The sequence below is a fragment of the Solea senegalensis genome, linkage group LG17, assembly GCF_019176455.1.
Source record: "Solea senegalensis isolate Sse05_10M linkage group LG17, IFAPA_SoseM_1, whole genome shotgun sequence".
Classification (NCBI taxonomy): Eukaryota; Metazoa; Chordata; class Actinopteri; order Pleuronectiformes; family Soleidae; genus Solea; species Solea senegalensis.
This window is the reverse complement of record NC_058037.1, coordinates 9164810-9306815: the sequence shown is the minus strand read 5'-3', so window position 1 is coordinate 9306815 and position 142006 is coordinate 9164810. Positions and strand designations below refer to the sequence as shown.

The 142006-nt window shown below is 41.2% G+C and overlaps 10 protein-coding genes, 1 long non-coding RNA gene and 3 other non-coding genes across 36 annotated transcripts; 3 read left to right on the top strand and 11 right to left on the bottom strand.

Moving 5' to 3' along the window:
• Positions 1-11269: 11269 nt before the first annotated feature.
• On the bottom strand, positions 11270-23949 carry LOC122784498 (transcription factor 25-like). The gene is made up of 10 exons (XM_044049797.1): positions 23779-23949; positions 23244-23343; positions 21115-21208; positions 20913-21005; positions 18350-18455; positions 18055-18214; positions 17833-17920; positions 17559-17717; positions 16692-16809; positions 11270-11545 (listed from the first exon to the last, which is right to left on the bottom strand). The coding sequence occupies exons 1-10, from the start codon at positions 23932-23934 to the stop codon at positions 11270-11272; spliced, it is 1350 nt and encodes a 449-aa protein (XP_043905732.1). The 5' UTR covers positions 23935-23949.
• Positions 23950-32811: 8862 nt separating this feature from the next.
• Positions 32812-37039, bottom strand: LOC122783751 (E3 ubiquitin-protein ligase TRIM35-like). The gene is made up of 6 exons (XM_044048572.1): positions 36350-37039; positions 35283-35378; positions 34949-35179; positions 34820-34842; positions 34081-34199; positions 32812-33696 (listed from the first exon to the last, which is right to left on the bottom strand). The coding sequence occupies exons 1-6, from the start codon at positions 36755-36757 to the stop codon at positions 33044-33046; spliced, it is 1530 nt and encodes a 509-aa protein (XP_043904507.1). The 5' UTR covers positions 36758-37039; the 3' UTR covers positions 32812-33043.
• Positions 37040-44836: 7797 nt separating this feature from the next.
• Positions 44837-87148, top strand: eya4 (EYA transcriptional coactivator and phosphatase 4). Of its 11 annotated transcripts, none has more exons than XM_044049061.1 (20): positions 44837-45249; positions 48544-48604; positions 66525-66574; positions 68961-69082; positions 71397-71480; positions 72031-72108; positions 72743-72809; positions 73230-73372; positions 73851-73994; positions 74171-74253; positions 75200-75374; positions 76502-76638; positions 76801-76884; positions 79755-79844; positions 80093-80151; positions 80418-80578; positions 82065-82179; positions 82293-82414; positions 85202-85482; positions 86260-87148. In XM_044049061.1, the coding sequence occupies exons 2-20, from the start codon at positions 48572-48574 to the stop codon at positions 86338-86340; spliced, it is 2109 nt and encodes a 702-aa protein (XP_043904996.1). In that variant the 5' UTR covers positions 44837-45249; positions 48544-48571; the 3' UTR covers positions 86341-87148. The 11 variants fall into 11 exon arrangements, with proteins under 11 accessions (XP_043904996.1, XP_043905000.1, XP_043905001.1 ...); XM_044049065.1 differs by lacking the exon at positions 44837-45249 and adding an exon at positions 45919-45955 and having other exon boundaries at positions 85382-85482; XM_044049066.1 differs by lacking the exon at positions 44837-45249 and adding an exon at positions 45919-45955 and having other exon boundaries at positions 85202-85302.
• Positions 87149-87732: 584 nt separating this feature from the next.
• Positions 87733-90962, bottom strand: rps12 (ribosomal protein S12). Its single transcript, XM_044049900.1, has 6 exons — positions 90897-90962; positions 90726-90772; positions 89375-89491; positions 89071-89173; positions 88679-88780; positions 87733-87819 (listed from the first exon to the last, which is right to left on the bottom strand). The coding sequence occupies exons 2-6, from the start codon at positions 90737-90739 to the stop codon at positions 87757-87759; spliced, it is 399 nt and encodes a 132-aa protein (XP_043905835.1). The 5' UTR covers positions 90740-90772; positions 90897-90962; the 3' UTR covers positions 87733-87756.
• On the bottom strand, positions 88878-88960 carry LOC122784631. The gene has a single exon (XR_006362203.1). It is a non-coding gene; the product is annotated as a small nucleolar RNA SNORD100 (small nucleolar RNA).
• LOC122784632 lies at positions 89245-89327 on the bottom strand. Its single transcript, XR_006362204.1, has one exon. It is a non-coding gene; the product is annotated as a small nucleolar RNA SNORD100 (small nucleolar RNA).
• On the bottom strand, positions 89580-89656 carry LOC122784628. The gene has a single exon (XR_006362200.1). It is a non-coding gene; the product is annotated as a small nucleolar RNA SNORD101 (small nucleolar RNA).
• Positions 90963-91899: 937 nt separating the features above from the next.
• On the bottom strand, positions 91900-93341 carry zgc:153284 (uncharacterized protein LOC751696 homolog). Its single transcript, XM_044049789.1, has 3 exons — positions 93144-93341; positions 92828-92995; positions 91900-92082 (listed from the first exon to the last, which is right to left on the bottom strand). Exons 1-3 carry the CDS (start codon positions 93186-93188, stop codon positions 92020-92022), a joined length of 276 nt encoding a protein of 91 aa, XP_043905724.1. The 5' UTR covers positions 93189-93341; the 3' UTR covers positions 91900-92019.
• A 156-nt stretch (positions 93342-93497) lies between these two features.
• On the bottom strand, positions 93498-104047 carry LOC122784490 (scavenger receptor cysteine-rich type 1 protein M130-like). Of its 2 annotated transcripts, none has more exons than XM_044049787.1 (17): positions 103713-104047; positions 102727-102804; positions 102390-102416; positions 101988-102299; positions 100722-101015; positions 100265-100579; positions 99583-99873; positions 98446-98760; positions 97971-98270; positions 97473-97781; positions 97078-97392; positions 96170-96478; positions 95798-96091; positions 95382-95714; positions 95186-95293; positions 94390-94474; positions 93498-94272 (listed from the first exon to the last, which is right to left on the bottom strand). In XM_044049787.1, the coding sequence occupies exons 2-17, from the start codon at positions 102776-102778 to the stop codon at positions 94128-94130; spliced, it is 3804 nt and encodes a 1267-aa protein (XP_043905722.1). In that variant the 5' UTR covers positions 102779-102804; positions 103713-104047; the 3' UTR covers positions 93498-94127. The 2 variants fall into 2 exon arrangements, with proteins under 2 accessions (XP_043905722.1, XP_043905723.1); XM_044049788.1 differs by lacking the exon at positions 103713-104047 and adding an exon at positions 102927-103005.
• A 4323-nt stretch (positions 104048-108370) lies between these two features.
• Positions 108371-114298, bottom strand: sh3bgrl2 (SH3 domain binding glutamate-rich protein like 2). The gene is made up of 4 exons (XM_044048524.1): positions 114070-114298; positions 110243-110428; positions 109221-109301; positions 108371-108712 (listed from the first exon to the last, which is right to left on the bottom strand). Exons 1-4 carry the CDS (start codon positions 114232-114234, stop codon positions 108698-108700), a joined length of 447 nt encoding a protein of 148 aa, XP_043904459.1. The 5' UTR covers positions 114235-114298; the 3' UTR covers positions 108371-108697.
• A 707-nt stretch (positions 114299-115005) lies between these two features.
• lca5 (lebercilin LCA5) lies at positions 115006-120795 on the top strand. Of its 7 annotated transcripts, XM_044049541.1 has the most exons (9): positions 115011-115090; positions 117156-117177; positions 117316-117722; positions 117893-118134; positions 118264-118560; positions 118689-118826; positions 118939-119035; positions 119219-119355; positions 119450-120795. In XM_044049541.1, exons 3-9 carry the CDS (start codon positions 117341-117343, stop codon positions 120449-120451), a joined length of 2295 nt encoding a protein of 764 aa, XP_043905476.1. In that variant the 5' UTR covers positions 115011-115090; positions 117156-117177; positions 117316-117340; the 3' UTR covers positions 120452-120795. The 7 variants fall into 7 exon arrangements, with proteins under 7 accessions (XP_043905474.1, XP_043905473.1, XP_043905475.1 ...); XM_044049539.1 differs by lacking the exon at positions 117156-117177 and having other exon boundaries at positions 115006-115090; positions 117319-117722; XM_044049538.1 differs by lacking the exon at positions 117156-117177 and having other exon boundaries at positions 115006-115090.
• A 784-nt stretch (positions 120796-121579) lies between these two features.
• Positions 121580-126679, top strand: fam167ab (family with sequence similarity 167 member Ab). 4 transcript variants are annotated; one of them, XM_044049547.1, is made up of 3 exons: positions 121580-121809; positions 123959-124325; positions 126213-126679. In XM_044049547.1, exons 2-3 carry the CDS (start codon positions 123966-123968, stop codon positions 126474-126476), a joined length of 624 nt encoding a protein of 207 aa, XP_043905482.1. In that variant the 5' UTR covers positions 121580-121809; positions 123959-123965; the 3' UTR covers positions 126477-126679. The 4 variants fall into 4 exon arrangements, with proteins under 4 accessions (XP_043905482.1, XP_043905481.1, XP_043905480.1 ...); XM_044049546.1 differs by having other exon boundaries at positions 121582-121809; positions 123962-124325; XM_044049545.1 differs by lacking the exon at positions 121580-121809 and adding an exon at positions 121816-122496 and having other exon boundaries at positions 123962-124325.
• Positions 126680-131117: 4438 nt separating this feature from the next.
• Positions 131118-131691, bottom strand: LOC122784293. Its single transcript, XR_006362162.1, has 2 exons — positions 131599-131691; positions 131118-131492 (listed from the first exon to the last, which is right to left on the bottom strand). It is a non-coding gene; the product is annotated as an uncharacterized LOC122784293 (long non-coding RNA).
• Positions 131692-133529: 1838 nt separating this feature from the next.
• Positions 133530-140948, bottom strand: ccm2 (CCM2 scaffold protein). Of its 3 annotated transcripts, XM_044049499.1 has the most exons (10): positions 140547-140948; positions 137775-137951; positions 137558-137641; positions 136905-137088; positions 136441-136577; positions 135951-136086; positions 135815-135872; positions 135567-135702; positions 135226-135364; positions 133530-134751 (listed from the first exon to the last, which is right to left on the bottom strand). In XM_044049499.1, exons 1-10 carry the CDS (start codon positions 140574-140576, stop codon positions 134447-134449), a joined length of 1386 nt encoding a protein of 461 aa, XP_043905434.1. In that variant the 5' UTR covers positions 140577-140948; the 3' UTR covers positions 133530-134446. The 3 variants fall into 3 exon arrangements, with proteins under 3 accessions (XP_043905434.1, XP_043905432.1, XP_043905433.1); XM_044049497.1 differs by having other exon boundaries at positions 135815-136086; XM_044049498.1 differs by lacking the exon at positions 140547-140948 and adding an exon at positions 138572-140527 and having other exon boundaries at positions 135815-136086.
• Between the last annotated feature and the right edge of the window lie 1058 nt (positions 140949-142006).

The window sequence follows — 142006 nt, the reverse complement described above, 5'->3', positions numbered from 1 at the left end:
CACACGGATCATTGCTCTCACAATGTCATCCGACATTATTGCAAACTAACTGCAGTTCAGTCACGCTGCATAGTAATCAGCATTATGACCCAGCTAACAAGGAGAAAATATTGTTCTGCTGCCATTTCTGAGCTCAATCCATTGCCAGATGGATATCTTTGAGTAATTAAGATGATTACAAAACACACAGCTTAACACACACACACACACACACAGTCAGGTAAAAGGCTGTTTGACACAGATGTCATGGAGACAGGAAGCTAAAAATGGACGAGGACAGGTAGAGGAAGGTAAGCTGTCCTCGGGAGACAGAACGCACACACTCACACCTTGTTTTCCCTTTTTTTCTCATAGTTGCATTTGTGCCCACAGTGGCGCACACACACACACACACATAGCGTCTTTCTTTTCTTAATTAGCCTAAGGCCCTGATGTCTGGTTTCAGCTCTTCCTCTCAGTGTGGTGCCAGTGTTTCTGTTAGTTAAGATTTCGGCTCAGCATCCTCCACTGCTCTCTTCTCTGCCTTACCCTCCCTTCTTCCCCTTCAGTCTCTATCTATCTCTTACACACACACACACACACACACACACACACGTTGCATATCTCTCTTGCAGTTCTCACTGTATTCCTTTTTTAATCTATCACTTCTCGTCGCCTTGCTCCGCATCACCCTCCCACACCGCTTTCACCGGGACTCTTATCTCAACACCCCCTTTTTTCTCCAATGGCCTCTCTTCCCTCCTCTCTTTCTTTATCTCCTCATGGGAATCAGAAGCATCACTGGCTGCCACTCTGATTGTTGCCTCACTGGGTTTCAGTCCATCACTCGCTTTGCCCTCCCCACCACCACCACCACCACCCTTCCCCTCGCCCTCTGTGAAGTGAGCGAATCATTCGCCGCGGCCTGCGTGACGGCGTCTACCTCGTGTCAGGGTGACATACCGAACACACACACCACGACGCGTTAATGAGCCGCTGATCCGAGCCTCACGATCACTTAATGCCCAACCCTAACTTTAACCTCACTACAAGTCAAATCTTAGCCCTAAGCCTCCTTAAAAGTGAGGTTCTGCCACATTAGGACCAGGTTTTGGGTCTCCGTGAGGAAAGGTCGACAAATACAAGACCACACACACACACTGTGTGTATATGTACAGTAATATATGACCAAATGTCCACCCTGCACATGGATGGGAGTCTGTGTCAGAGTGTTGCCATGGTTACACTGATCCTTGCTGTTCATCACAAGGCCAGCAGGGCACATACAGGTAGCCTTGGCTGTTACTTGCCACACTGACTGTGTCGGGACCAAAACCTGGTTCTAGCGAGGCAGAACCCTCTTTCTGAGGAAGTGGTCAGGTTAAGGTTAAGGTTAAGCATTAACTGGTTAGGGTTCAGGGTTAGTACACGTTGTTTAGGCTGTCCAAATGTAGTCAATACTGTGTGTGAGTGTGTGTGTGTGTGTGTGTGTGTGTGTGTGTGTGTGTGTGTGTGTGTGTGTGTGTGTGGTTCTCCCGAGCCCACAGTTCTCTCAGTATTGTATTTTAACACTCTCATGTTGTTTACAGCGGCAGCAGCCCTTATCTTCATCAAAGCCTGTAAGTGACTCTAAATGATACCGTGTGTTCCCCTCCTCCTCATCCTCCTCCTCCTCCCTCTCCACCCTTACCATCGCCATGGCAACTGATTGCTACATTCTCCTCTGGCTGGTATTTCTTAGAAAACACAAACACCTGTTGTTCCTGTTGCTGCCACTCAGTTGGTCCATGCGTGTGTGTTGTGAACTGTATGAAGATATGACGTGAATCTTTTATGTTTGTTGACATTTGCTGATTTTTGTTTTGTTCCTGCTTCACTATTCTTAATGAATGCATTGTTTTGTCTGGAAACGTTGGAAAAGGAAAAACACGATATAATGATTTTGTCTCTCCTACTCTCCTCGTTTGTTTGTTGTACCTTTTGTGTATTTTTTTTCTGTTGACATGAAGCACTTTGGGATTCTGTTTCTGTAAGAGGACATAAAATTGCACAAACTTAGATATCACAGTAAATGACACAACAGGCACATCACAGCACACAGACAAAAAAAACACACAAAACAATAAAGCTGCACATAAAGTATCTGTAGAGATCCACCATACACATACACAACAGCAAACCCTGCAACTCTCTCAAAAGTTATCTCTCGCCCTGCAGTCAGACAGACAGCAACTTCTTCTTTCACTGTGGTGCGTGTGTGCCTGTGTGTGTGTGTCTGTGTGTGTGTGCAATAGGTAGACGTTGTAGGCGGAGTCGACGTGTAGCAGAGTGCGAACACTGGAGCAGAGGAGGTTGCTGGGAAAAAAAAGCTGCTAATTCTCCACATTCAAGCAAGGAGATCAACTTCAATGAAGATCTGATTGCATGAGAAGAGACACTACTATACACACACACACACACACACACAACGGAGAAGCACGTGCACACAAAATTGATATTCAGCTCACATACGGGCACATACGTACGTGGATGCACACAGAAGTACATCACACACACACGGAGCTGATGAGCTGATGAAACTTAAACTCCACTTAGTGTGAAGTATTACCTCCACTCTCCTTCCTCTTCTACCCTCCTCCATTTGATGTGCTGAGCAGAACAGCACACACACACACACACACACGAGTAGAATAATGTCTCCTTACATTAGTATAAGAATATAAATCCCACGTTATCACCTTTACATTCCCCAGATCTCAGCCCACTCAAACACACGTGGAAATCTGATTTGACGGATCAGTCTGGCTCACACCCTCTCTCCTTCCATCGCCTGCTTTTCTTCAGCTCGATTCATCAACACACACACACACACACACACACACACGTCTCTCAGTCACCCCAGGTTCACTTCCAGGTTCTCCGGTGTTGCACTTCCACCCACACTCGCAGTCTTAAAGCGGCTCTTTCCACCTCATCCCCGGCTCTTTCTTTTAATTTTTTCTCCGCCAAACAACCTGACAGGTTGAGAAAGGTGCGGCAGTCAGGCAACAGCTTACAGGGTGTGAATGTGTGTGTATTCATATCCTGTAAGAAAAAAGGTGTTGCTGCTACAGAGGAAATACAAACCGTTACTGACATTTTCCGTCCTCAGTATAATAGAACAGCTGATATGGGAAAATGCGACGCTCGCAAGAAACGGTTTCCTCAAGCACTGAGATTTTTGGAAAGCCCTCGTCGCTTGTGTCTTATCATATTCTTGTAATGCAGAGTAAAACAATTCCCCACTTTTCATTCATTATTCTAACTCGGTGGCGCTCGCGCCTCGACATAAACACTGCACAAACACACCATATTGATCTATTATTAAATGTTACAATCCGTCAGACTTTGCACCAGCTGGGGGAGTTTAAACGCACGTGTCCCAAATGCAAATTACACTTGTTTCATCAATTCTCATTGAATCAACTGTCACTTTTCTCTCTTGGCTGCGGCCTCATTCTGCCACGGCTCAACAAAAACGTTAAAAATCGTTTTAAGAAAGTTTAGAAGCCGGAGAAGATTTGGAGAGTTTGATACATCAGATGTCGCGATGGCCTCCACTGAGTCAGAGACGCGGCTCCGGAGTAACTTTTTACAATAGCTGCACTGGTTATCTAACTTTTCCATTGAGGCACGTCAGTGCTGAAAAATGAACTGCACCAACAACTTTTTAGTGCATCTTCTAGAGCCACAATAATACACTATAAGCGTGGAGGAATGGAAGCTGGAGCAGCTACACAATCATCATCTACTCAGAGGCGTACATTTGAAAATAATTAAAGAAATCTAGATATCTTTAGATGTATTTAGGTATAGTGTTGCCCTTCAGTTATTTGGTCTTATTTTGCAGTGGCGGCTCATTTAGTGCACATTTGCACATCTGTATTAAAAGCAAACGTCATTTAACGGGTCCATTGGCGCTTCACTCTGAACACAGAAGTGCAAATTAATATGAGAACACTTGTGCGTATACATATATTATACACAACCATAATTGACGTTATTATTCATCTTACGGAATCATAGAGGCTTTTGTACGGATATTTAGTTTTAAAGTGAAGTTTTCCTTCATTTGGAATCAAGTTCATTTCAGTGCGGGTAAACCTGCAGTTAACTACTTTTACATCAACAGTAGAAACAGCAGCTGTGAACCAATGAGGCGCAAGCAGGAAGAACAACAAACAATAAATAAAAAAAAAGCTGCTGTGTCAGCATCTAGACCGCATCTGGCTGTCACGTTTCCATCACTGATGATCGGCAACATCTGTGGTCAGAGTAATTAGACCCCGGGAGTGAATACCAGTTGTATCCATTACGACAAAATCCAGAATAATCCAGGGCGTTATTGGATTTTCTGACCTGTGTAAAAAAGAAGCTTCGGAGTCACTGGTGTTGATTCTTCCCGAGTCCAAATAGTTCAACATAGAATCGATATCCTGCTGCAGTGTTTGAGCATTAAAAGGAGAAATTTGAAATCCTACAGTGTGTTCTTACACGGTAACGTTCAGGACACCTTTAAATCACTTTGCTCTGTATATTATTGATCAGGCATTGTCTATCAAGAGTGTTATTCTTTATTTCCCGTGCCTTATCTCCCAATTCCTACACTTTTCTTCCAGGCTTTATATTAAAGTGTTATTATGGCTCTCTCTCTTTTCAAAGCCTACAGCATCTCAGTGTGCAGCACAAACAAGAGTTTGTAGACAGTGACTCTGTAAAGGGCAAGGTCACGGGTTCAAAACAAGCGAGACAAGATGGATGGAAAACAAAGGCAAAAGTAACAAACATGGCCTTGGAGGGTGAATGATTTTTCTCCAGACTCAGTCTGTTGACAGGAAGGCGCACACACAGCAGGCGTCTGAGGGAATTTCCTGGATCCACTATTACATTATATTTTATTCTCCTTTCATGTTTCCCTTTCTCTTTCTCTCTCGCCGCAGACTCCACAGAGGAATCATAGGCGCGAGTTAAATGCCGTGTTTCAAAGCAATAACCTCCACACGGTAGAGGAGAGGGTTTGTAAGATCCCATCACATTCAGCTTTACCCTGGAGGGGAAACACGTTGCTCTTCTCTCCCCACCGTCCGCTCTCTCGCCCTCGCCGATGGTTCGTTATTCATGACGGTGGCTCTTGCCGCCTGCACCGAGAACTTTGTTTGACAGGTAAAGCCGGCACTTGACCAGTGACAACTTTGTGTTTACCAAACTGCTGTCCGTGTGTGTGTGTGCAGAGGACATAAATTATTGAAATCATGCTTACCGAAAGAAAAACCTCCAGTCGAAATGCCTTCAAATCAGCTCACCGTTTAACTCCAATGGAAAAGGAAAAGGAAATAAAGGAAACTTAAACATTCATGTGAAAAGTCGCACACCTAAGCTTCAAAATGTCTGTGTTTGCTTAATTTACCGATAAAAGGGACATAAAATGTCCTGTGACTAAGTGCTTTTGCACATTTTTACACAATAACTTTCCACATCAGTCAGTTATTTACAATTTACTGCATGTTAAACTAGTGTATCAACAGTTTAAACTGAAGAAAAACACAACAAAACACTGTAGTGGATGTTGTGTGTTAAATTTGACATTTGAATGGTATAAAACACATTTAAAATAACATTTGTTTGAGTCTTTGTCTCAATGTCCAATAACAGGGCAAAAAATGTAAACTTTGTACAGATGTTTTTTTCCAACTCACTCCTCTGGTGACTTCCTGCAACAGCGCGGGTGAAATTACCGTAATAACCACAACTTCTCAGCTATCACGCAATTACGGTAATGCAAAGTACGCTTGCGCAAGCGCGCCATCTGCGATACATATATAATATAATACTACACTTACAATTATTACAGGGTGGTGAGAGCTGAAAGGCCGATATCCACACAGCCCTTTCAAACTCAGTGTGTCTGTGTTGGCGGCAAGTTCTTAAAAGCCTGACATGACATGATAGGATTTCTGTGGGGGGAAAAAAAAACAAAACAAACAAAAAACTGTTAGTTTCAAAAGGGTTAACGCTCCTAATAAAAGTGCACTCAGCTTTGCCAGAACATTCACTTAAAAACGACCAACCTGTTACATAATTGAGAGGGGAAAAAAGAAGAAGAAAGCACTTGGAATAAATGCAAATCAGAAGTGAAAGAGTGCGTGAAAGGCGTTCACTGATTGGACCTCGACAGGAAACGGCCAATAATCAGTGACATCTTTGGTCGTATATCGGTTGATGGAATCCGGTGCCTGACGGTCATGAAATTCATTGAGCTTCACTTAAATCTTAGTGGATATGATTTGGACTGAAATTCCCAATGAGCCTTTTACATGGACCCACTGGCCCATTAATATATTATAACCCTGAGATGATAGGGTGAATATGTTAGCAAGCAGTTGGCTACTTCACACACATCCGGCAGATGCAGAGCAACATTAGCATTAATTTGGCATTTGTGTTCCTGGCCACATTCCAAATACGTCCCAGCGGTCATTCTTCGATTTAGCCCTGTCATGGTTTCCCTTAATCCCCAGGAATAATGTGTTTTTAAAGCTTTCTCAGTGACAGCTGCACGGTGCGGTCAGAAACATCGCAGTGAGAGCCGTGACAGGGAAGCAAAAGTGTCAAATTTGGGGCCATAAAAGCAAGACAATGAGCTGAGAGGCAAAAACGCGGGGGAGTAGAGAGAGAGCAGGAGTGATAATTCCCTGATGTTACTAGAAATCCCTGAATGACATTTAACATTAAAAAAGTGAAGACACTGGTTGAAGCAGCTTTAAAGAGAACATGGTCTGCACTTGAGTCAGCGGCTTTCACGGAGCGCCAAACTGTGTCTTTGCCTGGGAGACAACTGCTGGAAATTAAGATGCATGGACTGTGTGGACAGGCACTGAGAGGCTGCTTGGTATTGCAGGTGGGTTTGTTTTAAGCAAACAAGCCAAGAACGGTCCCAGGAGTTTGTAGGGGGTCAACATCACTAATCAAGACAGGTCAAAACACTCTGCCAGTGAAAATACTACACTGCTTATCCACTTGGACCTCATCCTGTCATGGACCTCTTCCTTTGTCCCTTTTTTTCTTATTTATTTATATATATTTTTTTTTTTTTTGTTTTAAAGGTCCAGTTTGTAACTTTGCTTTTTGGAAGAAATGTAATATACGACACAGCGGCTGCACTTTTTTTAGCTGTCCGTCAAAATGACAGAGGGAGGCCAATGAAACACTGCAGTGCAAGGTGTCAGCAAATGTGAACATTTCAAAGACGCAGAATTGGACAATCAGACATAAAATGTGAGCAAACTATTTACAAGAACTGAAGGTGAACTCAGCTGACCTTCTGTAGAACTGCCCCCGGATGAACTCACACCTCCCTCCGGCTCCACAGGGACTCCAACTTGGTGTTTGCTTCAGCGTAATCAAACGCATCGAGGGAGAGAGAGAGAGAGAGAGAGAGAGAGAAACTGCTGCAGAGGCGAGGTCATTAGGTTCTGTGTCTTTGTAACTTCTCACGGCCGCTTTAATGTTCTGAAGGCTGAAACCGCGCTCCGCTGCCACACTTGAGACTGCAATCACCGGCGCCACTTCAGCTAGAGTTATAAAGTCAGGGAACTTTCTCTCTAAAGGGGAAGGGATCACGAGTCGGCAAGACTCTCTCAATGTGGGATTTCCCGATCCTGCCGGCACTCGCTTCATCGGGGAGGAAAACCCGCAGCAACCACTCCTTCTGCACCAGAGATGGTCACAGACATGGTCATAGATGTAGTTATCACCGTGACGTACTCTACTACTACCCATAAGTATGCTTGTTTAATTACACTCTATAATAAAAAGTCACCTAAAAGGCCGTTTATATGAACTTTAAGGTCCTTGTAATAGAATGATATGCCCACAAAACAAGTAAAGGAGTCCTTTACTTGTTATCATCTGCGGTCAGATATTTTAAATTGTTATTGCAGTGTCTGTTTTGAGCTGTAGTTGCACTCTCAACCTGATCATGATTGCTCATGTACCACTTAGTTCCGGTGTTAAAAGCCAAAGTTCAGGACTGATTAGGACAAGGCTTCGTGTAATCTGGTCTCCTGACGTAGCTCAACCTGGGTCAGTCACCATCGGAGACCAATTTCATTTCATTTCATTTAGCAGAGCTCAAAGAACTTGTTTGACACAAGGGGATGAACATTAGTGCATTGTCTGCAAAGCCCAGTATAACTATGAATGTCTGACACGAAATGGCAGAGTCATGAGAGTCGACCCGGGACTCGGAGAAATTGACCCATTAATCTCCGCAGTGTTACTTCGTCTCATGGTGTAATGTCGACGAGCAGAAATCTCATCGCGGCACGTCACTGACACGAGCATCATCTCATTCTCCTGTATTCCACTCCACAGGTGGGGGGGGAGATTGTTTGATTTACCGTGCACCCCAACTCGATCTCTTGTGAATAGGCTCCAAAAACACAGTAATAACGCTGTCAGGGTAAATACCTCCAAGCCACAAGCGTTTATTCAATTTCTGGCCTGTCAGGAATACAAGCTTCTCTGCACCACCAGCTGTTTTAAATGTTCCCCGCTACAGTGAATTACTGTTGAATATTTCACATTGTTGAAATTACATACAGTACACTCTTATTTTGAATAAGATGCCTGAATGTGGGATAAGCAGGTGCCACGGAGCAAAATAGATTTGGGGGATTTCAAACTAAAACATTTCAGACGGAAGTTTAAAGGTCGGGTTGGAGATCCTGGAAAAACTGTGCTAATTTTTTTGGATACATGTTCAAATGTCAAGCGTGATGATGATAAACAACAAATACTAAGTTGACAAAGACATGAAGTTAACCTACCTGTCCACCGACGTTCACGCTGGTCTCAGATCGCTCTGCATCAGCCTTGGTCTTGGTTGTTGGAAGTAGCTTTCTGAAAAGGGTGTTGTTGTTGGCACATTTTCTGGCATAACGTTGCTGCAGCTGTCTCGTTGGATTTAGCAAGCTAGCATAAGCTCTGGCGTGGTGTTTTTACAGGACTGTCCGTTCCACGGGTGACTGACATTTTTTATTTTAAGCATTTAGCAGACGTTTTTTTTTCTCCAAAGCGACTTACAAAAGAGGGATAAGCTACATCGAAGAAGTTTTGGAAAAAACTCCACTAGATTGGAACAGGGGACTGATAGAGGGTGAGGGGGCCGAGGTGGATCAAAGTGCAGAAGGAGATGGGGTAGGGTGGAGGGGGGGTAAATGTACGTGCTAGGACAGAAGATGCTCTTGGAAGAGCTGCGTTTTCAAGAGCTTCTGGAACATAGACAGGGACGCCCCCTGTTCTGGTAGCGCTGGAATGACACATGAAAAGAGTCTGGATTGTCTTGTGAAGAGGATTTTAAGCAACACAGTAAAAATGAAAAATACAAAAAACACATGCAGAGTTCAATAATGAAGAGATTACCTTAAGTGCAATGGGAGAAAGTTTACAAGCAAATATATGAACGGGATTTGATTCTTGAGGCCTGAACAGATTTAAATGGACCGTAAAGCCATTAGAGCCATGATTCCATACAGCGGCCGTCAACTACAGTCATCACAACGATTAACCAAAGTACAACATAATGACTGGTTTTAAACCTTGTGTGAAAAATTGTTTTCCAGTGAACTCATGCGGCGAGCCGTCACTTAGCCGGAGAAGCTGAGAGAGGAAGGATTTTTTTTTAATGGCCTTTAATGTCAGTGACCACGGTGTTTAGATCAGTTATTGCCGTTTTCCTTAAGTGACTCAACAAAATCAAAAATGTTAAACAAGTGTGAGGATATTCTGAAAATGTGCGAGGAGAGAAAAAAGGCTGATCTTTCATCTTGACTTGATCAAAAGCCAAACCCTTTACTCCCTCCCACCATTCATTAAAATGATGTTTTACTTTCACCGGTTGAGGTTTCCTTTTTGTACATACTAAACAAAAGCGGCAGCTCTGGGGACCTGCAGTCAGCACCACTCCATTCCTTTCATTTTTAAACACCTTCACTGCTTTGACGGACAAGAGAAATTAGACGCTTACATTTTTTTCAAGCCCCAATTCTAATTTCTCAAAAAATAATTTTGTCTGTTGGCAGTTATCAGGCAGACAAAGTACAAATGCTTTTAGCGACAGCAGACTTGAAGTGTAGATGAAAGCAAGTGATTGCTCCAAAGTCTCTGTGGAGTTGTGTGTGCTGACGAGTGAGAAAAATAAACTGCTTTCAAATGATTGCAAAACAACAACAAAAAGTGCATTTGAGGGCCAGCAAAAAAAAAAAAAAAGAAAAAAGAAACACACCGATCAGACAGCTGTAATTATCCCGGAACAATGAGAAAATGCTGTAATTATAATGCAAATGCTCTGAGTGCATTACGAGACGGAACTAAAGTATGAATTTAATCACACCCAAAAGATCCGCAGACATTTTTACCCAATTGTGTTCTAACAAAACAATAACATAAAGAAATGGAAAACAATTAAGATGAAAAACACAAATCATTTGCTCATGTTTAAGCTTTTGTTTTTATTTCAGCTCAGGCGGGCGGAACAGATTTTAAGGTGAAAACAAAGCATGCACAGACACGCATACCCTTTCAGTCTGCATCGCCATTAGGCCTACATAATAAACGACGGCGCGTTTGTGCTTTGTATACAGTATTTGAGCATTTACACACACACCCAGGGCGGCGGGGCAGCTGCAGGGCTAATTTGTTTAGGGGGAATTAATTAGATGTTATTAGGGGGGGAAACAATAAAGCGGAGGCAGCGTGTTTAACGACGGTACGTCAAAGAGGCAAACCTGTCACTGAACAACAGGCTAATAATATCCACCCACTGCTTTCCAGCTACTGCTCGATTGCTTTGTCACACTCAAGAACGCAGCGCACATGCACATACGTACACACGCACACACGCCACAGGCAAAGAGCCATTGTTTTTCTGCTTCGCTCTCTTTCTGAACAGTCATTCATGACTGAGAGACGGCAGTGGTTTGTGTATTAATGTTTGTGTGTTCCTAATGGAGCAGATGTTTCACTATTAAAGGGGTCTACTTATACCTCGAAGGCAGCTGCTGCTCACATATCCTCAGCTGATGAACCCGAAACCTAATTACTGAACAAAATGCAGCGGTACATTCTGACATCACGTCCATACACAGCTCATGATAAATGCTTCAAATCTCCGTCCAAACCTCTCTCGACGTCTTCCTGCTCTTCTTTCCTTAAAGCAGGTCCAACCTCACCCCCCGCCCCTCTTTCCTCCTCAAAGCCACTTCCTTAGAACAGCCAAGGCAGAGTTGAAGGTGAACTGGGCCTGGTGTGTTCCACGGTAAGCCAGCAGCAGGGAGCCCGCCTCGGGCCCGTGGCCTGCCGCCAGCAGCTCAGCGGCGGCTTTCTCCACATCCCAGCCTCCTTCCTGCTGATGGGACAGCATGTGGGAGCTGAGCAGGGGGTACAGGGCTGAAGAGACACAGCCAACTAAGAGCCCGGCATCCAGGAGCAGTGACAGGAGCTCGGCGTCGCTGGAGGAAGCTGTCTCCTGGAGGGATGAGAGAGGAGACAGACATGTGGCGACAGGAGTCAGGAAAATTCTTTTCTTTGGAAGGGCAATTGCCTTTCTCCCCCATCACTATGAAGAACATGTGCCCGGGAAAATCAGCCAGAACTTTGGTTTCTGTCCATGTCAGTCACATTACACCTTAAGGATGATAAGGCTGAAACCTGCGAGCATTTCACAATGAAAGCTTTGTTGGAAAAAAAAAACTAAGACACTGGGACACATTCAATTGTCTATTTTGCTGTTAACAGCTTGCTGAAGAAATAGCAAGAACAGCAAGTGAGCCTAATCTGAGACGAATATCTCACAATAATGATAATGAATGTGCCTAAATGAAGAGCTAGATGTTCCGCGATACAAACATACTGCTCACACATCCGGTGTGACCCCAGTCTGAGGCATTTACACGTCACAGTCTCTAGATTTCAAGTTATTGTTGCTTCTGTCGCAGTGGTTGTAGTTTTGAGTGTGTGTGTGATGCCAGTCTTACATGCTTGAAGAAACCTGATGAGGCCAGAGAGCTGGGTCACATCCTGTGTTAACCCTGTGGCTATGGCCATCCCATTGGATTTGCTCCCTCTTACACACACACACACACACACACACGGGCATGCACATTACACACAGCTGGGGCTGTAGTGAGTGGATTACAGGCCATGGAGTAGTGAGGCTGTGGAGGGAAGAACGTCCCTGTACTTATCGCTACATCTTTCACCGGTTTGCTGTCCCTTTTATTAAGCTTGCACTTACTCAAATAAACACACACACACACACACACACACACACAAAAGTGAGTCCCCTGTGGAGAACATCTGGAGTAGAGGCCGATCAATTATGTACGTGGCCCTCACAATTTCTCTTGTGACGGTGAAAACAGGGACAGAGCTGAATGAATTTCTTCTTCTCACCTCTAAAATCCCTCATCTCTGTGTTGGCCTCGCTCCATTTCTCTTCCCTTGAAGAACAATTCATCCTTAAAAGCATAAAAACCTTTGAAAAGTGACCACTTCACTTGAAATGATCAAAACTGAGCACAGTGAAAGTTGTCATTGGCAAAGACAATGTGTCCATATTAGAGCTGCTGATCCTATTCTGCACCTTGTAAAAAAAAAAAAACAATAACAAAAAAATTTATTTATATATTAAATTTATAAATTTATAGCTTCAGCTTCAATGAAAGTATTCTGGAACTGTCCAGACTTTCAGTTTAAATTTGGATTCGTGGGAGGAAAAAAAAAAGAAGACTGACAGTTGACATTATAACACTTATAGAGATACAGTACGGTATGTCATGCATGACTAATAATTTAATTTCTCCCTCGCAGGGAGAGATGGAACCAGATGAATGATGACACAGTGGGGTAGGGAGAAGGGCCACGGAACGAAGGCAGACAGAAATTTTGAATCTCAAGACAGGGGTGGATGAGGAGGTCAGCCACTCATAATGAGAATTAAGGGAATGAAAGATGAGAGAGACCGCAGGGCTTGGGAGTGTGGAAAATGCATGATGTAGAAAGATGAAGGGGAGGGAGCGGGGAAGAGGAGAAATGCAAAGAAGCACTGGAATACATACATACATTTTTGAGTGCACCAACTGTTTCCAAGTACAGAATGCACACTTAAACCAAGTAGTGGCACTTCAAACAACTTAACAGCTTTAGCTTCAAACTGGGCCTGAACAAATGTTTTGCATGGAAGTCTTGGAGCTGCAAGGGAATACTGTTTTTTTTAAACACAATATCATACAATGATGTAAAACCTGACAGAATCAGGAAGTAAGCAATTGTGTCCAAATGTAACATCAAGAACGCTGTTAAGGTTTGACTTGAATCACTCAAGTGAACATAAAAAAAACCAAACATCTGATGTTTGGGCTGATAGACAAAGAGAAGAGAAAGAGAGAAACAGCCTACAATATCATATAAGAAGTAATAAAGTCTGAAGTAAAGTGTAGCAGAATGTGTGTGTTTGTGTGTGTGTAGGGGTTGTCAATACATGTGGGTAGGAATTCAATTTGGGACTGCGTCAATGTCAGGTCAGCCCCCTACAGTAAACCTCTCAGGACCCAGATGCACAGAGCATCCGGCAGACCCACAGGGCAGAGGAGGCCCGAGGCTAGCAATCCCAGGGATGTGCTGACCCATGGGTGACCAGGTAAAGGGATGGGAGGTAGTCAACCCCCCCACCCATACCCCAAAGACGACCCAGGCCAAATTCAAAGGCGGTCCATCAAGAAGATGTTAAGTTCTTTCATTCTGGATTAACATGGTGGATTGTTCAACTGACTGACCGACGACCAAACACAAATGACATTTTGTAAACTGCAAACTTGATGCTTTATTTTTTTAACAGGGTTTCTTGTTGCCTTTTAAAGCTGTTTGTGTAATTATATGTTGTAGAACTACATAAGACTACATTTTATCTGAGGGAATGCTAATCACTGAAATCAGCTGTGATCAATGTTTGCCTATAATGAGGACTCACACTTACAGAAACACAGTTCCAGCTCTTTACATACATGAATCCAAAAGTAAAATGCAACCATTTATTTATGGCACTCTGCAATGGAACAGTGTCGCACTAGGAAACAAAGTTGTTAGCGCTATGAATGCTTCATAGTGTATATCACACCTTTTAAGAGCAGAGGAAACCAATTTAGAAAGTATCATCAACATAAAAATACTTTAAATGATCACATGCAGCGAGTCTGGGCTGCATGATATGTAGTGAACAAGAATTCAGTGTTGATACTGTGCACGGTGGAAAATTTCAGACCAGGTTTACATACCTATTGCGAAAAGACACACACATTTCTTGTATTTCCTGGTCCATCATGGAAGTGAGAACAGCACGGGCACAGGTGTGGTTGGTCCTTCGTGCACACAGACACACACATGTACACACGCGCACACGTTCACTAGCCAGGCTATTACTGTTTGACAGTGTCAAGATGGACAGCAGATTTAAGGCAGTCAGACTGACAGTGGAGCTGAAAATAGACGTGAAGGCATGGCACAGTGATGGAGGGGAATCTTGATATCAGAGTGGTGCAGATAACCTTGTCCTTTTTTACAGTACGAACACCTCTGTCACATTTCAGGGCATAGCCATTCAGTGATATGGTAGTGTATGGTAGTAAATGGCACCTCTTATTGTGTTTACCGAGGCTGTAAATATCACAGTAAATGTTCTGCTTCTTTTTTTTAAAACCAATATAGTAACTCAAGGATAAATATCAATGTCTTTCTATGGAATTAAATCCTAATATGATTGTTTAATTATATCAAAATTGTTTTGCAAATCATGTTTTTTTGAAAGTTAATGTTACTAATGGGCTGTAATTAAAGGAATAATTCAGTATTTTGGGAAACACACTTATATAGTTTTTATGTCCAGAGTTAGACAACAAAGTCAATACCGCTCTCATATCCCCTCATTAAATATTCAGCTACTGCCAGTGCAAGATTAGCTTATCTTGACATACAGACTGGAGGCGAGGGAAAACAGCTAGCTTGTCTCCATCCAGCAGCAGTCTACCAGCATCTCTAAAGCTCACTAATTAATATGGTAAAACACATTTGTATCGAATAAAAGCTCAAGTGTAAAAAAAAAAGAAAAAAAAAAAGATCAATTTTGGTTTTAGCAGAGCCAGGCCCACTTCTCCCAGTATTGATGCTAAACTAAGCTAAGCTGCAGGCTGTAACTTCATATTGAGCTGAAAGTCATAAACATGTAAACTCATCTAGTTCCTCAAAATGACTTTTTTTTCCCTCACATACTTCATGTCAGTGGAAGAGTTAGACGTACCAATCTGTTTTTTTTTTACATTTACAGATGTACTGTTATGCCCTGTTTCCCCACAGAGTGGAACAGTTCAGTACGGCACATTTTTTTTTTTGCGTTTCCATAAGCAATAGTACCAAAATATTTGGTCACAATCATTCCATGAGTAATGGTACGGTACGGTATGGGTGGAGCTTGACCCACAAGTCCGCTGACTGGTGTCCCGTTCGATGCCGTTGTTTGTTGTTGTTGCACCGGTACAAGTAGGTCATGCTAGGCATCTCACTGACCCAGGGCTTTACTGTACCAAACCGAACTGTACCATGATGGAAACACGGCTTGCTACCAACAATCATCTGGATGTCACATTCTGTTCAAGGCGAGCTATGACTGCTGCAATGCAACACATAGGGGAAATAAACCAAAGCTAAGCTTGTTTACAAAATGCTTTTTTTTTCTTTTTAAACTTTCATTCGTTTCCTCTAGGAGCATTGGCATTTGGCTTAATGTATACAAATGTCTGAATATAGACTAAAGTTCTGTTGTAAATCAGTGGCAATGGAGTAAGAGGTGACTGTAGCATCCTGTTTAGGGACACCTCAGCAGTTTGACTCTTGCTTCCACATCACTTTGATTTTGACATTATGTAAGAAGCAGTTAAGTGGACTCCAGCACCTCCATCCTTACTCCTTCTCCCCCTCCTCTCCCTCCTTCTGAGTTTTTGAGTTTCCTCAGCAGTCGGCCCAGGCCTTGACTTTACTAGGAGTTTGGTGCAAACAGAATCTGATTGAGGAGGGACTACATCCATCATCGCTACCTTTCTCTCTCTGAAAGGTCAACAGCTTGGAAAACATGAAAACCTGTCCTGGAGTGTAGGTGTACATGTTTTGTTGTGTGTGTGTGTGTGTGTGTCCGTGTGTGTCAGTTTAAAAGCCCTTTCAAGTCTTCTCTTAACGTAGAAACACCTTGTCTTGACTTTTCAGTGAAGTGAAAACAAGAGCCATCTCCTGCCTCCTGTGTGCGTGTGTTCGTTTTTTTTCTTTCTGTCTCATAACTGGTGTGAGCTGAGTGAATGAACACCTCCATGACGCGAAAAAACTGGCCTCAAACTGCTTCTGTTTAAAGTTACATTTGTGAAACCTGCAATAGGAGGCATATTTTTCTGAAATGATGTTCGGTGTTACTTCCACGTAAAAAAAAAAAATTCATTCTAGATTTAAAAAAAACAAACAAAAAACAACAACAACAACAACAACAAAAAAAAAACATGGCATGCATTAGTATAAACTCTAACAAGATGATCTCAGAGAGTTTATAGGACAGAAATCTTGGTGGATTCAGTGACATTTGGTAGTTTGGTTGAGTTTCTTACTAAAGGCAGACATGAGGTGGCTTCCTTGATCTCAGAGAGCAGGACATGGCGATGGATGTTCCTTGGTGCACTCTGGTACCTCTGGCTTCTCCTAATACAGAGCAAAAGTGGAGACTTTGAATATCTGAGCCCAGCGGTAAGAAACTCTTTGTAACATAATAATCACCTAAACCATTTTCCAAAGCATAATTTTCCATAATTTTGAATATTGTTTTACCCTAGAGGGTTTTTTGAGATACCATGGAGTACTGCCAGGGTCCTTTTGGCAGACCCGCACCCACAAAGCTCTGTACCAGACCCAAGACAAATCCAGATCCATCTAGGTTGTTACCATAGGATACGTAAACCGCCCCATCATCCACTGATTGATGATGAAGTCATAATTCTACCAAAGCACGCTGTAACAATGTCACTGTTCTTAATCCATGAGTGAACGACATGTGTCACTGAGCTCAACTAAGTAAACCAGCTGGAAGCAAAATGTAAAAAAAGTTAAATGTTTTTGTAGGAAAAACGAGGAACACTGAGCCCACACAAATCCAATCACTTCATCCTCAAATCCAACTAGATATTTGGACCAAATCTGAAAATATTCCCTAAAGCTGTTCTTGAGATGTGTTCAAAAGAATATGACAAGATGTCTGGACAACCCTGGTAATCCATTGATGCAAAGAAAATTATCTGGTCCAAGCAATACACCTGCCAAATTTGAGGTTGACGAGGTGAGAAATGTTTGAGGAAATTAAAAGACTCTCACAATTAAAGACATCAATAGCAAGGATGAATGTCTGAGATCAAAAAGAAAAAGCAGAAACGAGATAAGCAGCATTGACTTCTTACCTGTTTTGACAGTCCAGCACCAGAGGATCTTTGGCATCAACTCGATGCAACACTTCTCTCACCGACTCTTCCAACCAAAGCATTACTGCTGCCTCCTTCCACATGATGTAAGTCCTCCCCACGTACAGAGCTGTCAGTTCAGCCAGAGCTGGCAGCTGCCTAGAGACAGACATAGCAAGACAACAAAAGATTAAGAAAAGCAAAAAAGTGCCTTGTGAGGTAAAATAAACAGTAATTGATTATCATGCAATGCTTAAGATTGAGGGGACTTTACCCTATGCGACATTTTGGACCAAAGAAAGCATGTGAGGTGACTGCTGCATCAGGCTGCACAGTGCACAGATCCAGTAGAGGCATCAAGACTGAGGAAAACACATTAACAGCAACATAGGTGAGAGGAAATTCACATTTACAACTTCCTGGATGTAAATGGCAAGAAAAGAGAAGAAATGACTGGAGGGTATTAATTCATTAATGAAATATTTGCTGGTCTAACCTCCAGGGAACATGACGAGGGCTTCCTGCAGCATCTGGTCAGCTTTGCATCTTTGTTTGACACTTTCCTCAGGATCCAAATCTTCCTCCTGACTGAGATGAAAATGGCAAAGTGCGGCGGAGAACGCAAAGTTCGGCAGCTGGGACAGGTTTCTGTGCTCCTAGAATTGCAAAAAAACCCAATAGATTTTAGCATTAGACAGAAAAATAATGAATAAATATTTAAATGAGTCATTTCATTCTCAGTTTAAAATCACATGTTAAGACACACATATGCACATAATAGCACTCCTTACCCCCCAGTCCTGATATAACTGGAGGAGAGACTGGTACTCTCTGGAGCGCAGCATCAGAAAATCAATGAGCAGGAGCATGCAGAGTGGGTCAGAGTCTGGGTCCAAACTAGAAGAAAACAGTCAACAAGACCACAAGCAAATCGTTAAGACAAGCAGCGCCTCACCAAACGGGAGTCACCAGAAAATGACACCTCCATGTGTCGAATAATAGTAAAGGATAGACTGATTTTAGTTCATGTTGCTGGTTTCCTTCAAAGCCAGAACAATGTATTTAATACAGAGAACACACAATGATACAGATATCTATATTTAGTGTTAAAAAAAATAAAAGTGAAGCACTTCTTCAGGCTGTTTTTTCAAAAGATTCTGTTATCGATCACATTTTAAACAGTGATTCAAACACCACTAGATGGAGAGAGACAGCTGTCAGCTTTTATTGTCACACTGCCGCTTGACAAAAAGACCAGACCATCGTCGTCATTGTTACGGCCATGAAGTCAGGAAGCCAGAGTTTGATGAAAATCATAGATAAAGGTTGACCATATGTAATATGCATAGGCTGCAGATCTCAAGTTATGGCAGACTGATGGTACAAAAGCAACCCAATGAAGCCTTATGTTAGTGTTATCAGTACCAACATGACAGTGTTGTTGACACAGTGTTGGTCGATTTTAACTAAAACATTTCCTTTCATTTTTTTTTACATATACCCAACATCAATAGCAAAAATAAGTAATGTTTTAATCAAACCCATGAGAAAATAAGCCTCCTTTTCACTTGATTTATAACAACACCTGAGGAGGGTTTGAATCACTAGTTTTAGGTCTTACACAACAATGACGTTCAATGACTGTGATCAACACACAAGACTAGGAACAACATCATATACATATTAATGTTCATTCATTATTCATCATCATTCATCATGTGTACATGGGATACAAAAATTGTTCGTGCAGATTAATAATCAGTCAACTTCACTTTATTTTCAACACATGTGGCTATTACAGCTGGCCTCCATGTAATATTTGAAAGGTTTAGATTTGCAACAAAGTTCTCACTCCTAAAGTGCGTACTTAACCATCAACATAAATAACAATTAACAAATTAACATTGAGTGCAAATACTTAAATATTAAACCCAACATCAGCATGAAGAAGCCTTTAACAGTCAGAAAATATCACATAATTTAAACATCATGGCTTTGTTTTATTCCGGTCTATCGTAAATATTTTACAGCAAATTAAAACTTAATTACGAAACTGAAAATTAAAAACATTTTATTGATATTTAATGACCTTTTACAGCCCACACTTTGGGAATCACTGAACTAGACAAAGCACTAAGAGAGCACAAGCCTATGCCACAGACGCCCCAGAGTTTGTCACAGTGTCAATATACTCCAGAATCTGTATCTGTGTCACCACTAAACAGGGCTGTCACTTTTAATCAAAACTCAACAAGCAACCCCCCTGCTTGTTGGTAAGATATGCTGTGCACTGAATAATCATTAACAACTTAACCTAATACTTTCTGTAAGCTGGCTCATAAATATCTGTGTGCCAGGAACATCTGTGCACTCTCAGTAGGTGTTCTCCTCCCGGGTTATATTGTAAATATAAAGAAAGGAGTCACAACAATCAGGTTGAAAGGGGAGTTACAGATCATTTATACATTTTGTTTGAACTTGATTTTTGAAAAAAGTGACATCCTTACTACCAAAATATAAAAAGAGGTCCTTCCTTGAACAATGACCTACATCCCCAGAAATGTTGGTCCTTTATTTTTTTAAGTTGTGCTGCTCACAAACACAAACAGGCAATCCATTCAGTACAATAAATGTCACTCAGTAATGGTCAGCAAGCTAGAGGCCACTTGCTAAGCACTACAGTTAAAATCCAATCATGATATAAAGCACATTTAGTATGGCACACTGTAGATTTACTCACAAAAAAAGATGATTTCAGGACAGAGCACTAATGAGTTTTGCTTTCTAATGTCAATTCATCACAATACTAAAGTCATTCAGAACCCATGGGAAAAACCCGTCCCAATATCTAAATGAACACTCTTCTATTCCTCAAAGTCTGATGACTACTCTCAATGGTTCTTTAATCACGGATATAAGAGTTATTTTTGTTCAAAAATAACTCATGTGATCATATCTACTAAACTTCAAACAAGGAAACTACAGACACAATTAAGAGAACAGTTTCCAAACCCCCACCCCACACAAACAGTACTGAAAAACACAGTTGAGTGTGTGTGTGCTTGTATTGTGCGAGAGAGTGAGAGTGAGAGAGAGAGAGAGAGAGAGAGAGAGAGACACAGCTGAGTGGGTGTGTCTGTAAACTACATTCTTGGTACTCCCAGACATGTTTTCTGCTAAGCTGGTGGAGTAAACTGATCATTCCTGCAATTACTACCACAGCGGGAGGCATGTGTGGTGCAGCAGTGAAAAGGGTCCCCCCCCGTCCAGCAGCATTTTGCTGCGTCACATTCCGTTTTGCGTCATAAAGAGCATTCAGTGTTATAATTGATAGATAAAGGGTAGGAATCTCACCTAAGGATGAATTTGCAGAACTCCAAAGCCGTCCGTGGGCACCCACGCTTCTCCAGGAACATCATGTGCTTATACAGAGCAAGATAAAAAGCCCTGCAACATGAAGTAATTCAATGAATACATTCCTAAATCATGAAGACACATTTTGATTTCTGAATGATTGCAAATCAAAGTTAAAAGGAGAAAAGAGGGAGCAACCAACCTGTTTTCGGGTCTCAGATAATCGAGTCTGCTGGCACCTGATGTCAAGCTAAATAATGGGTGACAAGCACATTCAAAGCAGTACAAGCCCCTTTCTTAAAAAAGAAAAAGAAAAAAAGATTTTAGCAGTGATAGCTTTGTCAATAATTGGACAATTACTGTGTCCAAAGTTCAGACAGACAGACAGACAGACAGACAGACAGACGACTTTATTGATCCCTTTGGGAGGTTCCCTTGGGGAAATTAACAGCTCCAACATCAGCACACAGCACTGTAAAGATTAGAGTCACACTTTTCAGGAGAATGGAAAGAGAAACACCCCAGTTACCAAACACCATAGAATATAGAATAGAATAAAATAAGCTAAAAATAAAGTTAAAATAAAAATAAAAATCTAAGAGAATATAAAAAATATAAAAATACAAACATAAATGACCCATGCTATATATATATGTATGTATACATACATACACACAACACATATATATACATACACATATATACATATACATATACATATATACATACATACACATACACATATACATATATACACACACATATATATATATATATATATATATATATATATATATATATATATATATATATATATATATATATATATATACATACATACATACACATATATACATATATATGCATATACATACACACACAGGTACACACACACCTACAGTTACCCTGTATTGCCCAGGGTTTTATTGCACATGTTATTATGTTGTTATTGTTGTGGTTATTGCACATTTCACTGAGTTGTGATTATGGACATATGTTTGTTTAGTTCGTACTGCTTGTTTTGTTTGCCCTCCTCCCCCCCAGTGAGGAGTTGTACAGTTTGATGGCCCGGGGGACAAACGAGTCCCCCAGCCTGTTGGTCCTGTACTTTGGGAGGAGCAGCCTGTTGCTGAGGCTTCTGTGGCTCCTCTGTTCTGTACAGTTCTGTACAGTGTCAGCTTTAAGGTCCTGAAATAGAATGATCTTACAAAGACGACTTAACAACCTGACCCGACCCAAACAGGAAAATACTGTCTTTCTTCTCAATGTGACTTCTTTGTTGCGTAAAACTTCCGGGAACCATGTGGTAAATTGTCTGTTTTAATCCTTTTCCTAGTCTTTTTTAACTCAAACGCGATTCATCCACTTTACGCAGTACTATTTTCTATCATTAAGCATTGCTGACACAGCCACTAGTAGCAATTTGGGGTTCAGTTTCCTGCCCACTGACAGTGTGCAAATTAGATGAGCCCGGGATCAAACTGCCTATCCTCTGAAGGAATTTGTATTAATACACGCACAGTGAATGCCTGGTCCTTTTAGAAATGACGAAAAACAGACTTGGACTAAGGAAGCTTAATCATGTCTGAGTAGGTGCTGTTATTTCACATCTATGCTCAAATCTGGAGCCTAAAACAGCAAAAGAGTAACTTGTCCACTTAGCCAGCAAAGCCAGACTTTCTTAAGTTATAATACATTTATATAGATGTAGAGATTAAGCCATTTTTTCAGTGTTGGAAAAACTCAGCATTCAGCAACAACCAGTAACACCAGTTTCACAGTGGATGTGTGTGCACGCTGCTGTATCTTGCGAGTATCGGTCGTACACACGGAGCATGTCTGCTGTGAAGCCTCTGTGCAGCTTCTGCTATGTTTTACACAGAGTTTGCCTTTCAAATTCACCATGAACTAAAACAATACAGGGAACTGAAACGCTAGGGCACTTTTACTTTAAAACAGGTGTTGTGTTTGTGACATATGCATTTCAATGTACATTTTTGCTGTGAGAGACGAATAGCTTGAGGTAAAAATAGACCAGAGGTCTATTTCCAAAAAGAGCCATGCAGCTTACTCGTGTGCAATGCACTTGAGACTACGAGGGCAATGTGAGTGCTCTTATCAATCGCCATGTGTGCTTAAATGAAAAGTGGGACGGCCTGCGACGCAGACGAACCGCACATGCATCCAGTGTGAAACCATCTTAAGTTGTATGTTTCATACAAAAATATTATAATCATCCTCAGTCATTGGTTGCTTAGTGCTTAACACAGACTTAGTCATCACATCTCTTTACAAATTAATGTAATATTTGAAATTGCCAATGATCCTCACCAATCAGGTCCCTTGCCATCTCCTGATCCTCCTGTATGCGACAGACATCTGAAAGCTGCAGCAACGAGTCAATGTGGTAAGGGTTAAGCTGTAGCAAGGCCTGGAGGAAGAAAAGGACTGTCAGGAAAATCCTAGCAAAACAGGATTTACTTAAGTATAAGATTTTAGTGAAAATTCACAGGTGAAGTGATTACACGGTCTCTGCAAGACTGCAGATTTGTCAATAAATTTCCATACACATGCAGCCATTAATGCAGTAACGTCTCCCAACACTTTGAACGCAAACTACTAAGAACAGACAGTTTAGTTTTCTGCCTGTGTTTCCTGTGTGTGTGTAGTTGAATGCTAATTGTGACTACATTATATGGGTAGTACTGAAGAACTTGCACAATTTCTAGCTGAACTAAAAAGATTAAAAAGTCAAAGTTAACTATCAAAATACTGTCACTGAGCACAATGTTAAATTCACTGGACGGAGATTCATTGTCCGTTCCAACTTTCCAAGTTGGAACAAAAGAGAGTGTATTTCTCTTACAACAATGTTGTTAGGATCCATGGACTCGACCGCATCCAGGAACTTGAACTGCACTTGTTGGTAGTCACGACTGTGCTCAAAGGTGAAGTAATGAATGCCATCCTTTGACTGCAGTAACGTCATTGAGATTCCTGTGGAATACATAAAGAAAGACATTATCAGTGTCAGTTTAGATCGACTGTAATATTTCCATTGTGCAACACAGTGTCCTAAGTTTATGGGTTGTTTTTAGAATGCTCCACGCTCAGGATGTCCTGTACATGACTTCCCATTTCAAAATATCGTTTTCACAAGGTCCACTTCAACGCAGCAACAGACACAGTAACTCGTGAGGCAGTTAGCCAGAAGAACAACGCCCACTCCTGCCGCCTCAGGAACATCTCAGGACCCATCTCACCCTGGAAACAATCTGTTTGAGTGTCTGCCTTCAGGCAGGCGCTTTAGATCCACGAAGATGAAGATATTTTGATCTTCATCATATATGCTTATGTATATTGTTTACATCTCTTTTAATCACTCAGTCATTCTTTCCATCCATCCAGCACATCCGGGGTTTATGTGTTCATAGTTCAGGATACTTGCTATGTCTGTGTGTGACTTTCTTTCTCAGTTAGTTTAGTATTTTGTAGTCTTTTTAACACATTTATATTTATCTTTTATTTACTTACTTTCTATTTTTCTATTAACTGGAAAACCTGCACTTTTAAAATTTCACTGTGCAATGTCTCGTTGTCACAATGACAATAACAATTCTGATTCATCAGCTCCAGTTTGGAGGCAGCAGTAAGAGAGACTTGACTTAATGTCTGCTGAAGGTTTATGTGTGTGTGTAAGACAGGAACATGAATATGTGCAGCATCAAGTATGTGTGCATCTGCATGTGTTGTATAATTAGTGAGTGTGTGCATCTCTTTTTCGTGCATGCGTGCGCTTGAGTGTATGTTACCTCTGTAGGAAGTTTTCTGGTAGAAACACTGACCTTGTCAAGTACCTGGTTAAAGGTGCTATATGTAAGAAATAACATTTGTCTATGTGTCAGAAATGAGGGGAAATGTTGAATTGAATTACAGGCGGGTCACACGGTTGGTGTAGTGGTTAGCACTCTTGCCTTTGCATGAGGGTTCATGACCTGGGCGGAACAAGGGCCTTTCATCATGGAGGTTGCATGTTCTCCCCGTGTGGGTTGTTTGTCTCTATGTGGCCCTGTGATGGACTGTCCAGGGTGTACCACCGCCTTTCGTCAGCTGGGCTACAGCTCATGTGGAGGATAAAGCAGTAGAAGATGAATGAATGAATTTTATGCTCTGAAAATCTACAGCTGCTTTATGTCAGAATGTTACCAAAGCTAAAAAGCCTCAGTACTGCTCTAAAACATGTCTCAACTGGAGGAAAAGTAAAATGAGTGTCTGCAGTGGACATAAAAATATATAACACACACAATCTGGCGTCCATGTAGAACTATAGTGTTTTTTTCTAAATAAAACATTTTCTTCATTTTAAATTGTTAATGCACTATTTTAACATGCAGCAAGTTGTAAAGAACTGCCAGATATTGAGGGTTATTCTGGAATAAGTGAAAAAGAAGGCTTAGGTGTTAAAGGGTTATTAAAACAAAGTAAAAAAAAAAAGGCTGCATAATCATGGGCAAAGCAGAACAGGAAGAAATACTAAACAGCCACACACACACACACACACACACACACACACACACACACACACACACACACTAGGAGGAAGTACAAAATAAAACAGGAAACAAGGAAAACAGAAAACCAGAGACAAAGAATTCAAAAGGTCATGTGAGAAACACTTTATCATTCTCAACCTGCAGTTGACATGAGAACATTTTACAGTAAAGTGACACAGACGGCAGGACAGTTATGCATGTGTTTAACACTGGTTATAAACATATCTCTGTGTTTTTGTATTTAAAAAAAAGACGGGATTAAGATGTGAGTTGCATTTTGGATTAAGAAGGTTAGGATTAGGCATTTGCTGCTTTGGATAGTCCGTCCAAATGAATGGAAGTCAGACCTTTTGTGTGTGTTCTTGTACTTGTTGCTATGTGAGGACCAACCATTGCATGAACCATATGGAGTGAGGACATTTTGGTTTTTGGGGGGGTTAAGACCTGGTTTTAGGGTTAGGGTTAAAATTGGTTAGGCATTTAGTTGTGATGGTTAAAGTTAGGGTAAGGGGCTTGGGAATGCATTATGTCTATGAGTGTCCTCACTATGAATGAAGCGCAAACATGTGTGTGGTGCGTGTGTAACATAAGTTTCTTTGTGACACAGCAGTTGGCAGATAGAAGGGACTGAGTTACCCAAGCTCCCTTGGGGCATCCACATTGTGCAGGGCTGTCTGGGGCACAGCAGTGGTATGTGAAGGTGTGTGTGTGTGTGTGTGTGTGTGTGTGTGTTTGTGTGTGTGTGTGTGTGTGAGTGTGTGTGTTTGAGAGAGAGAGAGATGATGAGGAGCCAGATTAATAAGACTACACAGAGGACGTTCACAGATAGTGATCTTCTACCTCTGTATGTGTACTTAGTGTCAAAGTGAATTCAAGGTTAGGAGAGCACAGAGCAGAGTGGAAACAGTGCTGGATCCAACCGGAGAAACACCTTCTTTAAAATGCTATAAATATTCTACTTGGAGGAGCTTCAGCCGTTAAGAAAAGAGCCAGTGCAAACTGTTGGCAGAACTTTGGAATGCAATTTTCTGACTCCCATGTCTCTCTTGTCTTGAATATGAGCCAAAGAGACCTACTTACTCTTTTATATACATTGACTTCTTTGTAAAGTATAATAAATTAGATCACATGAAAAGAGTGTTGGAAATGATGATGTTCTCAAATTCACTTTTAAGGATTTCTTTGTTATCCACGGCAAACAAATGAAGAAAATATTCACACTTAAGAAGCTTAAACTATCGGAAATCTTGCTTTACTCATGAAAAAAGTTTCAAACCGATGAATCGATTATCAAAATAGTTGCCAATTAATTTAGTAATCGATTAATAGTCTATTTCATGGCGATGAACCGCCATGACATTGTCACTTGACTGTATTTCCTCTGCTACACCTTCACCTTTTAAACTATTGTCGTCAACCTGGTTTCAAACAGCAGTGGGCAGCTGTCTTCAGTTGAATAAAAGGAGGATAAAACTGCTTCATGCTACAGGCTACAGCATATGGCAGTTTCAGCATATAGCAGTTACAACAGCTGCACAGCAGCAGCAGCACACAGAGTAAAGACAGTTAGAAGTAGATGGAGATGTAGCCGCTGAGGAGGTAGATGGACGCGTCAAAAACAGAGCGACAGTAAGCGATGCATTTATCAGGTTGCCATAACGATGACTCTAAATGATGTGTAAATATGTCATTGTTGACAGGCTCTCAATAGGCTTGTGTATATTAAAGCTCCGGTGTGTAACTGTCACTGTCACGCCACGCCTCGGGTGAGCCTGCAGAGCTTTCGTGAAAGAATGACGCTTTCCCAACAGTTCTCTTTCAACATTTGTTTTGTTAGCTCACAACCTTTCGGAGAACTAGGGGGCAACAGCTCAACCTGATTTCCTCTTCGGTCAGTCGTGACGTAAAATGCACCGCTCTGTGTCATCACAGACGCAAAAACACCACGAGGACACACTGAGAGACGTGGCAGGCATTTGTTTAAATTGAAAAAGTTACACACTTTACAACTTCAATGACATATTTTCAGCTTATTCTGCTACTGCAAGGACATTAAGTTTGAATACATATTTTTTATAAAGTCGATTTGAATAGATATGTTGCTTTGGGACTTTGCAACATTCTGAGTCTGGCAGCTGCTGAATGTGTATGGCTAAACAGATGGCACAGGTACAAAACTAACACACACACACACCTTATTTATGGAAGATATGAATGAACAAGGGTGAGATTAAATGGCTGCTTTACATACCCATTACCTTTTCTCCATCCTCTCCTCCAGTCTTGTTCTCTCTCTCTCTCTCTCTCTCTCTCTCCCTCCCTTCGCTGCCAGGTCCATTCAGCCCGGGCTTGTTGTCTGAATGAGAGAAGCGGACCACCCTGGGGAGAAATGGGGGGGGATCACATTACCCCCAAAAATGTAGAGGGCCTACAAAAGCTCCATGAGACATCAGGGTGAGGCAGAGAGGGCAACAGGGAGAGAGGGAGAAATAGGAGAGCACATAAAAGAGTGCATTAGTGAGGGAGGGGTGGGAGAGATTGATTGGGATGGCGAGATGAGGGAATGGATAAAGAGAGGTGGAGGTGAAAGAGAGGAGGGCGGAGCACGATGAAAACACTTTTTGTTTGTTAATATAAAGATTCTGCATTGTAGCTGCAGCAGTTTCAAGTTTAAGAGTTTATTTCCCTTCCTGTTTACTATTCCTATCCATTTAAAAGCAAGTCACTGTCTCATAAAACATGCATCTTATTATTTAGAGGGCTAAACAAATCATAGCCAACATGAATGCTGAGACGTGGGAATGTGGTCTAGTGGCGGCAGCAAATCGTAGAAGAGAAAAAAACGCAAGACGTCAAATCATAAATCATGAAAAAATTCCATGTTGGGAGTGTTATTACTCACAAAACTTGTGCTCAGCCTGTCACTTAGAAATGAAGTTATACATCTCCAGCCAGCCTTATTCAAATGGTGGCCCGTGGGCAACATGTGGCCCAAAAAGCAACCTCTTCGTGGCCCAGCCAGTGTCACAGAGAAAAACTAGACAAACACTTCTCACTGTCCCTCAAATACTCCTACATAAATTCCTACAGTAGCACTGACCATGCGTCGTGGGTCGTGCTGTTGCTAATATTGTGCACCTTTTTGACTTTATACACTTTGATTTGCACCTGGGTTAAATATGACAAACTAATTCATTTAAAATTTTAAAGAGAAACTATTGTGTACACATATTTTTGTTTTTATCAGTTTTGGTCTTAATGAGACTGAGACAAAAGGCGTTAACAGCAACATAAGTGTTGACGGAAGCAGATGACAGAAGAGGCTTCGCAAACTCTCTCACACAGGTACGTCCATCTTACTTCCATTTCCAATGCCATTTCTAATAGGTGTCCTTAGGGGGCGCTGTGCGTCAGGCCTTTGATGACTATCTGCAGAGACTGGCTCGTCCTATCGGCCTTTATTGACATTTAATGATAATTATATCTTGGGTCATACGAGGGGCAGATGCGCACACACACATGCACACGCACGCACACACGCACGCACACACACACACACACATGCTGCCTGGTTAAAAACATGAAGACATTAGTGGTAACCTGACGCTGAGTGAGTATTGATCTACTCTCAGGGGGCTTAGCAAGTGAGAAAACAGCAGACAGCACTTTATCACAGCACTTGACCATCAAAGCCAGCCAGTGTGTGTGTGTGTGTGTGTGTGTCATAGAGGGGGAGAGGCAGCTTTAATGAAATGCTTTGTGTTTTGTTAACAAAAGCAGACCTCATTCATAAAAAACGTTATGTTTTATTTGTTTCTGAGAAGCAGGTTTTCACTTTCTCTCTCCCTCTCTCTCCTGTCCTTCCCTCCCTCCTTCATCATCTTCTCCCACAATCCTCCTGTGAGGTCCTGACTGACATGCTCAATCTGCATCTATAACATTATAAAGACCAGGCTGAGTGGTAATCAGGCCTACATATACGTCTGTGTGTGCGTGTGCGTGTGCGTGCGCGTGTCTGAGGCCAGCAGGGATTTCATGATTGTGATTGCAGAGGACACGTGTTCCTCAAATTCTTCAATGATTGCCTCCAAACGAAACATAAATGCCAAACGGAATAATAACTAGAGAGAGAGAGGGAGAGAGGGAGAGAGATGACAACATCATACACATGGAATCCTGTTTCTTGAAGATATCCAGACCTCAACAACACCAGTTAAAAAAGTGACCAGACGGGACCTGAAAACAAGGAGCAGATGGAAAAACAACCACATAAGACGTGCACGTGTGTTCTTGTATCTGTGCACTACACCATGTACACAGACTGCACTAAACTTAACCAACTCACGCAGTACTGTGGTGTGTTTTTCACTTGAATCTCATTCGAAAAACTTTTCTCTTGTTCTATCAACACTTCTGTCCGGTCCACCATGTTCATTTGCAAATTACTCCTCAACACACACACACACACGCGTCGTCTTCCCCTCAGAAGCCAAGCCAAGACAAACCACACACAAGGTTCTCGTCCAGACAGACAGACAGACAAAGTAAATGTATGTCTTGTGTCTAAAGCCTACAGGCAGTTGGCACATCTCTCCCATCACTCCGTTTGTCTCTCTTGTTTTCCTCTAAACTTGATATCGGCCTACTGTTTTGGCTCCAGTTCAGAGCCATGTTGTCATTCTTCCTTGTCCAGCCTTTGATCTCCCACACGCCTCATTCATTCATTCATACATTCATTCATTCACGCGGAAGTATATGGAGTAAATTCACACGTAACGCACGTTCCATACAAACAAGAGTTCAAGAAAGCGGCTCATCGCTGACGCAAGCATGTGATTAATTGTCTCGCAAATGTTTCGGGACAAAACTGAACACGCAGCGCTTTGAAATGGCACAGACACGATGTGTTTATTTCATCTGATAAGTAGAAAAGTGGCTCTATGAGCAAAATAACATCTGACGTATTCATCCTCAGGAGCTCCTTAATGCTAAATGCTAAAGGAAATCATTCCTTTGAGATAAAGTACTAGATTTCACAAGAATAAGACGGTAAATACAGCATGGAATATGTTTTTTTTAATCCAAAATTGACCACATCATTGGCTCAGTTGCATTTGAGCTTAAAAAAAACAAGATTTGTCCAATTCTAAAAGTCAACAGAAAAATACCCTTTGCCTGATTAAATTAATGGGAGAGTAATCACTCAACGTGACACTTCCAGCTTCCTCCAAAGACAGACTTATGAAGTTTAAAATTCATCATGGTTAATCTGGACAGAGAGAGAGAGGGGGGGGAAAAATCCCCTTAAAACCACATTTGAGCAGATGTTGTGTCAGTCAAACCCGTGATCTCCAACCTTCATTAGCCTGGAGAAAACTGGCCCACGAGAAACGCTTGTGATGTAAAACATGCAGAGAGTACAAAATGGAAATGGAGAGACTGTGTGAGAGCCCATTTATTTCCTCCTCTCTCCTCAGTGTTTTCCCTTTTTCTCTTTTAATTTGGCCCCTCTGTTTGTTTTCCTTCATTCTTTCATTAGCAGAAAAAACATGGCAGGCATTCCAGCTGTAATACCACTGAGATTCAGTATCAGTCGGAGTCATGTAAGTGTGTGTCCGTGGTGCGCACACACACACACACACACACACACACTGGGAGATGGGAGGCATTGCCTCATTATGATTCATCCCTGTGCTATGTGTGCACGTTGGCAGAAATGTCGTCGCACAGGGGGATTGTGGGAATATTGGAGATTCCAATGAACACATTCAGACTCATTGCTTCATATTGTTTATTTGTCTGTTATAACATAACAATAATATCAATAACATCACAATAATAATAAGAGAGCAGTTAACAGGCCCTCAGTCACCTTCACTGAACTCACTGTGTTCATAGTGTTCATTCAGGACGTAATCTTTTAAAGATAGTAAACATAAAGGGATGAACTCGTTGACAATTCAGACTCATCAGAATGATGGGACCAAGAATGCATTGAGAAAATTACACCATCAGCCTGTCAACGCCTGGACTGTTGACACAACTCGGGCTGGGACTGGATTCATGCTGGGCCTCAGCAGAAATCCACATCCATCAGACCAGGTTATGTTTTCCCCTGTGTCACTCGTCCGACATGGTTTTCTTCTGTTGCCCTTTATTCCCCAAAGGTTCAACATTGAACATTGTTCAGTCCGAGATGCTTTTCTGCTCCGCTCGCCACAGTTGTAAAGCGTCCCCACTACGCCTTCCTATTTCCCCATCTGCTCCAACAAGTCTCGCCATCCTGCGCCGGCCAACCTCCCTCATCAGCACTCTCATTCCTCCCGTCTCAGTACAGCGTTGTTCTCCCTCTCTTTTTATTTCTGCTTTGCTTTTATGAACTCTGCCGCATGTCATGTGTGAAAATCACAAAGAATACATTTTCAAAAAATACTCAAACCAGTCCGTCTGGCACCAACAATCATGGCACTGACATTCACTCTGATGTGAATATAATAATAGAAACTGACGGCAGTGGTTTTTATATGTGGCACTGCTGCTGCTTGATTGGAGTACTGGGCGTTTTTACACATTGGAGCATCATGTTTGCAGTGACACTATTTATTTATGTAGTTTTATTTATGTTTATATATATGTATTTATTAGGGTTCGAGCACAAAGGGCAGAGAACCCCATTGAAATGCAAAATATTACTATTATTAATATTTTTCTCTCAAATGAATTGCGTTTTTGAGGCCTTTCCCATACCCCAAAACTCAGAGATTTTTGCGACCGCATCGATCCTGGTGGAAATTTATGTGTGAAAGTCGTTTGGCGAAAAAGCGTTGAAAATTGGATGTGGGAGGGGCTTATGAAAACGCAAATCAGCTTTCATCAGGTGACTTTCTGTCGCCTTTCACGTACATGAACGAAACTTGGTACACATGTTATCCATGTCAGGACGGTCCAAAAAGTCAATAAGGCCTTTCCTGTGAATCCTACAGGAAGTCCGCCATCTTGGGTTGAACGGCCATTTTTTGGCGATTTTGGTATTTCAGCCAACTTGTCCTAGAGTTCTCGTGCGATCATCTTCAAACTTGGTGAGGTCACTGTGGACCAGTTGAGGAGCTTAAGGTATGGACAGTTTTTTAAAATGTCGCATGGCGAGAAAATTCTGATGTTTTGCATCAGACAAACAAAACTCTTATAACGTCTATGCAAAAACTGTCAAGTTTGAAAACAGTGCCTCCTTGTGGTGAAAGAAAACACAAAAAAAATGTATTTATGATTTTGGGAATCATTTTTACACAGATCATCATATCAAACTCAAAATTGGTGAAAACACTCAAAATACATGGTAGATGATGTGTGCTGAATATGACAAATAGTTTAATGGTGTTGCCATGGCAATGATGCAAAGTCGGGTTTTTGCGACAAAAAAACTAACTGCTACAACTTTGAGAATCCTGGTCCGACCTGAACCAAACTTCCTAGGATTGATGATAGTCCGGCCCTAAAGACGTCTATATGAAAATATTCATTTTCAAATACAGCGCCCCCTGGTGACAGCAAACAGAATTACATTTATAGTTTTTGATGCTACAGGGAACCTTCGCGTATGTCCGAATAAACTCCAAGGCGAGGAGGCGTGGCACCAGTTCGAGCCAAAGCAGTTCTGGCTGCTACACGTAAAGCTGCTAATGCTTGAACAGCTTCGGCTTGAACCGGTTCAGAACCGTGCACGGTACTAGTCATTTTTGTTTTTGTCATGGACACCTCAGTTGGAAGGATTTTCACAGTTGCCCGGAAATATGGAAAGACTGGGCCTGTGAATCTATGTTTGATCAGGTGTATGAATACTTTCCTTTCAAGGTCAAAAAATGACAGTATTCCTTTGTCATAATCAAGCTGCACTCTCATCTTTTTCGGTAACAATTCTCTTTGCCTTACCACGTGCTTCTCAGTATTAAGTTCTATCACATCTTCAGGTCCATACGCATAAATTCCCCACGTCATTTCGACGGATTGTTCCTTGGTTCTAGCAGCCACACCCAGAGCCCAAAAACCTTCCACTTCAGCATCCCAGCTGTGTATCCCAGAGCTAAAGCTCTCACGGCCGAGAACAATGCAGCAACCGCACCTCTCCGGGTTGCTAGGAAGCCGCAGCGATTTCGCACTCTCCGATAAACACGTCAAATTCTCAGATAAAATCAGTTGTTCACCACTGGTGTTTGGGTCCAGCGTTACAGGGCCTGGGTGGACACATGAACATTGACATTTATGTTTTAAAACCATTTCTTTGTCCAGAAAGGTTGGCACACTTTCTAAAGAATATAAAAAATGGCTGCAACACACTCAAAAGAGTTAGACTTTAGGTGTGAAAGTGGTGAGCCACAGCTTGCAGAGAATAAGCCCTGGGTGGATGCTCCTTTAATAATTATTTTCTTACCATTACCTTCACCAGATAACCCGTAAATCCGTAAAGTACGGAACCTTCCAGAGCAGCGTTACTCGCGTAACCTTTTGGTCTTGACAAACTGTCCCGACTTTATTTAAGTGTGTTGCAGTCATCACACTCTACTCTTTTATGTATATAAAAAACATGGTTGATGAAAGAATAAAAGTTCATTTCTTACTGTATTTGGCCAAGTGCTTCATCTTCATCCAAACTGTGAACAGCAGGTTCCCCAAATGCTTGCCCTCATCAACCAGGGCTCCCGATGGAGTCTCTGGCACGGGCAGTTTGCACTGTGACCTGAAAAAGCGTCCGAAGGTCAGAGATCACCAGTGAAATACTCTCAAACAAACACACTTTGTTTGCAATGCAGTAATCACGGTGCAACAAAATACTGTAAGCACGGATTAAGTATAGTTTGGTTAACACGAGGCAAAACAAAAACTCTCAGACTTCAATCACAGTTTTGGTCTTTATTCTTATTTACTGATTTATTTATTTATTCATTCATTTATTGGGAATCTTCCTCTCCCGCTCCCTTTGTTGTGTCTTTATTGTTTGTCTCTGTGTGTAGGGTTCTTTTGTTTGCTATTACTGCATGTTTTTGTCTCATGTACACAATTTCATGTTTTGTTTGCAAAAAAAAAAACAATCAACTTTTAACCCTGGGACTTATTAATCATTAATGTTTAAATTTGTACACAATTTGCTACTTGTTTTGTACTGTGTACTGTATTTTCCAGATCTGTGGACTTGAAATGTCATATTTATCATTTTTATTCTGGTATTTCTCTGCAATTCTTTGTTCCACTGAGTAGCTTTGCTACATTTAAACAGCTGGGAGTCAAACTAGACCTAAAGCCTAATTCAAACACATATTGAGTGCAATTAAGTCACAAAGGTCATAAAAGGTCACTTACCGCTCCAGAGTGGATTTCACATTCTATCAAGAAGAAGGGGGGGGGAAAAGCATTATTACCTAAAGTCTTTTTTAGATGTTCAGTATCAATATATGAAATTTTGGAGAAAAACATGTGATCAGTGAGTACCAGCATGAAAGAAAAGTCCTCGGTTTTTAGCTCTCGTTCTATGGTTTGGATTTTGTCTGTAAGTAACGAGATCTCTGCCGTCAAATTGACGGTCCTGATGTTCTGTGCGTCACTCTTCAGCGCCGCCTCCTTCCTCACTGCGTCCACCCTGGCAGCCTCCTCTGCTCTCAGGAACTGGTAGAGCTTCTGAAAGTCCTCTTTGATCTTCTTCTCAGTCTGCTGAGCCTGGAACTGAAATAAGAAAATACACCACGGCAATGAATGAAAAGGGACCAAACCAAAGTGTATGTTTCTCAAATAATTTAAAAGGAAACACTTTGTGTTTGTGTCTTACCTTGACGTGACTGGACATTTCGTCACAGACAAGCTTTTGTTCTTTAAACGATCCCAGCTTGCTCTTTAAATGCATCAGCTCGACCAAGAGTTTGGTCTACGGATAAAGGTCAACACATCACTTTTATAATAAGGTACATGCAATTCAGAGGAGTTACTACAGTAGGACAGCAAATATTCATCCATGGTCAGTTCTTGGGTAATTATGAGGGGTTGGGGGTGGGGATCGATACAGTTAAATATTGTGATATTTTGCATGGCGATATTATATCGCTTTTGAGACACCAAGTATTGATTTTTTAACTGATGTCACAAATACTCAATAAACTTTTTTGTGGATTAGCATAAAAAAATCTATTAACATAATATTCAGTATATCACAATATCTGATTTCGCAAAAACTCAGTTTATCGCAATATATGATTTTACAAATACTCAGTTTATCGCAATATATGATATCACAAATACTCAGTTTATCGCAATATATGATTTCGCAGAAACTCAGTATATCGAAATATGATTTTGCAAAAACTCGGTATATCACAATGTATGATTTTGGAAATACTCTGTTTATCGCAATATATGACTTCACAAATACTCAGTATATTGAAATATCGAGACAATATTGTATTGTGGAGTCTTTGGTGATTCCCACCCCTAGTAATTACCAATCAAATATCATTAGTAGCTAACTAATAATAACAAATAGCTAATAATAAAGTTTATGATTCTTTAATGCGACATTACCTAATATCGTACTAACTATTACGAATCAAATACTATGAGCAGCTAATCAGTGGTTAATGATTAATAAATGGTAAATTATTAACAGTTAATCGTGCCACAAGTTTATGATGATGATGAGTTACTGGTAAACATTTTTAGTAGCTCATTATTAATTTATGATAATTGAGCAACTGAATGCCATGTGAGATAAATGATTGGTTGATTATTATTTAATGATTTACCAAAATAATTGTTAATAGTTAGAAATAAATGATGTCCAATAACTGACCATTGATAATTAGTTGAGTTGTTATTGCTTTATTGAGATGGAGAAGTGCTCACCCTGTGCTCTTCTGCAGCTTCATTGATGGGCAGGAAGGTGTGCGTCTTGTGCTTTTGTGCGTCTCTACAGACCAGACAGATGAGCTGCTGATCGTCCTGACAGAAGAGCCTGAATCGCTCACCGTGCAAACTGCAAACCTCTTTGAGCGTCGCTGCTGCTGCTGCTCCCTGACTCCTCTTTTGTCTCAGCGTGTCAGAAAGGTCTTTCAGTGCCAAATTGCGCGGAAGCTGCGCCATGGGGAACACCTGCATACAGACCGGGCACGTCTGCAGTGTGCTTTGCCTCCACCACTCTTTGAGACAGTCCTGACAGAAGCTGTGACCGCACAGCAGCACCACGGGCTCTGTGAATATGTCACAGCACACGGGGCAGGTGCACATCGCCTCTGACTGCGGCGAGGCTGCCATTCTGTCCGCTATTTGCTCTGTCTTTTGTTTTTCTTGTGCGCACTTTTTTTTACTTTCGCTTTCACAGATTCTCTGGGGGGTTTTTGACCAGCCCTCACGTCCAGCGCTTTTTGAGCCAATAAATATCAACAAGTGTTGATAAAATGTCAATATACTTTATATTAACACTTACGCACCAAATCTGTCTTTCTTGAGTTCTTCATTAAACGCGTGAACTCGAGCTCGAACTCGTGGAGCAGACTTCCTTCCAACTTCTTCTTGGTTTCATGATGAGGGAGGAGCGTCTTCTTTCTTCTTTTCTGAGGTTTAATGGCGGTTGGCAAACAACGATTTGGTGCATTACCGCCACCATCTGGTATGGAGTGTGGTTCGAAATGTTAATCCAACTGAACTATTACTTGAAGGTGAAGAAAAAAAATAATAATAATAATAATAAACAATAAAAAAATATCACATCTGTCTGTATTGTGTTTATTGATAAGAAACGATTTATTGTTTAATCCTGTAAGGCCAAATCTGATCCTTGATATTATATTTTCCTCTTTCCTGCTTCTTTCTGTGCGCCTAGCCACTCCCACTTTTCTTTGGATACTGTAAAACCATCTTCGATGACGAAGAAAAAGAAAAAAACAAAACATTTTTAATGTTTTAAAAATGCAAGTCCAGGAATCACAAGGTAAGAAGTGAAGGATTATTTAAAGGTCCAGTGTGTAAGATTTAGGTGAAATTATTTACATTTGGTAGAAATGGAACATGAAAACAATTACACAGATTGATTTATTTATTTATTATTTTGGAATGTACAGTATGACCAAAAGGGCCGAACTGAAGAGGGAAAAAAACCCTGTAATCTCAGAGAATAAAGTCAGTAATATTAAAAAACGTCATGGTATGAGAAAAGAGTCAACATATTATGTAATATGAGATATTTGTTATCATTATTTGATTGTGAAATCTATCATTATTATTATTGTCTACCAGTCATTTCCTCTGGGTGATTCTTTCTTTGAAACAGACTCAGTTTCTTGCACAATCTTTTTCAAAGTCCTGATGCTATTGATAATGTGCTAAAAAAAGACGAAATGTTTCCTTATTTGTGAAGCCCATATCAAAATATAATGCAGGTTGCCGCTGATCATCTGAGAGTTTGCTTGAATAATAACAATTACAACTTTATTTTCATAATATTACAACTTAATTCTTGCAAGATTAAAAATGCATTTTCTCCAGACCCTAATAATCAGAGGAGGGTCACCATGATTTTAGGTTTTGATGACAAATGAAAATGCGTCAGTGAGGAAGGGGAGAGAGCGCGAGACAATTCCACTGCAGTGTGCAACTTGACCAGTAGATGTCGCTAAATCCTACACACTGCCCCTTTAAAAGTATCAGAATTGAATTCCTCATAATGCAGGGGATCATCTGCACTCAACTGAAGTGTATGCTTGGACCATATCTTTATGAACGTGGGCCATAAAGTAGAATGCTGCAGTTCCTTTTGTGCCACAGACCCTGTAAATTGATACAGCATTAACATAATCTTGGAGACATTATTTGAAGGGTTTTGTTGCTTTAAAGAGACTCAGTGTCTTTGCTTTAGTACAGATGTCTTCGTTGTAGTATCGGGACTCGGCTTCACGTGTGTTTAACAGCGATCAGAGATCAAGTCTTTCAGCCTGGAAAATGAAAATGGAACTGCTGTAGTAGTGGCGGGGGTTGGAGATGAGCATGGTACAAGTGAGATGTGAATCAAAGGTCTATGTATGTTCAATAAATCTCAGGTTAAGTTGTAGACTGTGATGATAAAAACACAATTTCCGAGAGCTTCTTGACAGTAACGCTGAGGAACACACACACACACACACACAGGAGTCGCATCCATCAGAGTCTCCGCAGTGAAAATCACAAGCGATTTGCCCCCTGACCGCTGCAGCAATAAAGGCTAACTGTTTTAACAGGACAGCACACCGTGTGGCCAGATAATGTGGCTGTTCCCTGTGTCCTTTTTTTCTTCTCTTTTCTCAAACTTAGACGTCTTAAAAAAAAAAATATCTTAATTAACCTGTTAAATGTGGATCAACTGTTTTCCCATCTCATCGCACGACGAAACACATATACAAAGCAACCGATTTTCAGATTTATGTGTCCTGGAGTTGGTTTTGAATGTGATATATCATAAATGTAAGGTTACTTTTAACCATGTGTTGCCAAACTTCTGTGTTTCAGTTTGGTTTGATATGATTTGTCACTGTATAAAGTGATCAGACTGGCGGTGCATTCTTTTTTTCCTCACACGGAGGAAACACTGAATAGCGTGAGCTCAGTTACATAACTACATGATAATGTCTCTCACTCAGCAGACGCACTTTTCCCACTGCCTTTTCCTCGGCTGGTGTAATTATTAGGCCCGAGGATAGTGGTGCGGGGGCGGATTCTTGCGAGACTGTTCCTATACTTAATATTATGTCTATAACCATAAAACATTCAATCCACATAAAGCCAAGTGTTCTGGATCTGGCCACAGTAGCCTCCCCAGGGTGGTGCAGTAAAATTGCCCCGAGCTGCCATTAGATGGAGGGAGCTGGAAGAAATACTGGACAGAGGCCGGCACCAGCTGATGGTAAACTAATTGTGTTGCCCCCTCATAGACACATGCACTCCATGTCGCTTTCATACACACACATCAGTGAGGAGTTTCTGTAGGATGCACAAACTCACTCTCCCTCTTTTTCCTCCCTTTCCATCTTCTCCCTCCACTGTTCTCACACACACACTTGATCATCATCTCGCCGGGTTCCACATATGCTCCATCATTTGCCTTGAGGGATAAAAGACTGGGAAGGAATTCAGCGGGACACTGCAGCGCTGCGCTGCGGACACTCCGAGAGGACGGCTGTATTTATGTGTATTAACAGCGTTCACTCACACAGCTTTCCTGTCTATGAAACACTATACAAGTCTAAATCTGGACTTGATATTCAATGTACACTATTTCAACGGAGGAGGAGAAGACATTCGTCATGTCTGTTAGATAATATATCGTCCCAGTTGTGGCCTAAAGAAGTCACATGCGAAATCCGGCAATTTAAAGGGTGTATGTGAAACTTTTTTTATTTTTATGTTATACTGTACGTCTCAATGTATGGCTCAAACAGGTTTTTGTGTCACGTGAAGGTTAGTGGCATCTGAGACTCATTCTTATAGCTGCAAATCTGATGTGTCAGACTTGCTTTAGGGCGAACGTTGACATTTTTACCCAACCAGATAAAGTCGGATGCATAGTTTTCATAGTTCAACTGTCTTGTGTATTGTGACACTCATAAAGAGTCAATGGGGGGAAAAGAAGATGTAGACTTAGGGTACGATTCTTGGCAGGACACAGGAGGAATTTACGATGTGTTAAATGTTTCCTTTGTTCCCCCCCCCCCTCCCGTGGCAGCTCGCTGCAGCAATTATGGATGACGGCCGCCTGCAATGAGCTCATTAGTCGCCCACTCCACCCCCCACCGCTCCCTCTACATACTTCTACCGTCGTACGTGTGTGAATATGTTTGATTGACTGATTGATTGACATGTCATTACGTATATCTCCTCAGCTGAGCACCATGACATGCTCCTTACACTGACAGAAATATTAAAGTAGGCGTGCGTTTGCCTCATGTAACAGCATCTCTCTCTCTCTCTTTTTTTTTTTACATTGCTTTTGCTTTTCTTTCAACATTTTGGTAAAATGTGAAACTCAACAATATGGCTCTTTGCCAGAGTCTTTTTTCTCCCTGTGTACTCAGGCCCTGAAATAAACCCCCATGCGCCATTCCATTTAGCAAACCAATTTGGGAAGGAGGGTGGGGGCAGGAAAGGGAGAGGTATAGGTTAGCTGTAGTAATAATCATAAATCACCCTCTGAAATGCTGCCATGTCACATGCCAGACCGCGCCACTAATGACCAGGCCCATCTTTCACCGAGTATTTTTATCTGCGTGCCCTGACACTCGACTTCTGGAAGCATCCTCTCATTTTACTTCGTCAGCACCTCGGCCCAGCCTCAGCACAAGTTCCTCACATATCTATAAATACCGGCCATCCGAATGGTATTTTCTCCTGCCCACCCCCCCACCCCCGCCTGCTTGGCAAGAACCAGGAGTTCTGTGACTTGGCAAGGGAACCTGCAGTCCTACCCGACTAAACATCTTAGTGCCCCCCTCCAAACACCTGAACATCACCCTCCGAAGAACAGCTGGCCAAAGGTAAAATAGGCAAAAATGTTACTTTCTCATGATTTGGTGAATACAAGTGCACTGGGTCTGTTTTAAAAACACCTGTTGAATGCAGGAGCGTGGTTAGAGCGTCGGCATACACCGGAGCTTGTTCACACGTGTAAAGACACGCAGACACTCTCACTTCAACGCACCAGAAACACACAAACACCTGTAGGCCTACATGCTTCCTTTGTGCAGAATGTCCTGCCAAGTTTTTTAAGCCCACTGGCACTAGAGACTGCAGGTCAGTGACAGCTTCCTGCTATTTCGGGCTCTGTCACAGCTTGAGGTTTTAATTTATTCAGCCAGAATGTGTCAATCACTCAGCAGCAGAGTTCAGCTAGGCCTTGAGTCTCAGGGAAGGAGGAGGAGGCAGACACAGCGGGGGTTAGGTCTGACACGGTGATCCACATGGAAACAGAACTTTTCCCCGTACGACCTCTTCATGTTCTATGAGCATTGTTTCAATACATGTCACTGTACAAAAACAACTCTAAGAGCTGTAGTATGTATGCCAGGCCTGTGTGTGGCGCTGTAAGCATAGAACCACAGAACTACACCAATGCCACAGAAGAAGACATGGAGCAAATACATCAAGCTAGCAGGGTCAAGGGTCAGATTGGAGAGGTGGGGCTAGGACATCATTATTTATAATTATTTATTTTTATAAGTTGCATAATATAGGTTGTATACATATAAATGCAAGGGTGGGATTTTATTCTAAGATCTTACTAAAGAATATTTATATCATATCTTTCCGCCAGTCCCTCCTGACTTTGTTCACACTCACCTAAGATTTTCTATGTTTCTCTATTGTTCTAAGGGTGCGTCTCCTGTGTACCTCGTACATTCAGGCTGTGACGTGCCAAGGAAGAGGAGCTGCATGTGTGACTAAGTTGTCATTTTGAATTTGTTGAATACATTTTCTGTCAGAAATGAAATAGGGACTACATCTAAAACAGTTTGGGGCGTGGCCTTCTTTTACTCCAGAGCGGTTATAGACGTTCTTCTAAGACACAGACTCAAAAACCTTAACACTTTCATTTCCTGCACAAAGGGATACACATGTTTACTGACCATAATCAAGTTCCAAGAGGTTACAAGAAATAGTAAACAGTGTCCGCCATCTTTGCTAACAGTGACGCTAACAGGACCAAGTGTCACTGGTGGGCACGTAACAAAGAAAAGAATGAAGATATTTCTCAACTCAGGGGAAACTGAGGTTGGGAAGCACAATTTTTCAAAAATGCTACCCCTATTCTAGTAATACAAAGCTAAATGCATATCGGTGGAGTATCCCTTTAATGCAGTGACTATAATTCTCTTTGTGTGTTAGCATCAGGCTACTGTTTGCTATGTCAGTGCCTGCCCACAGGCTCTGCCAAGGGTTTGAATCTGACCCTCCCAACGAGGCGCCAAAACACACGTACATCATTCACCATGTAACGTCGTGCCTGCTGTGCTGGGCATCACATGACCTTGCAGTGCTGATCCTGAAAAAAATCCAACTTAATTAATGACAAAAAAACAAACAAAAAAGCAGTTGGAAAGCAGTGAGACCGGGGCTTCTACCTAATGTGTGGTCTACAGGCATTGTTAATGTCAGATGTTCCACTGGAATTGATGAAATACTTAAACGGGCCTACGTGAGAATAAGGGATACATTGCAAAATGCCTTGATTTGATGAGGAATTTCGTTAATCTTACGCTTGATCATCTCACATTGAAAAGAAAAAGATTTACTTTCAAAGGAATGGGAAGCCAGATAGGGATCATGTCCTTGTCGCAGCACTCAGTGAAATATTACACTTCAACACAGTAGACCTCTGTTTCTGTCCCGTTTCCACCCGACAGTCAATACTTTTCTCTTTCGAGCATGACCACAATCAATCCTGGACAGTAACCACGCACTTATTATTGTAACAGTGATGACGAAGCTTCGCTAACTTTAATAAAGTAGTCATTTCAACCCCCGAAACCACAACGTCTCCCGGAAAATATTATTTTAAATTAACTTCAATCTTTTCCAGAATGCAACCAAGTCATGTTATAACACTGTCACTTCATAAAACTGACGTATCTGTGATTTGATGTGGACAAACAACGTGGATCTCACGTATATCAGAAACGAATTGTCTGCATTAAAGTCAAAGCCTTGATCAAAATAAATAGATCTTTTCCTTTCATTTGGAGGCGACCCGCCTCCCGCCACATATCCCAAAACACTTCTTTCTAGCTTCTTTTGCACCAGGACAGTGAGAATCTGTGAGATCAGCGCCGGCAGCTGACGCAACAGACAAATGGAACAGGAAAATGAAGGGACAGAGAGGTGAATGGGTGAGAGGAATGATGGTAAACACCACACCGAAGGGAAAACCAATATGTCAGCTTCCTTTTTTTCTCTGTTTTTATTTTGTTCTGTTTGTACGTGAGTGACGTTCTCGCTCTCTCTGCGTCTGCCAGCCACTGCCACAAAGAATATTGTTTCTTGTTCCTCAGTGTTTGTGTACAGTGGGCGAGTGACTGATGCCAGGGAAACTGGAGCTCTTTTCATTCTCCATAATAGCACCAAAAATCACAGAGACAAACAAATTGTATTTCTGTTTTCGTGTGTGTAAGCGTGTGTATTTCTTTGGCTACCTTTTCTTCAGGACCAGTAGACCCTTAATTTTGGTATTAACTGGTTATGGTTAGAGTTAGGGACGATTTGTTTTGGCTGTCCACAGGAATGGACGTCAACACAGTGGCCTAAGACAACAAACACACACACACACACACACACACACAGGCTGCTGACATCATCATCCTAAATAAATGACAGCATGGTAAAAGAGCACTGGTCCGTATCCAGCAAGATCCGACAGTCACTGAATCCATAAGCCATAACAAACATTCCATTTTTGAATAAACGACACTCCAGGGCCAAACCTGTCATTTGTTTGGTCCCACACCGATGTCTGATTACTCGCTCACAACACAACGACTTTTCACATACAGATGTATTTGCATCTGTTTTGTTTTCTGGGCTTCGCGTGGCGTAATTGTCTGCTTTCTCTGTCCATCCGTCTGTCTGTGACCTTGTAGCCCTGTCATCATGTCTGCTCGGAAGTGTGCACACATTTGGTGCCTTGGAAGGACTCGTCTGAACGCAGACGCTACTGTGTGTGCAACGTCATCCACATCAGACTCTAATAGTGTTGAATTTTGAACTCCAGGCAGTAAAATCGCCTGCAAACTGCAGGTTTAATGTGTGTTATTATGTGAGCGGAAACCTCAGCTTTGCACCAGATTTAATTTATTGGTGTGTGGTTTTGTTTTTTTTTTCCTTTTTAAGCCAAACAAAGGTGTTTTAAGTTGATTTATTTAATTATTTACAGAGAAGTAAAAGTCTAAAAATGTAGTAAAGTTAAAGTATAAAGTGCTTTGTTTAAAATATACTTTTTAACAAGGTTGGGACGAGGGGACACAACTCGCACACAAATTGTTTTTAATTAGAGGCAAAACTTTACAAATGAAAGTGCTGACAAGATAAAAATATGTAAACATATAATGTATTTTTTGTTTTTTTGTGTTTTATTTTTTAAACTTTTATTTCGTATCTGATGTAACAGTGACAGTAACGTGAGTACATGTAATTCATGACTTTCCATATGATAGATAGATAGATAGATAGATAGATAGATAGATAGATAGATAGATAGATAGATAGATAGATTTCCTCCTCCTTTCCATCCTCCTGGAAACTTGCCCACTAGTGTGCACTAGTGGCAGCTGAGCGCATGCGCATCGATGCGCGGCTCAGTAATGAACGTTGAGTGTGTCAAAGTCTGTGAAACAGCCTGGTGCTCAAACTTGGACGCGGACTGAAAACAATGGTGTTTCCTGCGCATGTGGGAGGCGCGTTCACCGCGAGACCGAGTCCCGGGACGCACACTTGACTTTGTAACGTTGAGTGTGACAAACTCATCGACTTCGTGCTGTGTTGTTGTTGTTGTTTTGTTTTGTTTTTTCCTTTCTTTTTGCCTTGTGTGTTGTTTCCGAGTCTTGCTGGTAATGGCCAGCAGCGGCTGAAGGAGAGCGGCTGGTGCTTTGGTCAGTGACAGGCTGCAGACAGCAGGGAGAGCTGTGCGTCGACCACACGCTGCACTTGATGATGATGATGATGATGATGGTGACGATGATGAAGTGAAGGAGCTGATTTCTCTCAGGGACGAAAATCATTTTTACGCACAGGTATGCTCTCTCTTTGTTTCTTCTATTTTCGGACACTCACAGGTGTTCTGGTTCGGATTGAAACTCTGATGTAAATGACTTGGAATCACAGTTTTAGAAGTGTGTGCAAAACTCAAATTATTACAACAGAAACTAATATAATGTGTTTAGTAACGCGAACCTTTGTAGTAACTGTCACGTCAATATTGACTCAAATTTAATAGGAGGATAAAACAATCTAAATGTACTCATTATGGTTTTATCAATCTAGTAATTATCACTTTAATGCCATTATTTATGAATATTATTACATAACGTCTGTCAGCTCCATTCATATATATAAAACTGGTGTTATTACGCTTTTTCTTGATTAAAAAATAATAATTTGAATATTGTCACATGATGATAGCAGTTTAGTGTCACCTGTACATGTTTTTATTCGGATTTCCTATGTTGGATTGATGTGGGGGACCGTCCACGGGTTTTCTCCCTCATCGCTCCCCCTCACGTCCCACGTGGAGTTTGTGTTTATATTTGATATGTAGGGGAAATAGGAATCCGGTGCCACGGCCGGCTCTCGGGGCTTCCGTCCATTGGCCTGCCCCTAACAACATGACAAGTTACGCGTCGGCTCAAAATCTGATAGGGCCTACTGCGCCGTAATCCACACAGATTAGATTTCACATGGACGACTCATACTTAATCAACGCGCATTAATGCGTAAAAGGTAAGTGGACGGAATGTGGTTTATGGAGATTTGAGCGTAAAATGACGAAGTCATGCATCCATACAGAGGGTGGCAATTAATTTAATTAATGGCAATTTTAATTGTAATTAAAAACAAATTGTGTAAAAACTGAACATCATTTTTGCATCATGATGTGACAAATATAACTTGGAGCTGACGTTTGCTGTCCTATAAAATATACGAGATGCTTCAAAAACAAGCAATTATAATCTTATTATTATTATTTGCTCCATTCAATTATTATTTCATCCATGATGTGTGTTATTTATTATCCTAATGGTATATATGTGCTACTTTCGTAAAACCCTGTGTTTTAATAAATTCAATAAAAAAAAATGCATATAAATAAATGAACTCAATAATAAGGAAGACGGTATCATGGTCCTGCTTTATTTCTTATATTTCTGACTCTTTGTGGGTTTGATTAAATATTTGTGAACATTTAAAATAAAAATAAAAATAAAAATATTTCCACCTATAAAGTATGCGCGCGCGCACGGTGTTGAAATCAGTCAATATGTTCCAGTTAAAACCCAGACTTAAAGACACGTTTATAACCGTGTCACCTAAAAAACAAGGACTGGTGCGTAAACGCGATTGTTAAAATGTGGGTACTTGTACTTTCCAGTGCCACCTGTGCAGTCACTCTGCGGCAACAGTCTGCGGTTTGTTCTGCACTTTTCTCTCTCTCTCTCTGGCTTTTATAGCGTGAAATCGCCGCAGCACAGTCCACTTTCCGCTCCTCCGCTGTCCCATATGTGTCTCTTAGGTCGCTGTCAATAGCCATAGTGAGAAATATAATTCTCTCTGCAGGGACGCTGAAGGAAATGGCAGGCATTATTGATTCCCTGCGCAGTGTCAGATAACTGCCGGGTCCTCTTGTGCCGTGGGACGCAACTCACAATAGGTGGGCACAAAGCAGTTGGCAATTCATTAAATTTACAAAAGTATAATTTTTTACAGAGCAGTTGTGCACTACATTTGAGTGTCACATTTCATTTACGACACACACAATTTAAACTAATATATACATGTATAGTAGGCTACATAAATTCTAAACACTTTATGGAGCCCAAAAGTAACACGAACCCCCCCATGCTTATAAAATAATGGCACAGTTTAGGCGTTTTTCACGCTTCATTGTGTCCACGTTACAGTAGAATTAGGAGAGAGTGAAATGCAATAGAAGATAGATGGCTGATTCTGTCCTCCATAAAGGTGAGACAGGGAGAGCGAGAGACAGAGAGAGACAGAGAGAGAGAGAAGGGGTCAGGGAGGAGGGTTTGGCACAAATCAATTCACCTGAGAGATGCATTATTGTCTTCGGTTTCAGGCGAGGAGGAGCTGAACGCTATGAAAAATTAAAAGGATGCCAGTGAGTTTAAAGGATCGAGCCAGAAAACGCCACAGTGTGCTAGTGACACACACACACACACACACACACACACTGCACTGAACTTACTGAAAAAAAGTTATAATGCCCAGTGATTTATCCTCAATAATTCATGTTTGGGACAAACTTCTTTTTAAACTTGTTTAAAATACTGTGCAGCGAAAGCTATTAGAAGAGTAAATGTTATAACTCTTCATGTGCCTTTAATGTGACAACAATAAACTGTCATATACTCAACATTTGACCTTTAATGCACTGAAGGGAACATCTTTGCTGCTTGTTTTTTTTCTTCCTGAAAGGGCAGGTGCAGACAAAAAAAAAAGAATTATTCCATTAAGCTGAGGTGAAATGGAGCAGAGGCATAAAAATGTGGTTTTCATGGTGGAAAACTAGAAATGGTTCAGTACTGCTCTTACCACACTCGGTGGGAACCACAGATCTAATGACAGGGAAGGACTTTTGTGTTTGCACGAGTGTGCGTGTCTCCGCAGCCCGGGCTTTTGTTCGACTGTCACAGCCTTTGCAGCCGTACAGCAGTGAGGAGCCATTTTGTGCTGTTCTGTTGGGATGATGCCATTGTTCCCTATTGTTTTGGGGCTGGCCTTTTGTTGCAACGTCACATTGTAATTCCTGCGTTCATTTTTTTTTTTTTTTCTGATCGCAGCATCTTATCTCATTCGAGCCGGAGACAATAACCCCGGGCCTCGCTGTCGCTCCACCAACCTGTCTCTTGTCTAGCAATAATTGGGTCACTCACTGTCTTCGTACACTAGCCAGCCACTGTGTCTGTGGTCCTGAGCCAGCCAAGCAGCCATATCACTAACACTTCTCCATTTTCATTGTTGATATTTACTTCTGCAATTATCTCTTCGCTTCACCCTTGGCTGAAGATGATATGGCGAAGTTAACGCTGCCGCTTCCCTCCCTCGGGCTCCTGTTGCTCACACATAAACACACTGACAGAAGACCGAACCGACAGATGCAGTGAGACATGACAAAAAAAACATACACAATATGATGGGGTGGTTTCATCCAGAATGTGACGATTGGTGATTAAATCTTGCCATCAGACCCCCAAGGTTGTACTTTCACCAACATCCCTGGGAGAACAGTTTGTAAACATTTCTTGCCGCTGACCCACATTTAATTTCCTCTTTTTGTTTTGCCCCTCAAGTGTGTGGTGGATCACAACCAAAGAAGCCATGGAGGCCTCACAGGACCTCAACGAACAGATGGTGAGTTAAAGGCTACTGTGTGTGTGTGGGTGGGTGGGTGTGTATACCTTGTATCAGCCACACAAGTCTGAGGTATGGATGCAATGGAGAGAGATGTTTGTCTGTGTGTGTGTGTGTGTGTGTGTTAATACACAGCAGATGTGGTTCAGTGAGGGTACAGTAACCATATGGTAGCAGTCACAGAGAATGAGACTTGGACATAGACCACAAGTGAGAGTGTGCACACAACTGTGTGTGTGTGTGTGTGTGTGTGTGTGATAATGTAATTCAGGCAAATTACTGATGAATGAAATGTAAAAAAAAAGAAAAAAAAAAGTGTTGTGTTCAAGTTCTGTCACTTTTTCCAAAAATCATCCTTGATCCAAATATCATGTGACACGCTGTTCCTGCAAAGATCTCACACCCTCGCACACACACAGACACACACGCGATGTCATTATTTATCATTACTCTTTACTATTATTGACGTGAGTTTGCCTCCTCCGCTGCCCTCACTCAGACTAAAGCAGATTTGCCCTTTATTTCGCCATCTTTGCAGTAGAAACAGAAATACTTTGGTGTCATGATTGTCCACTCAGGAGGTCAGATCTGCTGGCTTGTGTCTTCCATCCACAGTGAAACGCAACATAACAAAACGGTTTCCTTTTTCTAATTGGACAACAGACAGCAAACTTTGTAAATGATTTTAAATGATATAATCCTGAAAAAGTAGACAATCCAGTCAAGACGTAAAACCACACACTTGGCATTTAATCAAACAATTACCAGAGAGGAGATACCAGGGATTTGGGATCTCACAGAAACTCGCGTGATTTAACGTGATTTCAGAATATAAACAGAAATGGAGACGGACTGTCGGCGTCATCAGTTAATAGCTGAGTGTGTGTGCAATGTTTTGTGCTTAGAAACGCACAAAAGCTGACGGAATAAGCTTGGCTCGTACAAGTTATGTTTTTAAACAAAAGTACGCAACATCCGTTTCCCGGTCAGCTCGCTCTCATTGGTTATTGTGGGGTTCTGCTCGCGCACTCCGTCGCTTTGGATATATACGATTTGAAATGGGGAAGACTCTGATGTGTCCGATGTCGTTAAAATCGCGTCCGTGAATCTCTCACACTACAGGATAATTTGGTTAGTTAAGCCTAAAATCAGAAGGCACCCCGGATTGTCGGAAGGGCCAGATCTGGACGCAAATCTGGCCAATTATCCTCTAGTGTGGGGCAGGCTGATGTGCTTCTAGGCTGTACTGTATATTTGTTTTTAACTCAAACTGGTTTTTATATTTTATATATATATATATATATATATATATATATATATATATATAGATATATATACATACATATATATACATACATATATAGATATAGATATATACATACATATATGTATGTGTATATATATATATACATATATATATATATATACATATATATATATATATACATATATATTCACTGGTTCTTCAACTTTCACTCAAGCAAAAAAATTATCACAATAATTATCCATACGGCCTGATTTTTATTGGTTTTTTTTGGCCACATTCTGACTGTGACTCTTACAGCATGTCATCAATCATGCACTCACACACGCAAAACAAGCACAACAGGTCATCTCTGCGTCACCTCAGCACAGCGTCCCACTTCTGCTTGTTTAAAGATCAGGCCGTATTGTTGGGAAAATGATTTTGGCGGCGAGCGAGGTCCACTCGCATTTCAAAGTCGTTAGTCAGCCACCAGAACAGGTGTAATTTCATCTCCTCCTCCTCCTTCTCCTCCATCAAGCAATCTCTCTCTCTCCCTCCCTCCCTCCCTCCCTCTGACCTGCCAGCCTCGACAGTAATAATAGCACAAGTGGGACAGAGCGCATGAAGTATGTTGTTTTTCTCCCGCTTTTTGTGTTGCTCTGTCAGACTCGCCCAGGCTTGGATTACGAGCTGACCCAGGTGGAGAGCCGTCACTCACACAGACCGTACAGCGCGGTGAACACAACAACACAAAACGCACAGCGACAACAGACAGAGAAGGAGCAGAGATGACGAGGGGGAGCGTCCATCTTGTCCTGCTGCCATCTGAAAAAAAATCAAATATTGATGTCCATATTCCACAATTACTTCACCTGCTTTAAATAGGGCAGCGCTATCATTTATAATGTGAATTTGAGCTCGGGCCCAAAGGCATTGATTAATTGTTCAGGTTGGAAATAAGACCAGTGCAAGGGCAGAGCAGATTTTAATCCTGTTACACAGACCTATGAACCGAGAGCTGAGATTTGTCCCTATGCAAATCATGACTTGATTGTATTGAACATATTCATTTGGTGTCGTGGGTGTATTTTTGATTTGGTAAATGTTGTGTTAAGTTATTATATTTTGATAAATCCCCAATAACAAAACAAAAAAAGGGTTTTGAAATGGGTTGCCAGGCTCAGCTGTCATGTGAGACTCATGCGACTATTGATTATTTTTTCAGTCCAGAAAATGTCAGAAAATTTGTGAAACCTGACTATCACGTTCCCACAGCCCAAATTGAAATGTTTTGTTCTGCCCTGTCAACAGTTCTCATCCCACAGATATTTGGTTTAACAGCACGAGAGAATAAGAAATGTCATAACTGAGGAGGTGAAACCAATTAACATTTGGCATTTATGCATCCAAAAAAAAAAAACGACTAGTGAACTCATGCAGAATAGGTGGCGGTGCGTTTGTGCAGCCTTTAAAACTAAACTCAGGATTATAACAATTAATCAGTGTTTGCTCACAGTTAATGTGTCTTCCTGCTGCGTTTCAAATTACGGCAGCTGTGTACTTTTCGTCTCAATCTGATTACAACAGAGCCCTAAATGCTACGTACAAGTGCCAGCTTCGACAAATTGAATTTACCCCCCACCCCCCCAGCTGAAAATGAAGGTTATAATTTGCGAAATTGCCGCAGAAGTTGTAATTAATTTCCTTTGAATGCTTTCCCCTTGTTTAATATTTAAACTGAAAGTGGTTAATTCTTTCCTCACACTGCTTCAATGAAATGGGCGTGTCTCGGGTGACTAAGAAAACAGCGCAGACCTCACACACAAAGTTTCGGGGAGTTGTCTGTTGACACCTGATACGTCCCCCACCCCTCCTCTCTACTCTTTATAGTCAACTCTGTCCCTTACTTCCTCAACCCCGCCCTTTTCCCGCCCCATCCATCGCACATCATCTGGGTTATGGTCAGAGCGTCCTCTGTGGCCGCCTGCTTGCCGAAGGCCAGCCTGCCGTCTGGGGTCCTCAGGGAGCTCTGGAAGGAGCCCAAGACAGGGCCAGCAGTGGTCGGCTCTGTAATGCTACTTTTAGCCTGTTTAACTGTCTCACTTCACCTGTTGTCACATTCTTATTTAGCTTTGGAGGAAAAAGTGATTGCTGTTGAAGATGAAGACTTGATGTTTGGGTCCATTTTCTAATGATTACTATTGATTTGTCTATGAATTCAGCTAATATCTGACAAAGAGGCAGTCATTAGCCCTTATACACACACACACACACACAAACACAAATATGAACTGCATGCAGTCCCGCCATGACTCTTGATCTGACAGAACTGAAGTCTCCAGCCTGTCAGCTTGTGGTGAAGCAGTAAAATGTGGGGGGACGGCAGAGTTTGTTGACCCATGGGAGCCTCGCAATATTTAAACATATGACCACCAGAAGAAAAAAAAAAAAAAATGAGATTAAGTTTTGGGGGTGTGAAAAAAAAAAGAGGGGGAAAAAGGCCCTTTTAGTCATAGCCGTTTTCCTCTGGTGCACTGGGAGAGGCCCTAAGTATGGCAGCTGTCCCACTCTGTGCATGTGTGTTTGTGCGTGTGTGATAGAGAGACAGGCAGAGTGAAAGAGAGAGAGGGGGAGAGAGAGAGAGAGAGAGAGAGAGACTGAGTTAGAGGAGGAAAGGCATCAGGTTGCACCCCTCTTTCACCCCTACAACCCCATACAGACACATTCACACAAAGTTACATGCAGCAGCAGCAGTAGCTAAATACGAGCACGACCCAACCCTGATTGCCAAGATTGCATTGGCGTCATAGAGAGTCTGCCCGGCGACAAGGCATGTGAACAGATCACTGGAGTGCACAGTGTAACAGCTACCCACTGGCATCCCTTTCGTAAGGTTGGCATCCTGGTTGTGGCACCAGGGTGCACTTCAATTTCAGCTTAGTGTACAGTGATTCTTGTGCGATTTATGTTTAGTTGACAGCTGAGTGTTGCTCGGAGAGTCTGCCGCTCAGACTCCTTGTCACCTCCCTCCGAGAAAAGAAAGTATAATTAGGACACTTATTTTATAATAATGTCCATTATTATGGATTTCACTGTGGCTGATAATGGCAGAGGAGGAGAGGATGTGTATATATATATATATATACATGCATATATATAGCCTTTATATGTACTTTGCTTTACATAAGCCAGAGCATGTGTCTAGTGTTTTGAAGCCGAAGCTTACGGCACAAACAAAGAAGAACAGCATCCATTCTGGTATGTAAAGGACACCGTAGTTTCCTGACGTGGTCGGGTAAGGGAGGAGCGAGTTGGGGGAGTCCACTGTTTTTTTACATTCTGCATTTTCAAGATTAGATGTCACCAGTTTGTACACACTGGACCTTTAAGAGCAGAGGCAGGACAATAGAGTTCTTGCTCCCTTTGGACACCACCATGCTCCTGCTCTCTACGCTGGGATAAGATAACCAGCTGTTGAGAATGTGCTCCGTGTCTTCGTATTACATTTACCTCCATACTTTCAGTTTTGTGAAACTTGGAGCAATCAGCCCACGGTTAAAAGCCCGAAACAACCAAAACATCTGCCTTTCAACAACACTGTTCTCGGTTCTCGCCTTGATTCGGATAATTTATAACTCGTACGGGAGAGAGCCGAGTGGGAGTCTGGCCAGAGAAAAGTCAGCTAGGTGTGAGGTCAGCGGGTCACAGACGGCCTGTGAGCCGATCATAAGCTGACAGAGTCAAACCCCCCAAAACAGACTGGAGAATCCATCTAGAAACCCAGAGCAACCAGCGTGGGCTTCGTAGAGGAACGCACCAGACAGGAAACCACATGATATGTGTGCTTGAGTGTCTGCTATGTGTGTGTTTTTGTGTGAGAGTATGAGCGCTTGTGTGTGTGTGTGTGTGTGTGTGTGTGTAGGTGTGTCTCTGTTTAACACATATACTTTTTGCGGTGTGGGACAGCTGAGGTCATCTGAGTGGAGAACTTCTAAGAGCCGATCGTAATTGACTAGTCGACGCATTTTTCAGGGACATTCACATCACTGCTAAACGTGGCCTACACCTGCAATGACACTGAATTCAAGCACTTCCAAAACCTGACAGTAGTGGACCAGCAGTCCTGGGTTGTGAAATATTTCATCCTTTGTTCCAAGCAGCTTCCAGAAAACACAGCCCTTGATAGCACAGCCTCCCTTTTGTTCACTCTGCTTTGCTCATCTGCCGTTGGTTACAACAAAAAAAAAAAAAGGAGCATATTTCCTCGTTTTGCTGGAAAGGAAATGAAATTGCAACAATTGTGCTTTGGTTACAGAGGAACACGTCTGCCCTGCCTGCAGCGAGAGCTTCCTCTGCTGCTGTGCGGGGAGATTGGATTTCTCTCTCGGCAGTATAGGATCAGAGAGGTAGCAGGGGTCGCTGAGGCCAGATGGGCTGTGACCTGCGTCTCTGCACTGACTGACTTAATAACACTGGAGTTGAAACTAATGACTGTTTTCATTATCTTTTAAGTGTTTCTCTTTTTCTAAGTACACCGACTACATCATCGGTTCTGACTTGTGTGTTTAATGCTTGGCTGCTCAGTGAAACGTTCGACTGGATAATAGAAAAATGTCCAAACCACCCAAGATGAAATCTTATAATTACTTGTTTTGTCTGAGCGTTCGTCTGAAACCTGAACATATTAAATGATCATTGAAAAACAATGAAAAATGTGGATTCCTGCATTTGGAAGTGAATGTTTGGCATTTGTGCTTGAAAAGTGAACATTGAATAGATTATTATAATTGTTGTCTACCAGCTCAACTACCTGAGCAACTACGACATTAATGCCGTAGAAGTGCACAACAATTCTGTCTTCTAGATAAATGATGGTTGAATTTGCAGGGATGGACTCTATAGACAGCTTAATCCAACCTTTTCTCTCCTGCTACGCTGTGTACCCCAACGTAGATTATCCTCCGACACTTGATCGCTGATCTGAAACCAGTTTCAGTAAATCTAAATTTGTTGTTATATAACAGGGACTGAGCCTCACAGGTGAATTGTAAGAGTAGATTATAGTAGAGTGTGCCGTGTGCATAGACTGTATATAAAAATGTATGTAGGCTTCTAGTCCTGCTATGAAGCATCCTATTGGACGACACTAGCCGTCAATCACACGGTGGCCGCTCATGTGTGTTGTGCTTTATCATATTATCATATATTGTCCTTTTAATGTAACCCTAATAAACAAAAAAATAACATACAGTTCTATCAAAGTAGCGCTGAATCAGCTGAAAAGTAGGCTCATTTTCTCATAGACTTCATGTCAAACTGTTCTTTCTGCAACCAGAGGAATCGCCCACTGATGGTCAACTGCCTTTTTCCTCCAACTTCAATTTTCAAACCAGAAGATTCTTTTTTCTTTCTTTTTTTTAGCTTGTGCAACTTTATTTATTTATCACTGATGACAGTTTTTACTACCCTGTCCCTGAACCTGTATGTCTGTCTTCCCATCTCCCTATCTGTCTGTCGCAGCCTCTCCTTCTCTGCCGGCCTGTCCGCCTCTTCGTCTCTCCCTGTGTGTCTCTGGCTGGAGTGATGATTCAGGGTCTATTGTGAAGTCAGCAATCCGATACACAGCCAGACCAAGAGCAAGGAGGGGTGGGGGTGGGGGGGTTGTGGTGATGGTGGTGGTGGAGAGGGAGAGCGAGAGCGAGAGAGAGGGAGAGAGTGGGACAGGGAGAACAGTGGCGGGTGAGGAACAGAAGGGATTATGAGTTTTCTCATAGGTCCACGCTGTCTGGAGCCCGGGGCACTTTGGCAAACTCACCTGTCCTCTGCTTTACCTGTCGCTCTCATTCTCTAATTTGGCCTATATGGTCTCTCCCTCTTTGTCTTCCTTTATCTTTATCTGTTTCACACCCCTGAGCACTCTGTGTCCTCTTCTCTTCTCCTTTTTTTTTCCACACTCACATCCTCCTCCTCCTCCTCCTCCTCCTCAATCTGCCTTCCCTCATCGCAGACATATGGTATTGTGAGTGATTTTATTAGGAAGGCGATATGAAGTGTAAAGGTCTGGCATGGTGGAACAGGTTGCGACTTTTGAGACACTCAACTCCCGCTCGCTGTCCTCGGTGCAGCAGTGACTCCTAATAGCCAGCTGTATACTGGATCTGAGAGCAGATGGCATGTGTGTGTATGAGAGCATACCTATCTGTCCGCTTAATGTCTCTCCATGTGTTTTGTCTTAAGGATATCTACCTTATGTTGTAGCCCTCACACACACACACACACCGTGATGTCATGAGCAGCATTATTTAACAGGCAGCTGGGAGGCCATTCATCATTTAATTAAAAGCGTCTGAAAGGGATCTGAGGCCTAATGAGATTAGCTTTAATTATTGATGCTGCTGCTGCCATAGACACACAAACACACACACACACGCACACACGCACACATGCACTGCAGTTATGACCACTCGGACTTCCTTAAGAATTGGACTGTGAATTGTAACACTAAACAATTGCTAAGTGCTGTTTGCTTGTCTGTCCTTTGCTCTGTCGCACACACACACACATTTAATTGATTCTTTTCACAATGGGATGTAGAGGTGCTCAGGGGGTGGGTTGGTGCATTCAGAGGGGGAAGGCTGCGGTATCGGGACTGAGTGGGGTGGTGGGGGGGGCTGTGTGGTAGCTGCAGTTGGGCCAGGGATGAGGTGGGGTAAGGGTAAGAGGGGTGGGGGGATGCAGGAGGACGGTGTTGTGTTTCTTCAGGTCTCACACAGCAGCAGAGAGGAGCTCTTACTGTTCTAGTAAAAGGACATGGAGTCCATATAAATACCAGTGGATGTATTTCAAAACCCTTCTGTTTTACTGTAAGTGCTTCTTAACCCGTTCACATCCTCCTCTCCCCTTCAAAATACATCTTTTCCAGTGTTACACTTTTATACAGATTTGAACCATATGATGGTGTGAAAGTTGAATCTCAGCCAGGGAATGTTGCGCCACCAAGGTGGGGATGGAAAGCTCACCATTGGCCCCATGTCCTCAGTGACCCCAGAGTCCTTTCTTAGCCATCTGTTAAAACTGGGTTAAATTTGAACAAAATTGTACAACATATGGATATATTTCACGCAGCGCTTCGCCATTTTACGAAACAGAAATATCCCAGGTGTCTTTCGTGTCATTTAAATTCAGCCGGACTCACTTTATTTACAACCCTCTGCTACACTATTATTTAAAAAATGTTCTGTAAATCTGATCTACACCTTGTTTCTAACGACTTCACCACCTGTGAGCTATAATCTCTGTTAGCGTCTCGATTATTCTTTTAAGGATCTAAATCAACTTTTAAATATGTGCTGCATTTAAATTGTCAAATTAGTTCACACGATGCCGATTAAGTCTATTAGCTCCTCAACGTCGTGGTGGTGGGGTTTAGATCCTGTGTCACCTGGTGACATTCCTGTGCTGCACTCAGGAAGTGATTCAATTTATGTCAAGCCGGGCATAGGCAAGCTTGTAAAGTGAAATGGCTCCAAACAGGTTAGAGTATGACTGAAAAAAACATCCAGCAAAGGTTTCAGGATGAATTCACTTTAAGTTTGACAGGATAAGTCTGTGTTGCCCCTCCCCGCCTCTGCGCTGCTGGTGTATACACATAAATGCTCCTATAGTTGGGTCTGATAGTATTGCTTGACATAGCCCATTTTCAGACGGAGGATCATACAGCGTACAAAAATATAGTTACATTGCCTCTGTTCATGAATACTGAGGCACAACAAAACACTAAAAGTTATCCATTCATCCATCATATAAAGCTTATCCTTCAAAGGTCAAAGCTGGAGCCATTCTCGGCTGACACTGGCGGAGTGGCAGGCTTCACCCTGGACACGTCATCGGTTCATTGCGGACTAAACATATGGAAACAAACAAGCATCCGCGCTCCCACTGACACGGTCTCCATTTGACCTAACCTCAACTGCGGGAGGACGCGTCACGACGAGCACCTGAAGTCAACCCACGCAGACGCGGGGACGACTGTAAGCCAACAGATATATGTTAATAGAATGAGGACGTGCCTGTAATATTATATCCTATATACTGTGACATCTTTTACCTCGGAGACTAATCCACGTCTGGCCCGGCCGCTGTGACTCATACACACGGGGCATAGAGCTTGGAGTCATCTATTGACCGATGCATTGAGTCATGCGGATCAATTATTTAGGGCTGCAGAGGTAATTGATTAATCATTACGCCTGTGAAGAAATGTTGTCGAGCAATCAGCAAATTTCTCCGCGCCACATTTATCCACTCAGTTGACCGGGCAGCTACAGTGTCTTTGTCATAGTGTGCTTTTAGGTATTTCACGTTGAGCTGTGTGCGTTCTTGAGTGTGTGTCTTATCCACTGAGTGGAGTGCCTGTGTGTGTGTGTGTGTGTGTGCCTGGTCAGCCGTGGACTGGTTTAGGTTTCCCCTGGTTGTTTTTTTAATCACTCTCATCAGATTAGCTGAGCAGGGGCAGTCGAGGCCAAACGCTTCACAATTAACAGTGCAGAACCGGCCCCGCGCGCGCGCGCACGCACATACGTCCACACACGCACATCCGTCAGTGACTTTTCATTTGTCTCCTCCCGAGTAAAGCTGCATTAAATCATGTCTGTGATCCCCTCACTCTTCGAGACAATGAGGAGCCAATTTAAATGGCAGCTATGGAGACCACCAGGACGGAGAGGAAGCCTTAGTTACCGTTACCTCTACTGCTCCTCCTACTACTCCCTAAACGTGTATTCACAGTGAGTCAATTAAATTGAATTAAAAAAAAAAAGAAAGAAAGTTGATGAAAAGAGATGAAAATAGATTAACTTTAATCCAGCAGGAATTACTTAGTATTTTAACAGATGGAATTATTTATTATTATTATAAGTCTGTGACTCCAGTGAATTGATTTTACTGATGAAAGTCAGAAACATGTGACTCTGTAAAATTACTTCATTATCAGCAGTGTTTAGGTATGTGATTACTTTGTATATACTTTGTGATTGATTAAAGAGTATTTGATTAGTGTAAATGTAACACGTCCAGCAGTTACTAAGAATATGACGGAGGGAAGCAGAGTGACCCAGGAAAAGCTATTTGCTATTGTTGCTATAATATCAGACGCGATGTAGCTTCATAAAGAAGAAATCCTTTGCTTACACATGGTTGTTACACAAGGTGGTTACACAGCGACCTCTGCAACAAATGGTATCTTTATGTCGTGTAGCTTTATCACATTGGCCTCATTTGATTTAGAGTTATTGGCTAATTTAATTTGTGGACTTTATGTGTGCGAAACATAAAGCTAAATCTAGGGGATTTTTTTGATTTTTTTTTTTGTTTGTTTTTTAAAGCCTAATGACTAATCTATGCAAACACCTAAATATAAAATTGACAGGAAGAGGTTTTCGAGTTGAACTGGACAATTATTTTGGCATTTCCATCCTCAGAAAATGATGACCATCTGTGTGCCGTGGTTAAGTGTACATATATATATATATATATAGATACATACACATATATATGTATATATATACACATATATATGTATATATATACACATATATGTATATATTAACAATAACATATTAAAATACTTACAAAACGGTCAGTTGAACACATTTTAGATTTTAGATATATTAGTTCTAGAGTTGTTTGGATGTAGAATAATTTAAGTGCAGCTTAATCTTTTAAGGTGTTTTATGAGTTTGCGAATTTTGAATGGCCATATACAGTAGCTTGGAGCACTTTCCCAGATAGTTCATATTGTCTTGTAAGTTCACAATCGAGATGTGCGTCTTGCTTTAGCTCTATTTTTGTCCCGTCTCCCGTCTACAGCGTCCCTCTGGGTTTTTAAAGACATGCGATACCTCAGGTGGAAAAACTGCGTGTGAATATCGTTCATTTCTTTTCAGTGTCCCTCAAGTTATGAACAACGTCAGTCTCCCTCTTGGCAATTCCATGTGAACAGGTAGAGAGAGAGAGAGAGTCGTAAAAGAGAGTTTCAGAGAGTACATTTTCACCCAAACACCTCCTCCTTCACCTCTGCCCTGCTCCACAGACTCACCCTGTTCTTCCCTTTCACTCCCTCACTTCTTTTTTTTTTCTTTTATAGCTTCCTACTACACCTGAAAAAGGGGCATTTTTGGAGGCATAAAGAGAGGGATAGTTTTACACCTCCCCAGGCTGGGGGAACTGGGGGGAGGTGGAGGGGTGGGTGGAGGCTCAGCACAATGTATTTTACATGAAAGGAAGGGGATTGGGTTACCACACCGATAACCACTCATACAAATGGAGAGCAGGGAGCTTTGAACAGGGGACAGGTAATCTGGTGAGACTCGTGTGTGTGTGTGTGTGTGTGTGTGTGTGTGTGAGTGAGTGAGAGAGAGAGAGAGAGAGAATGTGGCGGACAGATAGAGATGGCGGATGTGTTTGTGTGGTGAGTAACATCCTTCATGAGTGTGTTTTGTGGTCGACACACCAGCCGATGTCAGAGGCAGGGATGGCTGTATGATCACGTTGCACAGGTGTGTGTGTTCGGGGGTCTACACCGAGCAAGCACTACAGTGTGTCATCTGTTCCTCTTCTTTTTTCCATTCTTAATTCAACATTGGCAGAACGATGCAACCGTCATGTCCCGTGCATATACTACGTGGTCTAGTTGCCGTCGCATGTTGTATAGAAACCAATAGAACAAAAGGACAAACAGCAATAAAAAGAAGCTAGAGAAGTTACTGTTGATCTATAGGCTATTTATTCTCCCATGTAACTCTAAGCGAGAAAGTGAAACGCAGAACTACTCCCTTAAGGTCACGTGTACAATTCAATACATCAAAAATAAATAAGCAAGAAAAAAGAGCAGGAGAGGACCAGAGTCTGTCTCCGCCTGTGTCACAAAGACAAACTGCTGTTGTTCCTCTTAAAGAACAAAGTTGTTCTCGAGGGCCTCTTGAAAGGGAGCAGTGCACCTTTGTCAGACACTTTTAAAACACTTCTTAAGTCAACAAAAACCAAAGCTAAGACCTGTCACTTCACTGTCTAATATACTACCTGCTTCCTTTGCACAGTTTACTGCTCCACTGTGCCCATGCCACACTACTGTTTTTCTTTTTCCCCCCCATTTTTTTTTGTATTTCATCAGGCATGTTTTTGGGACACCTCCCCTGTTCCCCTTCTCCACTTGCTGTGAAAATATTTCATCGGGGATGTTTTTGGACGACCCCCTCCCGATGGGGTCCTGCCTGGCTAATAATAAAGTGCTTGAGTTGTCAAGCGCTGCGGCAACACCCTAATCTGTTCTGACAGCTAATCCCGCGCATACGCTCAAAAGTCCGGCACACGCACACAGAAAGCATGCAGGCATGCACATATAGTAACAGATATTTGCACTCACGTCTGCACACGGGTCCACAGGACGGTCTATCAATCACGGTGTTTATTGGTATTTTGGGGGATAAATGCTGTGGGACGGGGCTGCATGCTGTCACCATGGCGACGGAGCTAAAGGTGGCTGGGTCACAGTTGGAGACAGTGGCCCTGTTCCAAATTGGTCTCTGGGCCTGTATTTATTTGTCACCCGTCTCAGCTGTTTTCTGCTGCTTTGTGCATGTACAGTAACAGTCAAACTGCAATTTACATTGTTCACGGCTCAGTTCGCACAAGTTGAAATGCTTAATTTTAGCCTAGAGTTTTGACACTATGGCTGTAAAGTAGAGCTGCACACGTGGGCTAACAGGAGTAAAATTACCAACCAATTTCGACATCAAGTCCTTAATATTTGATGATTTTTTTACACAAATCAACTGTAATGAAAGACTTGAGACATGGTACTGGCACCAAATTTGAATCAGGGTTAAGTCAAGGACACGCTGTGCAGCCACAGACATTCATCAGCACAAAGATGAGCATGATCATCCGAAAGCACCCGGGTTGGAGCTTTAAAATAATACTGTCACCTCAGCAGAATTTACCAACAAACGTGTGTCAAGTAAATGTTTGCTGAAAGGCACCGGTAATGTTATTCAAATGAGCCTTTAAAACCAGAATGGCACGCGAGTAGAGTCGGATTTACGCGATACTACACCCGCACGCTGTATGTGAGGTTGCAGGTACAGTATAATGTAATGTGAGCGCACTGACCCTTTAAGATGTTGATCATGAGGTGAAGGCCTGGTGAAGTTTTGGAGAAGGATAAAAAAAAAGGTTCTGGACCGTGTGATCATCTTCAGAGCGATTATTAATGTGTGTTTGTGTGCGAGTCCACTCTGAGCCACTTACACCCCCAGCCGCCCCGTCCCCCCTCCCTCCAACCCGGGCTACACTTCACATACGACACACGCGTGCAGCCCGTGTGGTTCCAATTAACACAGATTAGGTGTGTGTGTGTGTGTGTGTGCTCAGGTGTCCATGTGCCATTTGACATTGGGAGGGTGTGTGCGTGTGTCTGGGAGGGTCAGCGTAGTGTGAAGTTTATGGTGTGACCTTTACTTTCTACTGCACAGCATTGACATTACATCCTCATCACATCTCCATTTACCATCGAAGCTAAGTGGGCGTAATCATGCGTACATACTACTGGCAGGTTTGAGTCATACGTGTGTGTGTGTGTGTGTGTGTGTGTGTGTGTGCAAAAATGTGTATGTTTGCACACACACACACACGTTTAAAATTCCTCATCGTGAAATCACGTTCATACACTCGCTGTATTTACAACGTTGATCTCAGTGTTGGACCCGAACACGAATATGCAATGAGATGGTGCACGTTTTGTGAACAAACAAAAAAAGAAAGGTTTTTTGTTTTAAACGTAAGCTGTAGTGAGTGACAGTTGAGAGAGACAGAGCGAGAGAGAGAGAGAGAGGAGGAGGAGAAGAGAAAAAGAGGGGGAGGAGGCAGAGGTGGAAGGAAACAGGACGAGTGAAATGTTCCCCATTACTCGAGGAAGACAGGACCTGTGTGTATTACCCATAGAGACAGAGACGTAGACACAGGGTGTGTAGTTACACGCGCCGTCGTCCCTTTTTTTGGGGGGGAAAGTAAAAGAAAAACTACACGTTTATTCAGGGTGACACCAAGGGAGCGAGGGGGGGAAAAAGGATGCATTTTTCTCTGTAGAGCAAAAACAAGAAAAACGTGGCACCTCAGGTGCAAAGTGAGAGACAGGTAGATAGAGATAAGCTGAAGTGGTGTTGGAGGTGTGTGTGCGTGTGAGTGAGTGTGAGTGAGTGAGTGAGAGGAAGACCAGAAAGCCTGAGTCTGACGGGAAGCTGGTGGGATCGTACAGCTCGGTAATGCTTTGTGGAAATATAGGACTCCTGACAGACCGGATTACACCCTGAGGTAAGACTGGATCTATAACTCTGTGTATGTGTGTGCGAATGAGCTCATATTATTTTTAAATTTGGAGAAATTGATAGTAATTTCTTCACTAATAGTGTGTGACATGTTCTGTCTGTTCTATTTCCTATTGGCGAAATCAATGCAAAAAAAAAAGATGATTAATGTTTGCTTTTTAGATATTTGCTATATTAATTTAGATGACTGGGTGCATTTAAAAATAAGGTTAGTAGGCTAAGTGAAAACACTGCAATCATAGCCACTGTTCAAATAAATTGAAATAAAATCCATTCACAATATAAATTTACATTAAAGACAACACATACCCTCTTAACTAACTTTTTAATTTCAATTCATTTATTTTGACATACATTTTGTTTTTGGTACTATAGTTACCATTATGAGAAATTTATATTTGCAACATTTAGGTTTATGCATGTGTCAGTCATCGGTTGAATTAAAGAGAAAGAATTTAAATTTAGAAATTCATGGCCTAAGTATTTGAGCAATTGACGTGGTGACAGTCTTTCATGTGTAGTGAGGAAATCACGTAAAAGTAAATATGGTTATGAAACAGCAAAACTTCTGATCACTGTCAATGCAGAATTATAACAGATTGCCTTAAAGCATAGATATACATATTAGAGATATATATATATATATATATCAATTTTGTTTGTGTCTCTTTCTCTCTCTGGTTGTGCGTGTGCACCTCTGCGCGGTATCGTATGTCCCGTTGCAGATGGGTTGGGTTATTACCAGAAACACATCGCACTTTTCGCAGTCGGTCAGAAACAATAACACAAACCTTTTATTTTTTTTTGTCAAAGTGTATATTCTTGAGCGAGCGTTGACTAAAAAAAGACTAAAACTAGGAAACAACACAAGGACCAGACTCACGTCTATTGTTTTTGTCGCTGCCGTGAAGGTTTCCATTCATTTTACGTCCGTCGGATGATAAATGTCATTAGCAAGTAACAACACAAACATATCAGTGTGTAGTCTGCCTTAAATAAATCATTGTTATTACTGCTAATTACCTTGAATACCTGTATTTATCCCTCGGGGAGTTTCCTGAGGCAGGCAGGTTGTATTCGAGACCGGTCACCCGGCCAACCGGGTCAAAGGTCCCCTATTTAAGTGGCTCAGGTGACACAAATGGGTATTGTGGCATTGTGGCCACCTAAGAGTGCGCTGAGAGGCCCTTCATTTTGTTGTTCCAGATGAAATTGTGCGTGCTTTGCTGCAAGACACGGAAAAATAAAATAAAAATTATGCTGAATATCAGAATGCAGGACAACTGTTTTTCCACTTATTTGGTGTTTGGATTTTTGTAGGTTTAGAAACACATGACAGCATTTATATAGTTTTAATGCGTCTAATTTGGATCATAAGCATGACATGTACTGGATAAAGAAAAGGTGTTATTAAATAATATGTGATTAAAATGCCAAAGTTGGGGAGGCGCGGGGGAAACGTACAAAATAAATGCATGAGGTTTTTTTGTAAGACGGATCAAGTACTTCTGACAGACAAACATAAAAGTGGTGAGATAGTGGCGGAGGCAGAGGTGTTCACAGTGAGTGAAAGTGTGCAATGGATGAAGTACTACGATAAAAGCATTTCGGGATCAAAGCCTGCGTGCGCTCGTGTTTTCACAGATCATGTTGAGACAGAAACAGCCAGGATTGTGTGTGTGTGTGCGTGCGCGCGCACATGCGGGCTGTCATACTCTGACGTTTGTATGTAGCCCCCGTGTGTGTGTGTGTGTGTGCGTTACATGTGGATTGCAGTTTCTCACGACCGTGCTGTTGATGCTGTGACTGACAGCCTTGTTAAATTTCGGTAAAGCATGAAACGTGACATGAAAGTGGCTTTTGTGTCTGTCTATGTGTGTGTAAAGTGATCCATACGAGGGCACCGACTAACCTTTGAACTCTGTCTTAAACAGCTAAGTGCTGCGTCTTATTCGCTCTCAGCAGGGTCCTCTAATCAGAACCATAACTCTACCACGCAGTCCTCCTCACACACACACACACACACACACACACACACCTATGACAGAGACACACACATGCACACCTAAGATAGACATTCAGCCCTACTTGTTTTCCTATCCTTGATACGCATCGACATAACACATTTGACTTAATTACGACCCTAAAGACCCAAAATGTCCTCACTTCACCAGGTATGGAGGAGGCGTCCCCACAAAGATAGAAACACAAGTACACACACACACACACTCATATAAATGTCCTAGTTTCCACAAACCTGGAGTTAAGTGTCTGCTTGGCCAAGCACTTTCTCTGTATACTTACCTGTGATTGCGATAATGTGTAAATGGCTCAAAATATGCTGCCTAGGTGAATTGGATCGTGTGTGTGTGTTTGTATGTACATTTCCATGTGCACGTGTGTGCGTGTGTGTGTGTTTGGCACCTCGCGCGTGCCCTACACCTCGACAGTGTGTTGACACAGTGATTATAGGGCAGCTGGTACACATTGGCCCTCGCTCCGCCCTGCATTTACTGTTCTAATTAGTTCCTGTTCCAAATAAGAGGGAGGAATTTTAATAGAGAACCGCTGGTCTGCTGTCTTGCTCCACATACCCTCACATGCAGCAACACATCAAACCAGCCTGTGTGTCAGTGTGGTGAGTGTACACTGTGGTGGAAAAGCACCGAGGCCCAACTAAGTTTTCTTAGTCCTTTTATTTTTTGATGAAAGAAAAGCTCGACCGTACAGTGACTGACAACCAAATGTCGGTTGGTTACACAAACACAAACACACACACACCCCCACCCTTCAATAAACGCTCAATTTAGTGTCTACACTGACCCATTTAAGGGTGAAGAGTGAGCTTGGTGACCTAACATGACCCCGTTGTGACCCTTCAACTCTTTAAGGGCTGAGGAAGAGGCTTGAGCTTATGGTGGAGCAGGGTCACAGGTGAACAAGGGAAAGTTAATATCTGTCACTTAGATGCCAGTTAGCACTTGTGTCACACTTGTGGGCCGCAGCAGTGGATACTGATTTATTATATTTACATTATCGCATTGAAGAAGTCGAAGTGCAGCATGCTCTAGTTTACCTGGAGGTCAGAAGTCAGATTTTTGTTTGGTTACATATTGTTGGGGATTTTGCGCTTCCTACTTTGGGGTTATTTGATGTGTGGTAAACACCATTAGAAGCTGTTTATGAGGCGAGTTTATGACCCACTGAACTTTGGGTCTCATTATATGAATGTGACATCCAATGTATACGCGTGTGCTAATTCACAGTTTCCTGTTCTCTGGTTTTCCTGCAGGTGAAGAAATCACACAGTGAATCTCATGTTCCAGACCCTTCAGACGCCAGGTACGCACGTACAGTATGTGACCATGTGACAGACAATGCCAGGTTTCTCTTGACTATATGCAGTGTTGTAATGTAACGAAGTACAAATACTTTGTTACTGTACTTCAGCACACAATTCACGTGTCTTTACTTTATTTTTTTATTCCTATCAACTTTTACTCCACTGCATTTCCTCTAACTATCTTTGTTACACGTTACTACCAAATAAAATCCTCAGAAGAAGAGCTGGTATTATGGTCTGTATTTATATAGAAATGTTGTAGTCTCGATGAACTGCTTTACACTGAAATGTTGCCATTCATCCATTCACACATCTTTCACAACCATTTGCACACTGCACAAGCAGAGCCAGGAATTGAACCCACAACCTTCAAGTTGAAAGACAACTCACCCTACCTTGGAGCTACCATGGCTTAAGTACATTTTATATCAGAGAATGACTATTAAATAAATGTAATATACTTTAAGACTTTTACTTAAGTAATAAAATAAAAAGTGACTTCATCTTCATCTTCTACCAAAGTCATTTTCTGGTGAGATACTTTTATACCCTTTTAGACTGACTATAATATGTGTGTGTGTGTGTGTGTGTGTTGATGTACACTTGTGCGTGTACCAACTCTCTGGTCATGGTGCAGCGAGGTGAGGTTTCACTGCAGTTGCGAGATGAGGTCATCAACACATTCCCAAGACACACACACACACACACACACTGAAATATACACCGATACTGATCCAATAAGCACAAGAGGGACCATGCTGCACATACAGTAATTCATATCTATTAATTATTCATGGCTGAATGGATTAAGTGATCGATGGCTGTCGGACACATTATGGGAAGCTGTCGTCGGGTGTTTTTCTTACTTTCACGTGACATTTCGTCGGCGCCGCACACAGACACCAAGTTTGCCATTTTTAAACAATATGCAGTACATTGCAGATAGATAAAGCACGATGATGTGAAAACCAGAACGGAGTTAATGAAACACTCTTGCCATCGTCTCCCAAGGGGAGAGCGATGGGGAGCAAAGAGGGGGGAAAAATAGACAAGGAGTTCAGACTGTTGAGCGACACAAAGCGAGGATGGATGAAGAGTGTTGAGGCAAATAAGAGAGTGAATAAGCGGCATAATGTGTGAAAGTTGTTCACTTTTACTGCGGGGATGTTTTAGGCTTTTGTTTTTACATTAGGACCTGGCTCAATATCTCAAAGACAATACAGCGCTGTTGATGTTAAAACAATGATCAGTGTTGTTAGTCTACAGGAGAGCGGAATTAATGTTTAGCTGTAAATAGAAAAAAAAAGACTTGATTTATAGTGTTTATCTTTTGTACGCTCCGTCTTTTGCGCCCTTCAGCCGCGTCGCTCCCTTTGTCTGCTGAAAGCTATATGTTTATACCTGTCAGTCTGACTGTGGGTTGCAGTCATGTGTGGTGATGCTATCTGCCCACAGCACTGCGATGGACGGCTTCCAGGACGTCACACAGATGTGCGCTGTCTCACACTCATTTGCTTAGTACACACACACAGACACACACACAGATAGTGTGTAGACCGGCAGCCCCGCATTTCATTCTCCCTCCATCTCTGTCATTTCTCACTTTGATGTCTCACACAAGTGCGACCGACCTGTGTGCAGTCAGTGTGAGTCAGGGTGTGTGCAGGCACGCACACACACACACACACACAGACTCAACATGAAGCTGTCTTTCACCAGAGAACATGTCAGTGTGTGGGTTTGTGGCAACAGTGATGATTTATATTGCTTTTCTTACAGTGCATGTGCAAGAAATGTTTTATTAGAAACAATCACACCGCTGACTGTGCATTACGGACCCTTGGGAGAGCAGTTGTTCTCACTGTAATAACCAACAGGGACCCGAATAAACAATAATGTCTGATTTACAACATAATTACCCCCATAAACATGCATCTTCAGTCTAGTTCTCTTTGTGTTTACTTCACATCACACACACACACACACACTCTCTCACTTTATCATTACCACCTTGTGTGCCGGGTCGTCCCAGTCATGCATGTGGAACACATTGTAAAACTAAAGCATGCTGGCAGGCTTTGGGTTTGTATTGGAGCCCAGAAGTGTGCACACACACACACACACACACACACACACACACACACAAAGAGCTTAAGAGCCAACAGTCCCACAGACTAACATCCAACGCCACTGCACACATGCTAATGGGAGTGGACTACTCTGTGCGTTGGTGATTCCCGTGTGTTACTGACTGTGCTCACTGGTGGGGCAGCTCTGGCTGTGTGAGCACACTGCTGTTGATCTGGTAGCCATTCAAAAATCACAGTTCATCTCATTTTCATCTCCTTCTACCCCCCCCCTCCCTCACCGTCCTTCCTCCCATAGGTCTATGGAAATGCAGGACCTAGCCAGTCCTCATAACCGTGTGGGAGGTGGAGACTCAACAGGCTCCAAGCTCGACAAGAACAACCTTGGCAGCCCCTCCATCACCACCAATGGAACAGGAGGTGAGAAGGCAGAACGTTGTTTGATTCTGTGCTAGTGGGTTTGTTTTTAGTTAGCTGCTCTTCTTGTTTTCAATACAGTTATTTTTGTGGCCAGTTCTATTATGATCGTGGTCAGTCGTCATGAGGACGACAAAGACTGACCATGGCTTATTGAGTTTCTTAATAAAACGTGTATTGTGGCCTCTGATTCTTCAGCCCAAAAAAGTAAAACAAAGCTGTTGTAATGAACTTGCTCTACGTTGGCACTATTTGTGCCAGTGATTACTAATGATATATTACATACAAATAGTTAATGAGGTGCTTTTGGTGCCACTGAATGAAGGCAAAAGGCAAATCAGCCTATCCTCCTCAGAATATTCCACTAATTTATTTAGATTCTCAGACGTCAGGGCAGGAGAATCACTGTCCATCATCTCATAGGCGTCAACACCTCATTTAAAATAACAATGCCGGATTTCTTTCACTGGAGGAGAAAATGTAAAAAATATGGCCGCCTCCCGCAGAGCTTGACCACACATGCTGTGTAAGTCACTTTGGGCATTTCAAGAGTGTAATGTAATGTAATTAAATCTATTGCAAAATCATCAGTCAGACAGATTTCCAATAAGTTTTTTTTTGGGGATTTATAGCAGCGGAAGGAGACATGCACATGCAGATGCACACACACACACACACACACGTGCTGGCATTAACATTTGAGTAAACCGCTGGAGAATGTGAATGTGTGCAAACACACGGTGAAGCACTTCTGCGCTCCTCCGCCCGCTGACCACTTGGCAGTGAACGTGTGTGTGTGTGTGTGTGTTTCCCACTGGAAACTATTTCCTTCTACAAGAGCATTAAAGCATCACTGCTCTCTTAGATGTCAACACCAGTGATCCCTCTCTTTTCTTTTTCTGTCCTTTATCCAACCCTCTCTGTGTTTCTCCTCGCCCCGCTCCATGTGCCGTTCTTTAGCCATCCAGTCATTTCGTTCTTTTGTCACCCTTCATATCCCACCCCCCCTCTCTCTCTCCTTGTCTCTACTCTGGACTCTTATTTGACGGGGCAGTTTGATGTAGCGGTGCTGCATGTAAGTGCTTTTGTTGAGAATGATCCTTTGATCTGCTGCTGATTTAAGGGGACCACTTTTATTGTGTAATGGAAAAAGTGAGATGCTGCATTCGGTCAAGTCGATTTGTCAAAACAGAGCCTCGCTCTCAGGAATAGCTCGGAGAAGAGGAGTGAACAGCGCACTCGGACCATATTAGAGCACATTAAATCATTTTTGATGAGCTCACGCTTAATGGATTAAGCAGACAGCGCTGCGTCTACAAGCTCGCAGCCAAAACAAACGACATACCCAACATTCCCCTCACCTGACATCAGCCAGCGCTCCGGCCCGTGGGCCATCTCCATAGCAATTCATTTGTCTTCATCAGGGCTCGTCTGATGGGTTATATTGCTCCCCGAGGGGATTAATGAAGTTGTCCTGGATGAAATTGAGCTCTTGATGGTCAGCAATGATGAGTCTTTATCGTGTTCGGAGAGGGAAACAGGAAAGGGATGTTTAAGGTAGTTTATGGATGTACTGCTCTTTCTATAAATCGCTTTAAATAGTTATATTATACGATTATTCACTTATAAGGAGAACATTTCCACTTATATGTCCGTTAGTTTAAGTGGTTCCATTATGTATTTGTATATGTACAGTGGCTCGCGTGACTGCATGTTAAAGGTAGTCAGTCACAATACGTAATTATCGCCACTGTGCCACTTTTAGTTTTTTTTTAGTTTTTCCTTGGTTTCATTCCCCCTTACACTTTGTCAGCACATTTTTTTTTAACACATCAAGAGTTTTCTTTAAGGAAAAAGAAACGAAAACAGCAACTAAAGAGCCAGATATTTTCCCTCAAGAGCAAAACTCAGATAATAATATACCTATGATACAGAGAAAATAGCAACATCAGCCCACTGAAAGTAAAAACTTGAGCAAAAGAGCAATTAGTATTTTTTTTTATTTTTGTGTTTTTTTTCCATCGGCCTCCCTTCCAAATGCTTCATTTAATGAGCTTTGGAGATGCTGTAAGGTCAAATATTCCTGTAGTCTCCTATTTTTATACTCACAAAGTTGGCCTATTTATCTAACGTTTGGCAAAAAAAAAAAAGTGTATACCCCAACATTTTTCCTTCCTTTAATATCATAAATATCTTTTGACAGTACAAATACCTGCTTTTCTTTTTCCAAATGATCATCATGTGCCTTATACCTGAGACTTCCCTCTGGTTTCCCGGTGTCGTATCCTCACCTCCTTCCTACCTTACACTCCTTTAGGTGAAAATATGACCGTTCTAAACACGGCTGATTGGCTGTTGGGCTGCAGCAGCCCGCCCCCGGCCCTGGGCACCAAGGACTATGGTACAGACGTGCATGTGTGTGTGAATCCCAGGCTAATGGTCATTTAAGCTTAATGCAGAAGTGATGGGTTTTAAGAGTTTTAGTCTGGTCCAACGTGATGGTGTTTTTATGCCAGATTTGCTGTGGTTTTCTTTTGTTTATTTGCTGTGCAGTATTTTCCTCCAGTCTTTGGATTATATTGTGAATTTATCAGTGTATGGAGTTTTTTTATACTGTGTATCTGCAGTGTTCCCACCTGTGAAAATAGAGCATTTGATATTTAAGCTTGGGAAGTACGTAAATATTTACCATGGATCATATGTTAATGACTGAAAAGATTACATTTTTAATTTTCATACTTTTCTGAGCTAAAAAAAATGGATTTGGTTTATAGAGTCATAAAGTGTGGGAAGGCTGCATAACAACATGTTGCTCTCGTACAGGAAGTGCATGGTAGTTTTTCTGCTCTTTACTTAATAAGGCTTTCTTTGTGTGTGTGTGTGTGTGTGTGTGTGAGATGGTACTTCCTTACTGGCCTCCCTTAACCCTGATCCTTTCCCTCTTCCTTAAGTGAAAACAGAGCCTATGAACAACAACGATACAGTCACTACGACAGGCGACACAGCACTGGACACATACGCAGGCTCAGGTAACAACACACTCACACAAAATCAGTGGACAGAAATACACACTAAGGCGTTTCTTTGCTGGATAGAAGAAACTTTCCCGTCGTTTTTTAAGTCTCAGAGAAGTCACACAAACACCACCATCCATGCCGGCTCAGCGGTCGAGCCGCTGAAAGCTTTAATCCCATGAAGTATTGCCTGTCCTTGGATTGCGTCATCAGAGGCTGGCACAGGGATGAGAGCGAGGGGAGGAGCAATTTTACACTTGACTTTTTTTTTTTAGACTCACACACACGACCCCATGACTTCTTTACACCACACACACACACACGCACTAATACACATAACCATTCAGAAACACACTGTGAGGGTTAAGAATCAGCGGGGTGTTTGTCAGTATTGAGCCCTCACATCTCAATGACCACAAACAGACTGTGTGTTTTACTGTGAGGCCCACTGTAAGGGGTTCCATGCTCTCTAAAGAGGAATAACTTGGCGTCTCTCCATTCAAAATGATTCAAATTATGTTTACTGGAACAGTGCTCTCACTCCAACAAATCGAGGGCCTTGAATGTGAAATGGACACAGAAAATCTGAGTTGACACCATCCGTAACCTGTTTTTGTCTTGTTGTTTTTGATTATTGTGCTGTTTTTAGTAATCACCAGCAGCGGGTACAGCCCTCGTTCAGCTCATCAGTACTCTCCTCCTCTCTACCCTTCAAAGTAAGTCTGACTTTTTCTTCTTTTTTTTTTACACAACAGTGACTGCTTTTCCAAGATTAAATATCACCACCACTCCTTGTTCAGAGGCATCACCTGCAACCGGGACGATACTAGCTGTCAATCACAATGTTGTTGTACCCAAACGGGAGCATAGTTTACAAAATTTGCATCACGTTCTATTGAAGAAGACCCAGAACTAGCGGATGAGACTGTTAACTGCTCAGGAAAATGTTTACTGACATTATAAATCAAGTGATTTTAATATCTTCTCACTTCCTGTTCGGCCTAAGGAGAAACTCTGAAGACTATGTCTATGTGTGGAAATCATCTAGATTCAAATGTCATTCATTTACCTATTAAATTATTACAACAGGCCCAGGATTTACCTCAAATATGTCACCTACCTCTCCTTCCCTATAGGCCTTACCCTCACATCCTCTCCACACCTGCAGCCCCTCCCATGCCGACGTACGCTGGTCAACCCCAGTTCAGCAGCATGCAGCAGTCCTCCGTCTACACCACTTACTCCCAGACAGGACAGGCCTATGGACTGTCCACCTATGGTATGAAAAAAAAAAAAAACACACATTACAAGGACGTACGGTAGCCGAAAACGCTAACCCGTTTTTAATAGCAGCTCATATTTTGAATCCACCTGTAATAAAAGCAGCACTAACAAGTGTCGCAAGTAAAGGGATATCATTACAATTTTGACTGGAATATATGGAGGCTGTAAAAATCCTGGAATATCTGTTTTCTTGTGTCCAAACATTTGTTTTTGTTTTTTTGATTGATTTATTGTTCAGATCATTTTGCCAAACATTTTCTAATTCCAGCTCCTGAATTTTGAGCATCTCACGTGATCATAACGGACTTGAAGAAGGTCTTTTCAGTTACACGAAGATCATACATTCAGTGATTGACGATAGTCCACAGTGGACTGTTCCAAAAACAGTCCACTGTCCCAGTTTTAAGCTGTGCATTCTGCACTGTTAAATGTGACCATTAAATTCAATACTCAGTGTTTCTTTCTTGTTCTAGACCTTGGAGTGATGCTGCCAGGCATCAAGACGGAGAGCGGCCTGGCTCAGAGTCAGTCTCCTCTGCAGACGGGCCTCAGCTACAGCCCCGGCTTCACCACACCTCAGCCTGGTCAGACTGCATACTCACCCTATCAGATGCCAGGTCAGTGTGCAGGGTTTACATCGTATATTCTCCTGATGTTGAAAAATGTGGAAGTTTGAATCCCTAATGAAAAATGATCAGACCTTTTTATTGAGCTCCTTTGTCTCCACACTGTCTCTGCCTTTGCTGTCCCTAGGTCTCATTCCACTTTTTTTTCCCTCCCTCCCTCCCTCCAGGTTCCAGTTTCACTTCTTCCTCAGGCCTCTACACCACCAACAACTCAGTGTCCAACCCCGCCAACTACACTGCCACACAGCAGGTATTTGTGTCTCCGTTTATCATTCACGTCATCTTTCACGTATCCCGGGGGCCAACAAGGAAGCTCACTTCCTCAGGGAGTTTCGACCGTGTTGTGGCCACATTTGCGCCGAGTGGTCAAGCAAATGCCGATTATTCCTCATGATGTCAGCTCAGACAAAAGACAGTTTTGTGTTCGCCGCAGTCACGATACCAACTGAGACCAGAAGTGGTTTTGCAGTTACAATCCCACACGACTTGTCCTGACTCAGAAAAAAAGAATCTAATTACACTTCGACCCTGCAAAATGGGAAAACATTGAGAGGCAGAAAATTAGTCTTTGTGAAAGAATGTTTTGTTCTCAATATTTCTCTGCGTCTATATGATGAATTGTATTGTGGTAGTAAAATGCTTAAGGGGGAGATTTCAGTGTCCCACTATGATAGATGTGGCTGTTTACAGGAAGAAAGTCAAGGTTTGGCTCATGTGGGTGGATTAAGGGGAATATTGTGTGAGCATGTGTGTATGAGTTTAACAGAAAAAGAGAAAGCGAGCAGTGACTGAGAGCGACTGATTGAAAGCCAGGCTGTATGTATACTGTATGTATACGCATACTTTGCTGACTACACACCAACTGTGCGTGCATGCATGCATGCGTGCATTCATGTGGTGGGCTTTATAAGGACTTGTAGAGATGGACATAGTGACAGGTTTAAAGAGCCGACTCGTAAAAGCGTCCATCTCCTCTGAGTCTGTAAAAGGCAGCAACACAAGGCTTTAATTGTTTTGGAGATGTAAAATACAGAATGGATGGAATAAAGGATTAGGGGTATGTGAGGGAACACTTGTAAAAAAATCTGCTCTCAAAAGTCAGACTGAACTTTTCAAGTGAAACAGCAGAATTTTCCAGTTCCTTTGCACTTTGGGTGTTTTGTGTGTGCTCATAACTGATTATGTTTTCTCTGCAGGATTATCCCTCATACACAACATTTGGCCAAAACCAGTATGCCCAGTATTATTCCGCCTCCTCTTATGGGACATATATGACCTCCAACAGCGTGGATGGCACAGGCTCCACGGCAGCCTACCAGCTGCAAGACCCCAGCCCCGTTATGACCGGACAGGCTGCCGAACTTCACCCAGGTTTGTGAAAAAAAGTCAAAAAAATACCACAGTTTTGGTAACTGAGTTCACAACCCTCTTTCAGCCTATGATGAAGCACAGGAAGCGACTTCAGACTGTCGCCATGGTTACCTGGCATCAGGCTCACTAATTGGTGAATCGGCGTGTGTTTACATTAGCCTGAGAGACTTTGATTAGAGTGAAGTTATGTTCAATATTGCACTTCTACACACTCGTCGGAGAAAGAGAGGAGGAGAGACACACAAATAAGAAGGAGCTAAAGTGCAGCCATATGTGCAGAAATATGGCTTCATATTTTTGTTTTTCTTTTTTCACATTTTTCTTTGGTTTGTCTTGGCTGTAATTCAGGAAGCCTGATTAAAGGAGCTTATCATTCTTCCTGTCACTGGCACTTTGCCTCTTGCTGCCTTTCTCACTTTTTCTTATTCGCTTTTCTCTTTCTTTTTTTACAATAGGTACCTTTATCTTTGGGTTGCTCACACGCTCTCTGTGTCTTTTTGTGTCTTTATCCACCCGCACCCCCTCCCCATTTCTCCACCTCCCCTTTTCCCTGATTGAGACATAACAATATGAGAGCTGAAGTTTAGAGTCTGGTTCCAGTTACCACACAGCAGTGGGAGCATATGGGGAGATATTAGGAGTGTGTGTGCGCGTGTGCATGCATGCGTGCGTTGAGTGTGTGTGCTCAAATGTGCTCCTGCATCATTGCGAAGGTACAGTATCTTTGCAATAAGCATCGGATTTCCTCAGGTTTTGTGATTTATTTCACAGTTCCCTCTTCTGTCAAAGCTCTACATTTGCATGTGAATCACTCAGAATACCAGGAGGACTTTTGTTTAGGTTTCACGCTGGTCTTAAAGTTGATCTGTCCTGGCAATTACCCTGAATTATTAAACCTGACAAAAAAATTGCTTATTAGTGTACAAAGTCTGAGTTACTGCTTCTCCTGAAGTGGATACAACTCCAGAACACCTGCGGGATCAGCTCAAACCACATCGTTACTGTTGCTTTGACGAAGGGCAAATATACTGTAGCTTGTGATTGCTATTTCAGAGACAGACATTTGTAAATCTGAAAAACCTTTCTTTTTTTTTAAATGTCCCGTCTGTGTTTGTGTTCTCTCCCAGGAGACTTTGACACAGTGCAGAGCCCCTCAACGCCCATCAAAGAGCTGGATGACCGGGCCTGTCGGAGTGGGGGGTCCAAGTCCCGGGGTAGGGGCCGCAAGAACAACCCCTCCCCTCCCCCTGATAGTGACCTAGAGGTAAAGGACCCAGAAAAACACTCACTGACAGAGCACTTACATTACAGACTGAGGATTCTAGTCAAGATGGACAGCAGGACAGGACCACCCATGTCACTGTGTCTGTATGTATGTAACGTCCACCTTTTAATGTCGCTTTTAATTTCTCATCTCTTCTCTAAGAGGGTGTTTGTGTGGGATCTGGACGAAACAATCATTGTCTTCCACTCTCTGCTCACTGGCTCCTACGCTCAGAAATATGGCAAGGTAAGACTTTATATACAGAGACTTTTAAGACTGTATCTAAATCTAGGGGTGGACAATGCAATAACAATATATTATTTAATCCATATCGCTATAATTATGCGTTGCTCACTCACACTTTGAGATATAATACATGCAGTGACTTTAAATTTTTTTTTATCTATAACACTTTACAGTACAGGTATAGTACGGTTATACATTTACAGTAATGCCATCTCATCTTTAATGTACTTTCCAGCTTGGTAATAGTGTGGAATAATGTTTTTTTTTCCAGTAATTACGTGCCCTTTTTTTTTTAACAAATATCAATTTAACAGCTTGGTAGTGAGAATTACTCTAGGCTACCTTCACAGTCAAATGTTTGCAATCAGTGCTGGGGATTCAAATAGAATTAAAAGATAGGATTATTATAACAATACTTTTGAACGTGAATTATCTTTTACTCAACACCACAAATAAATCTTTAATCATCTGACATAAATCATTGGTGTTGACTACTACCTACTAAATTGCATGGTTTAGAACTAGATCATCCCGTTTTTCAAACAATAACTGCTGCTCCGTTGAGGCCTAAAGAGATGATGGATGATCCCGTTACTGGCCCAGGAGAGCACTTGGCAAGACAAGGGCTCAGTTCCCTCTGGGATCTTTTGCAGGTTCAGATTAATTTACACGCTAAAATGTCTTTAAACAGTTCTCGGACTGTGCGGCAAAATCCAAACAACCCGAGGGAGGAGGAGGAGTAGATGATAATGTTGCTGATATAGTCATCTTGCTGGCCTGCAGCATTTACCATGAGCTCACAGCTAATAAGCCTCACCGCTGCCGTTTGCCTCGCAAGTGAACCGGAGGATGATTGAGATATAAGCAGCTGCCAACATAATTAATGGCTTTATAAAACAATTTCCACCCCATTTTTTAGACCTAAAGAGTCAAATTTAGTAAAAATGACGGCAGTAAAGGCATAGTTTAGTTTAGTGCGTTAATAACATGGCAATGTACAGAATTATTATGACAGCACAATAACCACTATCACTTCTTTAGTAAAATATTATGGTTTAATAAGCCATTAGTAATTGATTCAGGCCAGACCATGAACCATGATAATGTCTTACCTATGCTGGTGTTTATTTCAAGCTTACTCGGTGAAATCTTTCAGTCTCACCTTGTCAAATAACATCAGCTCTGTTTGTAGTCGCCTTTACTTTAATAGTCCTTGGCTCTGATGTGGAATCATCCTGCATGGCCAAGGCTAAAGATTTTTATTGGGTGATGCCGTATCCTGTGGGCCCGGGCATGGCCACCGGCCTGTTGCCTGCACGGGGGCCTCGCATCCGCTTCCACGTCTTGTTTTGGCAGGCAAACAAAAGCTGGCACACACACATTCACCAGTTGGAGCCAGACTTTTATAGACATTTAATAGATAGGGGTTGTGGGGACCACCGCATGTAGTTCATTTCTCTTCACTCGTAAACTAATTATAAATCAGATGTTTTCAATGTCTCATCTCTCACCCACATGCGACTCATGTAAGCTGACCAACAATTAATATGAAACGCGATACGTGTCAGAATATGTGGCTTAAAATATTTATAAGAGCTTTTTTCACCTCATTTGCTGCTGCCCTCAAGAAATATCGTAGCAGCTGTGTCTGTTCACACCTCTCCAAAAATAGTGTTTATACTGTTGGCATAGCAACCACAAGGAGCTATCTGAGGACATGTCTCTTCTAGGTGATGTTTCACTTTTCAAGAATACACTATATAGACATCTTTCTCACCCAGACACAAAATATGAGCGTTATTACAACCAGGGATAATGTTCACCTCATCACGAAGTGTTGAGTTTCCTGGGTTTGGATGATAATGGCTGAGGTGGAGAGGGGAATCGTTTCAGCCGAAAAAACCTTGCCAGACCAAAGTAATATTTGCATTTCTCTGTGATTGATTTAACTTGTCTGGCAAAATATTACAGTGAAAGCCACCTCAGCCTTTCTGGAGCCCCGAGCGCGGCCAAATTCAACTGTGCAGAGTTAACAAACACATTTCAGCTGTGAGTGTTTTGACAAACGCGGAGGTCTGTAAGTCTCCTTTGGCCAACGGCCAGCGTTATCATTACCTGAGAGAGAGACTTAAGTGCCTCTTGTCTCTGATTGACAGAAAAGCAGGAGGCAAACTACAGTCACAATTGCTCCTGTCATTATTAGCAGCTGTTAACTTTTGGAGAGCCTTACGCAACTCAGAGCTTTTTGACTTTATGGAGCAATCATTTTGTTATTTTTCACTTTCTTGCACTCTGGAATGCCGACCATCACTCTCTCTCCCTCTCTCTCTCGCTGCGTCTGTGTGCCTCGCTCTCTCTCACTTTCACTCTCCTTCCTGTTAGTTTCTGTCTATTCTGGTCGTCTGACGGTGTCAGCGAATCGCGGGGCAAGCTGTCGACCCGTGCTGACCTATCACAGATGATGGTTTTTGCAGCTGAGCCCCAGGGCTGGCAAAATGGACTGCATTCCCCCCAAACACACATACATGCACATACCACATAACACTCAAAGCACCCCCCCCCCCACCACTACTCTCTGCAATACACACACATGAAGAGAGACACCCTTCCTTGCACCCCCGCAAACACAACCCCCTACCAAGCATGTGGAATGTTGATGGGACACAACAAGTGCAACCTGTCTGTCAGCATCTGCTATGATGAGTGGAGCATACCAACTCAAGGGGGGGGGGAACTGGAAGATGTAGGAAAACCTTAAAATAGTTTTCGGTTTATTAGGGAATGAAAAAGTCTGTAAGCAAGTAAAAGGAGCCGGCAGAAATCGTTGTCACGGTAATGTCATGACAATGTTATCTTGTACCTTTTAAAAGGACCCGCCGATGGCAGTAACGCTGGGTCTGAGGATGGAAGAGATGATCTTCAATTTGGCTGACACACACTTATTCTTCAATGACCTGGAGGTAAGAGGCAGATGTCAATACAACAAAATATACACACGCGTGCACACATTTTGATTTCGTTCTTCAAGTTCTTCTTTCACAGTCGTTTGCACAAAGCACAGGTTTCTTTGAAACCACACTCAGTCAGCGAAATACCACTACTGCTCTCTAGTGGTTAAAAATGATATAACTGGAAGTGCTTCACCATGTTTATCTTCCAGGATAAATATACTTTTACACCTTTTTATTGTGTTTGTGTGTGTAAACAGGAATGTGATCAGGTACATATCGATGATGTATCATCAGATGACAACGGCCAGGACTTAAGGTGAGAATTTTGCATTACACAATAAAACAGCTGATGGCGTTCAGTTATTTTCAAATTCAGTAACTTCATTAATAATGTCATTAAAATTGCAATAATGTGTGCATGTAACACTACCTTTGAAAGACAGTGGTGAACTCCATTTGTGTAATGTCATACACGATGTGCTTGTAATACAGAATCAATAAAAAAAAAAAAAATAACCATTTGATCTTTTTGTTCTACCAGAGCAGATTTTTCCAAATAAAACATATCATTATTATTGACAGTACTTACAGTTTTGCAACTGATGGCTTCCATGCAGCTGCAACCAGCGCCAACCTGTGCCTGGCTACGGGCGTCCGCGGCGGGGTCGACTGGATGAGGAAACTGGCCTTCCGCTACCGACGAGTCAAAGAGTTGTATAGCACATACAAAAACAATGTGGGGGGTAAGCCAGTCAGACGGTGGGGGTTCACTGGACAGTATGGGTATTTAGAGGGGGATATGGAGCAAAGTTATCATTGTTTTAGTTTTTGACTTTTTGGTTTTAAAATTTAGAGTCAAAAGAGTGTGTTTTTTCTAGTTTTTAATCAGTTTTAGTGTTAGTTTTTTTGTAATCATGGAGTATTTGCCAAGTGCAAGATGCAAGTATTGTGTGTCATAAAAATGTATTAGGACACATGAACAACCACCCCTGAAACAAATATAACAGTGTACAAGAAATTAGCCTGAAGTGCAAAATGTGTGTGTGTGTACATATACACACACATATATATATATATATTAATTAATACTGCTGAGGTTGGATGCAGTTAGTGTGGCTGCTAGGTAAAAGTCAAATAGCCAACAGACTAAAGACACACATGAACATAAATAATAATAAATAATACTCATGAGACACATCACATTGTGAGCCAGGAGCCTCAGGAGCTCAATCTGAGCAAAAACAAAAGCAACATTTAAAAAAAAACAAACAAACAAAACAAAAACAATAAAAGACTAGAGGTTTGATCCACTTAGATCAGATCAGGGGTGCCCACACTTTTTCAGCTTGGGAGCTACTTTTAAAATGACCAATTCATTTACATGTATACACATATACATATACTGAGTATACCTTATGGTGTACCTTGCATAACTGCATGAACCCGTATATCATAATACAACTCATTTCACAGTGTATTTTTGGTCATTTCCTTACTTACTTTGATGACTTCCGGTCAGTAGCTGATGGTAGCCATCCTCAAGCAGACTTCCAAATGAGTGGAGCCGAATAATGCAGTCAAGAAGGGAGCACATCTCCTCATGTTTTACCTCTGTGAGTAAGTTCCAGAACTGTCCATGAGTTCAGGTGAAACAGCGTTGCAATTTTTGATGCGAGTGAATCAACCTCAACATGGGTTGCTAATAAATTTAGCCACCGGCTAATCAGCTCGCCAGTGATTTGCAGCTGGCGCGGTTGACCGCGCATGCGCAGTGAACAGTACGCCACTCCAGACGTGAGGATGGATGTTAGGTTAACTTGTTTTTTTTTCAAAGCCATACGATCTACCTACACGACGTATTGGGCACCCCTGACTTAGATTAACCCAATTAACTACATAACCAATGTTATGTTTAACTTGCTTCACCTTATGTCCCACATTGTAAGCAATTGTAGTTTTAGTGAGTTTTGTAAACTCACAACTCTCACACTTTTCGTTAAACATGATATGGAGACCAAATGAGTTTTTGTATTTTGTTTGCACTTGAGTGAAGAAAACTATCTTTTTTAGAAATTAAATAAAATAATTGGTCTTAACTGAGTGGACTTATCTTATGGCTTCCACGTCAGGACATAATTGTTGACAATGTCCTGACCTGTCTTACCCTGTGTCCCCTCATGTGTGACCTGTATTGCCTTAAGGATTAAGGAAGTCCTTGCTGTGTTTCAGGCCTGCTGGGTCCTGCTAAGAGAGACGCCTGGCTGCAGCTCAGAGCAGAGGTCGAGGCTCTGACTGACTCCTGGCTCACACACGCACTCAAGTCCTTATCCATCATCAGCTCCAGGTGCCGATTTCAACTCAAGTGTCACAATTACAACAATATTGATTTTCCTGTCATCCATTTTACTCATCTATGCTTGCACTTCTCCGTTCCCTCTGCTCATCTCTGTCCCACAGGAGTAACTGTGTAAATGTGCTGGTGACCACAACGCAGCTCATACCTGCACTGGCTAAAATTCTCTTATATAGTCTGGGATCTGTTTTCCCTATCGAGAATATTTACAGTGCAACAAAAATAGGTGAGACAAGCACACACAAAACCACACAAACATTCTATACATTTAAACCAATAATGTAATATTGTTGAAGGGTAATTAAACAGTATAGGACAACGGTTCAAAAGCCACATGTACTTTGTTGGTTCTGCATTATTTTGATGATTCGACCCCTATTGTTTCTGGTATCGTGTTTCCTGTCAGTATAGCAACCTTATGGTTTTAATTGGGCTCAGGTTCACTCTGTGGTTGGTTCTATATATATATATATATATATATATATATATATATATATATATATATATATATATATATATATATATACATATATATATGTATGTGTGTATATACATATATATATATATGCATATATGTATGTATATTATATATATATATATATATATATATATATATATATATACATACGTATGTGTAATTTATAAGTTTATTTGATCAATAAACACATGGCCACAGTAACTGCTATGTAAATGTAACTTTCAGAGCTGGAAACGAATTATCCTTTTGCCACGGTTCAAACTGTGTAACTTAAAGAAAACGGCGTTTCTAGTGTAAAGTGATTTATTAAGGGTCTGCCAACAAAAGGCCTCTTGAGGATACATATTTTATTTTATGAAAGGGAAAAAAGGCTTCTGAACAACACTGCACATTTCTGATAATGGTATAATACTCTGGCTGTAGACATTTCAAGTGAGCACTTAAAGGGTTAAGGTTGTTTTGACTGAATATGTCTCATTTAATATCGGACTTAATTCTTCCCACTCGCACTGAAACATAAATATTTTATCCACGCTCACCTCGTGTGATCCTGAACCGGCCTTGAACAGCTCGGACACTCGTGGGATCCTCAAGGCCGGACGCCCACATTCTGAATGCACTCCTATTAGCCCGAACCTCAGACGGTTACGCCAAAGTTCTGCAGCTGTGGCCAACATTAAATTTTACTCAACTGTGTGCATCAATGTGAACACAGGAAACAAAACAACTTGGATTAAGGGGGCGATGCGGAGCCAAAACATTCAGGACAGAAGACTCGGGCCAAGTGTGTGTGTGTGTGTGTGCGTGCGCGTGTGTTTATGTGCTTATGTTACACCCAATTCAACCTTACAGTGCCTTGATTCAAATAGACATAGCAGTGTGGTAGCCATGACAACAACTTGGAAGATTACCCTAGAAAATAAGTGCAGGTCAGATGCCACATACCTCACACTCCTGGGCGTGTTACTTTGCATATGAACTTACTTTATATCTGCATTGGACATCGTGTACATACAGCGCTGTGTGTTGTTTTAGCAATTCTATATTGACCATACATAATTATTTCTCCATTTCTGGAACCCTAATTAATGTTATAGGTAACATCTGCATTTGTCCTACTATTTCAAAACGTCTATGACACCAGATTTATTCAAGAAACTTGATACGTTGCTACTTTAAATCACATCCTATCATTCAAAATGCCAAAAATCACAGCACTGACAAACACACGGATCATAACTTTGCACCAGTGTCAAAAGGATACCAAAGATATGGCATTCAAGCTGTTATTTGGACATTCCTGCCATTCCCTCTGGAAAAAGCGCCTGATTGGGAATGGTTTTATTTTTCAGCATGACAATGATCCCAGGCACACTGTTAATGCAGTGAAACCAGCTGATAAATCACTGACAGTCGGGACAGTGATGGACTGGCCCTCACAGAGTCCAGGTCTTAATGTTTGTTTTGGAGGCAGTATGGGATCACCTGGACAGAGAAAGAAAGACAAGACTAATGTCTAAAGACGCCTGGTATAATAACATAAGATCATTTATGAAAATCTTTTTTTCATGAACTCCTTTCCTGTGTTTTCTGGTTGTATTGTAATAAAACTCATAAGAAAATGAGAGAAAATAAGAAAATATGGAAGTAATTAAAACATTGCTAAAACCAGTGTTGTAATGTAACATTACAACTCATTTTTTAATGTAGTTTTGTACAAAATTCACATATCTGTACTTTACTTTGTTATTTACATTTCTAGCAACTTTTACTCCACTACATTTCCTCTAACTATCTTTGTTACTCGTTACTAGCAAATAAAACGGTCAAATATCTGTATACTAGTTTTTCTAGTCTTGATGAGCGGCTTTACACTACAGTTTTGCCATTCACATGCTGCAACATGGGTTAAGTGTCTTGCTCAACAACACATATTGACTAGCAGAGCCAGGAATTGAACCCACAACCTTCCAGTTGACGGATAACTCGCCCTACGACTGAGTCACCATGACTCAATCATTACTTTTTTTTTAATACTTTTACTTCTAAAACTTAAGTACATTTCATATCAGAAAATGACTTTTCATACTTAAGTTCAGTAAATGTCATATACATAGACTTTTAATATTATTAAAAAAGTGACTTCTTCTCCTACCAAAGTCATTTTCTGGTGAAGATACTTGTACTTTTACTCAAGTATCCCTTTAAGGTACTTTGTAAAGACTGGCAAAAACAACAAAGGTTGTGGTGGCCTAAGACTCTTACACAGTACTATTATGTACAGGAAAAAGATTAAAGGTCAATATGGAAAGGGACATCTGATATGCACAAACTGGTCGTCTCTTCCAGTTGTCGCGGCAACAAGGCTGCTAATATTTGTCTGTGCCGAAAAACAACTCGGGATGTGCCACGCGGGTGTGTCAGGAGCAATCAGTGATGTGTTTTTTATGTGATGCACACAGCTCTGCCACTTCCTGTTTCATTTCCATCTCAACAACAAAGAAAAATCTGTGAAAGCCATTTGTTTGTCTCCAGGCAAAGAGAGCTGTTTTGAGCGTATAGTCTCCCGCTTTGGCACTAACATTACATATGTTGTGATTGGCGATGGGAAGGATGAAGAGCATGCAGCCAGCCAGGTAAACAAACAACTCCTGAACTTTGACCCCTCTGACCATGTGACCCTCCTTCCTCCCCTTGTTTATTTGTTTTTTGCAGGAAAAGAGAGTTGCTTTGAACGCATAATGCAAAGGTTTGGCAGGAAAGTAGTGTATGTTGTAATTGGGGACGGTGTGGAAGAGGAGCAGGCGGCCAAAAAGGTAATGGACCCACAGCCTCACCGTGACCCCGCCTACTCCACTCAGTGAGAGCTCTGATTGGATGAAGCCTGCCTTTCTTTGCTCTTGCGGTTTTGTGTTGGTCAATTTACCCTTTTCTTCTTTTTTACTTTTGATTTCAAGTGTTCAAGTGAAAATCTGAGATTGAAACTTGGCTAAAATTGTACATTTTGCACCTGAAGCTGCCGATGAGTGAAATTGAGACAAAATCTATTCATTTCTGTTCAACTGTCATCACATTCGATACCAAAAAAAAAAAATAAAATAAACAGCAGCTTAAATGTACACAGCGATGAGCTTTGAGCAATCTCATGTGTTTAGAGCATTAGTGCTGGTTGTTATCCAAGTGTGTGGAGTTGTGTTTCTTTCTCTGATGTTGGAGGTAATGTCAAGTAAAGTGGGTATATTAAAGGAAACACACATTTCAAGTAGTGCTTTTCTGTGAAACAAATATTGCATTTCTTCATCTTTGGGTTTCATTCATCACGTTTGGTGCTGGGTTTGTCAAAGAAGTAACTCAACATTTACAGAAATGAGCTTATTCATTTTTTTTGAATGATCACATTTCGCAAAAAAAAAAAAAAAAAGCTGAGCTATTCCTTTACACCCTAGGATTGCATGGGTTTTCTGTGCAGTGCTTTTGCAAAGCAGCTACAAGCTACAGTAGTGTAGCCAGCATGACATGAGGGTGGCGGTGTGTATTTAACATTATACTGATTATTTCCACTGGTTTTAATGACGTGTGTTCCCACTCTACAGCACAACATGCCTTTCTGGAGGATATCCAGTCACTCTGACCTGCTGGCACTACACCAAGCACTGGAGTTTGAGTACCTGTAGCTATTATAAGAAATGTGGACTCAAGCAATGTTTCATGATACCGTGGACATGGTCAGCCAGGCAGCCCCCTCCCCCCCTACTTTTGTAACTATTTAAGAACAAACAATACACTGCAACTGTTTTTGTGATTTTTTTTTTTTCCCTTTTGTCTTTTTTTGAACATCTGGATTTACAAACTCTGAACGGTCTTAAGAAGCAAAGGAGAGATGAAAGGAGGTAATGAAAGGACAGCAGGATTAAATGACTTCACTATACAAAGCAGCCCTGCTCTGCCTTCCTGGTCCTGATGTTGGGGACGGACCTCTGTGAAACCCCCCCCCCTGTCTTCTGTCCATGCAGCAGCAGATGACTGAAACCCTGCACAGACTGAAGACCTGCCTTGATCTGGGAAGCAGTTTTGTTTGTTCTAAAGCACCCAGACTAGTGTCAGGACTGTTATGGGTCACCTGGGGTTAACAATCCTCAAACAATGAGGGGATTTTAATGAAAGCGTCACATGTGGAAGAATAACAGCTGCTTTTAGTGTTTTCTTCCTGGTGGTATAATCACAACACAACAATGCAGTCAGTGTCCGCAAACTTATGTAAATTATTAACATTAAACTTAAAAGGGCAGTGGTGAATGCTTTTAATGGGGAAATGTTTTGGGGTCTTGTTTTTTTTTTCCTCCTCTGGATTTTTGTATTTTTTCCCTTTTGAGAAACTGAGGATGTGCGTAATGATGTGTTGTGCCTTAATGTGTTTGAATGTCTTTTTCTTTATTCAAAAATGTCTATGTATGTAGATATAAAGGAGAAAAGTTATCCAAATGACTTGACTCGTCTTTTTTGTCAAACTGGCTGGAGTTCTGTTTAAATTACAAATCAATCTACTGGGCAGTTAGTCATTTGCGTCCAGTGTCACTAAGTTTACCTACCATCCATCAACTTGGGGGAAAAATATACTCAATTCTTTCAGCAGAGGGCATTAAGGGTCTATCCCTGAAATTCACCATGCTTTTGTCAACACTGCTCCATTATTTCCAGGTATTAGCCAGGGTTGGGAATAGTTGCATATGGGTTGCATTGGGTCTGTAGGTATACATGCAGTGGTAGCTCAACCCCCAATTGCATTATCTGAGTGAGTTGGTCTGACTCAAAGTATTTTGTACAATTTTAAAGTACAGTTGTAATTTTCTGATTGTAGTGTTAACATACTGAGCAAAGTTTGGTGATTCAATTACAATTTACATTATGTTTAATTATTATAATATACTTAAATTAGACCTCCCAAACGGACATTAGGTGCTGTGCATCACTAATACAATTTCACGAGATTTTTATGTCAAACACTTGCTGTAGTTTGACTCAAACCTTGTCAGTTTAATAGGACAAAATGGACTGAGACAGCAGCATCACTTTTAAGTTTTATTGACACCTCATTTCTTGGATTTGAAATATTCCTCGATGACATCCTTGGCTTGAGACTCCTTGCCATAGTCCTGTGGGCAGAAAAAGAATGTTTCAACAAAGACCACACTTTGGTCTGATTATTCAACAGTTTGTTGATTAGACATCAGTCTAAAATCGGATATAGCATCTATTCCGACTCAATTGGTCAAGCTTAGCTCTGAATTAAAAACAGAACGAGTTCACTCTATAAACACCGTTTATCCTCTTTAACTATCCATCCTCACAATTGTCCCCATATGTTAACTCAAACTTGCAGCGCATCATCTCAGTATAAAGCAGCATGTTTTTATGGTTTACTATTAAACCCTATTCAAATTTAACTCACGTCTTATGCATAAATTTGACTATCAAACACTCACAGCTGTATTAATAAAGATGACTTAAATACAGCTTTGCCTTTCCAGTTTTACACATTATGCGGATTTAGGGGTCGTGAAAGAGTTTGAGTATCTGCAAATGTTCTGTAATGTAGGATTTATCCCCAAGCCCTAAAACACTGTTGTGAAAACAAAATGGGCCCAGAAAGTGCCCCCAATGTGCTACTTTAGGAAAACAATGTTGATTAATTACAGGTTGAATTGAACAATTATTGCAAATTCTAATATATGAAAATGATATGTAGCCATTCTTCGGGACCCCAAACACCACAGGTAGATGGAGGGGCTCGTACCCTGGCAGTTATCTAGCCAGTAGTAGTTGTTACCAGCAGCTGCATGGCATGAGGCACAGCACCTGCACTCGACTGGCAGCCCTAATATTTCTGTTCAATAGCAGTCAATTTAACCAAGTTTACAGTTGCATCAACTTTCCTAAACATTACATTTAATATAGGGGATTTTAGTTTTGGCTAAGCCAGATGTCACAGAAACCATAAAAAGCTTAATTTACCTTTACTACGACGCAGCTGCAGCCGACAACTTTGCGGGGTTTGCCTTCACGGTCGATCTTGCATAGACCAACCCACTCACCGAGCTTCTTGTTGTCATCAACCTGTAATTCGGTTAAGCAACATGGGTATGTTACGCATAGATACGCTTAATTAACATGTTCAAAAACAATATTCAAAAGCAGCAGTGTGGCTCCTGTTAACATCTCAGACAGAAATTGGGTAACAGTGGCAATCTCCTCACAGTATTCAGTAGAGGGAGCCAAATCATCATCAGCGATACAACAGTACTGACAACATGCTGCCTTTAATTTCACCATCTTTACAGACTGATACAATATATGCTTGTAAAAACATGAAGACCGACAACACTTTTTTTAAAGCACACTCTTACCTTGATCAGGTTGATCTGATGCTCGGCGCAGAGGGCCTCCACCAGCTTGACGTACATGGGCTCGTCGCAGTTGGCTGCAAGGACACAGAGATGGGCCTGGCGCCTGCAGAAAGTCACACCTCAACTTGAAGCATAGTGTTGCATCATATGTAAACTTTTGAGAGAAATCTAGGTAACATCTCAGACAAAAATTGGGTAACAGTGGCAATCTCCTCATGGTATTCAGTAGAGGGAGCCAAAATATCATCAGCGATTCATCTGCATCAAGTATCGATTAATTCCAATAAGTTGTAGTAAAACGTACTTGTCCAAAGCCTTAGCAGCCTCCCGAATACCACGGGCAAGGCCATCATGGATGAGTGCGGTCTTGAGCACTTCGGGGAGAGCGGTGTTGACATCCATCACACCTCCAGCAGCGATGCTAACAAACGGCAAGGAACAAAATCTCAGGTTTAATATTGAACTTCTTGAAAAAAGAAACATGACAGATGATTGGAGTAGAGCTTCCAGCATGTCAGAACAAAGATCTCACTCATTTATGAGTGAAGGGGTATCCGACAAAAGATTTGTAAGTCATCATTCAAGTGGCAGGGAGCTCAGCAAAGTGCAACATTAACATTCTCAATTTGTAAACCTCAGAAGAGTTAACCCTTCACCATCACTGGGGTAAATAATGTAGTATTGCTACACAAAATTAAGAAAATCAATTTCCTTGACACTTAAAATCTTAAGACATTCAAGTATACTGCCATTTTTAATCATACAGATTATCAAGTATCCATTCATGTTAAATTGTTGGTACTCTGATAAAATAGCATATCCATATCTACAACCAAGTTTGTGTTTCATCAACTTGTAGACACTTCTGTTCATTCAAAATCATGCTCTTCATGGTCCTAAATGCTGGGGCACTTCCAAATATTGTGTAATGATTGGATAACTAAGTTGAAGTCAAGTATGATGAGAAGTAATAATTGCAGTTTAAAGTAGCCAATGTGGTGTCATTTATGTGACCTCATGAAGTTAATCGGTGCCTTCTATAATGCAAGACAAGCACATTCACAGAATTCATACAAAACCCCACAACCCTACACACTGGGCTATCTGACAGATTTTTATTGATCACTTGAAAATAAACTTGACTGAAAGCATCATGTTTACAACAAAAGGTGTGTATGAACACTTAAACTACTGAAATCAATAACACCCAACATAATTCTCTACTCGCTGCATGGCTTGCATTTCTCAGCATGTTGATGTTTCACTCAGGGTTTAACTTGTGAGCATACTAAAGCAGTTAGATGGGAACCATGACATTTATTTCATTCCACATCTATGCTTACAACATTATCCCTTAACGTATTACTTAAATATATTATACAAAGGGTTTTTTGACCTGAGGTTTAGGAACACCTGTTCACAATTTCTCCTGACAATACGCGACCTGGTACACTACTATTCTTAACGTGGTGCTAACCAAAGCTAACCGACTAGCTCACGTATGATCAAGTTCGCGGAACGGCAAATAAACGTGGTACCGACCATCAGATTCCGCAAAAACATCACGACAAACACTCATTTATGTTAATGTTGCATTACAATTTAAAATGCACTTCACATTTAAACGTTATAGTGGTCATAAACGTCACGCTCACCCTTCCTCGGCCATTGTAGAATTGGGATGGATGGTGGACTTAAAGTTCTGCAATAAAGAACAGATACGAGAGGGGAGTTATTGTCCATTTCATACATGACACTGTAACGACTTTAAAACGTAAGATGTTTGATTAATTTGGCAGATTGTGTCGGTGATCGAAGAAACGCACCCGATCCTCCTCTCAGACAGCGGGTAAAGAGGACGTCATAAGAGCGCGACATCGATTTAATACCGCCAGGCCCCAGTGGTGTTCGACGTGTTGCCTGAAGCAGCCTTTGTTTTCCTATACCGTTAATGCATTCCTTCAAGTGTCAAAGACATACAGCCATATAAACTCTCATTGAGCAACACATAAAAAAAAGTGTTAACAACTGTCTTATTGTGTTAATCAGAAGTTAATGTATAGCCCCGTTTCCCTTTCATTTCTATAAATAAAAGTTTAGCCTGGCTATAATGGCCATGGGGTTGTGACACTTTATGTTTCTGCAATTATTATTGTGAACAACAAACCATACATTTCTCCAATTTCTCCATCTAGAGCAGAGGTCTCAAACTCACAGCCTGTGGTCCACTTCATGTGACCCGCCACTAACTCTGTGACTATATGTTTTTCTTTGTTAATACTCTTTTAATTTGAAATTATTTGCAATATCATCATAAATATCATAATTTGATATATTTTTCTCAAAACGTTGGACTGTTTTTTAATTTAACTGGCCCTCTACCGACCAAATTAGACTCTTAATGGCCCCCAGATTATTTGAGTTAGAGACCCCTAATCTAGAGGCAGGGTAGATTTTCAGAGAATATCTGGTATTGCCTCTGGATACAGAAAATAGGGGATTAACACATGTGACTTCTTCAAAGGTATACATATACTATATACTCATATACTGTACAAATAAATACTATTGCATATTTCTAAAATGTATTTGAGATTTCAACACTTGATAGCATGCATATTCTTATGGGTACATGAACAGTAATGTAAAACTACCAGGTCCTCTTGTGTATGTTTCATTAGTGCAGTTTAGACGTCTTCCACAAACTGGAAAAGCCAGAACAATGTATCTCTGACTCATGTTGTTTTTAATTATGTATTATGCTTAGCTTTTTCTTACACACACTGTAGGTTATTGCCGAACTAAGAAAAACAAGACACTCATTTCTGATTTTTCATCAAAATGTCTTTATAAAATCAAACAAAGAAAATAAAAACATGAATACAACTTTATAGGACACACACTTGTTGTTTGTATGGTTGAGTGTCTCATACATGGTCACCATTCCTTCTATATTTTGAGAAACTCTTTCAAATTTTCATCCTCAACTGCCTTGTCAAATGCAGCACAGTCCTGAAAGACAGAAAGAGTGGATATTACAAACAGTTATTATCTTATTATCCAGATATTTACTTAAGATGCCTTGTGCAGATGTTACACAATGATGCCAAACTATCTTCAACACCTCATATTTTGAGGCAGAGAATAAACCAGGCAGCTACAATGTCATTTATAACACCGGCTCTGTGACATAACAATGACTTGTTATGCAGCTTATGTTTGCCTCTAGATTTGCTTTGCATTTTAGAATGTTTGCATATATTTGTTTTCAGAATCTGCAGCAGGTGCAGCTATTTGGTGATGAACTTTGTTGGTATAAGTAATTTGGGAATGTTGATGACTGTCTGTCTATTACCTGTCGAGATGTTTTATGTAAAACAAGAAAAGTCAACCTGCAGGTGGAGCTAAAAGTCTCAGATTCGATTAAGATGTTTTACTGGTTTATTTTAAGTTTAAATCCATTTCAGTATGAACCAAGTTACCTAGCTGGCATGTCTAAAATAGTGTTTATGAGGGGTTAAAAGCAGGTCTATGTACCTCATCATCATCAGGATCAAATCTTTAATCAGACCAAGCCTGTGGGATAATTTCAGTCAATATTTATTTAATCCTCACGTCTACGCCCTAGACTACTACAGGGTTTTTTGTAAGCAATGCAGAGAGCGTGTTAATGATTCACTCTGAATTAGTTTTGTGAAGGTTGTACATGGTTTGAACATTTTATCACTACATTTACAGATTATTGCGCAAGACTTACACCACAGTAGACATCCTCGTTGCATATTTGAGGTGCCAGTGCAGTTGGGTTCCCAGATATCTTCCTCATTAAGTCCTTTTTCTCAGCATTCTGAGAAATGTCCACAATTGTATAAGGGATGTTTTTGGAATCCAGGACATTTGTGATTCTGTCCTGGTTTGCCTTAATCTGGAAGACACAATTTTACAGTCAGTATTAAATCCCAACGAAGCGTAATCTATCTCACGGTGACATTTGCCCAAGTGTCCATAAAGGCTAAGGTGCAGTGTAATAAACAAAATGCCAACAAATGAAAGAATGACGGAAGTTACTGTACCTCCCTGGAAGCGCTCACGCTGGTATAAAACACTATGAGTGGCATAGCTGCTCTTGGCGTACACACAAGTAAACAAGCGACACAGATTGAGAGAAGGACAGAAAGCAGTGAAGACAGACAGAGAGTGTTCTGGTATCTTATAGGAATGTGCCGCTGTTTTGCTGCAACAGCAGACGCGGTGAACAGGTTTGGACAGAGTTTACCTGCATGGGCACACCCACTTTTCATTCCAGCTGTAGCTTGTCTGCAACAATTGTGAAAGTACTAAAACACTGAGAGAAAAGTAATACATTACACATAGAGGAAGTGTTTGACTTACATATTTGCACTTAGACTCTTTACTTGTGCTACACCTTATATCAGAGGAACATACTGTATCTTTATTTTACTCCATAAAATAACCTTTTCTTATGAAAGACATTCTGTAGGTAGATAGATAGATTGTACTACTATCCACATCACATACTCATGGCTCATGAAAAAGAGAACATGTTGTAAGAAATATACATTTATTGATCAGCATTGACAGTAAAAAAACAAAGAGACACAAGAAAGAAATGATCACGCAATAAAAAGACAATGCAAGAAGTAAAGCCAATATTCATGAAGTGTATATTCCGACACTTATGTGACACCTTGGTTTGTGAAAAATAAAATCACTGCAGATTCATTAAAGTAAGTATTAAATTAAAACACATCAGCATTGATGCTGTTCAATATAATTGTTTTTAATTGCTGCAAAAAGTAATGATTTCCAAAAGTAGTTTACTTAAAAATAGATGGGAAAAAAAGAGAATTATCGCATGCTCCTACTGTTCCTAGATCTAGCACAAACATTACAGCAGCTGATCTCGTTTTACTAATACTTCATCTTCTTAACTATGATCGTGCGGCGCGTAGCCCGGGGTCCATCAGTTTATCACTGCAACGTCACTACAAGATGACGATACACAACACAAGTTGTCCCTTCAGCATCTTTTTTTATCAAGAAAAAACGAGTGGCTCAAGCTCATAACACACTCTCCCAGCCAGGTCCTCTGGGACTCTTTCAACAGAGTTATCAAGTTCGACATCCGTACTCTTTTCTTCTGGGCTGCTACTGCGACCAGCACGTTCATTCACCAGGGTACTGAAAGTTGAAAATCGCAAGCATTGATTTCTTTTTCATTTTGTTGGATTTAAATGTATGTGTGTATGTATGATGTGTGTTTGTATGTACTGTATGGCACTCATTTTTCTTCCATACCTCCCAGAGAGTGCTCCATTGCTTCGGTCTTCTCTATCTTGCTTTACTGTTCCTCCGGACCTGTTACTGAACAGAACCATGGTACCTGAACAAGACAAGTTTAATCAACAAACAGCCATTCCTTTAAAGATATGCGACATATTTGAAAGATAAATACACTATTATATTACAATATTGTCACATCGTCACCTACAAATCCTTTGTTTATAAATTCCCATATTTTGGGAATGTTGAACTCCAAGCAGATTACAAAGATGCGAAAGCAAACATGATTGAAGAGATTTGTTTATTGTACAAAAGGCCCAAAGGGCAAGTAAAACGAAAATGAGTTTCTATTGTTAAAGATACACAAATGTGTAGTGAAAATATGACGAAGCGTGCTTTGTGGCACTATTTTTAAGGAATGTTAGTTGGTTAAAAACATAATATATCCGAACTGTCCAGGGTGTGACCCCGCCTTTCAACCTATGTCAGCTGAGATTGGCACAGTGCCCCCCACGACCCTCATGTGGAGGATAAAGTGGTAGAAGATGGATGGATGCAGGCATTTATAAACACTTTGCTTCTGCTGTTTGCAACTGTGTGAGCTACCTTCCAAAATTGGTGTGTTTTAGCACTTGATATGTACAAACTATAATTTTACTGCAAATGGTTTTAGGCAGGTGGCGTCCACTGGAATAAACAGCTCCACAGAGTAGAGTGGAACTGTCTATCAATTTCAGTTTCCATCATCCAAAATACTGATTGGTACAGCTTAGACCATTTAAGAAACATAATGTGGTTCTGCTACACTCACCAGTGCTGCGCCATCTCCTTCTCCAGACCAGGAAGCCTATCAACACCACAACTAGCAAAATCACTAAACTGACCACAAGTCCTGTGACGACTGGAGATCCCGAGGTTGCTGTAGAAATGAAATGATTAAGTGGTGGCAGTGAAAATATATTTAGCCACATAACTGGTGTTTTGCACTTTTCCTCTTTGAGTCTTACCGACTACGGTGACTTGGAGGGACTTGGAGGGACTGGAGCTGTAAACTGTTGAGGAGAGGTTAACGCTGTAGACGCAGGCATAATCTCCTTGATCTTTAAAGTCTACCGGAGGGAATTCAAAGTATGCCATGTTGAAGACAGAGTGGCCAAATGCTGGCTTCATATCAGTGGCGTTCCTCTTAGACATCAGGTGGAAAACACCTCCAGGATATTTGGAATACGTAGAGCAAGAAATGGAGAAGATGCTGCCTTGGTCGACCGATATTTTGTCAGGGCTGTAGATCACCATTGCATGAGGAGAAGTCAGTGAGATGCTAGGCGTCTCCATTTTCACTGAAGAAGAGAGATACAAGGTTGTGTCGATTGCATTATTGAATTTTCAATTTCCAGTGTTGTTACAGAGCAGTATTACTGACCTATAACAGAGAGATCTGCAGTATTTCCTTGAGGGTAGTAGATCTCTTGCTCGGGCAGTTTCTTTTGATATTCACAGTAATACGACCCTTTATGATTGAAGTCCACACTCGGGAAGGCAAAAGTTGCAGCTTCGTTCTCAGAGAATTTCTCCATTTTAAATGATCCTGGGGTCTTTTTCAGGATGAACGTCCCACCCGAGATTTCCGTAACTACGCTACAGGTGATCTCAACTCTATCACCCCAGCTTACCTCTGCAGAAGGACTGAAAGTGATTTGGGGTTTTTGTAGAGCGCCTGAAAATAACAAAGAAAAAAAAGAAATAAATATATGGTTGTGACACGACAATGCCAATGCAGTGATAAGCGTCTCACCTAAACATATAACGCCGGCATCTTCACCGTGCCCACAGTTATTCTCTCCAAAACCAGCATGCGTGCAGTGTGTGAGAGCAGTCTCCACACCTGTACACTCCACATTGTCCAACCATATTGGACCACTGCCTCTACCAAAGTGGGCACTTTGAGGTGCAGCAACTGCATGCCCACAGCCAAGCTGTCTGCACACCACATCAGCGTTGCTCATCTGCCATTCGTCATCACACACAGTTCCCCACTGGCCTCTATAGTAAAGTTCCACTCGACCAGAGCACTGGCTTGAGCTGCCAACCAAACGAAGCTTTGCTGCGTGTGAAAAGAGGAACGTTGTGACACACACGCATTTACAGTTAATATTATTGATATTTTATATTAAATGGCATACATGTGTATTCATATACATATATCACATTTATACACATATTTGTTATCATGCCGTGCCAGTGTAAAAGAAGCTGAAAGGCAAACCTTTCCACTTTGTCCATTTAGTGTCAACTACAACACTTTTTAGCTGAGTGAAGTGACTCAACAGGGAAGGAAACTCTAACAACCAACCTTCACTAGAGGATTCATCAAGAGTGACTGTTTCAAAACGTTCATACGCTTGAGGAAGGTGGAGGAGTTGGCAAATCAGTCAAAAGTAAATATGAATAATTAAAATATAAAAACACGCGCAGCAAATCACTTAATCACTTCATTGTCACTTCATGGTGTTTTGGGAGGAAGGAGGAGGCAGTAATTGTTACAGAATTGTCTATATACCCACAAAATATATTTCCTAAAATGTTGTACTGGACTAAAAAAAAAGTAAACTGAATAAAAAGGCTACTAATGTGAAAGAAATAGTGATGATATAACTTGTCCTGCTGAAAGTGAGAATTTGGAGCACATGCTGTAGGTTTTACCTGCACAGACAACACCAGCGTCATGTCCATGTCCACATGTTGATCCTCTGAACCCGCTGAGTGAGCACTGCTTCAGAGACGTCACGTTGTCAAAACACAAGTTGTTACCCTCCACAACTGGTCCAATGCCTTGTCCAAAATGGGCATCACCAAAAGCGTTCACCGCAAATCCACACTCCAGCAGCTCACACACCACATTGGCTTTGCTTAGCGTCCAGTCCGTGTCACACACTGTTTGCCAGACCTCACCGTGACGAACCTCTACTCTTCCAGAGCACTCATCCTGGTCACTTACCAATCGGGCCCCCAAACTTCCTGTAAAGATGAGCGTTCGGTAAATAATAGCAGGTATTTAAAATGTGAAAATAATCTGGTGTGAGAGAGCTTTCTATCACCTGCGCAGACAACACCAGCGATTGAGGTGGCGTTGCACTGTCTGTCTGTGAATAAAGTTTGTCGACACTGGTTCAGAGTCGACTCCGATCCTTGACATTCAATTTGACTATTCCAGGTTTGTACTGTGCTGTGTCCCTGTTCAGTACTGGTAGTAATTTTAAAGACCTTCCCACAATTCAGCTGTTGGCACAACACTGCGGCATTGTTCATATCCCAGGATTCGCCACACACAGATCCCCATTGGCCTTTGTCAAAGTACTCCACTCTTCCAACACAAGAATTGGTCCCACCAACCAATTTCGCATTGCCTGGAAATTATAGTTATAAAAAAAAAGGGAAATCTGGTTACATAATGCTTATATACCAACAGTACCATTTCAAGGGAGAAATTTTGTCATAATTAATATGGCTATGCAATGGCTGCAGTATTTTTCTTTTGTCATATCGAAGGTAATGATAATTGATTTAATTTTCAGGTATTCCTCATTGAGTTTTACCTGAACATTTGACAAACGCCTCTTCGACACGATCGTGGCCGGTCCTTACATATTCTGTCACTGAGCACTGTGCAAGAGAGGTATCTCGATTGCCGCACTTGATCTTGGAGCCTCTCAGATCTCCACCTTGACCAGTCGACCCCCTGGCTTCGATCGGATCTCCACAGTTCATCTCTTTGCACACAGCGGAAGCTTCATTCATCCCCCAGTTTAGATTGAGTGCTGGCAACCACTGGCCATTATAGCGGACCTCCACCGTGCCAGAGCACAGGTCAGTCCCATTGATCAGTCTAATAGTAGCTACAAACCAAAGAGACAGTTAGTTATGAAAAATGTCACATCCTGAATTCAATATAGTGGTTTAATACTTAACAGCCAGCAAAATATTCATTTAACAGTGATATACTGTAAATGTAACCATGAAGGCCACTTTATGAAATGAATAAAATAGGTGTGAACAAACCAAAAAACATACCTGAACACACCACACCAGCATCTTCACCGTGACCACAGTTATTCTTTCCTAAATTGGGATGTTGACAGTGTAAAAGGGATGTCTCATTCCCTAAACACTTAACATCATCCATCAGGATTTCTCCTGTGCCCGGACCAAAGAAAGCACTGGATTTGGCTGTCTGAGCTGATCCACAGTCCATGGCTCTGCACACAACCTGAGCATCTTTGATGTCCCACTCATCATCACACACTGTTCCCCACTGGCCATTATGGAGAATCTCCACTCTGCCAGAGCATTGGTCAGTGCCATTGGCAAGCCTCAGCGGGGGAGTATCTGAGGACAGGTCCACTCATGTTAAATATCCTCGTATCACATATGCTTTACTTCGCTCAATGACTTTCACATCTGTTGACATTTGATCTGTATCGCGTTACAATCGTCATATCTGACGAAGGGCACAAAATCAGCTTTTGAAAATCTGAAAGGTATGATCTTTTTTACTAACACCGGTGAGCAAAACAGTGCATCTAGTCTATGCACCTGAGCAACAACTACTCAAAATGTTTGAAATCGGATTGAATTTGTGAAATTTGGAACTACGTCACAGTTCAAAGTCCACTTGACTCGCTTCTATGAACAAAAAGAAAAGGTCTCATTTTGTGACTTCTGCACAATTATTGCTACTTTATATCGCTACTGAATGCGATATCAAATGAATCATAACTTTGACTCAACAATCAGCCTGAATATGTGACCTATAAACACACACACATCCAGGATGTCCATATTAGGAGTTGTGTGCTATTTCCACTTCCCTACCATGGGTGCACCTGCGGCCATTAGGGTTAGGGTAATTTAAGGGGTATTTTAAGATAAAAGACTCATCAAAACTCATAAGTGACAAAATTCAATGCTATGTGTTGGTTTCTTATCTGCTGCCAAGCAACGAAATTTCGTTGCCAGTTTTCACTGCTGTGTTTTCTGTGCAATGACAATAAAAGGAAGTCTAAGTCTAAGTCATTAGGCATGGGCCAGTAAGTAAAGTAAACGTATCAAAAAAACTAAATGTTTCTGTCATACAGAGTTATGTGTCATCAAAAACCCTATGCCCAAGTATAACAGTGCTGTTGTGAAACTTTACCTTGTGTGTCTTACCTGTGCATGAAAGAGAAACACTATCACATGGCCCCAAATACTCTTGAAGGTTGCACTGGCTGATAGAGTCCACAATGCCAGAGCATCGACTTGTAAACTTTCTCAGGCCACTTTTACCAAAATAGAGATTGTCTTGGGATTTTTTGGGCATTCCACAGCCAAGCTCCTTACATACTATAGCAGCGTCACTGAGGCCCCAGGTATGAGAGCAAATTGCTCCCCAGTGGTCATTGTGGAAGACCTCCACTCTTCCAGAGCATCGGTCCGTTCCATTGGTCAATCTGGTAGTCTCTGGATCATAAGTGGTTAAAAAGAGGTTGTGTTGAAAATGTTAAATGTAAATTATTATATTTAAGCAATGGCATACTGTATTTTCTTGCTTTTTAGGCTTATGGGTACGGATTGTTCCACAAAAAGAGGAACAGTGCAGGAATACTGTGAGAAGCTACAGTTTTTTTCCCGGTAGCAATTTAGAACTGATATTAATACAATGTTTGAACAACAAGCACTCAGCAAAATATGAAATTAAATATGAATTAAACATTTCTTTCCAAATTCAATTGGAACGTCCCATCCCCCAAATCAACATTAAAGCTTCTGCAGTCGAGCTGCAGCTTCCACCAACTAGCAACACGATTATGTACCATCATTGCATTGATGAATGACCTCGTCTATGTGGTACCTGAGCATTCGACACCCGCATCTTCAGTATGGTCACAGTCATGATCCCCAAAACCTCTGTGAGGGCAGTCAGCGAGGGACTTCTCAAGACCAGTGCACTCAGTATCATCCATCCAAACCTGTTCATGACCACTGCCATAGAAGGCCTTGTACTTGACTGAAATGGCATTCCCACAATTCATTTCTCGGCAAACAACAGCTGCCTCCTGCAGTCCCCATTTGTCATCACAGACACTTCCCCACGTCCCATAATGGTAGACTTCCACTCGACCAGAGCACTTATGTGTCCCATTCACCAGACGAGTTGGTTTATCATCTGTTAGGATAAAAGAAAATATATCAAGGTGTAAATTTCATGACAAAACGAATCGTGTAGTAGACATGACTCAGTTGAGCAGAGACAAGCACCATCATCTCATAACAAAAAGAACAAGTGGTATTGCACATGGACGACTTACTTATACACAAAATAGTAGCATCTCCGCAGGGTTCTTTAAGTTCTTGAAATTTGCACTGTGAAATAGTGCTCTCATTTCCAAAACACTTGGTTTTGACTGCAAGCAGGTTCCGAGAATCCCCAAAATATGGTGGTACTGCCTTTATGTCAGGACTACCACAGTTAATCTCGCGGCACACCACGGAGGCTTCATCCTTGCCCCAGTCACTGTTGCAAACCTGTTTCCAGTTGCCATTTTCATAGACCTCCACTCTGCCATTACACCGGTTGCTTCCATTGACCACCCTCACATCCTCTGCAAATAATGGGGTCAGAAATTAAAGAAAATCTGTAAAGGGTGTTATGCAGGACCTTGGGAAAAGGCACTTAATGAATACAGTTGAGTTTTTCTATTTATAAAATTCACAGTATGTACTTTCTTACAGGACACATTACATTACATGTCATTTAGCAGACGCTTTTATCCAAAGCGACTTACAAAAGTGCATTTAAACATTTGGGTACATATAAGAGCTAGAAGTAAGTAAGAGCTTCAAGTAGAACAAACTATGAAGTGCTAGTCATAAGTGCACAAAACTAACTTGTCAGGGAAATATGAAGGTGAAGAAAGCTCATTTTCCCATAGACTTCCCTCCTTGATAAAATGGTGATGACTTGGCATACACTAACATCATTACTATTTAATGCAAGCTCATAGTGAATTCTGACTTTACCAAACTTTACCAGTAGCCCAGGAAGCATCAGCATAACAACATTAACTACCAGCACTACTCAAAGCCAAACTGGTGCAAAAACAGTTATGATGATGGCAAAAAATATATGATTAAACAGTGGAAAGAGCTGCTATGCTACTAAGCTTGGAGGCTGAAAACAGCGTCTTTGTCAAGTGGTAACAAAGGTTTTAACTGCACAAACTGTATCCTCTTGTTGCAGCTATGTTTTTTTTCATTAGAAATCTCTGACTTCCGCCCTATTGCAGTGTATGTGTACAGCAGTTGACGGTCTCTTGAAGTAGACAACAGCTTCTGAGACAAATGAAGTCTTTCTAATTGAAAAAAAAGTATTTAATTCATAAGCAATCTATAACTCCAGCTCGTAGCCATTTGTCACAGCTCGGCAGAAACAGCTCGCCTGTCCCGGCCTACCAAACCCAAATTCCTTATTAATGCAAGAATTAGTTTTTGTTTGATTTGTACCAAGCACTTGGGCATACAAGTCTTCTCAATGTTTAAGGTGAAAGTTATTTTAGGTAACAATTGACTCTTACCTGAGCAGATCACTCCAGCATCCTCACTGTGGCCACAGTTATGTTCCCCAAAAGATCTGTGCGGGCACTTTGCGAGGGACGTCTCATGACCAGAACATTGCACATCATCCAACCATATACTACCCTCTCCTTGGCCAAAGGTGGCAGCTTTTTTGGACTCAATAACTGTCCCGCAGCCTAACTCTCGACACACCACCTCAGCATTGGCAACGCTCCAATGATCATCACACACTGTTCCCCAACTATCCTTGTGGAAGACCTCCACTCTACCAGAGCAACGAGAAGGCCCCACCACTCTGATTTTATCACATTCTGGAAATGGAAGAACAACAGTTGAAGGCCTGCTCGTCATAAATTTTGATATGAAAGGGTTTGAAGGCATAAAACTTTAAACTTACTGACCTGTAAAAAGTGGGAGACTCAGTAGACCTACAGCAGAAATATATAACAAAAAAAATCTTTATTAAACCCAGCAGTCACTAGTTTCAATGTTGCCTCTTGAGAGCTGAAATTCCATTTGCTAAAGTGTTCCAAAGACGATTATCTAGCATCAACTCTGACACAATTATAATGAGAAGGAAAATACAAACAAATAAATGCAAAAATAGAATAATTTGTCTTTTTCTTTTGCCTTTCCACTTCTCTTTACCTCTGTCCTGGTTTTGAAAGTAGGCAAACAAACAGCTTTCACTACACTGAAGATGTCAAGGTTCGTCAAATGAACAAGACAGAAACTCACCGATGGACAAATACAGGACAAACTGTCGCTTTTCAGTCGAAATGAAGATCATATTGTATCTTCGGAGTTGATAAAATCCTGTTGTGGAAGAGTAAGAATTTACCAATCATTAATGCTGCTGTAAAATTGAATCTAAATCTAAGGGTGAATGAAAAATCAGCCCAATAACTCTCAAATATTGAAATAAAAAAAACCCTCACAAATCAAAATGAAGGTCCCATTTAAAACTTCCAAAAGATAGTAGCAGTTCCAGTGATAGAATAAAGTGGACTGGCCGGACTTGGACTGCAAACTCGATGTTTGTTGACATTTTGATCAATCATTAAAGGCGGAGGATCAGAGCTGAACAGATTTAGTTCTCTTTTTGCAAGATCTACGTGTTTCTTTTTACAAAATACACAAATGTTTTACATAATGCCCAAGAGTCACTTCATTTGCACATAATAAGAGGCAGCAATTGCAGAAAAATAAAAGTAACAATATGTAGATCAAATAGGGAGTTGTTGTGAGCAAATGTCAAGAGGTGAACTTGACATGTGACCTCTAACGTTAACTGCGTGTCCCCTCTTACCTTTGCTTGGTCATTTATATAAATATACATTGCAAATACCACATTTTTCTATCCTCATTAAATATATTTTGAACTGTTGCCGTGTGTTGCTATCTTTCAAAGTTTCTGTAAAATGCAAAAAATGGAATAAAAAAGCAAAATAAACACATTGAAATGCTATTGCTACACAAATGTATTTGCTTATATGTATAGATCTATAAATATTTTTGCAGTGGCAATCTCTATTATAGTTATACACTTTTTAAGGCAATCTAATCAACATTTCAATATTATCTTGGCGTCCTTTCTTTATGCTGCAAAGTGATGTATATGCACATGTTATAGAGAATATCCTGCATGATTGATTCCCAAGCTTTCAAATGACTAATTGTCCAAAAAAAAAAGAAATATGAATGCATTCCTTCAATTTTCTTACCTTAAAACGACGGCTTGCTACCGTTTTGTTCAAGTGATGATGGCCTTGAAGAGTCCGATCTCCTCCTTCATTCGCAAATGCCTGACTTGACAGAAGCACTTCTTATTCTGTTTTTTGTTGTGTTAATAAAAGAAGCATACTTCCCCTTGTGAGGCTCTTTTCATTCAGTGTTCTCAGAAAATGATCTACCCTTCACAGTCTTCCCGTGACATTTTCCATGGTACCAACTGGAATTTCCTTATGTTAAAAAAAACCAAAAATCAGACTTATAAAGGACAATTTTTGTCCTGAAATCTCATGAAATAATTTGTCACATATGTTTGCATGGTGCATTATACATGATGCTCTTTGGATTTTTATTCATAGTGTCAGGGTGTGACTTATGTGGTATTGCCCAACTGATTTCTCTATTCAGCACTTTGAGCTGTTTGGAAATCTGTTTAGAAACATAATGGATTTCCTTCATCTGTATCCGCTGTACAGTTGCACATCTGCACATCACATGATCTAAACTTCCCCTTGACATTATTGGCACCACATCAGACAGAATCCTTGAAACCAAGACCCATCATGTTTGGGTCCTGATCAAGTGATCAAGACAGATTGGAGAGCAAATCTCACAGACAAATTAGAAAATTGGCGACTTTACAAAAGGAGTTTTAGATTAGTTACTGTTGGCTAAATCAAGTATTTTGTCGCGGAACACTGATGATGAAGTGTTTGTTACTGTATGTTTATTTTCCATAGTAGCTGTGTTTAAAAGTTTGAACAGACATTTTTGTTTATGTCTCCCAAACATTGCAGCACAGCATAATGAGGCATGCTGCACTCATGCAAATAATGGATACATATTGTGCGTAATGGAAGAAGCGGGTCAGATTTTCGGGGGTTTTCTTTTGTGTGTTTTTGTATTCTGTCTCCTCAGATTTCAACAAAATATGAGGGAATGAGGTCTAATTTCACACTTTTTAGACCCACTCGTCATTCCCAGAATGTAAACAGTGTCCGCCATCTTTGCTAACAGTTACGCTAACAGGACCAATCGTCACTGGTGGGCACGTAGCAAAAAAAAGAATAAAGACATTCCATTACTAAGGGGAAACTGATGTTGGAAAGCACACTTTTTCAAAAATACTACCCCAATAACCCTATATTAACACAAAGCTAAATGCAAATCGGTGAAGTATTCCTTCAAGCTAATCCTAACCTCATTCTAACCGTATAACATGTCTTCACCTTAAAATGTAATGATTTATGTTATAAGGAAGACAAATCCCACACATATACAGTCAACAAACATCTGTAAAATCAGTTTTTTTTTCTTTTCCAAGCAATGGTGGACACACGCACACAAAAATATTAACTTGAGAGTTTCATTTACTGACACTCTTCTGTCAAGGAATAATATCAGAGTGTTTTTTATAAGTGTGTGTGTCTGTGTGTGTTCTTGTATGGGTATCTTTGTAAGGACCAAAAACAAAAGTGAGGACATTTTGTCTGGTCCTCACATTCTGTCACGACTTAAAATGGCTTTTTGATGGTTTTAGGTTTAGGCACTAGGGAATGCATAGTCTATGAGCGTCCTCACTACAAATGATGCGCAAACATGTGTGTGTGTGTGTGTGTGTGTGTGTGTTATAAACAACACTGGCCTTGTCAGCATATAAACTGCCCTTTTCTGGTACTAACAACACTGACCTTGTCCGAGCCACACTGTCCAGATTTCTGCTGGCTGATCGTACAGGTTCTGAAGATATTGTACAGGTTCTGTTGATACAATACACCCCAGTGCAATACTACAAAATCTGTTGTATATCTGTATATTTTTTATTTTTTTGGTTTTTTTTTTCCACATCTTCTACATCTTTTATTATCTTTTATACTCTGTATAGATTTTAATTTGAGGTCTACTTTTATACTTTTATATTTATATTTATACTTAAGTTTGTGTATCTGTCTCCTACAACTGACTCGTAGAACCCGCACAAGATTTCCAATGTGCCTGGACTGTCTGTTTAAGTACAAATGTCAAAAAAAAACCTTGAACCTTGAACTTGAACCAAAGGCGCATATGATGGCAATATATAACAAAACATGGCTTTGACAATGCACCTTAAAGGCACTTTAAAGGCAATGGTGCTTTGATACCAATTACAACAATGAACAGATAAATAGAATGAAAGACAAATAGCTTTGCCTGCTAGAAAGTTCTACACACACTGAGACCAAAACATGGTTCTAAGGAGACAGAACCTCATTTCTGAGGCTGTAATTAACGTTAGGATTACGATGTGAATAAGACTTATGTGTTTAAGGTTAAGCATGGAAGTGAGGGGTAAGGCTTTGGTTGTGGACCCAGGAGAAAAAGTTTGGAAACCTCTGCTTGCACAGCACCAATCAAGAATGAAATAATGTTCACTTCAATCACTTTTGCTCTTCTGATGACAGAGGAGGACACTGACGTCTGGTGAGGACAGCCGGTTAAGCACATATTGATGTCTGGGTTAATCATTAATCGTTACACGCAGATATTTATCATTGTCTGATGGGAAATGACATTACACCTTGTGCAAGGGGGCATGAAGACAACAACAGTTACAACATTTTTTCAACTTTTTGCATCACTATGGCTCCAGACTTGATGACAAACAACTTTTTTAAAAGCTGTTTATTTTTACATGCTCCACAAGTAAATTATAATTTAGGGAAAACTGTATGATATAACTGTATTCCACATTTTTAGGTTTTAATGTCATATTATTTTTTACATTCTGGTCATTGAACATTGCTGTGATTCTCTGTTTGTGTGTATGTGTATTGCTGGCTGTTGACAGTAGCCACTACGTATGTTTTACGTTTGCATCTGTAACGATTGATATAAACATCGGAATGTGGACACATTGTGTTTTTAATTGGCTTTATTGTGCAAAATAACCCATACAAAAAAAGAGGCCATCAACCGACAACAAGAAAAATCCTACAATTAACTACAATCTAGTCGCATACACAAAAATACACAAAACAACAATAAATGAGAAATTCTGTAGGGACAATGGCAACAATGATATCACATTAAAATGACATAAAGTAGAAAAAAACATAGCTTTTCACCAGATGGCAACACATGTCTAGTATGTGCGTGTCTATGATGGGTATCAGCTCACTACAGCCAACCATGAAGTTACAGAGAGCCATAAAAAGAAGGACAACGAGTTGACCGTGATGAGAAACTTGATGAGAAATTTAATTTCAGTATGTAAAACACATTAAAAGGGACAGAAGAGAAACGTAGAGGATGGTGAATTTAATTATGATTAGTTGCTTAGATCCATAGATGCTGTGTCACATGACATGGAGAAAGTGCATTGCTGTAGTCTACATACTGTATATATACGTGTATATATATATATATATATATATATATATATGTATATATATATATATATATATATATATAAATCCTCATCCTCCAATAACTTGAATGGAGAAAGAGGCTTTTAAAAATTTTAAAAATCTATGTTTCATGTTTCAAGACAGAAAGACATAGAGCATCACCACCTTGTGCCACAGAACACCGTTGTGGTCCAAAACATATTAAAGTTTCTTCTTTATAAACTGATTCTGCGTACATCAGTCTGTTGTGAATCTCAGAAGATTCACTTTAACTGCTCGGATGGAGACTTTGTGCTTAAATGTAAAGGTAATTCTGCTTGTGACATGACGAACCAATAAAGAGCTTAAGTGAAATGGGAGTATTTGTGAATATTATTATTATTTTTTTTTTACTATAGCATTAAATATGCAGTATTTTAATCCATGGTTACAAATGATCCCTTCCAACGTGCCATTTAACCAAGAAAACTGCATTGACCAGTTGTTTTCGTACTGAGCCTTTAACAAAAAAAAAAAAAAAACACTTGTCACTGAAGTCAGAACCCTCTAAGGAAAAGCCCGTTAACTTGTCTTTGTAAACAGGATTTGGAGATAAGACCAACATTAATGCCAACCTTGTGCTTTTTACTCAAAGAACGTGGAGTAAAACAATAGGTTTTGTGTTTTTATTTATTGACAGTGACTACAAACACATTATAAAGGCTGGCAATAAGATATATACTGTATGTAAATATATATATGTATGTATGTGTAAACTATAATGACTAGAATTTGATCTAATCTGCTTTATGCTTTGAAGGCATCATTATCACGCACACGCGTGCACACACATCCAAAAATAATTTCTAAGCCTTGGGATGTTTCAGGTTGCATTAAGTGCTGCCTCTGAGCTCTCACTTAACACAACCTTCATTAAAAGCTGCTGATGGAAACAGAAACATACACACTAGGGCATACGCACACATACACATACACACACACACACACACACACACACACACACACACACACACACACACACACACACACACACACACACACACACACACACACACACACACACACACACACACACACACACACACACACACCTAACCTAACATTTCTTCCCTCTGCTCTATGCCGTTGGTCCTCTTCTGTGGTTTAAATGGTAGAAGGTTTGGATTTATATAGATCACTCGAAGCTGCTTTATACGCGACATTGTTCACCCATTCATCTATGTGCAGTGCATTGTTCAATCATTCATCTTTCATACCCCATTCACAGACATCAGGAGCAACGTGGGGTTAGGAGCCTTGCCCAAGGACACATCAGCACGTAGAAGACGACTCGCTCGACCACTGAGCTGCGTTGGAAGCCTTCAGTCCCGGGTGGAATGTTGTGTTTCACAGTCTTCTTTCAAGGTCAGGAAAGGTCCCACACAGAAGAAAAAAGCCGGGAGGAGCGGACGTTCGGCAAATTGGTGGCACCATAGCAGCAGAAAGACCATGGTGAACGAGCTGGTGATGCAACACAAGTTGTGCGTGTTCCGTGTGTGTCGCCATATTTCAAAAGGTTACCCGTTTGTCGCTCACCATGCAGCTGTCGCTTTCTACGACGTTGAATCCTGGAATTGGAGAAGAAATAGCACAAGAATTTGTTTAACTATGTCCTCGTTTGTACCCTTAAGACTTACATTTCAAACACAAAAGAGAAGACATCTCAGGTCTGCTGGTTTTTATTTAATCAAATCCATTCTAACCAAGTTAAGACGGTAAGTGGTGGAGCTATTTTAGTGCCGCTTGCTTCACGAAAAACCTTCTGTCATCTTGCATTTTTCCAAAAGCAGCGCTAGTGTGTCCACTTTTCCTGGATTATCTATCTAAAAACTGTCAGGAGGAGACAAAGCTGCTGAATCTACACATAGCGACTTCTCCTTTCGGCCATTTAAAAGACATTCATATGACATGAAATACCAGTCAAGTCATAAGTCGAACGTTTCATGAGAAACGTGAAGAAACAAGAGCTGCTGATGCAGCGCTGTGAAGGGATATTGCAGCGCTCATCGAGGAAGTTGCTTGGCTGAACGACACGCATGACACCCACGTTAATCAGCGGTCGGTGAATACACTCACTTTTACTAATGGCTGGGAACTGACGCGCAGGAACGCCAACACAGCGTTGTTCTCCTTTGCTTGGAAGAAGTCTTCATAGTCCTGGGGGGGGGAGACAGAGGGAAAGTCATTTAGAACACTGTGTTAATCTCTCCACCCCTGCTTTTCATAGAGTTCAGTGACTATGACTCTGTAGAGTAACCACGGATGACCTTAGCTAGTGAGAGCGACTGCAGGCCGAGCAGTGGAGATAATCTGCCCCACCCATGAAACTGGATTACGGCAGGATTACACTGTAGCGTGCAGTTTCAGTGGAGGACATGAAACTGGCAACAGATCAACTCTCTTTCTCCAGCATGGTTAGCTCAACCGTGTCCTAACTCCTGCTGATGTTAACCATTTCCTGATTATGTTCTAGTCGACTGACTCTTTTAATGTCCCGGGGGGGTTTTTGTACAGTAGGATTGAGAATGAATGAAGTACATGGACAGCAATTAAAGTGATGGGTAAAAAAAAAAAGATCACCATTCCCTTCAGATAATCTGTGAAGCTTCTACATGACTAAATAAACCGTTATCTTCAGGCGAATGATACACAATGAGCAAATGTAAACCCAAGCTTCTCGTTTATTCAAATCGCCTGTACCAAAACTCAAAGACACAGGTTCACTCTGCTATGTTTCTTGACAATGTTTTTTTGGGTTTTAATGTCAGGTCCTGCCTTCACGATGTATGTTTTAATGTGTTTTTAGGGCAGGTGCGACACTTATTTTGACAGTGTGTTGTCTTCTTGCCTAAGGAAAATTTCCCTATGGGAACAATAAAGTACATTTGATTGGTTTGAAATGCACAGCTGTGTTAAGCCTTAGGGATAATCCGTATGCAGCGCTTCACAAATGTAATAGACCACCTGTCGCAAAAATGAGACAACAGACATAATTCTGAAATCTTTCAACCAAAGATCCTCTAAAGAAGGTAAGATGTGTGTATGAGGAGCTGCCCGCTCACAGAAGAACACCGCACAGAGGCCGATGATGGTCTTACCCCGCAGTAGCAATCCTCGCTGAAGATTTGTGGAAGCAGCGGGTTTCCTCTCTCTGGCTGCTTGTTCTCAGGTATGTTCTTGTACATCCAGAGCCTCTGCTCCTCCAGCATGGTGATGTCAACCTCCTGGAAGCTAATTCGATTGGCCTCGAGGAATCCCACGACATCCTGCTGATGCTTTTTTACCTTGATTCAAAGCAGTAGAGAGATGATGACAAAAGTGAGGGCTACGGGAGAAAAAGATGGCAATTGTATCTGAATAAAAAAAAAAGATAAATACAGCAGAAATAAACAGTCACATTGTAAATAGTTTGCAATCAGCTGCAAAAAGCTCCCCATAGTACTGTCCTACTGCATGTGCCATGGGAAACAATCCCTGTTTGTGTGGGAAATAAAACGTTAAAAGTTAATTTTAGAAGGAGAAAAAAAAACCTCCCACAATCATAAACACACAGACACAAAGATCTCTCTTTCTCCTCAGTGGAAAAAAACACTCTTTCACTACTTCCACTGAGTATAAACAAATATAAACAGGGGCTTTTGTTTTGTGGCAAAATGTTTCCGTCTATTATCCCCGACATATAAACTGTTCCAAAACTCCTGCAACAGTGTAGTAGGTCTGCAACTAACAGTTATTTTAATTATAGTTGCATCTGTCGATTACTTGAATCAATTGTTGAGGTATATTAAATACATGTGTATCTATAATTACTATCAGCTTTTAATTTATGGGATTGTTCTAGACAGTCACTTGTGGAATCACACACTCGAGACGAGTCTGTTTCATCTCCCTAACACTGATTCTTGGTGTGTGGCCTTTTAAGCACATGAATACTGACGGTCTTCATAAGGAAAAATGACTCATGTTTTTTCAGGCCAAAGGACAAAACTTCTTAAAGAACCCTAATCCTTGTTAGTTTATAGTCTGATAGTACATTATAGTACAGTTATTTATATTTCTAGCTACTTTTAATCCAATACATTTCCTCTAACTATCTGTGTTACTCGTTACCACCAAATAAAATCAGAAGAAGAAGAGTTGTTAATGGTCTGTAGACTAGACTAGCAGAGTATGTGCGCGCATGTAGGATTAAAAATAGTGGTTGACCAAGATGGATTTTTCTATCTGGTCTGGTCCTTCTCCACAAACTGCATTTCGTATCCCTTAATAAAAATAATGTATTATCTAAATATTCAATAGATCATGAAATAGGTAATAAAAACTTTTAAGTTTTAGCGACTTCCCAACATTTATCAAGTGCATGAGAACAGAAATGTGTAATATTTGGCCGATTATTAAATAACAACTGGACAATGGCAAATATTACCAGTGATTAAAAGCAAACGCACAGTGAAATGACAGCATATGTCAGTACAGGCAGTGTTTGAAAGCCTTTCCTGAAATGCAGGGATTAGCTCAAGGTTAAGAGAGAGCTAATCCTTTAGTGACAGGTAAAAAAAAAGACACGTGGAGAATTTATGATAGGAGAATTACAGGAATGCATGATATTGGACTTTTTGCCGATATTTGTGCTTATAACTGATATCTATATTTAAGTCTTACCTTTTGCCCAACTACAGAGGTCACTTTGTCTCTTCTGTAGTTAAATTAACATTATATTTTTCATGCTGTGGCTATAAAATATCTTTATTGTGCAAAATAGCATAAAAAGCATAAAAAAAATTGCTGTAGGGGGCGCTAGCATAGAAGTCAAGAAGGCAACAGCTTTTTTAGCCTACTATTTTGTCGGTATCTGGCAATTCATTTTAAAGCCAATAACTGTCGATATCGAACAACAGAAGTAAATGTATTTATGCAAAGATATAATATAGTATGCTGCTCTCATATGCTTTTAAACACACAACCATTAGGACAAGAGAATTACAAAATGTAAATGTGATGTGTTCTGAACCCAACACACAGCTATTGTGTGATGGAGGTAAACTCATTTGCACATCATCCATTCTGTGGGGATTATTTCCACCCCACTAATCAGCTGCTGAAAATATGTGAACTGTAGTATTAATTATTGCAAGTTTAATTTCTTGCTTACAAATTCCCGCACTTTTGCACCTTTGTGTACGCTTTCACAAACACTTACACACACAAACACACACTCACACTCACACACACACACACACACGCCAATTTCACTTTAATTCCAGTCTTGTTGCTCTTCTTTATTCAATCTATTGTAACTCAATTCAGAGTGAATTACATTCACATGAGCTTGACACTCGCATAACTGACCCAAATGGTGGAGCTCTTCAAGCGTGCATGAATGTGTGTGTGAGAGAGACAGAGCGAGTGCATGTTTTGACATCCATGCGTCACAGAGACGAAAATAACTCCTTTGTAAACGAGCATGAAAAAAATAGATTACTCACTTGTCCCGTTACCTAAGACTTAAAGCATTCGGGCAGGAATGTTTTTCTGCTCCATCTCTTATCAGCCAGACCCTCTCTCCAAGAGGCACCACAAGACAGATCCATTACTCTTTACGACTGTCACAATGTCCGCAAGCATTTTTGTCTTCAAATCCAAAACATATTGACGTTTTGATATTAAACAAGTGAAAAGCAACTCATTCTTACATAAGAGAATAAGGCAGTTTGAATCCAGTCTCATGATTTGCTCAACTGGGCTAAATAAATAAGCTTGTTTTTTTTCCCTCCAACTTTTATCTAAGACCTATTAAGAGTTACAATATATGCCATCCATCCATCCCTTTTCTACCACTTTATTGGAGGAGGGTGGGGGTGGGGTACTGTGCCAATCTCAGCTGACAAAGGCCGATAGGCGGGGTCACAGTCTGGACAATGCAAATGAATTCAAATGAAAATACTGGTTTGTCTTTTGTTTAACATAATATAAAGTGTGACAGAAATGTCACCTTTAAAAAAGTGGCCCCATATGAAAAATGTGGGAAGCACTGGACTTGGCAATTCATACTGTGTCTGAACAAATCAGTCTTATACAGGGTGTCCATAAAGTCTCTTTACAATTCTAAAAATGTGTTACAAAGGCAGTTGATAAGATATCTTAACCAGAGTTGTTTTATTGTAATAAGTGTTTTTTTTTAACCTTATTTAATACACCTCTATATGGGCACCATTAGTTGCACGAAGCAATGTTCGCTGTGGCATAGCCTCATCAATGGTGGCAATGGCATCAGAAATCTTGTGATGCTTTTGATGAAGTCAGTAATGTCCCGTATCTTTGTTTGATACACGATATCTTTAACATAACCCCCAGTCTGCACATCCGATTTTGTCTCAATAAACCATGATACACATTGTGCCTTCTCTTGAGGAGTGGCCATTTTTTAGGGTTTCATTTAACAGTACCTCAGGATACAGGATACCTGAAACACACAATTTCAATGTGATTACAAACTCTGATAAACACTGATTACAATAGAACAAGTTTGAGTTTGAGCAGCATTTAACTGTGCCAATCACACAAACTTTGATTTCACTGTAAATTATGATTTTTGTGTTGCTTTGCTGTTGAGTGCAGCTTTATTTATAAACTGTGTGAATATAAATGGGGACCTCTCATGGTTTGTTTGCATACGCCAACAGCAGAAAAGAAGTTTTACAAATAGTTTTTGTTTGCTCAGCTTTGACAGTCGAGCTAGTTGCAGCCAAGTCTGCAACTCAAAGGTGGAATATTTAACACAGTAAGCTTGAAAATCGACTTTATGATGCAAATCCTGTGCCGTTTTCAGCGACTATACACTGATTTGTTTACTGATTGCTCTCACGCGCGGATGCACCTGTAAACAAGCCTGCAACTTGTCTGAGAGACTACAATCAACACTCACCGCTACAGAACCAGTTGAAGAGGCGACGTAAACCTTGATGACCATTTTAATCCCGAGGAAATGTCGTGCAATCCACAGTAAACCGTTTGGCGGCAGCGATTCACGGTTATTTCTTTTGAATTGCACACACACGGGAGAAGACGCGCGTCTCAGCGTGTAGTTCATGTGAAAGCAGCGGCAGCAGCAGCTGACCCGAGATCTTCATCATACTCCTCCTCCTCCTCCTCATCCTCATCATCATACTGAACACTGGACTTCCGGTGTCAGCTTTTCAGATTAACACATATCGCCTTATGTTGTGAACCATCGTCAAAGATAAACATCAATTAAGTCAAACATACGGTGGCCCTGAAGGGACAAACACTAAAGCGCCACAATATTAAGAAAACGTGACAAAATTAGCGCTCGGGTAATGTTTTTTGCTTTCTTAATTTAAATTAAAAGTTTTTTGTGTGTTTTTGTAATGTGTTTCCTTATGTTTTAACGTTTTTTTTTAATGTTGTATGTAATAGTTGTATTCAGTTTCTTGATGTTGCAGTGTTTTCTTAATGTTGTAGTGTTTTCTTCTTAATGTTTTTTGTTTTCTTCATGTTGCTGTGTTATCTTCTAAATGTGTTTTTGTGTGTTCTTAATGTTGTTGTGTTTTCTTAAATGTCCATACACATCATACTTACAATCACCAAAGCAGAATATTATTTTCACCAGGTATACAGAGTACATCATCAGTTAAAATGTAAAATATTAAAATGATGTAAACATTTTAAAAGGTAATGTGTTTGACTGCATATAAAAAAGATAGTATATATGGATTGGGCGGCTCCACAATGTGAATGAAGCTTCTTTTTGTTCCTGTCCAACAGGGGGCACTATTGTCCTGCTGTCGCATTGTGCACAGCACTACAGCGCTACTCTGGTGGGTGATCGTCATTGGTCATTGTAGGGACTACTGCGGTTGCCATGGTACAGCGTCAGCGGCTGGACTGGGGCAAACCTCAAGGCGTGGACTGAGGACGAAAAGTAGGTATGTAAGCCCTTTACCTTCCAGATATGATGTTATTTATTGTTTTGCTGTAGTTCATTTTGAATGTTGACCATGTAAAATGGGAGCGTTCAACTCTGCTATCTAAACACCCAAGGATAGCAACGCTTACTAGCCTCATGCTAGTTAGCTTGCTAAAAGCTAACATTAGCCAATCGACTCCAAAACAAGAAGCTGTCTGTGGATATATAGTGAAATGTAAATTAAACAGATAGCGCAAGCAGAATTATTTGTGATTAATAACTACACTGGCATGTTGGTGTGAGGGTATTTGGATATTAACACCAAATACATAGTTACCACCTGTTGATGATAGTTAGTCATGACAGTTAGTACACCGTTAGCTATTAAACCCTTTGTTTGCTTAAACTACCACGTTAAAATAAAACTTGTCGTTTTGTTTTGTCATGTTTTGTATGCACAGATACTCGCTAAGAATGTGAGGTTGACTTCAAATGCTACATTTAATTGTTTTTATGTGGCAGACAGTCTGGACACGATGTTGCAGCTGTCAACAACAGACGGCCTGCTTTAATCCTGTCTGTCCGTGACACACACACACGGTGATTTTGCATTGTCTGTGTGGACGCTTCTTGACATAATGCATTCACAAGCCCTTTACCCTAACCTTAACCACTACAGCCAAGTGTCTACCCTAACCATAAAACCAGGTGTTAACCCCCAAAAGGTCATTTAAAGTTGTGTGGACCAGCCAACATGTCCTCACAAATATAGGTTTGCCTGTCATTGGTACACTCAGCCATGTACACAGAGAAGGAAGAGAGCAGGTGCTCAGTAGACAGTGTTATCAGCATACTGGAGATAACTAAATATAATCACGATAAAGGTGACCGGGATGTGATGTATATATACATATATATTAAATTTTTTATTTTAACATGATAATCTAATTGTGATTGCAAATCTCTTTTACAAAGACGTCTTGGTCAAGAGGCAGTGGCAACAAACACACACATTAACAACAAGACAACTCATTCCAATTATAATAAGACAATAATAGACATTAGAGATCAAATCCTTCACAATGAATTTAAAATGATCCTGAGAAACCAGATTTTGGAGTTTGAAATGTGAAAAATCATGTATTTAGATGTATATCATGTAATCATGTAATGTTCAACAGTCATTTTCAGAAACACACTTGTATTCATTCAGGTGTAAGACCTTAATTTCCCCCACAGTGATGCTCATGCTCCTTTATGGTAGTGCAGATGTTCAGGTGTTGTTGTCATAGTGACTTATCCAACAAACGGGCTGATGAAAGGGCCAGATGACTGTATGACTGATTAACTCTTGAGCATACTCACTCAGAAAAGAGAGGAAAAAGAACAATTGATGAATACATTCAGAAGAAAAAATAAAAATAAACGAAAAACCAATGCTAATAGTATTAGCTATTTGTCAAATGTATATTGTGATGATTTACAGCCTGCTGTGAGTTATTGGAAGAAGAATATTTTTTCTTATACACTACTACTACTCAACTGTCAATAAAGTAGGGATGTAAGTTGGTAACATTGGTTGTCTGATCTGGTTGTGATGTGTCAGGGAACCTTCTTTTTATCCTCATAAAAACAATAATACTAAACACATATCTTGTCGTGGTAAGGTTATAATGATCTGTCTGTTTCATAAGGCAGACAGTGACTGGCTGTTTTCATTTATGTAGCAACAATGGAGTGGATTAGTGATATAATACATCATTCAGCCTCTTGGGAAATTCCACCCCCTGTTGTCGCTTGGAAACCAAGATACACAATATGGATACATTGACCCGAGAAAATCAAATTGGCCTAGCTTTCACAACTGTTTTGGATGACTGTTTTATATAATATAATTACGTTTTTTTGGCAGATTTCAAACATTTGAGGATCAAAATAATCGGCTCATTGAAGACACATATGGTCATGCACAGCAGTTTGATATTCTTTCTAGGTCTTTGTCTCAGGTAATATAATAAAACATGTTCTGCTTTTCTCCATCTCATCTGCCTTTTAACTGCCGTTGGCTTGCATATACATCAAAGGCAGCACTGTGAATAACAACAGGTAAAGGTTTAAGAAAGAATTGTAAAAAAAAATTACATGGGCAAATTGCACTAAACCACCAAAGAGGAAGAATTCAGAAAAATCCACATTTCTCAAAGTCTGATGTGTCCCTTTTCCACCTTTTGTGTTCAAATTCAGCAGCAATTCCTTTCCAAGTGACAACATGAACTCTGAAAATGCCACGGACCATGACAGAGACAACCACGGCGGAAGTTGCCACTCGGTCCGCAGCAGACACGCAGCCTCCAGAGAATCATCCTCACATGAACACAAAAAGAACTCCTGGCACAAGACTCAGGATGAAGATGAAAAAGACTCCGGTGATGAGAGTCGATCAAAAACCAGAACCTGGCATTCCGATGCTGATCGGGACCACATATTAGATGGAGAGGGTCGGAGAAGTAGTGGGTCCCCTTACTCGGATGATTATGAGAATGAGTCAGACCGTTCGCTTTCACCATACTCCCGAACTCGATCTCCATCACCCCCTCCGAAAAGAGAGGTGCAGACAAAGAGGAATTCTTGCACCCCACTCTCCAAGACAGGTGTGTAAAGCGAGGAAGTGTAATAGTGACATCATTCAGTAAAACTTCAACCTCACTGGTTGCTTCACTGTCCAGTGCATGACGGTGAAAGGCAGATTTAACATTGTGATTTCTCTGTAGGAGTGAATACCTTTCATGAAAATAAGACTTTACGTGTTTCTGTCTCATAGGTCGTGGGGGCCGTCAGGGTTTGTCCCGTCCTCTGCGTCATGGAGGGCAACCCATGATCATGCAGCAACGAAAGGGAGTGCGATCACAAAGCAAGGAGTCCACACATGCTAAAGACCTAGATATAATGACTAAGAGGCTGCGTTCGGGCCGCGTGCTACAGATCAATGAATTGCGTAACGCCCTTTGCGAACTGCAGCGTCGCACTGATGAGCTGCAGAAAGAAAACCGTATCCTCAGACAGGTAAAGTGGGACACCGTAGCGTTTTGTTGCGTTGGAATATTTGCGGCCTGCAGCGGTATTTGATTGTCTCTTTCCTCCCTCCTCACCTCAACATCCTAAAAAAGGATTCTCTTCTTCTCCTTGCCGCAGCTTCAGTTCCGGCAGCAAAAAGCCCTGCAGCACTATGACGACACCAAAAGTGAGATCTCCCAGATGTTGGCGCACGAGACCCGGGTGCTGCGCGAACAGCTCAGGCGCACCCAAGAGCGCGAAAGGACCTCCGAGCGGAGGCTGAAGGACAGCGGGGAGCAGCTGCTAAAAAATCAGACGACCATCATGCGATTAAAGAAGCTGGTGAGTCAGCGAGACTTGGAAGTCAGGGATGAGTTAAACCGCAGGCTTGAGGAAGAGACAGCACGTGCCGAAGAGGCAGAACGCAAAGTTAAGGTAATGTATTTACTGGCTTTGTGAGCTTTTCCGTCTCAATACATTTTTTAATACATTTATGAACAAATAATGCACTTTATCGGCTGCTGTATTCCTATCACATGAAAATAATCTGTGTACATGTAAAGGACCTGGAGCGTAGCATCGAGCTGAGCAACAGCAGTTTCCAGAGGCATCTGGTTGCAGAGAAGAAGAAGACCGTCAGTGCCCAGGAGGAGAACAGGGCTCTGGAGCAGGAATTGGAAAGACTGACCAATAAACTGAAGGTGCGTTTAGACTCAAAAATATACTTACAAATGCTACTTTATATGAGTCATAAACGCCAGCTGCATGCATGCGGGAAATTTTATTTGACCTCTTTATTTGTTTTCTTATCAGGAAAGAAAGAGAGAGCTAGATGCAAAGAACATTTATGCCAACCGCATGTTGAGACCGTCGCCTAAAAAAGATACTGACAGCAACACAAAGCGGAAAGGTAACGCCAAATTGTTGACAGCTCCAGTGCATTTGTGCAATGATCTGGTTTGTTTTTCTTTGATTGCATTTTTGGGCACTTACACTTGCACAAAAACCAGTGAAACCTATTTGCAGTCGTTATGTTATGATGACGTTAATGCAAATGAACTCTAACATATATTCTGTGTTTATTAACGTATAGTCAACAGCAGGGACACCACAAAAGCAGTGCAGACTGAATACAGGGCATCTAGTTTGGATTTCCCCACACCTCCACCTGCCATCACTGACGCTGGTGATTACAAAGAACACGGACCTGATGAATACCTTTCACTCAAGGTAAATAGTGTCCCTCCTCACCTCAACCCTCCATTCATATTTCGTCCTCTGGTTTAGTACACCGTCTCCCACCTGCTACTCTTTTTGTCAACAGGAGCTTGACAGAGTGGCCAGACAAGCAGAGACGGAGGACAGGATTCAGAAACGGGAACAGCCGAAGACGAGAGACAAGGACAAAGAAAGGGACAGGAAAAGGGAGAAGGAGAAGAAACAGCTACTTCATCAGGATCACTTGGATGAGAAGGCAAAGAGACAAAGAGATGGTAAAGACCTGTTGAATCATAATGAAACAGAGAATAACAGGAAGCGTGGACTTGTCCAGGAGGAGGTGGAGAGGTGGAATCAGGAAGCTCAGGAGGCCAATCAGCAAACAGCAGAGGGAGCACGTCACAAAAAAGAACAACTACTGGCAAAGATGCGCGAAATAGATTATCAAAAGCAGGTAACCAAGGCCTCCATGTATGCCGAGTCTCCTGATTCTAATAGGAGCAATAGTGACCATTCCTCTCCTCGCCTTTCTGAGCAGAGGAACCAAAACTCCTCCATTTTTAGCCTCACTGCTCCAGAGGAGTCAGCCTATCTGTCTGCCGGTGATGCAGAGGGTGGATCTGTGTCGACAGGAACGAGGAGGAGAGCACTGCGCACCCAAATCCCCAGTGATGATATGGCATTCGGAAGCTACACCCCTTCTGTTGGAAATCCATCTTCCCGAAGGTCTCCCGGTTTCTTTCCGCCTATGACCAAAGAGGACGGGGACTCTGCCCTAGAGGCAATAGGTGTTATAAGTCTCAGGGGAGTGGAGACAGAAACAGACAAAGACATGGTGAGAGGAGTGGGCAAGGACAGAAAGTCTGACCTCATGCAGCAGCTATTTGGCACTGTGGCTACACCAACTGGTGACGGTGTGAGCACCTCCATTAAAATGGAGGTGCTCAGTAGTCCTCCACCTGCCAATGGAGTACGTTCGAGGAGGGACGGACGCTCAGGGTCTTCCAGTCCTCCAACGTCCTCTTTAAGCATCCATGTCACGGATAGCAAACCTTCCGTGCGAGCCATCATCTCATTTGACGATGACATAGAGGAGCTGGCGTTGTGAAACTTGGTTTACAAATGGAACGTTATCAACCAAACCAACCAAACATAGACATCTTGTGCAAAAGTATAGAAAATACGACATGTGACAAATAGTTTAAACATTGTATGTGTCCTAAATAATGTTTTTGAAAAAAAAAAAATTATGTGCAATTGAATGTGGTTATACGGGACTTTTTTAAAAAACGTTTTGTTTTAATACTAGTTGCACTTATAGCTGCACTTGGTCAAGTTTTAGGAAGTTTTACAGGTTTGTAGTTCAGCTTTCCTGTCAGAATATGTAGTTCCTCCGAGCAATACAGTGTGCAGACACAGGAGCAAAGCACCGACAACATTTTTGTCCAAACAGCGCGAGGACTTAAAGACACGTTCAGCAAAACCCCGGTGTCATTACGTGACGTGACAATCAACTTTCTGTGAAGAGTGATTGCTAAATGTGGAATTATTATGACACGGTGTCATTCATAATGTTTTATTAGAATTCTGCTGAAAAAGAAAGTCATTGACCCCCTTATAAGATTAAATTATGTTGAAAAATCAACACAATGTTGAGCTCAATGAGTGGAATTGTAGTTTGTGTGGGAATTAGTACATGTTTTGTATTTATAAAAAAAAAGAAAAAGAAAAAAAGGAAAACACCAGCACCAGGACTTTGAGTGCTTTGGTCCTCTGCACTGATACACTCTGTCTCTGTAAACAGAAAACACGTTTAACTTAATATCTGTTTATTCAGATATTTTTTATTTATAAAGTTAGCCAACAACAACCTGTGATAAAAAAAGTTTCTATGGATTCTTACAGCAGTTTCTACAATGCTAGTTGAGTAGGCTGTAAAATTAGTATCTGTACATTCTCTAGATATGAGCTTCTTTTTGTATTTATTCTTTCCGAAATTATTTTTATTAGTTATTTTTTAAGGGAAAAATGCTTGTAAGTATGGAAGCAGGGAAACTTTGTCCTACATCCAGCTGGTTTCATATTCTGAATTTGTAATATTTTGTACTCGCTGTCCCAGATGTGTTGTCTTACAGAGAAAAAAAGAGTTGTTTATTGTATTTTTGTTCAATAAAAGTAAAATACCATTTAATACCATTACCAATACCATTTGTTGCCTGTTCATCAGACTGTGGCGCTCTTGCAGTAGTATTCATGTGGCGGAAAAGGCTGACAGGGATTCCTGGGAGGTCTCCAGGCAACAAGAACCTGACGCAACCTCCCTGCCCCTCCTCCTCCTCATCCTCCCCCTCCTCCTCCACTGGTTGCAGCCTTCTGCTCAAAACAAGCAGACCGTGGAGCAGCACGGGGGGATGAGACTGTGGTCCAAGAGCTGGAGAGATTGAAGTCTGGGAAACAACTTCCAAGGTAAATGAATCATATGCAAGTTCAATTTACTGTCTTTCACGCGGTTGGTGTCTCACGTTATGTCGGAAAAGATCAGAGAAGCCTGAATAAACACAAACGTGTGAGTTCAATGGGAAGAAGACTTTCATGCATCACCCATGCTTTTTTTTTTTTTAATGTAAATGATTCTATTTGAAGAAAATAACAAGTGTGATTTTTGAGGGACAGTATGAAAATATGTTGTAAAATGTGTGAACTTTGACAACTTCATGTCTTGACATTCTCTCTTTGCATGTGTTAAATTAAATACAGAGATACAGGGTATGGTTTCTCTTAATTCAGTGTGGAATAAAGTTTATGGACTCTAACCAAAGAAGTCATTTGATTGAACACACAGGGATCGTGTTTGATGTTGGAAAACACATGACATCTCTCAGCTCTGTTGTTTCCATGTGTGTGTTGGTGTGTGTTAATGTATGCACCTGTTGATAGATATCTACTTGCTCCCTCTGTTATAATCAGTTTGGCCTGTATTGGCGGTTAAGTTGCATTATTAAGTTTCCGTCGCCATAATGCAGGAATCCAATATGCCTGTGTAATTTTTATAACTTTTGTGTTATCTCTTTGAGTTAACCCGGGACCCTGCAAATGATATTCTCACGTACTGCCGATTGAAATTCAGCACCTGTGAATGGGACTGCCTCAAAGGTAGGTTATGTTATAGATTGTAGAGATACTGTACACACACCTCGGCCTGATTCGTGTTTTGTTACGTAGACAGGCCTGGATTTTCCTGAGCTCTTTAGCGACATATGGTTTTTGACATGTTTAATTGATGTGGAGATGCTGCGAGTACAGGTCGCAGCAGAGCAATGCAATTAGGCAGCTTATAAGAAGGATTCTTTGGCTGTTCTTATTTTTCTCCATTTGATATTCCAGATATAAATGTTGGCTGTCTCTCAGGCCGTTTCCTGCTGGTCTATTCAAGCGGCTAGATTCATCAAAAAATGAAATGAACAAACAGCCAACAAGCCTGGTTGAATATGAAACCATTTCTTTTTTCATAACTGTGCCCTCCATCCATTTAAACAGCTGAGCTCTGCAGTTTCAATCTCAATCAATTCTTCACTGTACATACAGAACATGGCCTTTACACGCTCTCTTTAAAAATACATGTGGCATGGATTTCCCTTCCGCGGTGTCCTGTAACTCTGTGGTCCATCACAGCGACTCCTGCACAAAACAAGAGCATTGACAAGTCGGCCACTCTGCACGGCCGGATGTCTGTTTGACTTTGCAAGAGAGCCAAGCCTGTCATTAGATGCACGGGCAACGGCTTCACTGCTGCTCTGCTGTACCCATTATGAAATAAGTGAGCGCTAACCACTTAGCTTGAAGAGTTTGTAAGAAGACACTTGGCAGAGAGTCGCCGTTTGCTGCCACCGTTGGCCAACAAGTGTGCGTTTGCTATATCATTTAAGAGGCCACATTAAAGATTTAGTGCAAAAAAAAAGTGCAACTCAACTTTTCCTTGAGCACCATGTGGTTGATAGTTGTGGTTTTCATTGCTGCGGTGAAATATGGTTTTGTCTAGACACACGTTTCTGCTTCAGAATGAGTGCTTATGTTTGTGTCTACAATTATTTCACTTAACATTACAAACCCTGTGAAACTGTGCTCCACTGCCAGTCATCTGTCACTTCAGGTCGGTTCAGGCGCCGAGGACAGGATGTGGAAAAACTGTTGATTCACTTGCAGTGCCCGTGTGGTTGCTATGGAAACAATTTGTTCCTGTTAAATACAAATCCCTGAGGTGTGTTCCCTCAGTGTGCTGCTCCTTTAATATCAGACATGAGCCGAGGGCTATAGCTTTAATGATAATCACCAGTCGCTCTTTCTGAGATCCAGTTATGCAGTGTGTCGTGGCAAAGTTGAGCTGTAGGACTTTTATCATCTGTCTCTTATCATGTGAAAACTGATTGACTGCGGTATTGTCAGAAAACATGTCATCGCCTGCTTCCTCTCTCCTCTGCAGTTCTCCATATCTGCCTCTAAAAACTAATGGAAGTCCTTAGAAAGAACTACTTTAAGATAGATGCAAGAAGGACAAAAAAGTCATAACCATTGCCTCAAAAGGCCACATTTTTGAGGAGCTTTATTGTGTGCTCAGCAGATTGATGATGGATGACCTCTCACCTCCTCACATCACTGTGGTGGTCTCGGAAAGTGCTGAATGTGAAGAGGAGGAAATGTCAAAAGATGACCACCTCATGACCCTGAAGGCCTTGACAGAGAAACTCAGACTGGAGACCAGGAGGCCTTCTTATCTGGAGTGGAAAGCAAGGCTGGAGGCAGAGAGCTTCAGAAAGACGGGGACTGGAAAAGGCCAGATTCGACGGGAGGCCGACGGGAACCTAGCAGCACCTAAGGAGGGCGCGGTGATCTCTGACGTGTCTGAGCGTCGAAAGCTGTCGTCTGGTGTGCTGAAAGGATTCGGGAACATTGACGACGCTCTCAGTTGGCTCAGGAAGGAACTGGTGAGACATACACGCCAACCGTATATATATATATATATATGTATGAATATACAAAGATGCTTTGTGTGTGTCTAGTAATAGATTTTGAGGACACATTTGGATTCAAACTCCTCTCATTTTGAACCTAAGAGGATATTTTGGCGGGTCCTCACAACTTTTAAGTTTGTAAAGTGTAAAGTTGAGATTCAACAGGGGGCACAAAGTTATGTATTATTATTATTATTATTATTATTATTATTATTAATCAATAGTTCCATAATAACCTTTCAGCGTTACGTAAATGCAAGAGGCAGGAGACTTTGACCCATCACATGGAAGTTAAGAGCGTGTGGAAACCTGTTGTTACGAACTCTCACTAAGCTCGGACCCAAATGCACGAACCCGGAAACAGAAGAAGGTTTTAAAAGAGTTTTATTGACTCCTTCAAACAGGCAAACAAAAGGAGAGCAGAAAACAGCTCAGGAAAAAGCTAAATGCTAAGCTAAACGCTAAGCTATACTTGACTTCAAAAAAGCTGAGAAACAAACAAGAACATAAACTTAACTAACATCACAAAAGAGCTCTGACTTGAAGCGAACTTCAAGCGGCACGGACGCTGACATAACACGTAAGAAGCACTGGCAACAGGACGTGGGAGAAGGGAGTATATGTAGAGGGTGAGGGTAATGAGCACCAGGTGAACACAATCAGCGAATCAGGCGAGACACAGAACAAGACAGACAAGGCGCTCACAGGAAGTAGAGAAACACCTTACCAAAATAAAACAGGAAGTGACACTGAACTAAAACTAACCAACACAACAGACGGTGCATGACAAAACCTCCTATTGGCCGACCCCCTACGTTGTATACAGGTCTCTACCCATGCTGTATGCTGCAAAGAAACTTTAAAAAAAAATGAAGAGGAGAGGAGCTCAGGACAGATGGTGGTAAACCAAGGTTTAGTATGTAATAGAGGGTTTATTGGCAGAAGTTGAATACACTACCTAAAAGTATGTTTATATAAGCATATAATTGCTTGAAAATGCAGATACATTTGTTTTCATAGCCTTGAAATAAGCATTTTTTTTTTTGTATGTATCTTGTTTTGCCACGTCTCTACTGCTTTCCAAACTAACAAACTAACAAACCAGCTTGAGCGAAGAAACATTCAATACATGTTTCTTTGCAGATATTTGCAGATCAAGGCTTATGTAATAAGAATTTAACATTTAACATCATTAATCACCAATTACTGTCCAGAGGAATTCCATTCAACCTGAGTGACTGGTCCTGGCCTCAGATGTCTCTTAACACACACTCATTTTACTCTGACTTTACTCAATTAGTTTGCACATTCAGCCACGGTTTGCGGGCTTGAACAGAGCACGCAAAGAGGCACCAGACTCATTCACACACAGTATGTGGCCACAAACACTTTGGACAAGAGAGATTATTGTAATCTTTGTGCAAATGTTTGCACACACGCAATAAGCGGACACAATAGACAGAAAGAAAACAGATCCCCCCCCCCCACTGTGACTTTTCTCTTTGGATTTTCCTAAACAATGAACGCCCGTGAATTTAAATCACATGAATAATGCATAATCTGTTGTCGGAAACACTGTTTGGAATTAAAAACAATGAGGCCTGGGGAGAGGAGGAGTGCTGAGAAATGCAGTTGAAGTAAACAAGATATAAAATAACGGGTGCTCTTTGGGTTTAAAGACATGCTGTAGTCCACAATGAAAAACATTGTAATAAAACTATGACTAAATAATGTGTTTAAAGGACTAGTTTGAAAAGTGGAAACCGCTTTATTGCATGAGATGGAAAGATCTGAAACCTGCTGCTGATATTTGTTTTGTAGTTTCAGTCTCTGTCTCTTTTTTATTCATTTATTTTGCAGACCGACATGCGCTTGCAGGACCAGCAGCTGGCGAGGCAGCTCATGCGGCTCCGGAGCGACATCAACAAGCTGAAGATCGAGCAGACGTGTCACCTGCACCGGAGGATGCTCAACGACGCCACCTTTGGCCTGGAGGAGCGCGACGAGCTGTCTGACCTGCTGTGCGAGTGTCCAGTGACCCCGGGCCTCGGCCTCTCGGCCCCGCTGAGACTCATCGGTGTCACAAAGATGAACATTCACTCTCGCCGCTTCTCGCTCTGCTAGTGGCTCTCGGGTCTCGATAGTGTGACACTTGTCCTCGGTGCAGCGCGTCATGTGTTAGATAGTAGTGACACTCACTCACTTTGCGTTGTTTTGAGGCCAGTTTTAGACCTTTAGACCAGGACTATTCACTTCCCACACATCAATATGTGTAAAAAGGTACACAGTATTAGCTGTAACTATTTTAAATAAAAAAATTAACATCTCAGGTGCATAACGTGCATGAAATCAAAAAGGTGCACAGTTTTAGCATTTGTTTCTCTTTGGAAAAAAAGAGAAAAATGCATCATATTCCACCCACAAACATCTCAAAGTGTCGGAATACAAAAGAACCAACCATCAGACTACTGTAGGAATTGATGTAGGGCCCTTTGAAGGACAGTTAATAGTGTTTCTCTACTTATTTCTTCAGTCATTTCTGGTGAAACCACAAGCTGGGCCGTTACGAAGCTGGTTATGGGCCGCACGTGACCCACAGGCCGCCATTTGAACAGACTGGCTTTAGACCTTGATGGCTTATATCGGTCATATTGTTACCAGGTACCTGTCGGCGGGTGCTTTAGTGGTTTCTGTCTTTGAGCCAAGACCACGCACATGTTAAGGTCAATAGGACACTCTAAGGTGAGATTTTGAGAGTGTCCCTGTGATGGACTGGTGACCTGTCCAGGGTGTGACCCTGCGCTTCACCCTATGTCAGCTGGGATTGGCACCAGCGACCCCTGTGACCCTCATGTGGAGGATAAAGCAGTAGAAGATGGATGAATGGATGGACTTGCACTAGTTCCCAAACTCTGCGTGCTCTCCAGTAATCCTGACCTTTTGTTTGCAGCATTGTCTTCTTTAGTATTTAAGCTCCAGCAAGGAACTGACGTCCACGATGACAGCGTCTGTTTAAAACAAAAGCGTGCTGGAATTTCAAGGATAAATATTGAAGCACAACTCGAAGACCTGATTGCATGCCTCCTCTTGAAATCCCTCCCATTACGTTGGCATTTCTTCTATAATCGGATATGACATTGGATAAACATTTTATACTCGCTCTCACCACAATACAGTTTGTATCCTCGCATCTGAATCACCTGAAATTCGAGTCAACCTCCGTCACGCAAAGTCCACGCAGGCGGAAAAAGAGCGTTGCCCCTTTCTGTGGCTCAGACATACACAAAATCGCGGCATTTGAAAAACAGATTAGCTCCTATATCAACCACTGAAGTGATGGCAATGGTGACGTGTGGGGCTGCCGTTATGGCATTTGCATGACCGGCTTTCTGTACCAACACAATACGCCGTCTTTGTCTCAGTGTGTGCTGTTGTCCTCAGAGAAGTGAGGCACGGTGCCACCTGGTAAGAGAACAACTGTTATATGGTCTTGATCTTGCGTTAATAAGCCTATAATCTAAAGGGACATACTGTGCCTGGGAACTGGTTTGGTAAAATATGATACTCCACGGGGGTCATTGTTAGTGCCTCTCTGTTCACATAAATGACCTGGCAATAAATAACCATGAGACTGACGTTTGTTAAAGATGCTGCTTTTAATTTGCCGTGAACGCAAACAAAATCTCACCAAATGGATCTGGAAACAAAGTTTATTTGATGGTGTATCTGTTTAATGTTTCATGGAGTTATATCACTGCTGAAATGCAGAGGAATATATTCTAAATGTGCCTCCAACAATACATCAAATAAAAGATTTGTTCTTTTTGAATTGTAGGCTGTGGGGGTGATCCAGGGTGAACAGTTTAAATCAGGGGTGTCAAGCATATGGCCCGGGGGCCAGAACTGGCCCGCCAGAGGGTCCAATCGGCCCACAGGATGAATTTGTTAAAATTTCACACTAATCTAAACGTAATGTCAAATGCTCCAGATACCCGTGACTAAATGTTTGTGCCTGTATAGATCCATTGTGCTGTGTAAATAGTAAATTTAGGCATGATATTGTTGAAATTGCACTTATATTTCTCAAGAAATTTCATGTTTTGTAAAATTATCCTTCAGTAAATATAAAACAAAGGAGAAAAAACAAAGGAGTTCTTTTTGTTCATAGGTTATTATGCTATTATTTTACTATTTTTACTGGTCCGGCCCCCTTGAGATCAAATTGTGCTGTATGTGGCCCCTGAACAAAAATTTGTTTGACACCCCTGGTTTAAATGAATGGGGGAAAACATGTACTTCCCAGTGAGAAGATTATGAAAAGAGCCCAGATTCATGTACAGATTAAATAAATCAGAACATACAGGTATGTACAGCAACATGTTAGGAAGGGTGAGTACACTGCTTGGACCCAAATGCACGATGAAAGAGTCAAGGGTCTTTCTTATCCTCTTGAACAGACAGACACGAGAAGTTGAATTAACAAGACAAAACTTGACACTAGAGCTAACTTGGTGAAAGGCGACGCAGACTCTGACGTGTTCTCTGCGAGCATAAACGACACACTGGCACATGACAGAGGGACTGGGGACACTATATAGGGAAGAGGGAATCAAGGGCAGGTGTGAGTGATTACTTAAGGATCACCAGGTGAAGTGCATGAGGGAATTAGGGGAGATGTGTCAAGACAGATGAAGAAACCACGCGACAGGAAGACATGAACGTTTACCAAAATAAAAGGGGAAGTGAAACTCAAACCCACACCAAAAGTGACATGAACTTAACGTGATTTTAAACCTAAACTAACACAAGAACTGATTCTCTAGAAAGAATATGTGAACCCTGATAAACCCTAAGTTTCGTTTCCAAGACTCAAACAGAAGCTTGTACTAGTGAGACAAGCATGGACTAAGAAGGACAACAGCAAAATATGAACGCAACGCAGTATCTGGTGTTTGACCAGAGAGGCGGTAGATACACCAAATATCTTATAATAGCTTTATCAATGCTTTAATTCAGCAAATAACATCACTAGATACACATGTACAATGTTTTTTTTACCTTAACAAAAGGGTTTAGGGGTTTAATTACATTTGAACTCACAAAAGTAAGTGAACCCTTGGACTTATAGTAACAGTTTGAACCTCCATTGGCAGCAATAACCTCACCCAAGTGCATCTGGTAGCCATGTACTGTTACTGGTTTAATTGTTTGTGTACTATTAGATAAAGCATGAGTGTGCAGATTACTTTTTCATGACAAATTCAGGAAGAAAAACAGAAAGATCCAAAGGAATCCCATACATTTGAAGCAGGTATGCTACCAGAAAATGACTTTGGCAGAAGTTGAAGTCACTTTTTCTTCTTTTTTTTTAAGTAAAGGTATGTGACATTTACTGTACTGAAGTATCAAAAGTAATTTTCTGATATATAATGTACTTAAGTTTTTAGAAGTAAAAGTATTAGAAAACAGTGAGGAGTTATGAGTTGAGCCATGGTTGCCCAGTGGTAGAGTGAGTTGTCTTTCAACTGGAAGGTTGTCAGTTCAATCCCAAAACTATAGTGTAAAGCAGCTCATCAAGACTAGAAAAAGCTCTCTCTCTATATATACAGGGCATCATCGATTCTTCTTCTTCTGATTTTATTTGGTAGTGACGAGTAACAAAGACAGTTAGAGGAAATGTAGTGGAGTAAATGTAAAAGTTGCGAGAAATATAAACAACAAAGTAAAGCACAGATACGTGACTTTTGTACTTGGGACAGTCACAAAGTATTTGTACTTTGTTGCATTACAAAGCTGATTTGTAGCCACTGTAAACCAGATGTACTGGCTGTGGCCCGTGGCTTTAGAATAAACGTTACAATGGGGTTTATATTATATAATATTCTAGCTCTTGGCCAAATGTGTTCCTCTAAGCTGTGGGATACGACATAGCTCTGGTCTCCCACATCCTTTCTTTCAATGAGCCTGTGTCTCTTTTTGCTCCGTCTGTGCACGCTCAACAATATCTTGGATAAACAGTTGGGACCAGCCCGGGCTTGAGCATGTGGGAGTCAGTGTACCCCACTCTCAAATGAGATGGCCTGAGGTGGCATGTAGTGAAAGACTCTGTTGAGCCTGAGATTTTCATGCATGAGCTCCAGCTTTATGATGGCTTATTGCCGCTAAAAGCCACAGCTCCTTCTGACTGAAAGGCTTCCAAATGGCCTTCACATACATGTTCTAATGATGTCAAGATTGAATCTTTTTCTCTTTTTTTTGCTGTTATAATGAAACAAGTGCTAGCCAGTTTTTTGTTGTTGTAATTTAATTAAAAAAAAGTTTGTTCCAGATACAAAAGGGAAAACAATAAGTGCTTTGTGCTTTTGTATACTTGTGTTCTGCCCAACAGCTGTCCCCGGAGTTTGGCATTTTATTAATTTCATGCCTACACCATCTCATTTACATGAAAATATGACTTGACGGGCATGAAATCGAGCACCATCTCCGCTGTTGAAGCATGAAGCCCATAAAGTACCAGTGGCTGCAATCCTGATGCCTAAACTAGGCCATGTGGGGATTGAATAAGTTTGTTTTCGGGTGATTTGGATGCACCGTCCTGTAGGTAACTGAAAGAAATAAACAACTATCTTTACAATTTTCTGACATTCACACATGTAGATGTTCTGTTCCAGGAATAGTCACAGATGTGACACCTCCGAGAAGAGCTTCTCACCGTGACTGAACGCTATACGCTTGAGCGTGAATGACTGACAGGAGACACATCAGCAAGGTGAAGCTCAGGGTGACACACCGTCTTAGGAAAGTGTCATCTTAAGCACAGTTCAATTCACTTTTATTTATATAGCCCAACATCACAAACACAAGGGCTTTGCAGTCTGTACAGCAAGTGACACCCTCTGTCCTCAGACCCACACATCGAGTGAGGGGAAAACTCCACAAAAAAAACCTTTTTACGGGGAAATAAAAATGAGAGAAACCTCAGGAAGAGCCACACCGAGGTTTAGCAGATAACACAAAAGACATCATATTTACAAAGAGTGGAAAGAGAAGAAGATAGAGACCAGGAGCATTTCACAAATCACACACAATTATTATCATCAGTGTCGCCATCTGGGATTGGTTGCAGCTCCTCATGTGACCCTGAGAAAAGGACAAGCCATGGATGAAGCATGGATGAGGATATTATTAACGTTAGCAGTAATGAGTAGCAATATAATATATATAGTAATGGTTATTGTTGTATTACTTGACCTGTCGTGTTCTGGAGCTCTGGAATCAGGGATACCTGTAAAAATAAGAACAAGGAGAGAGAAAGAAAGAGAGAGAGAGAAGCACAAACTCGGGGGAGGGAGAGAAAACAAAGGTAGTGTCATCGTGATAAAGTGTGTGTGTGCGCGCGCTGGGAAGAAATACATGACGTCACAGAGCATTCATGTTACATTACATTACATGTCATTTAGCAGACGCTTTTATCCAAAGCGACTTACAATGGAATCAAGTACAATTAGCCAGGGGTGGAATCGAACTTGCGACCATGATGTCTTTGGTACACAAGGTAGGGTCTTAACCACTGAGCCACTCCACCCCTTCAAGTGGACCCTTGTCATGTTGATTTAGATAAATGTGATGACACCTGTTGAACTACACTTTCGAAAATGTCAAATTTAGCTCGACCCTTACTGCTGTTTTCCATAAATTCCTGGAAAACCTTACACAAGAACAACGTAAAAAATGTTTTAATGGTGTTGAAATAAGTGCTGAATTGGAACCGCAGTTTGTGTGGAAGGAAAAAAGGTGCAACGCAGACGAATGAGCCTTTAAACCTGACCACACAATTACACCCCTGAAGTATTAAGATAGATTTATGAGGTTAGAGAAACACTTGTAACACATATTTAGCATATCCAGGGCCTTGAAATAGCTTGGAAACTACACTGTTTTGTATGAAAACAGTGCAGGAAAAGGGAGCTAAGCTACAATGGGCTGGTTTTTATACAAATCTAATTTACTTTCAGAGCAATGGACAGCTATGCAGCCACGGCGTTACTTTTTGAACACATTTGTTTGAACACTTGAGGAAATCCGTCTCTGTAGCTGCTTCATGCTTGCAGATGTTCTGCATATCCGGGCCACAGAACCAAAACGGTACACAGAGTACAAAAACCCTGAAAAAAGCTCAGAGCAGGACCGAGCTGGCTCATGATTCTTTGGTTTTCAGAGCATGGCCAATCAAATCTCTGCGAGCAGAAAGTCAAATGAGGACTTTGCAGAATTACACTACATTCTATTCCCACTGAAAATCGGACTAAACTCAAATCGGGCAAAAAGAATTCAAGGTTTCTTCTGTGCGATACGATAGTAGACAGTGCAGAGGCAGATATGATAATTGGCAACCTCCTTATGAACAGCATGGTAACTTTAATTAAACCGACACATCTTTTTAATCGTTATGTCCTTTGAAAGCAGCGGTGTAAACTTTAAATGACTTAAATTAGAGGCCAATTAGGAGTCAAATTACACAGAAGAGCTCGTCAAAAACACTCATGTACTCTCCCATACTAAAAGTCTTTAAGTGATGACGTCACAAAGGGGTGTAAGTAAAAGTGAGGAGGCAATAAGTGTCTGCTCAGTGAAAGAATAGGTTTCTTGGCCGTGTCATCCTTTTGTATGAGGTGAGTGAGTGTCTCAAGCCTAACAGGCTATATGAGCCCAGGTGTAGGGCATCTGCTTCAATTCCACAACAAACTGAAAAACAAATCAACTTTTTAAGTTAGTTTTGTGCTTTTAAACATAGTGGGCCTGAAAATGGCAGACCTGTGGAGGAAGTGGCCTCACAGCCTGGTGTGAGTGGCTTCACAGAAAGGAATGTCCCGTCTGTTACTTCTACCGCAGACTCCCGAAAAACTAATCCCCAACTTTGAGGGCATTAAGCTACATGCAGCATGAATGCTTTGATGAAACTCAGGCTGAAGTTTCACAGCAGCTTAGGTGCATCCAAGCAAATGATCGGTCACAGAGGATCACGCTTCCGTCTTTTTTTTTTAAAAATCTTCACCTCGTGCTAGTTTTGTTGCACGAGAGTCAAATTTAATTGCGTCTATCTCAGCAGGCAGGCGTACAAGAAAACGACCATGTTTTTGATGCTTGTCATTTCACAACATCGATAGATGAACAGTGTGAAGTAGCTGTTATTTAATAACTATGATTTGCTCAACAAATGAAGGTACAGCTCATCAGGACTTGCATGTGACAAGACGGTTGGCAACGGTACTGCAGCGGAAAAAAGGCACAATGACAGATGTGATGTCACGAGACACAACAATATGACCTGCATGAGAAGAACAAATATCTAGAATCATAAAGTTACATCAGCCATCAGCTTTCTGGCTTTGTCAAAATACAGTCCCCACTCAATCGTGCACAACTGAATGAGAATTGTTTTTTTGTTTTTACAGCATTTCCTTGGTCAGTTTTAATAAGGCAAAATTATATATAAATGAGTAAACAAATTATAGTGTGAGACAAAAACGGTACAATAATCCTACTGAAAACAAACTTGTATAGCAAAAATGTTTACACTCTCACAGCAAACGCACACACGTGAAATAACTCCATTAAACCGAAGTTCTTCTGGTGGGCGAAACTGCTTAATGACTTATAATAAAACCACTACAGCTTCACTCTTAACCTTCTTAAACAATCACACAGTCCTCTCGCTACATTGCTGTCAGCAGTGGCAGATACTGCCAATAAAAGGAGTACAAATATCAAAGAAACTTTAAAAAAAAAAAAACACACAAGAGGCTTCAAATCCTCCTGAAATGCAAAAAACCCCCAACAAACTACCCAAACGTCATCGACAGAGTCTGCATAAGTGCGTTTGTTGACTTCATGTTTTCATGGTAATAAGCTGAGGTTTTCCTTGAGTGCTTATAGACTACGGAACGTCCTCTTGACAATTAGAGGAATATACAAATAATCAAATCTTAGGTCAGTGCCAAGGACCACCTTCATCTGATCCGTTCAGCTCATGCCTACTGTTCATTTAAGGAGAGGCTGTCAGTCCGTATCCGTACAGTTCTCAGTCGACCGCGTCAGGGTGTCACTCCCTCCTGGTCCATGCTGCAGCCGAGAGCCTCGATGTCGTTACTGATATCGGTGATCATGCGGTCCCACTCGTCTCCCTCCGAAGCCTCCTGACCTTCGTCTGAGGCCGCGCTGTCGCCACTTCCTCCCACTGCACCGTTGCCGTTGGTGGTGGAATCGGAGGCGGAGCTTGCCGTACGCCGATATCGGCCAAAGCTGTCTGTGATGATTCCTCGGCCGTCTTTGACACCGATCGTCTCAAGGAAATTCTCAAAGTGCTGACTATCTTTCTCTGGTATGAAGGGTCGGAGACCTAAAGTGGGTGAACAAAAATACTGTGAAAACTTTGGTTAAGAACAAAGCAACACAGCAAACCAAACAGTAACACTGGAGGACGTTAAGCATTTGGTGGTAATTCTTGCTGCCATGTAGCTTTTTAAATCACAAGACACGCTGTATTTGAGAGAAAGCTGGATGCAAAAACACAGCAGTGTTTCCCCTACGCTGCATGGAAGTGATAATTCTCTATCGACCAATCAAAAGCCTGCAGTGTGCCTAGCTCCACCCTGAAGGAGCCAGTAAAGAACGTGCTTGGTACCCAAATGCACAGACACAGTACTGATCCATGTTTGACGATGGAAATGTAAATAATATAGTGAAAGCAAGTGACCAATATCAACACTGTTGGAGTTGTATTAGTATCGCTGTTACACTGTGCAATCACTTTCAATATCACAACAATTTGAGCCCAAAAAGTTCTCTATTCAAGCTTTCAGAGTGGTCATACCAAGGAGGAGGAACTTCCTGCTGTCACCGTAAAGTTGTCGAAGGTTAATGCAGAACTCATGGATGGATGAACCATTGCGGTACTGATGGAGCAGAGTAGCAAACTGCTGGATCTCCTGTGATGACAGTTTTGTCCGCAGCTATGAGATGGAAAATGAAAGAGATCAAAAAAATGTAAGCAGATGACAAACGCCTCAGACACCTACAGAACCTAAAAGAACAGTTTGAGGTAAGAAAGTTTCCTCAAATCACGGTATTTCTCTCATTAACCCCAATATTTGAAAAGGCAAACCACACACACACACACAGATGGACAAAGAAAGAAAAGGTGGATCATCATACTGTAGTCATGTAGTCCTGCAGCAGCTCTGCAGCAGTGGTACTGAGTTCTCCTTCACTCGCAGTCTTTGTCTGAGGAGAAGCTGGGGTGGACGTTGTTGGGGAGTTTCCTTCTGCCTCCACAGAAGCCTGGAAAGGACTGAATAATTTGTCCCTTGTAAGTGACAATCCAAAGCAGACCACTTTCAGAGTAAGTGCAAAAATCTTTCTTGCCCACTGTACTTAGAAAGACTCTCGGACGGTGTACTTACAATGTGCCGCCTTCTTCTTCAAAGGCCTCTTTAACATCAACTTTGCTTGAAGAGTCATCTGCAAAATGTTTACATGTGAAATTCTGAAATTTAACAAATGTCTTAACAAACAGCACTGATCTGTTCCATTCCTTACCGCTGTACAGAGAAAGGTGTCTTGTGGGTGTGGTTGCTCCATCAAATATGGCTCTGTCCAAGAAGTCAATGGTTGATTCTGTGTAGACGATCTGAAAGACCTGGCTGAGCAAAAGGCACAGTTCCTCTGCAGCCGCCTGAAAGACAAGGGTTAGAAAACTTAAACTAATATTCTTTTTCCTTTTTATGCCATAGTCTCGCCACCTTAGAACTTTCTACAAAGTCAGCAACCACCAGGATTATCTCAAGTGTTTTCCCAGTCACTAGGTTTTATTAACATGCACTTTCCACACATTAGCAGTTGCCGGCTTTTGGAAGCTAACAGCAATTTCGCTGTGCCAAAAACAGCAGGGTATGTTTCATAACTGATTAAGGTTACATTCTGACACTTGGCAAGCAGCACTACAAGCAGTTTACAGTCCGTTATAAATCCACATTTTTAACATTTGACTTTAAAAGGTTGTTGGCATGAAGTCATGCTCAAAATCTACCTTGTTATCAACAGCCAGTACGAGCAGACAGCAGACTTCCACAAGCACAGCTCCACTCTCTGATAAGGAGCTCAGGGTCTGAGATTTGTTGAGGTCAGGACATGAGCTGGGACAAGGAGAGCCTCCTGACTCCTGGGCTGGAAAAACACAAACATTTAAAGAGTTAATCTAATTATTTAAACTATATGTAGTGCCTATTGGCTAAGGTAGTAGTAGGCATGACTTGGACTATTTCTGTAATATCAGAATAGAAATCTGTGACTAATAATTAACACTGCTGCTGGTTACGCTCTCAGACAGTAAAACTCAACAAATGAAAATCAGGTTCTTATTATGATGTTCTGGTTCTTATTATTTTCCACTGAATTATATAAGGCAAACAAAGAACCAGTGAGATACGGACACAAACTAGTATGTTGCAACAAGACATTGTATAATGAACAACTGTGTGTGTGTGTTTTCACCTGTTTTGATCACCACAAGGTGCAATGAGTCGTCCCTGATGTAGGACACAGCAGCAATATCATGGATGGGTACTCTCAGGATGATGTCTTCTCCATCGCGCCATACTAGTTTTATGTTGTACGCCGACAAACTCACCACTGCGTCTTGTTCGGATGTCAGCTGGCCCGCCAACTGATGGGACTTCTGAAAATCACAGAAACACACAATCTCTGTTAAGATAATTATTATAACGGGCATGTGTGACAACTATATTCCCACATCACCATTAAACAAACATTACAAAGGTCACGGTTTGGGCTGCATAGTTATACTACCGGTACACCAAACACTGTGTATAAAAGGCTGTCATTCAAGACTGTAATGAATCTAATACAGGGGGTGGTAATGCTGTTTGTCAGCCACGATTAAACATCAAACACAGACAAAGAAGTCACCCACAGAACATGCTAACATGTTGCATTAAGATGGAACAAATAAAACACCAGAAAAGCATAACCCGAGTAATGTGATGTCATGGCGACACAGCTATTAAGTAAAATAAATAAATGACCAGTACCAGTATAAAACCCGACCCCAATACTGAGGTATATACAGACTGATTAGTTTGTATTAGGGGTTGAATTGGGTTGAACCTTCCCACACATGTACTTACCCTTGCATTGTCAATGAGCTGTAGCACCTCTGTGCGACTAGATGGGTTCAAGTATCCTGGAACTGATGTCAGCTGCCCCAAGTACTGAAACACATATACATAATACAAACACATATATAATATATATATATGTATGTTGCACCGCTGTGATCTGAACTAAAATCCCAAAAATATAAAAATAAAATATTTTAATGGGCAGGGACAGTATATCACTCACTTTGACTTCCTTCTCAATGTAGTCGTTAAGCAGGATGTCAGGGTCGATGCGGTGGTCGGGCTGAGAGAGTGAAAAGGTGTGCAGGGCCCTGCGCTCTGTAGCCTTCTCCTGAGCCTTCTTGTCCCTCCCCTTCTCTCCTTTCAGGAAGACTCGCTTGAACGGGGACACGATACCAGGCTAGTGAATAAAGAATAAAGAGAAGAATAAAGGAGAAATGAGATTGTCTGAGGTGATACATCGGCATCAGTGTGCACTTTTGTCGCCAAATTCTTCCAAAATAGAATATTTATTTCAATGGGACATAGAAAAATATGCCAGACTGTCTAAGATCATTACAGCTGGGTCAGTTATTAAAATGGGCTGGTGATGATGTGAAGCACTTGCAGCTACAAGTTGTTGATGTTCACTAAAAGCCAAGAGGAAGCTGTATCACACTTCTGTTGATGGTGGGCCTGGACACATTATACAATTTCTGCTGACCCTGCTTCCCCTGAATGAGCTGGTTCAACTCCTGCAGAGTACAAATTTACAGCCCTTTTGCATTACCCACTGTTTTGCACAAATGTCGAAAACAGCATGTACAAAAACTCAGCATTTTGCAATAATGCTAGGATTAGTGGTTTAAGCCAATATTAAACAAGTGAATCAAATGTACACATCAAAAATTGGATCATCAACAAGCGCTAAGAGCAATGCACTTGGCAAATAACATGATACACTTAATTCACATTTTGGATACGCAGCAGATTTTAGAATATATCCCTATATTGAAAACATTTTAAAAAGTCTTAGCCTACCTCATGCTCCATGAACTCACACGCTTCTAGAGTCTCCTATTCAAAAGCAAGTACACAGCGTGGCCACGGATGCTTCACACTGTGTTGAACAGTCACCTGTTGCCTCTCCTCATGCAGTCACAGCTGCCAACTGACACACAGGATCAAACGTTGCCTGTGTGAATGTATATGAGATGGGTGTGACCCCCGCAAAGGAAGGGAAGTGACTGTCTCTCTACTTAGGCACACGAACAGGAAAGGGACCTACCACAACTTCCTGTGATGACACGCTTCATAGACACTTTAAATGATGAAACTTAAAAAAAAAAAAAAACAGTGCATAAAGCTCTTGTTTCAAAACAAAAGTATCTATTCTACACCTTCAGATTGCTTCCTTCCATCACTGATGCACTCATATCACACAGAAAAACAAGATTATATATTCTAATGTGCTTATGACAATCTGATCTTGTGGATTTACTTTATTAAATATTTTTGTTTGACTTCTCCACTATAGTTTGGTTGCTCCCTGATGTGCTGACACTTGATCATAGGCATCAAGACTTCATAGAAGAACACAAGCTGTTTGCCCAGTACATAATTTAACAGTATGTAGCTCTTGAATCTAGTGCATTAACATTTAATAGCTTCTCCTTTTGAAATGTCAGACAGAAGCTACCATATGTGACCCCAGTGAGTGTCCTTGATAGGTAGAATTTGAAGTGAAAGTGTTTACAAATAAAAGGTAAGTGAGATACTGTATATCGTCTTGGTGCTGTGTACTGTCTTTCACAATAACACAATGACGTAATACATATGTATGTATTACGTTTCACTTAAAAACTACGATCAGATTTACCACTGTCACCCTACAGTGAAATGTTATCTTGAATGTCCAGAGCTAGGCTGCAGCTCTATCATTATGTCAAGACTTTATATCTCTCCCAATGTGCTACAATAATGCTATTCACTGTCACCACCAAGTGGCACAAACAAGAACTGTAAGTACAGATGACACCTGTACATGAGAGTCCAGCTTGCACCAAGGTGATATCAACTTGATACTTTGTAAGAATCCTTTTTTTTCAACACAAGATCATAGTAACATACCTATGCCATGCCTTAGTGCTATGCGTCTTAAGTTACAACCAACATGACACTGAACATGTGAAAGTTATAATGGAACATTCATAGGAAAAAAGGTCAAAATCCATATAAAGACCCAGTGTTGTTCACAGTGGACCTAAGAAATGGATTCAAAAAAGATCAACCTGGCAAAACCTGATAGAAAGATAGATGGACAAAATTTCCAACATCCTAATTAAAAAAAATAAGTGTTATGTCCTGAAAAGATTAGCAAATGACAGATGATAACTTCAGATACGTCACTACTGAAGCGTCTTATTCTGTAATCATCTATCCTGCCTGTATTTGGTGGGTACTGCCCTTTAGTCTCATCCTGTGACTAACAGAGAAAATATGTCCCTTTGACATAATACAAAAATATACAGGCATGTCTCAGTGTATAAACATGACTGACAGTGCCTTCTTAAACAGCTGATAATGGGCTCCTGGGTCTCAGAACGACACGATTACAACAAATCCTAACAACAACAACAACAACAACACATTTGACTAACCAAGACAACAATGCTGTTAAATCTACAGTCTATTTCCCACAAAAACAACCAACGACATCTTAATGTCTTCAATGTAGCGCGAACAGTAACTGTTGAAGTTAATGCAGCTGAATAAAATACATCCATACGTTAATAATAAATCTTAATACACTTTGTTTGTTATTTACCTGACTATAACCCATGACATTTCAGTATGACGGAAAAGATAGTGAACATGTCGGTGTAATACTGTAAGTTTCACCCATTGCCGCTGGTCAGCTAAGTGAAGCTTAACACTACGTTTGACTGCATATAGGCAGCTAACTGCTAAGCTAGCCTTAGCCAGTCAACTTCCATGAAGTAGCTTTATGGCCTACCTTTTTCACTTTTTTCACATCATCCTCCATTTCTATGAGGCGGTCTTCTTCTTCATATCCATCCCAGAGTGGAGGTCCAAGAGAGAGAGGACATAACTACATAAGCATTTTTACTAACACTCATCTGACAGTAGTTGGCTTGCTAGCCTAGCTTAGCCTAGCCTAGCATTAGTAAAGTGATGCCTGAATTTGGGCTGAAAACTTAACGCCATGCTGGTGTTTATCTTACTCCTCAGTCATTGGTAAAACACTAATGCGATACAAATGTGAAAACGTTACGTTTCCGTGCAGCTAAAACAATCAAAAAAATAATCTGTACATAAGACAAACTCGGAAAAGACAGGCAAAACTTTTCAATCGTGCCGCCATTTTGGGCGTAGAACTGTGGTCCAGCATGCTTTGCTTTGCACAAACCAAAACAGCTGCGGTGTTCAGTGAGTACACCGCCCAAAAGACCACTGCAGCATCCTACTGTCAGCTCAGGTTGTCTTTTATTGTTTACTTTTAAATAGTAAATAGTCATTTAAATAGAGTGACTAACTTCACACAAGTTCGAATTAGTATTGTCTGACATGCTGACAATTGTCTTGTTGTTTTCTTACTATCTATCAATTGGGTTTTGACAGATGAGGTTTCCCCCAAACATTTTAAAATGTTCAACCAAGGCTGTCATGTTTAAGTAGGACTTGCGAACTAGCACAACAAAAAAAATAATTTACAAATTGTATTTATCCATTGATGTTAGAATTATATACATTTCTCCTGGCAGAGAACCAAATAACTGAAAGTTCATTGAATATGCTTTCTTGCTAAGTGTATAGCTCTGCAAAATATTTAAACACATGATGGTAAAATATGTGTTGCTTGTGATGGCTGTATGTGGCCCTTTTAATTGGGCATAAAAACAATATCTTGACACAGTTTTCAGGACAAGATGACGACAGAAGTGACAGCAACAAGTGAGACAGATGTCAGACAAGTGGCGTAAAGACTGAAGCAGGGAATATGGAATGTGTCAGAAAGTGGAAACACATCCAGTCACACTTTGATTGGCCGAGTATCAACACAAGAAAGGAAAGGTAAGTGGTATTTATCTATAAAGCACTGTTGCTCAAAGGGCTGCTTATTGTTAACAGTATTTAAGATGGTATTTTTTAAATTATGATGTAAAGTATTAGGACACATTCAGCAAAACATTTCCTTTGTTAGTTAAAATTATATATACTCATACTTTGCAGGTGATTAAGTTCCAGCCATTTCTCTCTGTCAAAATGTGAGGTGTGCATGTGAATACAGTACTGATATATTGCACTTTCAAATACTATATTTATTTTTCTCTTCTGGGATGAACAGTCTGATATATGAATCTACAGTAAGGCTTAACATTACATTTCAGCATAATATTTCTCTTTTCTTCTAAAAACCAAAACATACAAAAAGAACTTTAGCACCATATGTTA

Excerpts from the sequence above, each read along its gene's own strand:
- LOC122784498 (XM_044049797.1), bottom strand. The coding sequence starts at position 23,934 with ATGTCTTTCTTTATGTATTCCACAGGAATCTCAATGACGTTACTGCAG. Across the intron at positions 21,006-21,114 it reads TATCTGAGACCCGAAAACAG|GGCTTTTTATCTTGCTCTGT; the intron begins GTTGGTTGCTCC and ends TTCATGTTGCAG. Across the intron at positions 16,810-17,558 it reads GTGCTGGACTGTCAAAACAG|GAGAAGCCAGAGGTACCAGA; the intron begins GTAAGAAGTCAA and ends GCTCTGTATTAG.
- LOC122783751 (XM_044048572.1), bottom strand. The coding sequence starts at position 36,757 with ATGGCAGCCTCGCCGCAGTCAGAGGCGATGTGCACCTGCCCCGTGTGC. Across the intron at positions 34,843-34,948 it reads AGGACTTTTCTTTCATGCTG|AATGTGAAATCCACTCTGGA; the intron begins GTACTCACTGAT and ends TCTTCTTGATAG. Across the intron at positions 33,697-34,080 it reads GAAGCACTTGGCCAAATACA|GCCCTGTAACGCTGGACCCA; the intron begins GTAAGAAATGAA and ends GTGTCCACCCAG.
- eya4 (XM_044049060.1), top strand. Across the intron at positions 72,810-73,229 it reads CCTCCTCTCTACCCTTCAAA|GCCTTACCCTCACATCCTCT; the intron begins GTAAGTCTGACT and ends CCTTCCCTATAG. Across the intron at positions 73,995-74,170 it reads CTCACCCTATCAGATGCCAG|GTTCCAGTTTCACTTCTTCC; the intron begins GTCAGTGTGCAG and ends CCCTCCCTCCAG.
- rps12 (XM_044049900.1), bottom strand. Across the intron at positions 88,781-89,070 it reads ATCAGATCAACCTGATCAAG|GTTGATGACAACAAGAAGCT; the intron begins GTAAGAGTGTGC and ends ACCGAATTACAG. Across the intron at positions 87,820-88,678 it reads GCAGCTGCGTCGTAGTAAAG|GACTATGGCAAGGAGTCTCA; the intron begins GTAAATTAAGCT and ends TTCTGCCCACAG.
- zgc:153284 (XM_044049789.1), bottom strand. The coding sequence starts at position 93,188 with ATGCCACTCATAGTGTTTTATACCAGCGTGAGCGCTTCCAGGGAG. Across the intron at positions 92,996-93,143 it reads GCGTGAGCGCTTCCAGGGAG|ATTAAGGCAAACCAGGACAG; the intron begins GTACAGTAACTT and ends TGTGTCTTCCAG. Across the intron at positions 92,083-92,827 it reads ACGAGGATGTCTACTGTGGT|GACTGTGCTGCATTTGACAA; the intron begins GTAAGTCTTGCG and ends TCTGTCTTTCAG.
- LOC122784490 (XM_044049787.1), bottom strand. The coding sequence starts at position 102,778 with ATGATCTTCATTTCGACTGAAAAGCGACAGTTTGTCCTGTATTTGTCC. Across the intron at positions 95,715-95,797 it reads TGCAGATCTCTCTGTTATAG|TGAAAATGGAGACGCCTAGC; the intron begins GTCAGTAATACT and ends TCTCTTCTTCAG. Across the intron at positions 95,294-95,381 it reads CCTCCAAGTCACCGTAGTCG|CAACCTCGGGATCTCCAGTC; the intron begins GTAAGACTCAAA and ends TCATTTCTACAG.
- sh3bgrl2 (XM_044048524.1), bottom strand. The coding sequence starts at position 114,234 with ATGAACTACACGCTGAGACGCGCGTCTTCTCCCGTGTGTGTGCAATTC. Across the intron at positions 110,429-114,069 it reads CTTCAACTGGTTCTGTAGCG|GTAAAAAAGCATCAGCAGGA; the intron begins GTGAGTGTTGAT and ends CTTTGAATCAAG. Across the intron at positions 109,302-110,242 it reads GCGAGGATTGCTACTGCGGG|GACTATGAAGACTTCTTCCA; the intron begins GTAAGACCATCA and ends TCCCCCCCCCAG.
- lca5 (XM_044049537.1), top strand. The coding sequence starts at position 117,031 with ATGGTCATGCACAGCAGTTTGATATTCTTTCTAGGTCTTTGTCTCAG. Across the intron at positions 117,723-117,892 it reads CACCCCACTCTCCAAGACAG|GTCGTGGGGGCCGTCAGGGT; the intron begins GTGTGTAAAGCG and ends TCTGTCTCATAG. Across the intron at positions 118,561-118,688 it reads AGGCAGAACGCAAAGTTAAG|GACCTGGAGCGTAGCATCGA; the intron begins GTAATGTATTTA and ends GTACATGTAAAG.
- fam167ab (XM_044049544.1), top strand. Across the intron at positions 124,326-126,212 it reads GTTGGCTCAGGAAGGAACTG|ACCGACATGCGCTTGCAGGA; the intron begins GTGAGACATACA and ends TTTATTTTGCAG.
- ccm2 (XM_044049497.1), bottom strand. The coding sequence starts at position 140,576 with ATGGAGGATGATGTGAAAAAAGTGAAAAAG. Across the intron at positions 136,578-136,904 it reads CCTTGTGGTGATCAAAACAG|CCCAGGAGTCAGGAGGCTCT; the intron begins GTGAAAACACAC and ends GTGTTTTTCCAG. Across the intron at positions 135,365-135,566 it reads TGCAGGACTACATGACTACA|CTGCGGACAAAACTGTCATC; the intron begins GTATGATGATCC and ends TCCATCTCATAG.